This window comes from Dermacentor albipictus, chromosome 9 (genome assembly GCF_038994185.2).
Source record: "Dermacentor albipictus isolate Rhodes 1998 colony chromosome 9, USDA_Dalb.pri_finalv2, whole genome shotgun sequence".
NCBI lineage: Eukaryota > Metazoa > Arthropoda > Arachnida > Ixodida > Ixodidae > Dermacentor > Dermacentor albipictus.
In genome coordinates, this window is record NC_091829.1 from 28,453,958 (window position 1) to 28,597,817 (window position 143,860).

Here is a 143,860-nt window from a genome sequence, read left to right on the forward strand (position 1 = left end):
GCGCCGGAATCGAACCAGCGACCTAACCTTCATCTTATCTGAGAGTATGATCAGCGTTCGCCGAAACCATTCGTCCACGACCTCGATCAGTACCTAGCCTCAGCAACAGGCTTATATCGATAATTTCGCGTTTGATTTCGCGACCAGGTTACCAAAACAACAATATTTAAGCAAGGTTTTTTACATTGCAATCGGTGCAGTAGTTCGCTTGAAAGTAGTTTTTTTTTCTTTGCTCAGAATACCTCTAAACACAGATGCTCTTTTCCTAGACCTGCATATTTCAAACTTCGCAGGCTAATTTGGAACAAATTTTTTTCGTAAAGAACAGTGCGACTCTTTAGGGATGCGGGCATAGACAGGAGTATCAAGTACCTCTGAACCTTTACAAAAACAAAGCAAAAGAGATGGAGAGATAGAGGGAATTTGACGTCAGGCAGCTAATCTCAAATCCACCTTCGATGACGATACACCAGCGACACCAGCTCTAGATTCCCCGATATTGAGTTTTGTAGGAAACTTAATGGTTCGTGGTAGCTTATAGCGTCGCCCGTGCCCCGCTCTCCGCGCCCTTTAGAATGCTCGAAGGGACTAAAAGCTACCGCTTGCCTATCACGTGGCACACTCTTTCCAAAGCCATTCATTTACGTCATTCACGACCAGCCTTCGAAATTGTTTGGTGGCGCTCTATCGCAAGATGACCTACTAAGACTGTTGTGGTAAAGAGACTGCTGCTCAGCTTTTATATATGCGCCAACCAATTATGTTAACTCTAAGTGATGTCATGGTGGAGGCGCCATTTGGTTGTCCGTTATCCAACAGTTAAAATCATCTGTAACACTTGGCCTGGCCTCCTTGAGCACCACGATATCCCTCCCGGGTATGAGGGCAGAGCCATAAAATGCCATGTTTGCCGTATAGAGAAGCCGTAGCATTTCTTTTTTTCTTACCTTTCATGGAGATCATGGAGGTTCTTATAATTTGTCTTACCGTTCTACGGAGATTGCAGTCTGTGTCGCATTTGCTCGGGTGTCCGTCGCTATTTTTGGGTCATCTTGTACTTACCTTGTTTTTGGTCCTTCCTTGATATGATGGATTTCGTTTCCGCGATACTCCTTTGTTATTAAGGTCGTGTGTTCATAAGTCTTAGTGAGGATTTTGATATACACCCTGAACCGCACTTGACTAGAGTGGTCAATCGGTCTATTTGGCCGTCGTTTAAAAAAAAAAAAAAGCACAGGCCAACGCCGCAATGAGGCCACGCATGGTCAACTGACATGCCAGGTCCATGCGCTATAGGACGAACGTAAGTGCAACCTTGCAGCTGCCTCAAGGTAGTAACTGCGGACGCTGGCGGCTACTCAACCACACTATACAAGTGCGATTCAGACTGCAGTGATATAGTGACTCGCCTTCGTGTCCTTCCGTTCTCCCCCTGTTCTCTTGTAATTATGTGTGAGTGTTGGCAAGTGGCAAAGTGAGCATTTTCTAGAAAACATTGTTGTTTTTCGAAATGCTTTAAAGTTTAGTGTTAAAGTAAGTGGAGTTTCCTAAGCAAAGAAACATTTAAACAGTAAACATTGGTGGAAATGCTTCCTTGGAGATCCGTCAGAAGGTCAAGGTTGCATCATAGGTTTGAGAGTTCCTGCTTCGGGATATTTGTTTATTGATAAACAAGTGTATCACATTTCTTCCTAACGCAGCCAGAGACTTGTACTGACAACTTCCGTAAATGTCTGGACAAGAAAAACAAAACAAATAAAAGGCCGAAAGACGGGAATATAGTGATATTAGTGCAGTTTCCAAGAGTGAATAAAGAAAGGAAGCTGGGCCTTCAGCTGCTCCGGTGTAATAATCCTCCTTAATCGCCTAAAATTAAATAAAATCAGCGGGCTGGAAGAACGCTCTACCGGTATATTTTGACTCCGTGCTTCTCTTTGTATTTTAAATGAAAACACAGTGCTTGCAGGATACTCTTTACCAGTACGATTTGAGCAAGTGCTTTCTCTTTATTTGCTTTATTAATTCAAGATTGTGTCACTACGTGTCAGTGGGGCGACTGGTGCCTTGTACACCGTCTGCCTTCTCTTGCCTTCCTCAGCGCTGTCCACAGATTTCCCGTCGTTCCTTGGCCGTAGTGTCTTGATACTGGACCGCGGCTGTAGCCCTCGGGCGCGGATCTGGGCCTCGGTGGGCACTGCTGCTTCGTTCGTCTTCGTGATGTGGTCGCCGACCAGGGTCTAGCTGAGCTGCAAGCATACGTATACGAACTAACGAAATCCAGCAAGTCGGGGCTTCTCTAGAGAGTCTCGACAATAAAGTGAGGTATTTCGCTGCATTCATTCATTCATTCATTCATTCATTCATTCATTCATTCATTCATTCATTCATTCATTCATTCGGCATACTGCTAAAGGCCGTTCTCCCATTAGCACAATAGTCGGGGAAATGATAGGAGGGAAGCACGATCAACTATTATGCAATCCTGTGTGTAGGTTAGGTGTTACCACTTACGCTGTACGATAATGAATTATGATATTAAAAAAGGAGTAGCGGTAGATGTAGTACAAGCATGCAAGCAGAAAAGACACTTAGACGCGGCCCCACGCCACGATGATCTCGAGCGCGTAGGCGCCGTGTGGCGACGCGGTTAAACTATTTTTAATATATACTCGGCGATTTCTCCTCCGGCCCACTTGCCAACCCCTATCATTTTTTTTTTACAGGAAGTTGCTGTTAAGATGATGCCGGTTAAGGCGCATTTTCGGGGTATGTGGAACACTGCGCATTTTTTTTCGGTTTCATATAAACGCGACGCGACAGGAATCAGCTTAAAACGAAACGCTAATTCGGTTAAATCGGACTTCCGGAGTCGTCCATGACGCCCGCTACTCGGCCTAGCAAAAGGCCCTTATCGCCAGACTTGGGGTAAGTAATGCTAGCTACATAAGAGGCAAACGGTGATTCTGTAGACGCAAACAGCTACGCAAATGTCGACGAGGATGTGGAAACCCGCAGGGCTGACACAGAACAAGGTGACTAAAAAGGCCCTCGATGTGCCGCTGCAGTCAAACAATTATGGTGAGGACACCGCACAGCGCCGTTCGTACATTATGTAGCTGATATGGCCTGCATCCTTTGGCGCAGTTTTTCAGCAACATGAGGAGAATGAAGAAACTTTTTGCAAGGAAAGTAACATTTATTAAAGGGAAAATGAGACATCCACCGATACGTAGCTAAGTGCTACAAAGGAAACCCATACGGGTTCCTCGAAAGGAAAGCTTAGTCGTTGAAGAAAAATTCGTCCTCATCCTCGGCTCAAACCCGGGATCACCGCCTTTCCGGGGCAGCCGCTCTACCATCTAAGCAGATGGCAGGCGAAGTCGAAGGAACCAGCTGCTAGCCGCCTGGTTAGCTCAGATGGTAGAGTGGCTGCCCCGGAAAGGCGGTGGTCCCGGGTTCGAGTGCCGGACCAGGACGAATCTTTCTTCATTCGAGGAACCCGTATGGGTTTCCATTGTAGCATTTAGCTACGTTTGGGCGGATGTCTCCTTTTCCCTTTAATAATTGCTTCTCTCCACCTTGCGGGTTTCCGCATAACTATCACGTCAAAGTAAAATTTCAGCTTTTGTGACAGCGCAAAGCTTTGCCAAATGCCGGCAAGCAACCGTTACTGAATAGCCTAAGTGTTCTTAAAGCAATGTCTTGCATCATGAAAATTTAGCAAATGACATATCATTTTGTTTGTGTGGTTTACCAGGAATAATGCGTTTCGTTATTCAGATCCTTTCTGTTAAAGATGAACCTTTCATGCGGCGAGCAGATATTCACGGTTCCTTCGAGTTAGTTTTAACAGGAACCTACTGTATTTAGTATTCATTATACCCAGGCGCGGCTCTTACTTGATGAATCTGAGGGAGAAAATGTCTTAATTAAACAGACCCGCAGTCTACTGTTTTCCCATGTAGGGTCTCGGAATTAAACCGTCTACTGCGGGCAAGAGCAACTACGTGCCTCTGGAAGGAGAAACCAATAATGTCTTAAGCGGCATTTCGAGCCAGGAAGCAGCCGATTCCGCGACAGACATTTTTTTTTCTCGCTGTGTATGCGACACAGCTTAGTACAGAAGTACGAGACATGCGGTTTCACTTACGTGACTCGTGAAAGTCATGGACGTGTTGACATCGCCACTTGTCGTGTTGCTTGAAAGACGCGTGTACTGAGCTCGACCGGTGGAACGCTGGGCCTCCTTGGACCTACGTTGAGAGAGCGAGGCAGTGTCAAGCGAAACCGTAAACACACGCACACACAACGCCAGTATTAAGCAGCACTGGGCTCGATTCACATCGGTGAGCACTTGGGCAAATCTTACGAACACGTCTCCACTTCATGCGCTGTCTCGTAAGAAGCATAACTTGCCGCGTGAAGTCGTAAAGGCTGCACACGTTTCTAGGCTAGGTTCCGATTGTGCGAGCTAGACTACAACGTTTCTGAATGTGACAGGAGTCTGCACGTCAAGGGTCGTTGATAAGGTGCATAAACAGCTGCACTCTGGGAATAAATGCGCTCACGGAAGTGCCGCCTTGGCCGGTAGAGGCGCTCGCTAACACTCCCGGGGCCTAACCTTGTACACGCAGAAGTAAGTAGTAAGTAGAGTAAGTAGTAAGTAAGCAGTAAGTAAGTAAGGAAGTAGTAAGTAGGCCGTCCTGTCGTCTACGTCAATAAGTAGACAAGAGGACGGCCGCCGCGGTATCTCAATCGATGAAGCACCGCATGCGTAATAGGAAAAACGTGGGTTCGACTCGCACCTGCGGCGAGTTACCTTTTCGTGCAGTTTCATTTCTCCTTGACTTATCACTCCTGCATTTCAATTATACGTAATGAACACCTTCCATCTGCGCTTTGTCTGGCTTCATTCTTTGTTACATGGTAGGGTTGTGACTAACAAAACGCCGAGCCCCCCTCGGATCCTCTAATCATTTTCTCTCTAGCGAACCCGTATATTCCCTGTTCTTTTCCGGCGTACCTGCGCTAGAATAGACCCGTTTCTTAATTCACATGTGTGCTTCTCTGCCCTACACATTCGCACAACTAGGTGCGGCTCCAGTCATTGTTCAAATGAAGACTGAATTGCTAGCTGGACATGTTGGGGCTTGTCTGTTGCACATGGTTTCATTTTGAGAGCAACTCTACATTTTCCATGTCATAATTCACGCAAAGTGCGCTTCTACACGCCGTTTGCGGAAATGACTACGCCACGATTAGTTGGACAAAACTACCTTGCAGGAAAGCTACCTTTACAATTATGAAAAAGGGTCCACTGTCGTCTTCAAAATAGGTTCCCTCTGCGCGCTTGGGAAGGACACCTCCTAGAGCACTGCATTAGCCCGGGCCGTCCGAAGTGTATTTCTGTGGGTTCGGGCCGGACTCGGGGCTGAAACCGCGGGACCAGGTTGGGTTCGGGCTCAAGGTTGCAGGTCCCAGCCGGGCTTGAAACCACGGGCCCAGGACGGACTGAAGCCCCGCTCATTAAAGGGCCTAAGTCGTGTCTTCGAGCACATACGAAGATTATGCATTGCATGGTCCAAGGCGATCTGCACCAACTGAAGTGACACGTGCAAAGAGCTGGCTCATAGTATGCCTTAGAACACAGAAAAAGAAATGAAGTTATAATTTTCTTTTCCACAAGAATGATTATTGTTTCTACATAAGTAAAAATTAATCATATAAGAAACCGCTCTTGAAACCATTTCCTTGTTAGATTTTGGGATTGCACAATTATTCTCGATAGTATTATATACTTGTACTTGTGCGTTTATTTTATGTTGTATGCTCGTGGGCATTCGCCTGTTTGTAATATATTATATACATATATATTCGCATGCTAAATGACCTCAAATTACCAAATCGTACAATGTCCACGCACCAGCGGAAAAATAACAGCACAGGCAATGGGCCAGATCAGTAATGTTCCCACGGGAGAAACGAAGGTTTCGGTCTTTTACTGCTTATATACTGCAGCTGATAGACACCGAGAAGGTGAGTCTGACACATGCGGCACAATTTGTAAGGAACGAATTTTTTTTTTTGCTATTGCTTACAGACCGGGCCTGGTCGTGCACACGCTCGCCTGGCTAAGCTCAGTAATGAACGCCCGGGCCGAGCCCGGGCTTAGTAAGACGGGTTAGGGGCGGGCTTGCAACCACGAGCCCGGGCCGGGCCCTGGCTGGGCTCAATCATGTACGCCAGGGTCCGGGCCGTGAAATCAGGCCCGTGCAGTGCTCTAAGACCTCCTGGAAATCAGCGAACCCCCTTTTACGGTTTGTGTATGCGTTCACGAATAGTTTAGGTTTGTAAAAAAAAACTCTAATAAATTCCGGAGTTTTACGTTCCAAAACCCCGATCTGATTATTGGGTACGCCGTAGCGGGGGAAGTCCGCAATAATTTCGGCCAGCTGGCCAACCGGACGTTATTCTGGTTAACCTCCCTGCCTCCTACTTATCTCTTTCCTTTCCTTTCCTGTGATTATTTAACGGGCACCGAAATCTTAGTACACGAGCGATCTTGCATTTGTCCCCCATTGAAGAGCGGCAGCGGCTTCCGGATTCCAACCCGCGACCTCTATAGCAACGCTATAGCCACCAAGCTACAGCGGCGGGTAGTAAATTTTTTTAATGGAGACGATCCCAGCCACCGTCACCACTTTTTCTTGCAAACGTTTAGCTTACCAAAGCTAAATACCCGCTAGAATCCGCTAAATGTATGTGAGCATCCGCTAAACAATCGTTTAGAGAAATATGAGCGAGAAATGGTGTAGAATACAGTGAACAGGATTTGTTAAGTAGGTGTATATAGTATAAACTAAGTGACAACCTAACTGCGAATACTAGAAAGACCCCTGCAAGATATCAGAATTTTGATGGTCTGGCGTTAACACCTTCCGCAAAGTGTATTATAAATGCTTTCACAAAGAAAAAATTCACGTTCTACGATGTGAAATGGGTTGGATTAGATGTATCAACTAAGAATTCGTTGTAAATCTTATAATTATACGCTTTTAAAGACAGGCACTCCGAACAAGAAGTTTTTGTTAGCGGGACGAAGAAACGCCTCAGGATGCAGCTAGGCGAGCATGGTCATATACCTCTAACTGTGCTTTGAGGCTGCTTGTTGAACAGGTTGAATAATCCAGTGAGAAACAATCTAAATCAGTTTTAAAAGTTCGCTATCCTCTCTTTCCCGGTTCGTAGGGAGATAAATCTGAGAATTACTGCTAGCGGTAGACTTGAGGAAAGAGAGGCCGATTTAAGAAATGACCAACCCTTCCCCCCTTCTGGAAAATGGGGACAAGTGAAGCTTGTCCTGCGTGCAACTGACCTTCGTCACGGTTAAGTAACCCACAAGTAGCGGTGCCGGATTGCTTCGGTCCCCGGTCGCTCAGCTTGGGACCTCGTTGCTGTCCAATTGCCTGTGCTCGGGCGGCTCTAACGGCTGGATCGGCGCGCCGACGGCGAGCCCTTTCACGGGCGAGTTCTCACTGCCGCTCGTCGAAGGCTGCCCGTTCCTCGGGGGAACGCACAACGCGTGGCCGTCCCATCCGTTTTCCGAGACTGAAGTGAACGGAAACGAAGCCGGCGCAGCGCACGCGCGATAACTTTTCCTCCCCTTTCCCTCCCCGGCTGAAGCGAAACGGCTTTGATTGGTTGCACGCGTGGCATGAGCGCGCGCCTATGCAACTGGAATCCTTGCTAATGACTCATGCAACGGTGCCGGCGCAGCTGTCAACTCATCAAACCACCCTTTCCCGCAGCTGCTCTGCTCTGCTCTGGGAGCAACTGGGTTTTGGCGCGACCATACCGACACCGAAACTTGTGAGCCAATACAAGCTTTGCTTGCAAACAAAATACGTGCCAACTCTTCCAGTCGAGCTGTATCCTCTTAGAAAGAGGAAACTTTCTTCAAGGTTGCCCAGCTTGCAACTTCCTGATGATATAACGCCTATCTTGTGGAAGATTCCGCTTCCAGTTCGGCAGGTGCCGTCAAGATATGCCGCCTACCCGTCAAAACGCTGAAGGTTGCCGGTACTGTAGAGCTCGAGCACGTCTGCAACGTCGGCCATGCACAGATTGGGCGCCCAGACATCAAGCAGATCATGTGGAAGCTGGTCGGATGCATCGCCGGTGACATATACGAGACCACTGACGTATAGCATGCAGGAAAAAAAAAAGGGCGTCATGTTGCAAATGGAGGCAAGATAAATAATGAGGGAAATGCAGGGAAGTTAACCAAGCTGAGCCCTGTTGGTCACCTGGCATTGGGAAATGGAGAAAAGGGACTAGAAGATGAGTACACATCCTGTCTATGAAGATGAGCTTACGCTCGTGCATTCACTAATTATCATGATCATTCTCGCAGTTATCGACAGTAAATCATCAATGTACATTGCTTTGTAACAAAAATTGCAACCCTAGACGTCTCCCGCGACTCTTATCGGAATGTATGGATCTGTCGGCCTTCTTGACGTCACAGCTCAAAATTGAGCAGTCCTGTTATCTCAAGGTCTCTTTCTGGCACCGCAGCTCTATCCAGGGCGATTGTGAGGACGAGGCTAAATCCCCAAGGCCGCGCTTGGAAATGCCGCCCGCGACAGCAAAAGAAAAGAAAAATAAAAAATTCTGTGCCAGCTGAAATCTGGTCTGCTTCTGGGACTAAACTTAAACAGGAAAAGCTCTGCTGCCGCAAGGACCACAATGCGTGTGAATACCGCAGCAAAGGTCGCATTCGTGACACAAACGCCAGCTGCTCTCGTTGACAGAGCGCAATCCTTGTGAAACAGGCGTTGTGAATTCTCCCTGCCACATTCGTTCCGTGTTTATTTCACGCTCTCGGTCACTGTTAACCAGCTCGCTCAACTTTACAACCTTGTTGGACTTACCATAACTAGGTATGGACCTTGCCAGAGTCGTTTGACCAGTGGCCTTGTTGGACGTCCTTTTAGTTTGCCATTCGTAGCGTGAACGAGAGAAAAAAAGTAACTAAACTGTCCTTGCTAAATAGATACTGAAAACTTTAGCTTCCCCAATTAATCACACTTCAGGGACACCGGAAAGTTCACTCTTTATCGTGCCCGTCGACTTGCTCAGCCGTGTCAATGGCGCTTACCCACAATGGGGAGATGGCCTTGGATATGACAATTAAGAGCGATTCGAAATTTATGGCTTACAGATAATAAGGTTCTGTGGAAGAAAGATAGAACTCGAAAGAAATCAACCTAGAACGCTTTAAAAAAAACTTCCCCTGCCCTCCAACCCTCCCCCCATTTCTAAAGTAGTCTCTCTATATTTGTTATGATAGCTTTTAAGGAGGAGTATGACGTCTAGATATGGTGGCATTTGTGGCAGGTACCATCATCACGTTTTATTGCCAGGAGAAATAACAAGAGAGAGAGAGAAAAAACAAAACGAGCTGTTTCCACTTACGATTGCGCCTCGTTTCTGCCATAGACGTGAGCCGACATGTCGCCGTTTTTGTCGGGCCAGCTATACCGCCCATTCCGGCAGCAGCTAATGGGGAAGCAAAGAGAAACGTTAAGTTCGGCTGTGCAACTAACTTACGCTTCTGTAACAGCAAAAACGTCCACTTTCACTCTCACAGGAGGCTCACGTAAGCCAAACGAAACGTAAGACGTTCGGATGACGCCGGTTTGAAGTCCCCCCGCCAGCTCACCGCGATATAATCGTTTTCGGCATCGCCTGCTCCTGTCTATAGCTGGTTCATTATCTGACTACGTTCTAAATTAACCCAACACTCCACCCCAGCTCAATTATAAAATTTTTTTTCTTGCGCCAAAAGACGGCCCAATTACAAGCCTAATCGTTGAAGTCCATGACGTCATAATTACGTTACATGTATACTGAAGTTTTCCGCGCAACAGCGAAAAAAAAAAACGGCAAGCTTAAAACAAGGTTGATTCTTGGGCTAGTTGATACGGTTTACTCATAATGGCGAAGCCTGTAGCGCAATTCAAAAAGACGTTGACACAGGACAGCACCAAAATTTAAAAGCTTAAAAAAATTAAAGCTTAATATCTTCATTTTCCTCATGTAAACATCCAAAATATTCATGCAAATTAATGATAACGGATGTTGGCATATAATGATCAAGGTTGAAAGAATACCATGCACTGTACTATATATATATATATATATATATATATATATATATATATATATATATATATATATATATATATATATATATATATATATATATATATATATATATATATATATAAGCAACGCGTGAACGGTCGAGAACGACTTAGCTAAAACACGGAGACGCCATAACACAGGGAGCGCGCGGTTAGTTCCGCGTTCTCTCTCTCAGTTGCCCTCATCCGAGCGTATACACGCTGCTTAGAATGGATGAGTTACAACTTAATCGCTTCGCAGCACCATCTTGCACGCAGCTCCGTGGGTTTGAGTTTAGCTGGCAGCATACTCAGGACTTGGCGTCGGCCATTTTTGTAGCCCGAGACTGCAGGTCGACAATACAAGTGAAGCGTATAGGCTACACCGTTCACATGGACTGGACCATCCGAGAAGCACTGTTTCGAGAGCGTGCTTCTGTACGTACGCACGAGTGACTTATCTAGCGGTCTCTCAAAAAAAGCTTAATCTAAAAAAGCCTCCGTTGCCTTCTCATCCGAGTGCAAAGGATGATCGTCATCCGAAGAGATGGATAAACATGTCAAGCAAACAAGCAAGCAACACCTTACCGGTCTCAGGGCAAGAAGAATTAGTCCATCCGAAGGGCTCGGTGATTTGTTAGTCACAACCATGCGAAGAAACAATGAAGCACTAGGGAACGCAGGGGAAAGTACATTCAGCCACAAGGGTTTACGGACCACGTGGTGTCAGAAAACGTTCAGTTTCCGAGCAGCCTGTAACAGTATGCAGTAAAACCGAACATCACGATGTTGTTCACGTGTACTAGTATAGAGGCTGTAAGTGCGAATACTAAGCTGCGCGCTGTGAGGCTGCGCAGATATGCGGCTTTTTCTAAGATTTCGTGTTCCGCAAGATTTTGTTGTAGACTGTACTTGCCGTGTTCGGTTGAAATGCGGAAGTAATAAAATAAAGGGAAACACAAATGGACGAAAAGATAACATACTGCAGGCGAGATTCGAACCCGCATTGCTCATGAGTTGCTTTTACAGACCGAGACACCGCAGCGGCCATCCTCCCAGCCGCTTTCTTGGGCACTTGAGTATGTGTACAAGGAGTAGCCTTGAAGATGATGACAACTGATATGATGATTTCTATCGGCATCTCGTTCAAAAATTGCGGCGACAAATGGACACCCAGCCTGCTTGAGCTAAACCGGTTTCACCACATCTATTCCCGTCTAGCATTCGGCTATCGCTCCTTGATATTTTCCTTCTTCGTTAAAATCGATCCCCATGTTGTACAGTTACATACGTATGCCTGTAACGACCTACAGCCTCTATCAATAGCTTCATTGCTTTTACGGACAATGCATTTCCTTGCGGGTTGCCACCTGCTTCCCCGCTTTTCCGTACCGGGTGTTTCTAGCCTCTTTTTGTGGGCCGATCCCGAAGACAGTGTAGCCAACAAAATTTAAGCCGTAGTACGCTCCTCCTACTCCCCTTACGCGAGAAGTAAGAAGCTATAGCACCGTGCGCAGTGTCTCCACCTCGTTCTCACCGCGAACTCGCTCACGAAGACATTATATGTTTGATCGACTTCAAACAGAGGTTGAATCGTCTTCCAACGCTTTTCTTTTACTAACCCTCTAAACGCCTCCCCCTTATCTCGGCGACCTCAATAGTTAATGCTTTCACACGCTCTGAATCCCAGCACTTCTGATAACCGGACGTACCCTGTGGTTCTTGCTTGGCATTACGACGTGCTGAGTGAGTCGTCTGCCGACTTTTGCTGCAGCAGGAACGTGCCTCTAACGGGTCATGGTGGCAGAGGTGGAACATCCTTTTCAGTCGTAAGCGTCACGTATCAAGACGTGACGCCTTGAGAGCAGGCAACTGGCAAATAAACCCGTCAGATACCCTGCTGCATGGCAGCAAGACAGCCGAATTCGAGGCATTCGCTGTGCACTGAGCCAGATAATTAGGGGAATTTGAGGGGCTCGACGTTTTGTTAGCCCCCACCGGCATGCCGAAAGAGGCAATGAAGCCAGAGACAGCACTCGCCTGTATAAACGTTGCTATTTAGCTTTAAGGCTCTCGTTCGGGCTGATTTCCACGTTTATTTCACTCATCAAAACGTTGAGTCACATTCGCTCTACAGGACAGCAGTTTGTCCAAGGACGGCGGTTAACGCACGCCCGCACCTTCGTACGTGCGCGATAAAATTCCTGCCACAGGGACTGAACGATAAGGAATCATCGCGCACAACAAAACAACTTTTACGAGCCGCGTGGGAGCTGTTATGTGACGCTGTTAGCCCTTATCACGGTCGCAAGTATGCCTATCTATGCTGAGCGCAGCGTATGGCTGTAACTTCGCTTCGATAAGGCGCGTGCCCGAGTCATACACGCGCGTGCATAACGCCAGCCTAGCACACGCTGCGGGCGCGCTCGAAAGATAAGGAGGCGTGCAGGAACCTCACCCCGTTATCCTATCTCCACGCCTTTCGTATTACTCTGTCCTTTTGCAAGCAGGGACTGGACGGCGAGTGTCGAGTTGCGAGGCCAATGACCGCAAACTCCGGACACAAGCGACATAGTGGCAGTCTCAGTAGTCTCTTTCGGCAATATATGTGTCCGCTACGACACCTTCGCGTAAAAGAGTAGTCTGAGATACTTTCATCTTCAGCGCTAAGAAACGAACACACTGTGCAAAATCAGGGCGGATTCTGTAAACGTGCTTCTTGATTAAGACACAGCGCGTGCCCCGTGTGCCGAACTTTATTTAAATTATCGCCCCCAGCTCTGTTTGTGACCACCCGCCATGGTTGCTCAGTGGCTATGGTGTTGGGCTGCTGAGCACGAGGTCGCGGGATCGAATCCCGGCCACGGCGGCCGCATATCGATGGGGGCGAAATGCGAAAACACCCGTGTGCTTAGATTTAGGTGCACGTTAAAGAACCCCAGGTGGTCAAAATTTCCGGAGTCCTCCACTACGGCGTGCCTCATAAACAGAAAGTGGTTTTGGCACGTAAAACCCCAAATATTATTATTATTATTTGTGACCGGCGCTTCTCACATGTCTCGCCAACCTGGTCTTAGCAACCAGTTGACGTTCATCGCCCGCCCTGCCTTCATTAGTAAACTTTAGTAATGAGAGTGGCTTGTCGGGATGGTGCATGGTTATACTAAGAGAATGGCAGCAAACTTGAAAGAACAAAATAAAAAATCGAGAAGCAGACATACACAAAGCGACAGGAAGTTGGCTGGACTATCAGCTGAACTTCATGCATGAAAACGACGTTCTCCGAGTCCGTACTGAACATGCGCAAGGCACAACATAACAAAAACACGCTCAACACCTTATCTATACACGTCTACACTAATCAAGAAATAAAATCTTTCTTGGTAAGAAAAATGAACACGTGTTTTTCTTTTTTTCTTTTTTTTTGCGCTGTAAGTATGTCAGAATACTCAAACCATTTCGCCCAGCCTTAGCTGTGGATACAAATCGCATAACGAGAGGCGATGGTCGATCGCTGGAAATGGTTGAGCGAACTATTTTGTTCACCTAGCGCACCAATTTTGAGGCATAACCTCGGAACGATGTTAGAAACAAAAAAAATATATATACAGAAATCACGGACGACGATTGTCAATGTAAGCAAATAGCCGAACGCTGCTCGTAAGCTATTCGCTTCATTAGAGCGACTTCTCGATATACCTCGCGTCTCTTGCAACCATGCGATTTCGTGCAAGCTGTGACATCGTTCGCGACACACCTCTCCAATTTTCTGTTCGATACCTCCGGTAGTTGAACTTCTCCTCTAATGCTGTAAAGGAAGGCACGAGCGATAGTGCGACAGCACAGCACAGAAGCCCAATGCACAGCGGCTAAATGCTCTCACCCTTATAGGCCACGATCACACGCATTCTCCTACGATACCCCAATGTAGCGCCTTCAACATCTGGCACGTTCGTCAGGCGCCAGCTTCTGGAATTGTTCCCTCGTCACAGCTGGCGGTTTCAGACGCGGCAATAGACTGCACTGCCTTCGAGATCGTGCCACGAAAAGCATTAGATACAAGAAAAGAAAACTGGTCTGATGAGTCGAAGACAGCGATTGGCTTTAAAAATACATTTTGCACGCGTAGCACACCGACAGGAGGCAAAAATATGGAACAATGTTAAGAGAAAAATAAACCCACTAGTATTATTGGAGGATGATCTTCAAAGCGATAGCTTCCTGGCATACTATTGCTGAAATATGTCGCTGTGGCACGGATTAGTTAGCTCGATCAATGAATGCAGCGAAGTTGCGCCACCTCGAGAATCTCCACATGTTGCAAACCACATTAAATACATTTCCGGCAGCTTAGTGGCTGCGCGTGCTTGTGTGTGTGCATGTGCGTGCGTCTACGCGCGTACGTGTGCGTGCGTACGTGTGTGTGTGTGTGTGTGTGTGTGTGTGCGTGCGTGTGTGTGTGCGTGTGTGTGTGTGCGTGCGTGTGTGTGTGTTTGTGTGTGTGTTTGTGTGTGTGTTTGTGTGATATATTAGGTAATGGTTACTCCATCGAAACGACAGTGCCTTTCATCGCAATTTCCAGTCTCTAAAGCCTTCCGCCTACTATCGCTCAACCCTCTCGAAAAGTAAACCGAGCTGTGCGTTTTTATGCAAGACTTTTGCGATATCCTTTAACCGCCGAAGCCGAGGATTGCCCGTGAAAATAGTGCGCGTTCTCATTCAGGAGATAGCGACTCGCGTATCGGCCACTCGTGTTGACAAACTCTTCAGCATCAGTGTTTGCTCTGTACTTGTCGATATCATCGCTCGAGCGACCTGCTGTGTTTTTGCCTCGTTCGTATGGCTGCATCAATCCTTTCGCTGGAGACGCGCTGCTCCTATTACCTCGCTACTCGTTTGCGGCTCGTACACGCTAACTGAAAGAAACGAAGTACGGTACACGCAGGCGCAACAAGCGCACATCTTGGACATAAAATGTCGCCTCATTCTTACATTTTAAATATGCAGTTCGCTCGTTTATGAACAGTTGATTACTATGAGGTTTCTAGGCTTCCTTCTTTTCTTTCTCCTACATGACCACTACATCTCATCGCAACTCCTACACCCAATATTGAATGAAATATGCTATGTATTGTAATGTCATTATAACAATGACACAGCTGATTCCATGTCACTTGTACTAGCCTTTAAAACCATTTTCTTTTCGCTTTTGTTCAGTATAATCAGTTCGTTTAACTCTGTTGTTTGTTAGGAATACATGATGTCATGCTACCTTCAGTCCCTTTTGCTTACGATCATTTGTTGTGTATTTGTTAGTTGCATCTCAAGTGCCTGCAAAACGCGTCAAAAGTTTTAATGAAGTTGGTTTCTTCTTCTTTTTTTTTCGTTTTTAGCGAGCAATAGAAGTACACTTTTGTTCGTTCTTTTTTGTTCTTATCATCGTACGTTCTGTTGTACTACTAAGAAGCAACAGATGTACTTTTTTCATATTCCGCAATTTCTTGTTTTTTTATTATTATAACTAGAGGTCACATTGCAGTGTTTACACTAAGCGACCCCTTACGGTTAATTTTACTCCGTCTGTAATCCTACAAGTTTATCATCAATAAACTGAAAGAATTCAGGCGCTTGTCTTGCGTGTGCTTCCTTTGTACCGTCTGCGGTGTGCGCTTGTTAAACCAAGCCCTGCCTACCATATTCTACTTAGCTGCTGGTTTGGTATCGACATATATTTGACAACGTGCAGTCTTATTATTTCAATTTGTCGAGGTCATCCAAGTGACGCAAAAATTTTTCAAACACAGTTTAGTTGGACTAAGTGTCACTGGGTGTCGCTACCAGCTTCGCTACTGCCTTCCACGGTTCCGTTAACCCTGTGAACTGTCAAAGGTACGAAATTTGCGGACAAGCTAAAACTCAACCAATACTAAATTACACGTACGCCGTTGAAACATCTGTCAACTCAAGAAAAATGTCCCTAAACTTTCTCCCACTAACGCCAGTGCGGTAAAGACTAGTGTCAGCGCCTCCTTTATTGCCAAGGATCGTGTCACGTAACGAGCAAAGTTAAGTGTCGGCGAAGTTAAGACATTTAATTGTTATAGTATTGTAAATGTAGGTGACTGACAGCTTTAGAATTGATAAGCAAGGAATGGAGAGAGAAAAAGAAACGTTCTTGCCATGCCCCCTTGAAAGCTTACTTTCCCCCATCACTGATGTGCCTGCAAAGAAGCCCACTTTAACATTTCAGAGTATAAAAAGAAATGATAGAATTATAGCTCATAAGGAGATGTGATAATAGTGTGATAGTAGATTAACGGTAGCCGTTAAAAAAACTGCTGAGGTGATCGCGCTCACGTCGTCACATAAAGAAATGCAATAAAATATAAAAATCCGCCTTCATTCCACCCTGTCGAAGTGGATATGCAGCGAAGCTGGTGCGGACGTTAGACAAGTACCGGCACCCCAACTGAAGTTAGACGACGTTGCACAAGCACCAGCACCACAAGCGTCGTACGTCACGCACTCACGCATGCGCACGGAAGTGCAGCATGCACCCTAATTTTTTCTAGGCCACTCGCCAAGCGCAAGTGCCTTACTGAAATAAATTAATGTTCAAAAGTAAATTTCGAATATACGACTTGCACACGAGCTGCAGAATTGATATCCTCTGATTGTTAGTATTCGAATATAGGAGAAAACACAAATGTGTTACGCGGAAACTGAAAGACAAAGCCCCTTTCCAGCTGACGTGTTGTCACTAAACATACTGTCACAAGAGCTACGGATATTACTGTCCGTGTAATATTCTAACATGTTGCTATCGCATTCATTGCTTCACCCTAGGCGGAACTGCGATTTTTTTAGTGAAAAGCGAATCACTTTCTACTTATATAGCGTCAGCAGGAAAGAAAAGCTATTTAATCTTTCCTACTGAATTGTTAACGAACTCAGTGATCAAGCTATGCAAGAAGCTGTGGTGTGGGCGCGAAAATCAAGAAATTGAGCTTTGATCGTAACTTTATCTTCTAATAACCAACCTATCACCACCGAATTAACGAAAAATTGAGTTTTTATTTCATACTTCTGCAGTCTAAACTGATTCGGGGTTTCTATTTAATTTCAACCTAAAGAGCGGTCCGAAGAAGCGGCCAGACTTCAAGGACTCGTGGCCGAAGCATAGGCTGGGATATTGGCCCAGTTCACGAATAACTCGCCGGACCTTTCAATACAGTTATTCTTCTTCCTCTAACTAATCAACTAGTTTAATCAAACTAATCAAGAGCCACTCGTTACAGCGCCATTATCAGGTAACGTTGTCTTCAGAAAAATATCCATGCCAGTAGAGTTGATCGCAAATCTGTCGGCAGCGCCATCGCACCTTCATGACGTCACGCTCTGCAGCTTGTAAAAGGTGGTGGTGCATGTAATAAGGAGTGCTGCGGCATGTAATTAACTACAGTTACGTTCAGCGTCACAGCACATTTCAGCTTTCCTTTTCGCTGCATCTGTTTGTTGTGTGCAGCGTGAGTTATACCGGAAGTCTGGATCCGGGGCAGAACGTATATCGGCCTGAATGCGGCTGCCTTTACGAGCGCGAATGCTGTGCGCATTATGACGCAGCTGTGCGCAGAGTCAGCTGCCGATGAACACGACGGCTGCACATTTTCGTCGTTACAGAATTGGCAGTGCAGGTGGTTCGGAAGGCCTTGTTGTAAATCCACGCACGGTTCAAATGAGCCCGGACTGCGGAGCTAAGAAAAGGGATATGTAAAAAATATACGCGCTGCAGAGGTCGTTGCTATCACTGCATTTAAAAAAAAAAAAATAGGCTCGTATACACACGATGGAGGGTATGCCAAGGTTCGTCGTGGAAGCCGTTGCAGATCGACATCACCAGCCATTGCCACTGTTGTGTCACCTGATGTTCTTTCCTTGCTATGTGTGGTCATTACTAGACACCGAAACTTTAGGCAAAATACTTATTTGTTTTCCTTAGGTCCTTATCGTGCCTGTTTAACATATGAGCACGAAATGTGGGTCTAGAAGCATTTTAGTGGTACTTTCATATGTTAGATTTTTAGGACCTAAAGATACCTTTACCCGGGTTTCGTCCTAGCCTTAGTTTGTTTATAAAATCACAAACCGGTGAGGAACGTTGCAGTAGAGGAGAGCATCGCTGTCAGAAGGGCTCAAACTGCGCGTTACGCGACGATACGCTCGAAGGTGATTCAGCGCACTTGTGCACAGCACATTCTTCACGGTTTTATTAAACATGGTCGAGAAACTTTCATGCTAGGGCGCAACTCTGACACGGAATGCGGGATCACTTTTGGAAGTTCCAGGAAGTGTTCGCTACCTTCCACAATAAACCTGTTGCTTTCGGGTTTTCGGTATTGAAAGAACTGTCGAATGTTCTGACTGGTGAGCATTATAGAAGTCCAGAAGGCGTCATTTGCATCATCGAACGTTTCAAAGTATTAACAGACACACCCCTAACTTCGGTGGATGTCGAGCGTTCCTCTTCTGACATTGACTATGCAAACCGATAGTCAATGAAAATGGACGCAACATGAAAACCCGAAACTTTTGAGGGGGTGCTTGTTTGTAGCTGCTTTCACAAATTTTCTTGCGGTGTCTGGTTTCACTAAACCTAGGCAGCTAGCCTCATTCCGTTGTATCAAGAGTGAGTGAGTAAAGACTTTATTTGAAAACAAGGTATTGACGGATGACCTTGTTGTTAGGCAGCCACGAGCCCCTGGGCCCGGGCGGCTTCTTCAGCTCTCTCGATGACCTTGGCCTGCAGGTCAGGGTCGGAGCTGAGCAACACGGCCTCCCACTGCTCAGTATTACTTATTTCGTGATTTGTATGATTTTCGGCTGGGCACGACCACATAATATGGAATAGATCCGCTTTTTGCTGACAATGCTTACATGTATTAGGGTATTGGTCCGGGTAGTAGTAGTGATAGGCTACGGGGTTGGGGTAGGTGTTCGTCTGAAGTCGTCTCCAAGCTACTTCTTGTCGCTTGTTAAGCGATTTGTGTGCTGGCGGGTACACTGCCCTGGCTAACCTGTAGTGCTGAGTTATTTCCTGGTAACTGACCATGCGATAAAAATAAAGTGAATTTCACAAAACATGGGTTTAGTGGGCTGTGATCCTTACAAAGCCATAATTTATCCCCAGATGCACATGGGCACTGAGTCTATACATGTTGAAAGAACGACAGCATTACTCCATGTCTAAAACGTCATTTTTAGTACCCAAATATCCAGTCCCTAGTCAGTACCATATTCTCACTTGAGGTCACAACAGTTGGACGGGGGTTAACGTCAATTTCCCGCGCGTGGAACGCATACTCTGGACTGTTTATTTGGAAGCAATTTTTCGCAACACTCGCCATGCGTACACCGCCGGAAACGAAGCCCCGGCCTCTGCGGCTTTCGAAGCCAGCCGGCGGCGATTTATCATTTATATTTGCGTACGCTCGGATCGTCGCGGCTTGACATAACGCGCAGTGTACTGGCGCTCCGACTCGAGGTCGTTTCTCGATTCCAGCATCGCATATAACGACGTGGATTGAAACGGCCGTGGATGTGAGCGCGAAAGCGCACGCTATGAAAAACGGCTCGACTGCCGCCACTCTCTCTCTCACGGGGAAGGCGACCTTTGCCGACCGCAGCGCCAAGCAGCCGCTTAGCGGACGTCCTTGGCGGCCCACTACGCCGCGCGCGCATAGGAAGCAGTGCGCGGCCTGTTTTCGTCTGCGCAACGTTCCCCGGCCCAGGCCCCGTACACTCTCAAGTTCAACTAATGGCCACAGAGGGCGAAAAAATCGACCGCGCGCCGCTGCTAACAAAGCCGACCTAGTAGGATCACCTCGGGATTCGTTCGTTAGTTCCAACATTTCCCGGTAGAGGCGTCGTAATAAGCGCAATTTTATCTTACAAACTTTCTCTTACAATTACCGAAGCATTTTCTTTTACATAAAAACAGGGCAAAATTATCATTGCTAATTAGATATTGTACTCTTTGTTAGTAAGTTTATTGTTTCTTCGCCATTATGAACGCAAATAGCGTTCAGCATCATCGATCTTTCACGTGACCTCTGGCCTGGATTTAAAATTTTTACCGGTATTTCCGAGTGCACGGCGGCACGGATTCATTCGTTCGTACACTCAAGACTGGTTGCTTCTTTGTTTCTAAAACTAGTTTCTTGCGCTTCTATGTAACTTGGGGTGAAGTTACGTGTTTGCAAGCGGACATGTAAGCCCGGCAGTTGGGTTTCGGTCGTGAGCCATTCGGAACAGGTCTGCATCGAAACGGGAGCTGGATTTTGCTGCGGCTGACAACGGCAATAACGGTGAGTCGTTTAACACCGCTGCTTCAATCGTTATATAATATCTGTCTCATTACCTTCCAGGCGGGCACAAGTTAACGAACTAGATCTTGCATTACATATGGGCAGTGAGGATCTCAGTTGCTGTTTCCTAAATAAACCTTTACTTGCGAGGCTGTCGTTTGGTTTACACACACAACCAGGAAAGAAAGAGCGATATCGGAACGCGCGTCTCATTTTTCATGTTATTGTAGCCGTGGTTGTAGGTGACTGAGTAGCCTTATCAATATACAGATTAAACTTTTTTTCGAGTCGGCCGGCAACGTCTGTCGTCCACAAAACCGAATAATCCTTTGGTAAAATGAAGTGAAAGTACAGAATTTAATGTATTAAACAGTTGCAAGCATGATACCCATATTTCGTACTTGTTGGTTCCAAATGTTCTTGCTGTTCAGATTGGTTTACCGTAGGGCATTTATTTTTGCAGTAGTGAAGCGGTGCGTCACGTTCGTGGAGAAAAATAATGCATCAGTTCTAATAGCTTCATGACTTTCATGCATTTGCTTGAGTAACTAGCAGTGTGATCACTTCTAGAGCATAAATGAACCCACAAATGTTCTCATTTGTGATCTTAATAGTACTTGCGCTGTTGACATGCATTGTAGTTAGGCAGACATCAATTTTATGGGCAATAGCAATATTTATTTAACATGCTGCTTAAGCACCCTAGAATAGACAGTGTACATTTGCATGTGTTCTGTAGTCGCAAATCATTACAACATATATGTCACACCTTTTTGCATTTCATATTGCAAAACTTTGCTTTTTCAATTTCTGATTCAGTCAAAATTTCTGTTCCAGACATGCAGTAATGAGGACGGCACCAGTATAAAGCAACACACTCCACGCACTAAACAGAAGCTGCTGCCTGCTACGACAAGGTCATTGTGTGGACATTGGCTACTACTACAAGGTAAACAACATATGGTTCAGAAATAAATATGTTTGATCTATGCTGTATTGGCTTGCCGTTTGCAGCAGATATGAATGTTTGTTCATATATATGGTTCAGTATAATTGGTTCGAACATATAAAACCCACATAAATTTGGCTAATCTGTGCTATATCTCACGTGTCACCGTTTTGCCCCAACAGAGTCTATGCCAAGCACATCTTGGTCATCACAGGAGCTCCTATCTGCACCAACAGGAAGGGGCTGGAGCCGAATTTGCAAGGCTTTTACACCAAGAACAAAGAAGCACATGCACAAGAATATGGATGAGATATCAAGTCTGCAAAGGACTGTGTTAAGACTGCAAAGAGCTTCAGCCACCATTCCACCAGCACGGACATTTGGCTGAGTCATCCAAGTAACTCAAAAAGGACTTTCTAGAAATTCTTCGTCTTCAGATGCACCTGCAACATCTGACCAAGCACGGACGACGCTGGCCAAAAGATTGAGTTTCATCAGTTCGTCCTTAATCAGCTTCCAAGCCATGTTAATTCCGTTTGTGCGAAGTGTAATTTTTCTTCTATAAATGCAAGCTTTCTCATTGCCCATTTTTGTTAGAGGTTATTCATCCTCATCCAAATATAAAGGTCAACCTTTATATTTGGATATTTCGCTGATACTTAATACCAGTCACTGTCTAGCAGCCTAACATATCTGTAGCAGTATCTTCTAGTGTATGTTGTCATGCGCAATTACTCTCCTGAAATAGCTGATGCAGCATCGGCATGCGTCTTGCATTAACCTATGCACATGTGCTATGCACCATTTTACTTTTCTTGGTGTTTTTAGCCTTCAATGCTTGCAGAGCAGAGTGGCTTCTCTCTTGAATGCAAGCTTTCTCATTTTCCATATTCCTAGTCTCGTTGATGATTGCTCCTCTTCCTTGATAGCCTGGGTCTTTGTGCAAGCTACAGTGAAGTGATTGATTGCAGAATCTGGTTTTGCTGCCACACTTGGTTGTGGTAACTGTGTTACAGATGTGGGGGCCTGGTCAGTTGCATTGGTAAGCAGTCCCTCGAGGTAAGCATTTGCTCCTGCAGTCCGCAAAGCGACATAGACTCCCAGTATACACACACCGTAACTGGTGCGCCCCGTTCGTTCTGGCCTGCTGCAGCCATGGGCAAATTGTGCTTGTGGCCTACCTCGGCCATGATTTGCTCAAAACGGAGACCAGCATATGTGCTTACATGGTTCGAAGTGTATGAAGTTGATAGCCGTATGGGTGGAAAGGCCCGCAAGAATGGCTGCCGAAGGTGATGCCCACAAAAGCGACTTGTCCACATTGCGACAAAGTGGGACACAAAGTGTGAGCCACACATAGCGGCCCCCGAAAGAAAATAAATGTGCAGGTTGGAAAGGAGTTAACGCTAAAATGCCGGGTAGTCCATGTTGCTGTGTTGGTTGCGGCAGCAGATGCCTGCGTCACCTGATTGCTTCGCAATGGAAGTTGCTCATCTTCAACGGCAACTGTTGGTTCAAACAGGTGCAAGGCTCTGTCCAATCTGTTTGTACCGCAGGTTGTCGCTCGTTACCAGACCACCACATGTGACAAAGGCAAGCATTATGCCTGTAAGATGGTACGTAGCCAATGTATAATGTATTGTCAACCTCAAGCGGTGACTGATTGCCGTTTAATTTTGCTGTTATGTCACTTGGTTACGGTCGCAGTTTTATGTTTTTCGAATATTGCTGCCTGGTCGGTTGCACTGGGAAGCAGCCTCTCGAAGTAAGAATTTGATCCTGCAGTCTGCACAGCGACATAGACTCCCAATTTACGCACACCGTGATTCGTGCTCCCCGTTCACCCTTTCCTGCTGCAGCCATGGGCAAATTGTGCCTCTGGCCTTTCTCGGCCGCGATTAGGCATGAACGGAGACCAGCATAAGTGCTTACATGGTCGGACGTGTATGAAGTTGGGTGGAAAGGCCCGCAAAAGTGGCCGATGAAGGTGATGCCCACGAAAGCGACTTGTCCATATTGAGACAATGTGGGACACCAAGTGTGAGCCACACATTAGCGGCCTCCAAAAGAAAAGAAACATGCAGGCTGGAAAGGAGTCAATGCTAAAATGATGGGTAGTCCATGTCGCTGTGTAGGCTGCGGCAGCAGATGCCTGCGTCACCCGACTGCTTTGCACTGCAAGTTGCTCATCTTTAACAGCGACTGTCGCCGCAAACAGGTGGGACACTCTGTCCAATCTGTTTCTGCTGCTGGTTGTTGCTCGTTAGTAGACCACCACGTGCGACGAAGTCGGGCACTACGCCTGTAGGTAGGCAGCTCAATGTACCCTAAGAGACCCGTGTATGTGAATGCTCACTGTTGCCATATGGTTCGTCGCCAATGTATGATGTATTGTCTGAACCTCATGCGGTGACTGATTGCTGTTTAATTTTGCTGTTATGTCACTTGATTATGGTCGCAGTGTTATGTTTTTCGAATATTGCGGCCTGGTCGGTTGAACTGGGAAGCAGCCTCTCGAAGTAAGAATTTGATCCTGCAGTCTGCACAGCGACATAGACTCCCAATTTACGCACACCGTGATTCGTGCTCCCCATTCACCCTTTCCTGCTGCAGCCATGGGCAAATTGTGCCTCTGGCCTTTCTCGGCCGCGATTAGGCATGAACGGAGACCAGCATAAGTGCTTACATGGTCGGACCTGTATGAAGTTGGGTGGAAAGGCCCGCAAAAGTGGCTGATGAAGGTGATGCCCACGAAAGCGACTTGTCCATATTGAGACAATGTGGGACACCAAGTGTGAGCCACACATTAGCGGCCTCCAAAAGAAAAGAAACATGCAGGCTGGAAAGGAGTCAATGCTAAAATGATGGGTAGTCCATGTCGCTGTGTAGGCTGCGGCAGCAGATGCCTGCGTCACCCAACTGCTTTGCACTGCAAGTTGCTCATCTTTAACAGCGACTGTCGCCGCAAACAGGTGGGACACTCTGTCCAATCTGTTTCTGCTGCTGGTTGTTGCTCGTTAGTAGACCACCACGTGCGACGAAGTCGGGCACTACGCCTGTAGGTAGGCAGCTCAATGTACCCTAAGAGACCCGTGTATGTGAATGCTCACTGTTGCCATATGGTTCGTCGCCAATGTATGATGTATTGTCTGAACCTCATGCGGTGACTGATTGCTGTTTAATTTTGCTGTTATGTCACTTGATTATGGTCGCAGTGTTATGTTTTTCGAATATTGCGGCCTGGTCGGTTGAACTGGGAAGCAGCCTCTCGAAGTAAGAATTTGATCCTGCAGTCTGCACAGCGACATAGACTCCCAATTTACGCATACCGTGATTCGTGCTCCCCATTCACCCTTTCCTGCTGCAGCCATGGGCAAATTGTGCCTCTGGCCTTTCTCGGCCGCGATGAGGCATGAACAGAGACCAGCATAAGTGCTTACATGGTCGGACCTGTATGAAGTTGGGTGGAAAGGCCCGCAAAAGTGGCTGATGAAGGTGATGCCCACGAAAGCGACTTGTCCATATTGAGACAATGTGGGACACCAAGTGTGAGCCACACATTAGCGGCCTCCAAAAGAAAGAAACATGCAGGCTGGAAAGGTGTCAATGCTAAAATGATGGGTAGTCCATGTCACTGTGTAGGCTGCGGCAGCAGATGCCTGCGTCACCCGACTGCTTTGCACTGCAAATTGCTCATCTTTAACAGCGACTGTCGCCGCAAACAGGTGGGACACTCTGTCCAATCTGTTTCTGCTGCTGGTTGTTGCTCGTTAGTAGACCACCACGTGCGACGAAGTCGGGCACTACGCCTGTAGGTAGGCAGCTCAATGTACCCTAAGAGACCCGTGTATGTGAATGCTCACTGTTGCCATATAGTTCGTCGCCAATGTATAACGTATTGTCTGAACCTCATGCGGTGACTGATTGCTGTTTAATTTTGCTGTTATGTCACTTGGTTATGGTCGCAGTGTTATGTTTTTAGAATATTGCGGCCTGGTCGGTTGCACTGGGAAGCAGTCTCTCGAAGTAAGCATTCGCTCCTGCAGCCTGCACAGCGACATAGACTCCCAATTTTCATGCACCGTGATTCGTGCTCCCCGTTCGCGCTTTCTTGCTGCAGCAATGGGCATATTGTGCCTCTGGCCTTTCTCGGCCGCGATTAGGCATGAACGGAGACCAGCATACGTGCTTACATAGTCCGATGCGTATGAAGTTGATAGCTACATGGGTGGAAAGGCCCGCAAAAGTAGCTGATGGAGGCGATGCCCACGAAAGCGACTTGTCCATAGCGAGACAATGTGAGACACCAAGTGTGAGCCACACATTAGCGGCCCCCGAAAGAAAAGAAACGTGCAGGTTGGAAAGGAGTGAACGGCTAAAATCTGGGGTAGCCCATGTCGCTGTGTAGGCTGCGGCAGCAGATGCCTGCGTCTCCCGATTGCTTCGCAATGCAATTTGGGCATTTTTAACGGCGACTGTCGCTGCAAATAAGTGGCACACTCTGTCCAATATGTTTCCGCTGCTGGTTCTTGCTCGTTAACCTGACCACCACGTGCGACGACGACGGTGAGCCGTTTACGAGCTCGCGTCAATGATTCCAGCGTATCTCGACATGCAAATTTTATTTCTGCTATTGCACGAGGATGTACACTGCTTGTCTTCTGCCAATAAAGTCGCGCGTTCTGTTCACTCACTTGTGGCTTGTTTGTATGGGCGTCAGTAGAGGCTCTTGGCAATTAGAACGCACCAGCTAAGCGGCAGCGAAGGCATTGAGGCATGCCGCATAGCCTGCAGGGCAAGCACGGCACGTACCAGCGTACGCGACCGGCAAAAAACGGCCATATTGAATTTTGCGCTAAAAAAAAAAAGTTTGCACTTCCGCTTCCGGATTGAGCAACGTCATCTGGCGTCCCCGAAAGTTAGTTCCATGCGCTGCCGCTGCTTATTTTCGAACCACTGCCAAAGGTACAGTTCCCCTTCTCTAAAGTTGTTCTTTATTCTATGCCCGGCCGCGGAGACCGGTGGAGAGACGCGAGGAGAATCGGGGGAATCTGCCGCGCGCTGGTGCACAGCTCGCGTTGCTGCGATCGCCGGAGAGAAGCCGCCTTCCCCGAAGCACTGAAACTCTAGAAGCGAGCCCGGGGGGCAGACTGCGCCCGACCGTCGCCGCGATAACGCCACTCGCTCCTCGCACCCACAAGAAGCGCGGCAACTCCGAACAACAGAGATGCTGCGAGGCGCCCGCGCTGCTGCCTTCTGCTCGCCGCTCCGCGCTCGCACCGCGCGCGTCGTCGGCACGCGGAACCTACCCGCCACCGCGGCGGCCGTGGAACCTACGGAGCCCCGCGTCGTTTCGTCAACGTTTCCGGGCCCCAAATCGGACGCGCTCAAACGCGAGCTCAACGCCATCCAGAATGCCGGGGCCGTCCAGCTCTTCGTCGACTACGCGAAGTCGGCCGGCAACTACATGGTGGACGTGGACGGCAACGCTTTCCTCGACGTCTACACGCAGATCGCGTCGCTGCCGCTCGGCTACAACCACCCGGCCATGGTGGCCGCGGTCAGCGACCCCCGGAACGTTGCCACATTCGTGAACCGGCCCGCGATGGGCATACTGCCGCCCGCCGATCTGGTGTCTCGGCTGCAAAACGCGCTCCTCTCTGTCGCTCCCAGGGGCCTCTCGGAGGTGCAGACCATGGCGTGCGGCTCGTGCTCCAACGAGAACGCGTACAAAGCCGTGTTCATCAGCCACGTCGCCAGGCAACGCGACGGAAAGCCGCCGACGGCCGAAGAGCTGCGCTCTTGCAAGTACAACGTGCCGCCCGGCAGTCCCCGCCTGTCGCTCCTTTCCTTCGACGGCGCGTTCCACGGGCGCACTTTTGGCGCGCTCAGCACCACTCATTCCAAGGCCATCCACAAGCTAGACGTGCCGTCCTTCGACTGGCCTATCGCGCACTTCCCGGAGTACAAGTACCCGGTCGAAGAGTTCGAGTCCGAAAACAAGAAGGAGGACGAGAAGAGCCTGGCGCACGTCGAAGAGCTCTTCCACGAGTACGGCAAGAAGGGCGCCCCCGTGGCGGGTCTGGTGGTGGAACCGATCCAGGCCGAGGGAGGCGACCGACACGCGTCCGACGATTTCTTTCGAAGGCTCCGAGCACTCGCCGCCAAGAACAACGTCTTGTTCATCTGCGACGAAGTGCAGACGGGCTGCGGGCCCACCGGAAAGTTCTGGGCCCACCAGCACTGGGGCCTTGAGGACTCTCCGGACGTAGTGACCTTCAGCAAGAAAATGTTGACGGGCGGATACTTCTACAAGCCGCACGTCCGTCCCAAGGAGTCGTACCGCATCTTCAATACTTGGGTGGGAGACCCAACCAAACTTCTGCTCATCGAAGAGGTCCTCAAGGTCGTCAACACTGAAAAACTCCTCGAGAATGTTAGGGACACAGGCGAGTACATGCAGAAGGGCCTCAAGGACATCAGCAAACGACATCCTAACACATTCTTTAACGTCAGGGGACGAGGAACCTTCTGCGCCGCCGACTTGCCCTCGGAAAAGGATCGAAACAAGTTCATTACGGAGATGCACCACAAGGGAATTCACTGCGGAGGCTGTGGAGAACATAGCTTCCGCATCAGGCCTGCACTGACTTTCCAGAGGAAGCATGCAGACATACTGCTAGATCGTATTGAGAAAGTGCTTTCTGAGAAGTTCTGAACTTCTGCTGCCAGTTACTACTTGGATTCCAAGAAATGTGTGATAACACACAAGCTGTCCTATTTAACTGACCCCATAGCGCAAGTATATATTAACGAGAAGATAGTACTGCTTGTTTCTGCTGCATGATTATCGCTCTACTGGTGGAATTGGTTAACTCACGGGGTTCCCCATCATTGAGATAAAGACCAATTAATATTGTGTGCAAATGAATTTTCACAAATGAGTCTAAAATACCTCACAAAATGATCTCCTTAATGAAACACACACTGTGCTTCCATTTTTAGTGGCTTGTTGAGATTTTGTGTGCATAGCACCGCTGTTGCAAGCTGCTAACCAAAAGTGTACATGGATGGTCAATTTTTCAATGCACAAGTGTCTTTCTTTTGTTGCTAATTATATTGATGACGTTTTTACATCTACTCTGTTTAAATGACGTGCTATATTTGTAAATATGCACTAATAATTTCAGACAATTTTACTCACATTGAAATGCTACTGTATGAAAAGAGAAATATTTAGAGTAGGCAGAACATGCCATAAATGTGTTGTGGTGGCTCACTGTAAAAGTGAGCCACAATTACATGGGCAGAAGAAAATTGTCTTGTTGCAACAATGCCAGAGCTAGAGTTTATTTACACCTCTCCATAAGCTTCAAAGAATATTTTAACCATGTTACTTTTATACACCTCACAAGTATCGACGTATCTTAAGATATTCACTTTTGTTTTGGGAATATTGTAATTTTTTAGGGTGTAGGCAATCTAGTTTGCAAGTGCCTGCTGTTTCAAATGCTAATAGATATGAGATTGTGAGAAATGTGTTATTTTCTGTTAAATCTGTGTTTTCTCATGCTATAGGTCATCAAAGAAGTGTTGAGTAAGCAGACCTTAGATCTGTGTGAAAATTTAGGCATGTGCAAATCTACAGTAATATTTCATGGCGCCCCTAGCAAGGGCTCATTCTCCTTGATCATGAAATTTCATGTCCAGATGGGGCTTCTTTAAACTACAATGTATGGTGTGATCCAAAAGTAACAGTGAGAGCAAAAGTTAACAATTGCTAAAATACACACCATAGCAAGCTGCTGCTTTCACAGAAATGCACACAAAAACACTGCACTTTCTTTTCATACAAGAATATGTGTTACATTTGTAACTAAAATGTGGCGTTGTTGCAGCCTCAAAGTACTATCCGTAGCTCCTACCTGTCTGTACAAAGTACTGCCACAACTAAAGCACCACCTACCCATTGATGACAGATGTAACACTTTTATTTTTAAAATCCCATGTTTCTATCCACACGTCTGTGAAAACTGCATCTTGTTATGGTCTATACTTTTGTTACTTTTTCTTGCTGCAACATAACATCCACAAGCAATATAGCTGGGGAATGGATATGGAAAATTTATTTCTTCATGCGCTTGCTTCATGTGGTTCTAACAAGAAATTTATCCCCTCGGTTCCCTTTATTTTTTCTGCTTTTGGATCACCCTGTATGTTTGTCAAACACAGTGCGATCATGGATGGGACAAGCACTGTATATATTCATCAAACTGTTTGGCAGGTGAATGTAACCTAAATGAACCCTGCATGCATGCTCCTTATTTGAGGGCCATATGCATAAATGTAGAAAGCATTTAATGACGCGTGTAATGACTGAAAGGCATTTGTCAGTTTTAACAGATGTGTTCTTTTCAACCATGTTTCTGCAGATGAAGTGGTCAAACTTCACGAAGCTTCAAAAAAGAGGCAGTGTATGCATTACCGGTCAGAGGGCCAATTGTAACATGTTTCAAATGTGTGTTTCCGACTGTTTCGAAACCTGCACTGTCCTACAGAGTAGTGCCGCAGTTTGTTGCAAATTGTGTATTTGATGGTACCTACGTTACTAGCACGCATTCTTATGACACATGTGAAGAGTGACACCACATTTGTCTGTTATTGCTGTTGTTAAACTGAGCTTCCCACTTGAATGGTATAATGGGCGTTGTTGCCAGGGTGAAGATTCTGTGAGCAGCTCATCCTGTTCTTCCATTTTTTCAAGCCCGTTGGCAGAGATACTATACAATGACCTGCCTACACAGGCTTTAGAGCTGAATGTATTCTACGCTCACGGAAAAATACTGGGCACTCTTGCGCCTTTTGTGTGATGCTGTTTGAGAAGATGTTGAATAAGTGGTCCAGGAAGCTGCCATAGCTGGCCACACTTGCTGCGTTGTCTGCGTATATCTTCGACTCACTCGACTCCCCCTGTGTAATGTACAGTGACATGCAATAAAGTTATTTATATGCAGTGCTTGTACTGCATGTGTTACTTCAATGATACACAAAGCCTCATTTGAATTTAGTTTTGAAGTATACACACTTTCACTGCAAGGCACACGAAACAGTGTCAGCCTTGCAGTGTGCTCAAGTTCAAAGGCATGGTAAATTGGTGGCACTATACTTGCACAAGCTAAATTGATTGAGTAGGCTCTCTATTTATTTTGTCCATCACGGGTTCATTAACGTGTGCCTGTATCAAAGTACATGAGTGCATTTGCATTTTGTCCCCGTCAAAGCATGGCTGCAGCAGCCGGGATTCGAACTCGTGATCTCGTGCACAGCTGCACAAGAATGCCATAGCCATGGAGAAACTGTGGCACATTCTTTGTGCAGCTGATTTAGATTCAGATAAAGTGATAAACCACCCAGTGATTTGTATGACTTTGCTAGGAATCGTATTTTACCACAAGAGTGTTCCATCAGCAAAGTTCAGTAGAGAAAGGAGTTTGTCTTCCAGATAAATATGTAGATGACGGCTAATTGACCAATGCCTTAAGTGTACTCGGTGAATAAAGGGAAAAACAGACATCCACCCGTTCGTAGCAATTGCTACGAACGGGTGGATGTCTGTTTTTCCCTTTATTCATTACTTCTCTCCACCTTGCAGGTTTCCGCAGAACTACTACGTGTACTCGGTCTTGAAATGTGGTGACTGCAAGTAGAAACAACATTACGAAGACAAGTATCGCCAATGGTTGAAAGTGTTGGGGTGCGATAGAAGATGGTTGTTCGAAACACGCATTCAGTTTGTGTTCAGTTTCGCATCACGCGAATGGCCTAGGCCATGCTGACTGGCATGGCAGACAATGTCGGCGTGGCCTAGGCCACTCACGCGAGGCGAAACTGAACACGCGTTTCAAACAACAATCTCCGATCGCGCCCCATTTTATATATTAAAATAAGCATCTTTCATGTTCTTTGTTTCTTCTTTCTAGTACCCAAGTCCCAATATCTGAAAATGGTGCTTTTGCATGAAACATTTAAAATGTTCACTGTAGATTCCGACATTTTTTAATTTTTTTACAAATTTGTTTGCCGAAAAGAACTGAGCTTTAGGAGATGTGATGCAGCTTTGCTGCAGATCAAATCATGCATCGCAGAGTAAAATGTAGATTTCTTTAGCGCGCAGCTCTGCGGCGCCCCTTCTTGCAGCGAACGTGGGCATCACTTGTAACCGAGTGAACGAGCACAGCGAAAGATGAGAGCGAGCGCGGCACGCAACGGGGGGTGAAAAAAGCAGCGAGAGGGAAGGAGGAAAGCAGAGAGGAGGGTGTATCAAGAGGGTGAGGAGGAAGGCTGGCGACGACCATGCATGCGGCGAGCGCGGTAACAAAGGGCTGGCGTGGGCTTTGGGCTCACTACGCATGAGCTACTTTGCCTGCGGCATGGCCGCTAGAGGATGCTCTCCGCGCGAGCCACGTGTTCCCGTGTTCAAGTTTCCTTTCTGAACAATGAGCGATGCAACCGGTGGAAATGCTTCGTCTGCGGCTGCTGCTAAACGAGCTTCCCAAGCAGAGGCTCAGCGCCGCAGCCGAGGGCACCCGGTCGTTTAGAATGAAGTTATGTGCCACACTGTATCGCGAATTCAAAACACCTAAACAGGTGCGTTCAAAATTCGCATTAGGGAGTAACGCAATCATCGGTGACATTTTTAATAGCAAATTCGGAAGCCGAAAAGCTGAAACACTGCTCCAAGCAAGATTCATCATAGAAAGTTGGAATATTTTATCTGAAGGCTCACGAAAGCTCACCGTTGTGGCACAATAAAAGAACAAAGGAGGGGAACGTGGTAGCATTCAAAGATCCCTGACTTCTTTTCACGCTTCCCGGCAACTCCAGCTTATGTAACCGTAACGTTTACCAGGAAACACTGGCGGTGAGCAGCCGAGCACTATACACGAAGGCAAGCTTTCTGGTAGAAACGCAGCCTCCTGCATGGGCCAATCCCGGAGGTAGTGCACAACCGCGCCAAGAAATGACATCATTTTCAGGCTTCTTTTGAGATTTGAGTCTGAGAAGATTCAACATAAAAGGCGTGCGCTGTCGGTGTTTTGTTTCATGTACAATTGTTTGTGGACTGTCATCCTCAAAATTTCGAAGACTAACTTTGCCAAAAATGGAAGACAAGGTACGAGCAACTTTAGGGACAGAACGGTGTGGAAATATAATCCGCATATACCGCATGTCATACAGCAAGACGTGGCATATATGTATATGTACTTAAATTTGACGTAATACGTCCGCAGAAACCCGCAAGGTGAAGAGGAGTAAATAATAAAGGGAAAATGAGACATCCACCTAATCATAGCAGTTGAATAAAAATTCGTCCTGGTCCGAGACTCGAACCCGGGAACACCACCTTTCTTTCGAGGAACCCGTATAAGGTTTCCTTGGTATAGCAATTGCTGCGATTGGGTGGATGTCTCACATGATGTCTCACTTTACCTTTATTACCTACTTCTCTCCACCTTGCGGGTTTCTGCAGAACTATTACGTGAAACTCTTGCTCTTCCTTAATGTTGTTGATAAGTTTCACTTCGCCCTGCCATCTGCTAGCAACCTGATTATATATATAGCTCAGATGGTACAGTGGTGGAAGGGCAACGGGAGAGAGGCGCGCAGAGAAGGCTGGAAAATTAGCACACGGCGGCTGTTGGAGCAGCGGGCCATCGTGCAGCGGATCGAATTTCTCGTTTTCTTTTATTCTTTTCAAGAATTTTGAATTTCACTACCATTCGTTTTGCACAGCCGGTAGCCAGATTTCATTGTTATAACCGATATAATGTTAAAACCGGTATTGTTATAAGTGGGTTCGACTGTAAACCTAAATATACACGGAAATTTTTGCTCATAGGGATGCTGGACGCCGACATCAGCTTTTCTGCAACACGGGGCCCTTAATGTTACTGCGTTAAAAAGAATGTCAAAGCTGCTTCCCACCAGGAGAAGGCTCCTCTCAATTAAGCCAAGTGGAACAGCTTGGTAGGACTATATTTACTCATACATGAAAATTCAAATATTGCTAATCGTTTCCTCACATGACCCTCTTCTAAAAAAAAAGTGGGACTGTAAAACCAACTAGTAACCTAAAGTTCTTTTAATTGTCACCCCAGTGCCACAAAATTAAGTATGTGAAATATTTAGTACTCGCAATTCGACCTGGAGTTGGAGCAACTTCATGCGATTCATCACCCTACCGAACGAAGACATTGATGCGCAAAGTCTATTCACGATCTAAGGACAGCCCGGCGCATTCTAAAGAAGATACAGTGTCACATAGCTAAACTGGAATCCGAGCGATGGACAAAATATTTTGAGTATCTTGACCCCTGTAAACCACTATTTCAAATATGGAGAACTGAGAGAGGCCTACGTTCTGTTCCTGAACAATGCTTCCAATTCAAGACTCTGAGACTCTTCCAACGCCAACAAGACTTCGATGTAGCAGAAGATTTCTGTGTTATGACTGCAGGCCAGTCAATGGCCACAAGTTAACTTACTTTTAACTACATTCTGGACACACGGGCTGGATGGTGATGCAAGGATGGTGATGGAGGGTGAGGGTGATGGAGGGTGATGCAAGGATCGGCCGTTCACCACTTAAGAGCTCGATGCAGCACTTGACTTATGTAATCAGTTGTAGTTACCTGGCCAAAATGGTATAACTTACCGTATGTTGTGCCACCTTGGTGAACAGGCATGAACTATGCTGCTGCACATCTTCAATGAGTTCTGGCAGGATGTAAATGCTCCTCAAGAATGGAAGCCCAGTCACCTGGTACCGCTCCTCAAGCCTGGAAAGTTTCTTCGGAGATTACTTCATATCTTCGAATCATGCTGGCTAGTTGCATTGGGAAGGTGGTGGAACGAGTGACCCTCACCAGACTTCAATGGTACCTGGAATGCTACAAAGTTTAGCCAGACACCATGGCTGGCTTTCATGTCACCAATGCTCCATTGACGTCATCAATTCGGTTACATACGTTCAACATACAAAGTCGTGTAAGCAATTATCTCTCGCCATGTTCCTGGATATCAAAGGAGCATTTGACAATGCTCTTCATGAGGCTATATTTGAGTCTCTGGAAATGGTTGGCCTCGACGGAAGACTCTATTGTTAAACACGCAGTTATTTGTATATGCGGTCTCTCTTTGTGAATACCGAAGATGGTACAACTTCTCAGCACTAAACACACCATGGAGGTCTGCAGGGTGGTGCCCTGAGCCCCACACACTTCAGCCTTGTGCTCATTGCTTTCGTAGAATGCCAACCAAATACGGTCAAGTTGTCAATCTATACCATTGACATCTGCGTCTGGGCATCTGGCGTGATGCGTCCTCAAGTGCGTGCGAGCCTCCAAAAATCTGTGATGTTGATAACGATATACCTTAGCAAACAAGGCCTCAATATTTGCCCAGAAAAATGCGCATTAGTCGTGTTTGGCTCGAAACCAATGACTTCTTAAGCCATATCCATCAATGGTCAAAATATGTCTCATGTCGGGACACACAGGTTCTTAAGGGTGATTATTGACCATGACCTCTGTTGGAGTCCTCAAGTGGCCTAGGTAAAAAAAGTGCCTGACAGCCATCTCTCATCTTTTCAAGTTTCAAGGAGGAAAAACCTGGGGTACTTCAGTACATGCGATGATGCAACTGAACAGGACGCTGTTTCTCGGGTACATGAGGTACCGCTTGGCAGTGACGACCAATACCTGCAGAACTTACGTTCATACATTCGAAAGCGCTCAAGCCCAGGTGCTTAGGATTTGTCTAGGGTTGCTGCCATGATGTAGATCAACATCAGGAACAATTGCAATTGCAGATGACTACCCAGCCAAGTTCACAATGTTATGGAAGCACTCAGAGCACATGTCAGGCACCTTGCTCGCGGCCCTTTCAACTATCTCGCCTCACTGCCAGAAGACGGACCTCATGCCTCTTTTTGTCAGACACGATAGTGCCTTATCGTGTATAACTTCCATCAGATTATACAGCTAAAGTGAGAGTTTTGTTCCCCCTTGGTGCTTGGCTAAGCCACAATTTCGACTGACTGCACCACAAATTTGAACGAAGGCACAACTTTCATCACCATCTCTCAAGCAACTTTCGTTGCTCTTGCTGTATGAAAAATACAGCAATCATACCCATCCATACAGTGATGGTTAAACCACCATTGTCAGCTCCGCATGATCAGTGATTTTTTTACTGCGAAAGTCACCACCTTAAAGTTCAGGACATCACACATGGTGACACTGACAGCCACGGAGCTTGCTGCTCTTCGTAGTGCACTTTGCAAGATTCGTGAGGAACAAACTCAAAAAGAGAGTGTTTTCAGTGACTCAAAGGCAGCTCTACCTTGCTTGCTGTCTGCCTTACACCATGGACCCTACGAAGAACTAGTTCTAAAAATCCGAGTGCTCCTCCATACCGTCGTCGAGCAAGGACACGACGCCACATTTCAGTGGCTCCCTACCCACTGTGGCACAATGGGCAACGAACGTGCTGATGAAGCTGATGGATCTGCTCATGAAGACAGCACGCAGGAAACAATCCCACTATCAAAAACAGATGCAGCAGCGAAACTTCGAGTGCTTGAAAATGATGCCACACAATCACTGTGGAACACATCTAGTTTCCAGCACACATATCTACACTGACTGAACCCTTGTCTTCAACTTCGTCCTCCACCTGAACCATTCCAACCTGAGACAATGGTACTTTACCGATTGTAGCTTGGTGTCGCTTTTACAAATTTTTTTGCTTTCCGCATCAAAAGGAAAAATAGTGCTGCATGCGGCCGCTGTGGCCACATGCAAGGCAGGGTAGCAAACAAGAATCTTGTTGGGTAAACCTCCCTGCCTTTCCTATCCCGTTTCTCTCTCACCCTCTCTCTTGTTGGGCTAGTTTATTCATAGTTCCAGAAAAAAGTAGTTTAAAGGGACAATAAACTGAGAGATAATTCGAGCTAAGTTAAGAAATTACCCTAGTGTACTAGTGAAAAGGCTCGGTCACCAAGAGAAGATGCAAAAATGAGACTGAGTTGAGGCCACCTTGATATTTCTGCACCAGCCAGACATGACACAATGAATTTTAATGGCACTAATTGCTTTAACTTTTTATCTGCAGAGACTGACTACATCGTATTAGTATATGCGAGCGAAGACTGAATTTAGCAAGTTCTAAGAGCTTTCACCAAGCCACAATGGCCCAAATACTGAAAAAAATACCTTGAAATCTGTGATGCCACACTGATGCAATGGCAGCGAGGTTTCAGCACAAAAGAAAAAGGAACTTTGGCATTCGTTGTTTCTTCAGTCAAACTACTACTTCGAAATTTATAAAATTAGTTTTGACAGTATACTTTAGCAGTACAATTTAACTGATATAGAGTTTCTCTTAAGTGCCCCTGTAACCCTTTGCATGCCTTGACGAGCTCGGCCCATCCAAGCTTATCTGGTAACAAGGGCTAATAACAAGCTCTGTACATCAGCGGTACTTTGCATTTTCTAGCAATGCTTTAGACGAACATAGTCTTGTCTCAATGCCTGGTTGTGTTTTCGGTGGATAGCAGCCCACAATCCATGGGACCGCACAAGCAGAAGCAAATATATTCTTTCTGAGGAGGTAAAATATGTTGGCAACTGGGCTCTCTAAAAAATAATTTGGCCATTTTCGGTCAGAATTCGGGATAACAATGTTGCATGACAAGGGTTAAAACACAAACGCACACAAGACCAGGCCATAAGGTACATTTCTCCATACCTTTGCTTGTCGGAATTCATCGGACTCTCCAGGAGCATGACAACGCCTTCCAGAATGCATCTGTCCTTATCGTCTTGTGGGACCTTCCTAAACACCCTTGGTTAAGGGCAGAGCTCGTGAGGTGAGAGACGTGTATGTCTTCTGTAGAGGCCAACTGCCAAATGAATTTCGGACTGCATGGAAAACAAGAGCTTCAGATAGCCTCCACACAAAATTTCATGTTTGAAGTACAAGTGGATGCATGATGAAAAGCTAGCAAAAATAGATGTTCTTGATACCAAAACGCAGAAGAGCTCTGCCAATACCACTTGCCTTAGGTGATGAAACTCCGAGAACTAGCGTGGCTACTTGGCATGACTGTTAAGATGAGATGGTGCCCACGGTGTGCCAAAAATCTCAGTGGTCATGGTCTGGGATTTGCATCATATACATTGAAAGCCAGGTGCACTCGTTGTCTGCTTACATGCTATACAGAGGCTGTTAAGAAAATTAGACATCAGCCCTGAAGCCTTGGCAAGAGTGCCTAACAGAACCACTTAAATCAATTTCGTCAAAGTGAAACGTCGTTGCAGTTGACCTCCAAGTTATGCTTTCCTGGAGTTAAACTCTTCCGTTATGCTCTGTTCTGCAACACCCTCCCAGTCCGGAACACATGTCAGTAAATAAACGAATTATGGATCGGTCTCGCAGAGAATTATAAGTAGGAGCACATCTCCTTTCAACTGGCTCAACCTGTACAATGCAACACATGGGATGACAGAAAGTAATCAAGGACACCGTTTCAGTCGTCCCCATGTTACGTCACGCTCTCTTAACCATTCAATATGCAACAACTAGCTCTGCAAAATTAATACTTTCGAAAGGAGTACTAAGATATTTTACAGCGACAGCTGTTACGAGCTTACTCCCCTAGTCATTTTGATGTCTGCCAGTGCCTGTTGCAGGAATACCAAAGTGCTTTGCGAGAAGTTTGTAAATACAAAAAAGAAATGTACATTGGCCCGAGTGAATTCAAACTCGTTCATTTCTACAAAGATGGAGGTATGGCTTCTTCCAGCTACTCCACTAGTGGTAAAACAGAGAAAAATATTGCGCTTGGAATGGATGGTCCCACCACTAGCTGCTCCGATTGGCCATGCTCCGCAACTTCTCTATAGGCCAGCACTGAGGTGAATGAATTTAAATGAAGCCACTGGTGATATTCAGAAGCAGGGCTAAGAAAGAGGAGGAAGAGATGGCCCCGTTTCTCCATCAACTTCACGACCAGAGAGCACCACTTCCGCAGCGAACTAAGTTTTGTTCTCTTGACAGGATATTGCTCTGCCTAAATCTGTGAATGTTTATTCCAACCGAAACACATGAAACCATGCGGGACTTGCCACACATAATACTATGCTTCTGCCATTGCTACAGCAGAAGAGAACCATCCACATGGAGAGCTACGATTGACCATTGTCACGCCCTTACAACTCATTTATAAAGTAGCACCAAGCTCAAAAGAATTTAAACGAAGCGAAGGGCAGCATAGGAAAGAGAAGGAGAAGCACTGTTTCTCCCCTTCACCCCCAGGGAGCACCACTTCCACAAACAAAGATGACATGGAGTGAGTCCCCACATCTACAAACGTTTACTCCAACTGGTACTGTACAAAACAGTGTGAAGTTTACTGCATAAATATTGCACCAGCTCTCATGTCACTGCATAATGGGTAAAACTTCAATACAGGTTTCCACAAACTTGCAGAAAATTTATGGCAGACTTCTTGCACATAAATGATCACATGTAGTTAGAATGAAGGTTTGGAAACACTAAGCTATTTTTATTTCACACACTTGCTGATTTGCTGGTAACGTATAGCAATAAGCCTAGGTATGACAACACTGCTCATAAAGAATCGATCAAAAGTTTTGCGGGAATTTCTTCTGGCTACATTCACGTGTGGCAGCCACAATGATCACAGGATAGGAATGACAAAATAATGTGATGTCACAACACATCCATTTTGTGGGAACCAATGCTGGCTCACAGAAATAAGTGTTATAGAAAATTACACTTGTTAGTACTTCTTCAAAGGTTTAGGGGGCTTGCAGCTTCACTGCTTGGTTGTCTGCTGTGCTGCTGTTGCGAGGACAAATGTAGCAGCATAGCAGACAGAGCGAGCAGAGCAGTTGTCAGAATGTCACAATGTCCTGCTCCCGCAGTGATCACCTCCTGCATCATGTCGTCACAACACTGTCACTTACTGGGAAATGAAATTAAAACTTGCTTTAGAAAAGTTGTACAATTATTTCAGGTGATCTGCAGTGTGCTGGTATTTTTCGAAGTTTCCAAGATCTTTTACCTTTATTTAACGCAAAAAATGAAGAGTAAGAAAAATCGTCTTCATTCACCTTGTCTTCATATGGTCATTGAAGACAAAGGTAAGTTGAGCTGCATTGTAAACTGGCATACTCCAATAACAGAAAAGCAGTTCTCACCATGAAGAAAGGCTTGAGAAGCCTGAAAAGATGCAAGACCGAAAGACTGGCGATGCCAACTTGATGTACTCACATCAGCTTAACAAGAGGTCATGGATTTCGACTTCTGCTTATGCCTGGTTACTTTCTCTATCACTTAAGATAGACTACATTGCATTCTAAAAAAGCCAGAAACTGAATTTAGCAGGGCTAAAGAGCCTTCATGGAACCACAGAGGCCCAAATATGAAAAAAGAAAAAAAAAATGTGACGCTATCATTTAAGTTGGAAAGTTGACAGCGCTGGGTGTATGCCGTGAAATTCAAGAAACTGAACTTTGACCTTCATTATCACTTTTAATAACCAGCCTATTGCAGCAAAATTAAAGGAACTATAGTTTTGAAATAGTACTTTCTTAATATAAACTAATTTAGTATTTCTCTTTAGTGTCCCTCTAACGCTTTCTTCAAGAGCGCCTTCCAAAACAATGAAGTTTACTCGAAAACATGGTATTCACATTGGCTTTATTCTACAACAGGGCACAGGGCCCTGCACACAAGAAGACAAAGGCAGTGGCATGGCTGTTCGACTATGGCGCTTTCATGACGGAGAAGTCGAACTTCTGTGCAGGATAGAAGAACTCTGGATACTTTGAAGCAGTTCCAGTCAGGCTCACGCCGTTGTCGACTGACCACTTCTTAGCGGCAAACCATGCGGCAAAGACTAGACTGAGAGGAAATCCAATCTTGTAGCTATTGACTGCAAACAAAGAAAAGAAAGAAAAGGCAAATCACCGAAGCTCCAGCTACTCCAGCTGGCAATGCCACAAAGATTTCGTTCACTACTCGAGTTCACAACCAAAACAGTATTGCATAACATGTGAAAGATATGACTGTACATCCTGTAATTTGATGTAACATTGAGTCTCATACATTTAGGTTGTGAAATATGATGCACTCTGTACATGGAAGGGGTTGCAGATGCAAGCCTATATACCGCTGCACAAGCCGAGTGATGTTTCTGCTTCGAGTAGCCATAGTGCCCTGCTTGCACTCGCAACGAAAACATAGTGTATGTCATCTACTGGAAGCACCATGACGCCATGAAAAGGAATGCTTGCTTTGATGCTGCCTTACATTGTAATTACGTGCCCGCACGCTGCTATTATGAACTAGATACAAGAAAGGCGATGACGACAAAGACTGTGAATATACTTGTACCAAGTACATAGCAAAAAACTTGGCAGCGTCATCTGAAGGGCGAAACATTGAAAGCGCCTAGCCAAGTTTACATCTGCACTTGCACTTCTTAGAATGGTGTTGTAACAACACACAGGTGCGATATGTCAGCACAAGGCAGCTCCTGCGTGCCAGAAGAAACAGCATCCTTCTGGTGCACGAGATGAGACCGACAGGAAAATGTCAGTGTTAGTCAGCGTCTAGTGAACTATTAGATGATGTTAGCTTGACGTTTACTGCCCGTTCCACTCAAGCTAGTGCACACGCAACAGCTCAGCAGAAACACTAGTGTGCTTATAGCCTTTACTTTTTTTTTTCTGTAAGGCGAAAGCCCTAAGTGACTGAAAATGCAGCGTCTCGTCAAGTGGTACAAGGAAATATATCAGCAACGGCTCATAACCCCTTAAGGCAGAGGCTACAAGCGCTCAGCAGAGTGAGGCGAACAGTGCATGCATTGAAATCACCCACACAACACACAGAACAGCGCGTGTTTCAAGAAAGAACAGGCTCAAAACAAGCACCTGTATCATCAATAAAGCACTGCATACCCCCCTCGAAAGTAGGCTATGGGTGAGCGTGCTCACCAAGTGAGAAACGAGGTGCGACATGCAAAGCGGCAGGAGCAAGGTGTCCGACTGCGAGTGCTGCTTTCCCATGCTGAGAGGATGCAATGTAAGGTCGAATACAAACGTCGTTGGTGTGAGTCTGACCCCACCATATGAGCATGCGAAGCTATAGCTAAGCGTAGGAAACGAGCCGAAGGAGCCCAACTGCGAAAGCGGCAACACAACAATGTGACACGGCAATAGAGAGAGGAGGCCGAAGATCATAGACGACGACTTGCAATGCATTTACTTCCCACTGCGGCTCGTTATGTTTTGCAATAAGTCTGAGTCCCTTCGATCATATAACTATACAAGTGTGCATCAGGCTTTCATCTTCAGATGTTACAGGAGTGAAACATGCTGCCGAACTTTATTTTTTTGTTTAGATGCAGAAACAAAACATCCCACTGTTCGCATGCAAAATGATGCCCTAGCTCAACCACCAAGGCGACTGAATGTAGCGTTCCTGATGCGTCCACATCACTGCACTGTTTTTGCAGCAAAATGCACTCCGTGTCTCTGAAAACCCTCTTACGTCAATGGTGACAACGTGAATATGCCTCGAGTGTCTATAACTGTTATTACAATAGAAAAAAAAAACACACACACGGACGGTTCCAGAAATTTAATTATGGCGTGTCATGTGCCAAGACCACAATCTGATTATCAGGTATGCTGGAGTGGGGGCTCTGGAACAATTTTGACCGCCTGGTTTTCTTTAGCATGCCCCCCTTGTGTGACACACGAGCATTTTTGCATTCCACCCCCTCTGGAATACAGCCACTGTGGCTAGGATGAAACCCATGACCTTGAGCTCATCAGCAGAATACCATAGCCACTAGGCTACCATGGCGCATCTGTGTGGTCTCATGATGTGCGCTTGGGAGGAGGAGGTGCCACCAGTGTGGAGAAGAAGCATGTGCGAGGCAGGGAGCAGCTGCTGAGAAAGCAGCCTGTCGGATGAACTTCTTAACGCCGGTTGTCACAATTTCACGACATACTGAATAAGTGCAGCCTATGCCCAGGCAGTGTGTTTTCTGGCTTAAGTGCCGGTTGTCATGCTTCCGTGACAAACAATGTTTTTGAGCACTCACATTTGATTCACAAATTCACCCCAAAGTTGATAAAAAATTCAGCTCCCACAGAAAATATCGGTGGCGATCGATTACGAGGGCTAAATGTAGTTTGTTTCTTGCAACAATTTTTTTCTGCCGTGCATTTAATAATTCCAGTGTTAAAGAGTTAAAGGTGTGGGTTCTTGCCTGTGCCCGGTGCTCCAGAGGCCTGCTGTTCTATGTCCTGAGCTAACGCATGTCTCGATGGCGTCCAGTCAGGCATCAAATATGGCCCCCTTCGCATGTTCAACTCGAGCCACAAGCAGCCCACCAGACTGTGCCACGCTAGTACACCACTCCAGTTGCTCTCATTCACAGTGGACACTGAATGCCCGTGCCACTCCATTCTTGAAACCTACAAAAAGGTTTCCCACAAAAATCACTAGAGCGAACTCTGGCAGTAGTATTTGCAAGCATGGCAGTTCGCCAGCATGAGTTGTGGTAATGAAGGCATGCGCCAGCACAGGCATTCACTTGTTCTGTCAGCGCTACGCTTCTTCCCCATTCCACTCCCGATGGTTTGGGGTGGAGGCACTCATGTTGTGGCATAGCTGCTGTCGGCTGCTCACGATGGGAGCACGGGTCTTCTCTCCTGGGACTGCATTGGGTATGTACATGCTTTCCTCTCGTCTGCCAGCCCATTTGTATCTCGGACTTGAGCTCCTGTAAAGTGCCTTTGCCCATACGACAAGCACATACTTTGTGTTGATCTTGTCCGGACGCTAAGGTGAAGAGCAATGCCTAGTGCTCTCGCGCGGCCAAACTACGCGAAGCTGCACATATCGGAGGCCCAAGCTGAAGCAGGTAGTCCGAGTTCTTGCGAGTTGGCCCATTGGTTATCACGAGAGCAAGCATACAGCTGCGGGGATTTTTTCTAGCAGCGTGTTGCAGGAGCCTCTGCTCTTGCAGTAACATGCTATAGGTTCCCCTGTCTGTATTTTCACCCTTGGCGCGGGAGCACTTTGATTCCCGTGAATTCCAGGAGCGCGTGTTTGTGCAGTGTTGGGTGCTGCCGGAGACAATAAATGGTTTCTGCCAACTCAGCACAATAATATGTTTTCCTGCATGTATAGTCAGGAACGCAGTCACCCAAAGGCACTGATGTGTATGGTGCTATTCGAGCGAAATCACCAGAGTCATTTTATCTTCAAAAGTGAATGATGCCCTAAGCCACCCTTTCCTCATTCTACAATGTGTACCGGAACAACAAACAGCATGTAGAAGGCATGGAAAAATGGCTATTTACAGTAACCTTCTACATATTATTGAGGCCAAATTGTACAGGTGGGTGCCCAGTACTGTTGCCTGGCGGTCCTTCAGAGCACGGGATGCCCCACCAGCGACATGCAGTTGTCACAGTAGATGTTCACACCTCATCGTTCACTTCGCTTCAAGACAGTAATGACACACTCCTGAGAAGAGGCCACTAATCGATGACAGGGTCATTGACAGCGACTCCTGGATAAAGTAACGGCGGGTTCACAGTTTGCGGCGTGGTTTCCTCGCAGTGTACCATGTTGGAGACCAGTGAGAGGCGATAGAGGTGGTGAACGATTCGGCATTGTGATTGGCCAGTGAATTCCCTCGAAGAGGGAAAGAGGGAAGGGCATAATAAGCGGAACCAGAAGGCTGTGAAAGAGACGCCTGGACATGCAAAGACGCTAGCATGTAGTGTGCTTCGATAGTTGGAGCCGTGTTGGAAAACTGAACCATGTACGTTTTTTTAATGTAATCCTTTCTTCATTCTCTTCAACGTCACTCGGAACTCTTCTTTCTCCCGGCACCTGGCATACATATGGCACCACTTACGGAACCTTAGTCGGCCGCACGGGCCTCTGATTTCACAACAGTACTCACCTTCGCCACTGTCTAGTTTCAGTAAAGTGCACTTTCATATAAACAATAGGCCCAGATTTGTTAAATAAAAAAAGTATTGTTCGAGCAAAAGTCAGCAATTACAGCTGTCCATAATGAAGAGCGCCATAATAACAAGGCACAAAAGTGCATGCCTAAAGGATTAAACCCCTTCAGCCACAAATTATGATAGACTGCGATTATTGTGTCAATGTAATAATCTTATCCCAGGATGCTGCAGGCTCTGCTACAGTAAAGTCAAGGCAGCAGGATGATGCTTTGTACAGTTTCTAGTCAGCACACAGTACTACAGATGAATCAAATATTGATTTAGCGCCCCATGAATCAAGTCGTGTTTTTTGATAAAAAGGACTGACCGGCTCAAAGAATATGAACAAGTTAGTCATTGACCCCAAGCATTATGACAAAGAAAAACACTATTCTTGCGACATCACTAAGGGAACACAGCAGATCAAACATCCCATGAAATATGGATGTGTTTTCACCAAAAAGGCTGTGTTTAGCAATATTCAGGGCGCTCAACTGAAACGGAGTTATACTGAGTATGCAGGAAGTTAAGTTTACCAACAGCACAGTGTAAAACATTTCTTGCTACCACAAGACCCCCTCAAAAAGAACAAATGTTTATGCTGTGAACGAAAGGGTTAATGTAACCCATTTAGGCAGGAATTCAGTCTATTCAGTGAGGTTTGTCAAGTTTACAGAAAATGGACTCTATGTAAGAATTCTGTCCAAGAACTTGACAAACGAGAACATCAACTATTGCATGTCTAGCATACTTGGAGTGCACCTATGCAGCCACTTGAAGGATATGCTCGATGAAAGACATTGCAAAACACCAGGAAAGAAGCGAACCTGTTATACGATGACATACTACTAACATTGAGAGCAAACGCCTAGCTGTCCTATTTTCCAGCTCATTTTACAAGAATGCTTAGCCCATATTAATGAAACTTGCAGCACACGTCCACTCATAATTGTTTCAAGATGTATGGAACCCATTTTAAAAGTCAGTAATCTTGCTTTTGACGCTCTATCCTGGAGTGCCCTATTGTGCACACAGCACCTGAAGGGGTCATTCTGTGTTTCTAAATTCTAAATTTGTAATTAGTAAATTAGCTTCTAAATTAGTAACTCGGGAATGCAAGGCGAGAGAGGACACTTACACACCCCTCCCCACACGGCGGCAGCAGCAGCACCACCAACCGCATGGTTGTACCACGTGTCCTTGCCAGTGACCTTCGCCAGGGCGTGATTTGTGGCCACGAATGCACCGCAAGACAACACTGAGAAAGAAAGGATTGGTTTACAAGTTTTTTTTTAAACGCATACAACAGGGACAAAGGGCACTTCAGAAACACAAACTTTAAACAAAATGGCTCTTCTCGAAATAGAAGACAAATATATGTACAGACATACTACATCCAAGAGAAAGTTCAAGCACACATGCTGGAATGTGAAGCTACAGAGTAAACCCATAAAGTTCCCCTGCGAAGGATGATTCATGGCTTTCAGCCAGCCAAAAGAAACGTGCACAGCACTTTTTTTATTTCTTTATGAGCAATATCATTATATTTTTGTTACTGCACTATGTCAGCACACATTTTTATTGTGTGTCATGACATTATGGCAATGTCAATGATGCCAGGTCAGGCAATTCGAGGGCAACATTAGACCATGGTAGCCCCACAAAACCCAAACATAATTTCACACCAACAAGTTAGAACATTTTATTACCATTTAAACTTAATATTATTTCTTTTAACGTTTAATTACTACAGTAATTGATTATTTCAAGATTGGTTTTCTTATTTATTCACAATTGAAACTGTGCTTCAGTGTATCAAAATTGCTACCATGGATTTTAAACGAGAAGAAAAGGGGTTAATCGAGAGGCCTATCATAAGAAGTTAAAAAAAATTATGGGGTTTTATGTGCCAAAACCACTTTCTGATTATGAGGCACACCGTAGTGGAGGACTCCGGAAATTTTGACCAGCTGGGGATCTTTATCGTGCACCTAAACCTAAGTACACGGGTGTTTTCGCATTTCGCCTCCATTGAAATGCGGCCGCCATGGCCGGGATTCAGTCCATAAGAAGTTAACACTGACACCAAGGACAACTTAGGGGAAATTACTTGTGCTTAATAAATTAAATAAAGAAACGATAAATTAATGGAAATGAAAGTGGATGAAAAAACAACTTGCCACAAGTGGGGACCCACCTGCGCAGCTTAACCTCTTTAGCATTGCCTGTCAGGTATGAAATGGAGCATAAAAGAATCAAACATTTGACCTAGCACATTTTGAGACCCTCTCTTGTGCCAAGACATCCCAAAAATACACAAAAGCATATTTCTTAGCTCTATCAAATGAAAATAAGACTTTCAAAATCTTTGAAAGGCTTATTTCATGAGCCAACATGTCATGAAAAAAACTTACTAGGTTGCAAGCATGGGATAACATATTTTATATGTTAACTGAGAAGCAAATAATCTGATACACAGAAAACGACATTTGTGTGATTGATGTTCATTGAAAGACTTAATGTAAAATTTGGAACGAAAATTATTTATTTGTAAAACAGCACAACAATACTTGCATGTCTAGATGTCAACGAAATACTTGATGCTTCGGGGAATTCAAGGAAAGTTTAAGTAATTAGGAATGGGTTTGTTTGTATCCAATTCAGTTATTAGCCACGTATAAACGCTCGACAGAGTGCTTGCGATGTAGCTTACAATGTGCAGATATAGAGAGAGCCAGAAGACCGGTAAATGACATGCCGGTGCAGGGGTCAAAGTGGCAGCCGGCACCGTGAAGGAAAAACCGGTTGTGCCAGTGGAAAACGGACAGGTGGCAACTTTAGACTGAGACGGTGAGACAGCACGTAGATCATTTATTCATTGTCTTTAGCAACATTGCTGGCTCTTTGCCGCCCATGCATCATAAATGGCAGTTGAAGAGCCAAGATGTTTTCATCTAAGAGACAAGCATTAGCTGTCCTGGCTCAAGATAGTCCAAACCCTGGTTTCACCAAACTTACTGTTCTAGAATGTGTGGGCAACAATGGAAAAACTCACCCGATGGAACTGTCCAGAAACCTACACGTCCCGCAAACTGCCTGAAGCCTGATGCTTCGGTTCTCAGAATTCCATCAGCCAAACCCGCTGCTGCACCTGGAAGCAAACAGAAAAGTTTGTTACCGTGGCACGCATTTCTCGTCACTTGACAGAGAATAAATAGGCTATAATTCACATGCTAGGTCATGCTTGAATTTCAACTGCAGTTTACGATGTAATGAGTCGCTGCCGATTTACAATGTTTGTCCTACACCTCAGCACATTCACAGGACTCAATGTTTGTAGCTGAGATAGCTAATTAAATTATACAACACACACTATGTGCGTTTTCTGATAAGGTCAAAGGCAAGTACGAACGCCCACACTTCTGTGTGGAGCACTGCCCGGAATACAAAGAATAATAACATGTTGTTAGAATAGTTCAATGTGCCGGGCTGAATAGTGTTTGGGTTGTGCGTTCTTGTAGATTCCCCTGTTCCCAACCATTATCTCTCAAAATGGTCAGCAATGCAGAGAGATTTTTGCGTCACAGCGGGCCAATTCCGAGCTCTGGACAGACGTGTGGACGACTTCACCACATACAGATGCTTCTTCTCGATACACATACGAAAGTGATGACGATTATGCGAAATACAACGACAGTTGGCACTATACTTATGACTTACTTTACCAAAACTGTATTGCGCGAACCTCAATTAAATTGTAGGGAACAATGTGCCCATGAAAGTCAGTCACAGTAACAACAAAACGAGTGAGCACAACTCTTCATCAGTGGCGTCTCATATCTATAATGCGTGTTATAACACTTTTGTTTCACATTTGTAAGGAAAGCGCAAGCAAGTTCAGAGCGTAAAAGCTAAGCCTCAAAACAGTGAAGACGAAGGCGGCTAAGAAAGGGCTTCAGATGTTCGCACCTAAAAATGCAAAGCTGAAGTTTCGTTGTGCAGTTTGCCGTGCAGTGCTGTCCACATTCACCTGAAGTCGTGTGATGGGGCACCAAGGCCTCGCGACATGACAAGAGACTGCCTGACTACACTGCGTGTTCACTGTATTAAGTGACAATTGAAATGATGTTACTCACCGAACTTCATTCCATAGAACGAAAGGAATCCCAATTTTTCGATGCCCTCATCACTGGCGGGTGACCGGTAGTAGTTCCACGGACCCCAGCCCCTTTTCTCTCGCTCCCGCTGCAATACTTCATATATAAACAAAAGCGGAGACTCGTCAGGTGGTATGAACACCATTTTTCAGCCCCTCCGCTGGAAATTAAAATACGCCAATCTGAATCCGATCGCGAAAATCGTCCCAGAAGCAGACCGAGCAAGGGCAAAGCAAGCGCCGGAACAGGAAGCCCACGACGTGCTAATCCGGCTAGCAATCCAACTACAGCCAGTGCCTCGACTAACTTACGAGCCACCATGGGCCCAATCCAAAGTCATCCGAGCTCCAGCGTGTGCGGATGCGTACGAAAACAAGCCCTACGAACAAGCACCGTCGGGGTGTTCACTATGCGGTTCTGCACACGAAATAAAGGAAGCAGCGAAAGTGTGATAACGACAACAGAGAGCCCTTCATACATGTAAGAAGTTTATTGACTTCAAATGAATCACGTCCCAAGCTCGTTCTCTGAATCGTCCGAGCCCGCTGCCACACCACTCACAAAAATGTTTTTCAGCAGGCCGAGGTCGACGGCGGGTTTTGAAGTTCCCTCTGCAGCCTTTCTTGCCCTGTTCGCGACGATATCATCGTCGGTAGCGCGCTGCCTCACATCTATCGACCGTTGTAGGCTTGCGTCGTCCTCGCCACCTTCCTTGGCTTCGCGCCGTAGGCGCTTGCTCTTCTGAACGGCCGAAATGTAGAAGTTGGACTCGCGCTTGGCCTGCGCGATCTCGGTGCGCAGTCGCTGGTCCCTTACGGCTTTCTCGTACGCTAGTCGCTCGTTCAGATGCGTCCACCGGAACCGGTGCAGGTACTTGATGCTCCAGAGGCTGTAGTAATACTCCGCACGTCGCTTGCCACCCACCTGGACGCCGTTCAAGGTGGCAGCAACGCGCTTGGCCACTTTTTTGTCCATGAACTCGACCCAACCTTCGACGAAGTTCCGCGCCTTGCCACGCTCTTTCTCCGGCTGCAGGAATATGCGTCCTAGTTCGCCGTACTTTGACAACATGCTCCGCACGGTCTTGACGTTCATCTTGGGCGGTATGTAACTCAAGTAGACGACGCCGGGAATTTTCTTCTTCTTCCCTGCTTTGACCTTGTGCTTCGGGGGCTCATCTTGGAGATCGGCAGAGGTATCACCACCAGCGTCGTTGGACGATGCAGGATCGCGGCGTTGTTCGTCACAAGCACACTCACCTTCGGCCATTTTTGGAAACTATGGCAACCCAAGCCTCGCTAGAGCGATAGAGTAACCAGACTACATTACATGCATAGAGCAGCACTATAATAGGTGGCGCTGTAAGCTACACCTACGCGAGGATAGCTACCTCGCAAAATTTACATTCCTGAAACCACGCTGTTAAATTATTAATACTAGTATCACCGAGAAATGAAGAATAAAAAAGAGCTTTATTCGTGGTTATTATCAAAAGAGCGAAGCACTGACTGCTATATGAAGGTTTAGCGTTGCGCTCTCCATGTTGATAAGTGTACAAATGTATGGGCGTCTTGCGCTGGAGTTTGAGGTATAGTAGCGGCGCCTGGTGGCGGCGCGGGAAACGACATCTGGGTCGTACCAGCTTGGGTCGTATTGAGCCCTGGCTGTGGCGAAGCACGTTTCTAGGCCGAGTTTTGCGTCGATTCGCACTTTTTTCTGCCCTGTTGCGAGTGCGAAAAGGCTCGTCACTTCTCGCAGACCATGCCGACCACGCTGCGAGCTCGCCGCAGCCTATAGTTTAACGAAAACGGGCTCTCCGTGTGCCGTGGGACGCAATGCTGGGAGCAGACGGAATCGGTGGCGCCGATCCGGAGAGACCTATAGCCCAGCCTCGAGAAGGCGTCACCGTCATTACTTCTGTGTCGTGGGCTGCCATGAACAAGAAGGCCTGAATCCCAACATCATATTCTGCCGTTTTCCTTCAAGGCCTCAGGAAGTGGAGCGTCGGGCGCGCTGCACAGCTGCAGTTCGTCGCGCTGAGTAAGCGAAACTTCGCGCCATGCTGACTGCTTCGCCTGTCTTGAAGCTTGCTTGATTATCTGCGTTCTAATGTTCGGTCTTTTGCACCTACAGTCCCGACAGCAGACCGACATAGCAGCAGGCATGGCTGGTAATTCACGATTCGAGACCCGGCCACAGCGGCAATTAACAATTCGACCGATGCGAAGTGGTGAAGTGACCAGGTGTGTGCAAATGAGCACAAATGGTCGGGCTCATTCGATGACAATTCACTACTCCACTACGAGCAGCACAGGTTAAGAGAGTTAAATGCGCTCATCGTTGATCTCAAGCCAGCACGTTGAGGCAACGCAGCAAGGCAGTATTGATTGCAGCACATCGATGTTCGAGCGCTGTCATTAAAACCTACATCAAGCGAGCGGCGTACGAGCTCGCGCTGCAGCGCGATTCGCACGTACGTGCGAGCTCATATGCATTGCATCAGTTATTACCAGTTATTACTAAAAAGGACAGATGGCTGCTACTACAACGCAGGCAATAACTACTTGTTTAGCGGCATGCAGTCAACAAAGATTGCAGGAGGCCCGCCGTTTCGCGGCATGTCGAAAGAACGCTGCCTTCGCGGCGCGTACGATCGTGCGCTCGAGCAGTTCGTACATCGCGGCGCGTACCGTCGTGTGCTCGAGCAGTTCCGTACACATGATGTCTGCTTATCGTCGCTGTGGATTCATTTATAGCAAGCATTTCCTCGCGTTTGTGCGCCTGAATCTAGCAGCGAGCTTGCAAACCTTACCTGAAGTTCCACTTCGTACGCGACTCGCTTCACTTGCGATTGACACGGTGCTAAAACTTCGCCGCCCAATTATTGAACGGCGTACACGTATTCGGCACTGCATAATTTCTTGCCTTTACGCAGCGTGCCACCCCTGAAAAAATCTTCGGCGCCCGATATTCGCTGCAGGCCGTGAAACAACACAACCGAAAGTGGCGGGTCCATAGTGCAAACGTGCGTTCCGAAGCAGACGACCGAGCTTGGTACGACCCATTTTAGCGCAGAGGGCGCTTTTTAGCACCTTTTTCGCAGCGCCCCCTGGGCAATGCAAGAGCCCCATAGGGCCTGTGATGACATCGCAGAGATGCCACTACGCTGCCCACAAAGAGCCGCCCCATTAAAACCATGAATTTCGGGTGTGAGCGCAATTGTTGTGCATTTTTAATAGTTAAGATAAAAGGCGTGCGCTGTGGATGTTATTTTTCATGACATGTGTTTGTGGGCTGCCATTCTCAAAATTCTTAGGAATAATTTATCAGGAACGTGACAGAGTGTACAAGAATAACGAGACCTAGTATGCGCAACTTAATTTAGTGATTGAATAGCGTAGAAAACTGATACAACTCGATTTAAAAAGAAAAGTTATGCAGATCCCACTCGTTGTGGGAATCGATGTAATCGAAGTTTTCAGTGCTGATTGCTTTGATTGACGATAATTGGCGGCGATGTTGACGGCGAAAGCTTAATTTCTTCAACGTTTAGTCTAACACGAGAGTGCCGAGTTGATGCTAAACGTTACCATGCGTGCACCACTGCTGTTTGTCTGCGTAGTACACTACACAGCGGGAGGTGTTTGCTGAAGTTGTACGCCGTATTTCATAACCTCCGAGAGGGTCGAGCATCGTCATTGCCTCACATGGCACATCGCATCGTGGCAGAAGTATTAAACTTAAAAATTGGATTATGGGCTGTACGTGCCACAACCACAATCGGATTATGAGACACGCCGTATTGGCAGACTACAGATGAATTTTAACACTGTAATGCTCTTTATAACGTGTCTCAATCTGCGTTTTCTATTTCGCCCCCGTCGAAATGCGGCTGCCGCGGTTGGGATCAAATCCGCGATCTCTAGCAATGCCATAGCCGCAAAGCTATCGCGGCGGGCACATAAGTATTCATTTGACGGTCGACCGCTTCCGTAGTGTCGCCTGTACCCTGCGGTGCGCTTTAATTAATGCGGCTCTAGCTTCAGCGCGTCCTGCGTAATTTGTCCGCTTGACATATTTGCATGGCGTTTATTTTTCAGAAGTAGCAGGAACGTACTGTACCGTACCTTGAACTTAAGCTTATCGAGTTTCCCCTCAACCGCTGTCGTAGAGTTTCCTTGCCTTGTCATGTCTCCTCGACCCTCCTCCCCCCCCCCCCCCCCCCTCTGCCTCTTCCCCTCCGATCCTCTCTGCAGTACTATCGCACGTTAGTAGAAAGGGAAGCGCTGCAGTTTCTGCAATGCTTTTGATGATGGTCACGGACAATCGTCACAATGCTTTTTAGTGATGACGTCGCTGATCGGCTGTTTGGCAATTTGGCGGCGATGGCTTCGAGGCGACGACCAGGGGTTATAGACATCTCTCTCTTTCGATGCAGCAACGAAATTCTCACCGTCCAGCTCGTAGCCTGCTATCAGTGGATGGCCGTCTCGCGCCTGTGTGAGCTAGGTTACCCAAATCTTCTAGTTACTGTCATCGGCTGCGCCAAATATAAAGAACTGGCGAAAACACTACGCCTTCAGCCATTTAGATGTACAGACCTCCCCCCCCCCCCTAGACGTTAGTGGCACATACCCACTCTGGGGGATCGGCCAAGGACTTGGTAGTTCTATATAACAATAAGGAGAAAGAATTATAAGACAACTGTAAACAAAATCTGTGAATAGGTATATGGGAAGTAATAGATATATTCTAGCTTGTGAATTTAATAGAATATACGAAATGAAACCAAGAAATATAGCTAATGTAATGGCTTTTCAAGAAATGTAACAAAACATTAAGTGCTCATGTTATAGTCGAATCTTTCTCACCGTGCAATAAAATCCACTTATGATGATGATGAAGCCTCAATGGCAGGAACGCACTGTGGCGGATAGGCCACGAATAGGATCGTAATATGGTTGAGGAACGAAATAAATTGGTCAATAAATAAATAACAAAGAAACGTAAACTAAGGAATAACGAAGATGAGAAATAAACCCATAATAAATGAAACAAAGTAGTGTATAATAAGACTTGCTCATATTCCTAGCTCTTTTTCTTCTTTGGAGCTCTTGCTTCGTCTTCTCCCACTGATCTGGGATCGCTACATCATATATATTTAATCGCACGGTTTGCCACACGGTACATCATTTAAATAAATGCGTGTAGTCATATTTTAGCGAAGAAGCTGCACAAGTGGTCTGAGGAACCTATTGTTCATAATCTAACTGTTTGTAGTCTGTAGGCTGGTCTGCCATTTCGTGTTCTTTTTAGCATGCCATAAGTGGTGATGCGTCTTGTTTTGTCGACAACTAGTGGAGCACATGCCCAGAGTGCTTGTGGACCAGGGCGTATCCGGAGTACAATTCTGAGCACACCCGAGGTGATAGCAAGGATACTGTTAAATACTTCCGTGCTTCCTGATCCAACCAGAGAGGCCATATCAACCCTGTGGGTCAATCAGAGCTGACAAGATGTCGGTTTGCGTCCAAAATAGCACCGTCGGAGTTTGAAGCGCATTTTTTTTTTTTTTTGCACATGGGGTGCTATTTTGACGCCGTCGAATGCCACCATATCGTCACATTTTGTAATGGCGGCATTTTGAGCCTATCCCAGAGGCCGCTGCAGCCCTCTGAACCAATCAGAGCTGACCAGATGGAAAATTCAATATATGGCGGAATTCGACAATATCCAGAACAGCACCCTTGGTGAGCTCTGATTGGCTCAAACTGACGCCCTTACAGAAGTTGATAATTTGGTGGAATTCGTCAATGTTCAGAATAGAATGCCAGCGTTGCTATTCTGTACTAACATGCGTAATACTAATACCGCCATGTTGGCTGTTTGAGTCAGAGAGCCCGTAGCAGCCAACATAAACGTTGGTAGCAGCTGTCCTGTTAGCGAATCCGAGGTGGCAATTAGGATGAATTTGACAGCGTCGCAGGGTGACGAAACTCTTTGTACGTTCAAAGAAATAAGTTTTATTATCTGCCCCCCGTGGTTCTTGTACTTTAAGATGAGCTAATTCGGAGTGAAAGACGTGCTGGCATAGTCTTCTTTTTGTGGCTAGACTTTGGGCGTGCCGCTCAGTCGGCGTCAGCGCTCTCAGCGTGAGCATATTCTGACCTGTCAGCGTTGGCTTCCTCGGCGTTGGCTTCTTCTGACCTGTCAGCGTTGGCGTTCTCAGCGTTGGCTTCCTCAGCGTTGGCTTCTTCTGACCTGTCAGCGTTGGCGTTCTCAGCGTTGGCTTGTTCTGACCTGTCAGCGTTGGCGTTCTCAGCGTTGGCTTCTTCTGACCTGTCAGCGTTGGCTTCCTCGGCGTTGGCTTCTTCTGACCTGTCAGCGTTGGCTTCCTCAGCGTTGGCTTCTTCTGACCTGTCAGCGTTGGCGTTCTCAGCGTTGGCTTCTTCTGACCTGTCAGCGTTGGCGTTCTCAGCGTTGGCTTCTTCTGACCTGTCAGCGTTGGCTTCCTCTGCGTTGGCTTCTTCTGACCTGTCAGCGTTGGCGTTCTCAGCGTTGGCTTCTTCTGACCTGTCAGCGTTGGCATTCTCTGCGTTGGCATTCTCTGCGTTGGCTTCTTCTGACCTGTCAGCATTGGCGTTCTCTGCGTAGGCTCCTTCTGACCTGTCAGCATTGGCGTTCTCAGCATTGGCTTCCTCGTTCCGGGCGAAGAGCGACCAGGCTTCAGCCTGAGTCACTGTAGAATAAGAGAGAAAACAAAAAAAGGATCAACAGCTCGACCATTATTCTGAAAGAAGTGTCTACAACGCAAACTTGAAGCGTGCTTTCTGTGAAGCAGCAACTCCGAGGGAGTGCATAGTCGGGCTAGTTGTTATACAGTTCGACACGTCGAAAAACGCCAACGATGGGAGAAAGGATACAGACACACGAAACATATTCGAATACCAAATAATGGCTTTGCTTGACGTAGTGCGACGCACACGACATTGAAGAAGTGTGTAGCGGTCATTAAGCGTTGTCACATTTAAGAAAACATCGAAAAACGGCCATTTGAATCGGGTAAAGGTACTTGGTATGTGTTCGGAGAGATAGCGCGGGTGTACATTGTGTCACGTTTCAGGGAAAATAAATAACGTTATGACAGCGGTCGCAAATGATTCAGTTCAGCTGGCCGCTTTCATAGGTATCTTCCAGCATTGCATATTCATGTCGTCTCCGTCATAATTACTCGATAACTCCATTATTATGCAATATGTTTGGAGGGTAAAACAGCGTCCTGCAATTTTAATTCTCCGTAATAGTTAGCCAGGCGCGCAGACAATACGCCTTGGTGACGTCACGCGGCGGCGCTAGTTAGCAGTAACTGGGCGAATGACTACTGTTATCGCCGACATTTCGGTGCACATCTTTTGCGTCTTTCTCTGCCTCCTTTGCTTTTTCCATAATTAGACATATGACGCACAAAAGGCCTCATACAAGATGACATGACCCAGTGCAAACACTATAGCGTAACTTGCTGTCGCAAATGAAATTTTGCATGATTATACATCTCGGAGGCACATATGACTCACGAGAGGGTTCGAACAATTGGGTTCTCGAAGCAGCGCAAACAATGAGCAAGTAAAATCACTGAGGACATTCCAGCGACAAAACAGATCACGCAAGATGACATGTAGGAAGCCGCATAGTGTACGATAACTCCGCAGCCAAGGTCCGGCATGTTCGGTCGATAACTGCCTACGCCATTTTGTGCCTTTGTGTGACAATATTTATATTAGAAAATGCACTGCATCTCCGCTGCATGCAGTATCTAGTTTGCTCGTTTCCTACAGCCGACCAAAGCACTATATTCACTGTGTTCCTTTTTTCCGCCCCTTGCTTGGTCTTTGGACTGCAGTATGTACTCAATAAAAAAAACAATAAGAACGTGTACTTCCTACTGACAAAGCACGTATGACTTATTGCGACTGACAAGACGACCAGACTCACCGATAAGTCCCATCGTGACTGCAAAAGAGAAATGAATGTCAAGTCAGACACATTTAAGCGTTATTGTTGAAAGTTGCGCGAGCAGCAAAAGAAGTAGCACTTGAAACAGAATCTCGGCTAAGCGATACGTTGCGACCCGTCCATTCCCCAATCGTTCCACAGCTCTAACCCGTCATCACTCTGAAACGAAGTCACGAGCAGATAACAAACACACGAAAAGACAATAAGCGTGCAATGCTAGCAACTTTAGCTGGTAGCATAACGCGAACGGTACAAGAAAAATCAAATTCCGTAACTTTCTCATCCAAGAATCACGTATGAATTATGGCTTCGTGGGGGATTATTGCGCATGGGAGTTATGGGACCGATTTTTTTTTTCGATAGGAAAGGTCCCTAGATGTTTATCACAACTCAACATCATTTGGCTCGACTGCTTGCAACACCAAATAAACTACAGCCATTATTTATTATCACCAAGCCTCGCTTACAGCGCTCGGATCCACTTGCGTGTTCCGGATCACAGTGACTGCAATTTCAGGAAGAAAGCCTATTTTCGTTCCCACTGTTGCGGAATATTATTCCATTTCTTTCTCTGGGCAGTGAGGTTCTGACAAAGAGTAGCATCCTCCTGAAGATATCTACAAAATGCGAACTGTTGATACACGTGGTTCGATCGCGTACAAAACAACGCGCATCTTGCTGTTCAACAATGGCAGATACATTGAGACATTTACAAAATGGACCACTGTCGGAGGACCTCTTGCAAGGCGCATGGCCACAGAGTTGGCAGACGACAGAGACAATGCGTGCACTTTCACGTTTCCTATAGGTGACACGGGCCTGGACTCACGCCTGTGATACCAGTTGTGTAATGTGTCCTTCACTTCGTTCCTCCCATTATCATCCCCCATTGTGACCCTTTTCCTTCCCCTATTCCCCTTCCCCTACGTAGAGTAGCAGGCCAGATGCTCCATTATCCGGCCGACATCTCTACATTTTCCAGTCATTAAAATACTTCTTCTTGCTGTTCAACAACCTGAATGCAAGAATCCGTGCTACGCCCAGTGGATACCGCTGCCCGTTGTTCTTCTGCGGGTGTTTTTCAGAGTTCACGACACGACGCATGCGGGGGAAAAAAAAAGGAGTAACACCTACCGACCAGACCGAAGGCGAAGAAGAGGGTTAGCTTGGCCATGACGGTTGCTCTGCGGTTCGTTAGCTCGAAGCAAACCGATGGGACGGCACGGAAGTATAACGGTAGGGTCACGAACAGAGTCGGTCAGCCTTTCCGGATCTCTTATAAGCGGCCCCTGACTCCGTGTACATCATGGTGCTCGGAATCGGCGCTTGGGCTGCAGGAGCGTCCCGAGGCCGTTTCGACGCGCGCAGCAATCACGATGCCGTCATTAGAGAGATTTACGGCCGTACACACATACACGCGTTGGGGAATGCACTGGGACCCTGGTCATGGAAAGGCGTTCCTCACCCCCCCCCCTCCCCCTCCTTGCTTCTCTTATTTTTGTGTGTGTGTTATTGCTTGTCCGTGGTTTCACTCTCACATCTTGCCCCCTTCTTTCCGAACAGACACCTGTCTCAGACGCTGCTCCTTCCGTGACGAGCTGATCCTGGCTTCGAACGGTAGCGGTTGATGACCATGTCGTTTCCCGGAGGCAAACGGGCCTGCTCCTGAATATACGACCGCGCCATAACGGCAGCGGAGAGTACACGGCGTATCATGCGGGAGAAGGGGGCACGGGGAAGCAACCGCGGAGTAAGGTGTGGGTGCAGAACTTGGCGAGAAGGGGACGCGCCATACTACCGCGGGCGTAGAAAGACTGCCGGGGTGGAGAGGAGGACGCGGCGCCGGGGTTCGGGCGAGGGAGTGGTCGCAGCCCTCGACGCACCGCGGACATCACGGATTTTTCGCAGCTGTGCGATCGTAAATAACGGCGCGAGCCGCCGGAGAGCTGCAGCCCGGACAGTTATGCCGGCGGTCCGCTGACGAATGACGTGTCCGCGGTGCCTTCCGACCCATGGCCTGCGCGAGGTGTGTCGAACCGGAGACTAGCAGGGAAGACACGTCTGCGGGGAGTGCAATGTAGGTACGTGCCAGTTGTTAGAGCGTACGCAGAGGTGTAGAGAAGTTGGCACAGAGAACGTAGAGAGCCGCAGAAGATGAGTTCAGATTGACAGTGCATTCATTAACCCTCTAATGCACACCGTGCCACGCTGAGTTTGATGTCTCAAAATGCCGATTTAGGCGCGGAAAAGTTAACTCGATATCTATAGTTGCAATACTGATGTACTGGATCGAAGTTTCAACTGTGAATAGTTCAGTGTTTAATAATCAGTTCTGACATTTTACGTGCCGAAACCACCATCTGATTATGAGACACGCCGTAGGTAGTGGGGGACTAAGGTTTAATTTTGACCGCCCGAGTTTCGTTAACGTGCAGTCAACGCACGGTATGAGGGGTGGGTAGGTCGACAGGCCATTTTACTAGGTACCGTATTATATAAGTTTCAACTCAAATAACAGTTCATTGTTGTTTATGCAAATGTGCTCTCCATAAACGGAAAATATGTGACTTTATGATAATAAATACAATGGTACTGGACGAGGACAGAGAAAGAATAAGGCACGCACAGCGCTACTTTCAACTGCTCAATTTATTTCCGCGTGTAAACAATACAGATACGTATCGGTGAAACGGAAACAAAAACAATATAATCTGCCGATGAACCGTGCACCTGTCTACAGCGTATTCAACAGGTATAACAACACGTCTATCCCATATATATATATATATATATATATATATATATATATATATATATATATATATGCCACGGCGGCCGCATTTTGAAAGGGGCGAAATGCTAAAACACTCGTGGTACTTAGATTTAGGGGCACGTTAAAGAACCCCAGGTGGTCGAAATTTCCGGAGTGTGTGTATATATACATATATATATATATATATATATACACTCCGGAAATTATATATACATATAATATACACATATTATATATATATATATATATATATATATATATATATATATATATATATATACACACTCCGGAAATGTCCTCGCCCAATCGCGCTGCATATGTAATCTAACCAAGCAGCCCACCAACGCGGTTTCGTGAACTTGTTCACGAAAATGAAGGCAAAATTTTGCTTTGAATTCACTGCCGAATCGCCAGCACAGGTACTTCAGCGTTAGGTAAGGGAAGTAGGAACTCCTAGGTAGCATCACGACCATTCTTTTGCTTTCACAGCGAAGCTGTTAGCCTCTGGCTGGTCGGGAGTTTTCGAGGCATCGTCCTCATGGGGAAAAAGAAAAGGAACCTTCAGCGATTGAAGCGAAATGTGCATACATTCTTGGTATAATGCATACAACATACAGCGCGGCATTGCTTTCTAAATGAATGACGTTTGAGGACGTTGTTTTCCCCGGAGGGCCCGCGGCAGTCAGGAAGAGAGCGCAACGACTGCTGGTAGCCTTGCTGCAAGACACGGGGCTCATCGGCAGCTGGTGACACACCCCTGATCTCAACTCGAAGGAGGATCAGGCGGAACAATTGCCGGCTATGTATGCCAGGCTAACCCCGCCTGCTTCAACATCACCACCACCACCACCACCACCAAGCATACAGCAAGCATCCAAACCACATCATTGATGATAAGGCGCTCCTGCTAACAATGCGATGCACGTAGCGCTCCCCGCATACGTTTCCCGGTAAGGATTACTGTTGTACAAGCTGCCGCGGCGACGGCAGCTTGCGGCGTGGGAGTGACGTCACTGGCCTTTCTCTCTCTCTCTCTCTCACACACACACACACACACACACACACACACACATATATATATATATATATATATATATATATATATATATATATATATATATATATATAAAAGAACTAGTCCCGCAACCGATTTCAATGTTGTTGCAGCACCGCTATGGGCAGGCAAACTATAGTAGTTAGGACTCTCAAAAAACAGCGTGAATACGTGGAGCGGCAAAGGGAAAAAAATGGATGCTCCAAGCAAAAAAGAAAAATAAAATCTCGCAAGAGGAGTGGCAGCTACGATATACAAGGAATGTATTCTTTCAAAAATATATTTCCGGGTCTTCGCTGCTCTCGCTTAATTAACGTCACAGATGACAAAGTATTTTTCCGCATTTGAAATGTGGTTCAATAAAGGTTCTTAAAGTTCCTAGATGGTATTCTAGGAACTTTAAGAAGGTATTCAGAGACCTGGATTGGGAAGAATTCGGGATAAGAGTTAATGGAGAATACCTTAGTAACTTGCGATTCGCTGATGATATTGCCTTGCTTAGCAACTCAGGGGACCAACTGCAATGCATGCTCACTGACCTGGAGAGGCAAAGCCGAAGGGTGGGTCTAAAAATTAATCTGCAGAAAACTAAAGAAATGTTTAACAGTCTCGGAAGAGAACAGCAGTCTACGATAGGTAGTGAGGCACTGGAAGTGGTAAGGGAATACATCTACTTAGGACAGGTAGTGACTGCGGATCCGGATCATGAGACTGAAATAATCAGAAGAAGAATTAGCTGGGTTGCGTTTGGCAGGCATTCTCAGATCATGAACAGCAGGTTGCCATTATCCCTCACCAGAAAAGTATATAACAGCTGTGTCTTACCAGTACTCACGTACGGGGCAGAAACGTGGAGGCTTACGAAAAGGGTTCTACTTAAATTGAGGACGACGCAACGAGCTATGGAAAGACGAATGATTGCTGTAACGTTAAGGGATAAGAAAAGACCAGATTGGGTGAGGGAACAAACGCGAGTTTCTGATATCTTAGTTGAAATCAAGAAAAAATGGCTGTGGCTTAGGTAAGGTTAAGCCCAGGATGCGAAGCATACTAGCCTTTATTTTAGTTGTTGAACCACTGTTTAGCCTGGTGAACTGCTGTTGCTTGGCTATATTTGGTTCGGCTAGACGAAGAAACAACTCATGCATTACTGCTTCGCCTTCAAGAGTGGAACGCGACAGCGTTCCCGTCGACCCGCCAAGGGGTGTAAGACAATGGGCTACAGGGCAGCGACTACGCGCCCCGCATTGGACGCGGTGAGCGTCGAGCAAAGCAGCGTTCGGCGCGGCAACGAAATGTGCGCCTGAGCAAGAGACGCACGCCTTAGAAACAGCTCGTTTCTAAGGCAACACCGCATTCACTAGAGGCGCTTTTGTACCGCTTTGAAGCATCGTACTCGTGGCTCAGTGGTAGCGTCTCCGTCCCACACTCCGGAGACCCTGGTTCGATTCCCACCCAGCCCGTCTTGCAAGAGTTGAGCCAAAGCCACTTCTCCTCTGTCGTGACGTCACGGTGTCACGTGGTTTCATGGCGACACCGCCGCGCCTGAGGAGCTGGGTTGAGCTCTCGTAATATGCTTCGCATAAAAGAAATGGGCATGGGCTGGACATGTAATGAGGAGGGAAGATAACCGATGGTCATTAAGGGTTACGGACTGGACTACTAGGGAAGGGAAGCGCAGCAGAGGGCGGCAGAAAGTTAGGTCGGCGGATGAGATTAAGAAGTTTGCAGGGACAACATGGCCACAATTAGTACATGACCGGGGTAGTTGGAGAAGTATGGGAGAGGCCTTTGCTCTGCAGTGGGCGTAATCAGGCTGCTGATGATGATGAAAGTTCCTAGGTTCCGTCTTTGGCTCTTTTAAAACACAATGTAATTAATTTTACTGCTAAAATTTAACTGGGCGCGAGAAGATGGTGTCAAAGCCCATGTCGCCACAAGAATTATATCACGTAAATGTATTTTTTTTATAATAGAAAAGTAACTCACTAGTACAGCCCAAACCGTTCTCTATAGTGCCCCTACAAAAGATCGCCAGTGGAACGCAAATAGACGTTTTTGAAACATTTCACCATTCCGAACTGCTGAATGAGAGTTTCTTTTCTGGCGCTGACCTTGACACGGTAGCACATGATGTATATCGGGAAGTTAGGTGGACATGGATGCATTCTGGGCCTCCCTTGTACATAGCTTTAACATCCTATACTCGTATTACTGTGTTCTAAATATTGTTTCGCGCATTTCAGTGTTTCACAAGTGCTTTTGTAAAACAGCATTAGTGAAAGATAAAACTGCCGCCCAGCCGATTGCAACACGAAGCTACAAAGGAAAAAGTATTTAGTACTGTAGTTTACTACTTTCGTGGTTGGCATTTCGTAGTCTTTCTAAGGTACCTTTCCAGTTACTCCAAAAGAATTTGAAGTTTCAGCCGTACGTACACCTATCTATCTATCAATCATCTCTGCATCATCGAAGCTGATGCAGAGGCCACGAGAAAAGCATGGGCCAACGAAACTACCGAACAGCGACAACACTAAAGGGTTAAAACGGGGCTAGTGCATCAGAATTCGTGCTTAACCAAAGCTAAGCCTATGGCTAAACTGTCAGTCGTGCCTTTTTTCTTTTTTCTTGAATTCATGCTCTGGCAACTCGCACGCTGCTGACGAAGCGTGAGAGATTATAGCTGAAACTGTGGAAGGGCCGCCTATATCGATGAAATTTCGGCGCGCATATGTATACACACAGCCGAAATTAATCCGGGCCTGCTATATATGACGTCTCGTTATAGTCCCCCCGTCTCATCGCTCTTCATCGATGATCACCGATTTTCAATACCGCGGTTTTCTGCTACCTCTAACGAATGGAAATACTTCCGGCACATCTGCAGTCTGGAACCGAACAGCTCCGGCGCTCACTGTATAGCCAAAAAGTATATATATATATATAAGTATATAGTATATAAATAGTAACGGGCCCATAACTATACAAACCGGAGCACGTACTTGATGCAGAGATAAAGCACGTCTGCGTTGATGGACACTTAATTTTTTTTTTCTCACTCAACGGCTGCCTTACAAGCCTGGCCTTCTCTCACCTTCAGGCGCTGCCAATCATGCAAGCTTCGAAATTTATTCAGAAACGCACAGGACCTCGAACTGCAGGTGCGCGTATGATCAAGCCGGTGCCCCGGTCTTTTCAACGCATTTAAACGGGCAGATCAATGAGAAGCGAATGTCTGTGCGGGTAGAGGCGTCCGGCAGCTGGCCGGGTAGCGATCTAGTTTGGCTAAAAGGCGTCCATCCTGCGGCCGATATATACGGAGTGTGCGCGAAGTGAAATCTGTGAAGGGGATCGGACGCAGGCACGCCGTGCATCGTCTTCCGGGCAGAACCATGTTGGCCTTGGCGCTTACCTTTGCGGCCGTGTCACGTAAGATTCGATGTCTGTTCCGACATATTTCTTAGCGTAATTATGGAAAGCTTCTCTTCTTCGTGACGTCACAGACGTAGCTTCTCACTTTGCTAGTAGCCAAAAACGTGCCGGTCACGATGACGGACTCGAAACCGCACCATCACATTGGGAAGTCCAAACGAGAAAGAGGTTCACGGGAAGATATGTGGGGACTTGAAGTGATTGACAGCGGTCGAACAAAACGGTATACGTTGCTGGTGCCAGCGTTTTGACAAAGCCCTGTTCGAAGGCAAGTGCACCTTGCCGATGTACCGTACTTGCATGATTCTGTACACCGCGCCCTCGATTGTAACGCGCAGTTTATGTATATATATATATATATATATATATATATATATATATATATATATATATATATATATATCTTCGTACCTATTCTGGGTGAATCTTAGCGGATAGTCACTATCGGAGTCCGAGGGCACCTCCTTCTCGCTGTCTGCCGACCACAGAAAGTAATCTTCAGTTCCATCTATTGCCTTACAAATACCACACGCAAAGCAAACTGGCAAATGGCGACCGCAACCGAAGGACATAAAGAAACAGTGTCCGTTCGACGGCAGTCTGGCTATAGCTACCTTCATTGAGTTTTTTTTTTTTAATAGTAAGAACCAGTTTCGTTCTTTTTATTTTTGGGGGTAGAATTAGTTAAGATTGTAACGCGCATGCAAATTTGAACGCACTTTTTATTCAAGAAAGGTGGGCATTAGAATCGTGCTAATACGGTACGTTGGCTCAAGAGACATCCGGTTGTTTGAGCGCTGTCGATATAAGCGGAGAGAAGGAGACGTATAACTTCTACATGTGGCGCCGGAAGTGAGTGGTATGTCGAAACCAGGGGCACTGCAGATACTTGACTCGTGCGCAAATGACCGCGGTTCAATCCTTCGCCCCATCAGACACAGAGCGCTTATATGAAGCTTCCCTATACATGTACGTAATCAGTGTCAGTATATATACCTCAAACTTCAGCGCCGAAATCAGGAGAACTGAGCGTCTGCTTGATCGCGATCGATTCCTACCGCGGCGGCTGAACGTGCAACTGAGGACGGGGCGTCGAACGATTCAAACGGAAATAGGCGTGACGAACGTGAGATTACGTGGGAGTATTTTGAGAATGGGAGTATCTAGAAGCATTTTAAATATTTGGAGAAAATTGCGCTTTTCCGCTTCACATCGCACCAATTAGCGCGTTCGTCGCAACCTTGAAACGCTTATACATCGACATGTGGCCTACATGCCTTACTTACCATACACAGGAGGTCGTCCGCCGCTTCCACCCGTTTTAACAATACGGATGCGTCTGTTCAACGAGCTAACGGAGCAAGCTAATTTACAGTGACGCCATGACGGATTACCCATCCGGGCGCTTAAACCAAAACGGGTTCGTAGTTAGAAACAAGAGTTATAGTGAATTATTTAGAACGCTTTGAGTCTTGGCAGCACACTAAAGGAACGCCTTCATTCACCGCACAAAAAAAGTCTAGTCAAAAAGGCCATGACAGTACTTTTTAAAAGGACACTAAACACAGACACTAAATAAATTTAGACAACTAAAGTATTCTTAAAAGAACTTCATGTTTTGTTAAGTCTGCGATGCTGGGTTCATTATTAATAAAAAACGAAATCATTTTTTAAATTATTATTTCGCGCCAATACGTCAATGTGGCATTTCGGATCCCACACTATTTGCCGCATTTGGAAGGTTATGGGGCAGAAAACTTTCTTGAAGCTTGCTAAATTACGTCTGGCTATTAGAATACAATGCACATCCATCTATCTTTACTGATAGAGAAGAAGAAAAAAATGAATCTGGGGTTTTACGATCCAGAACCGCGATCTGATTATGAGTCACGCCCTAGTGGCAGACACCGGATTACAAGAGTACACGAGCGGTTTTTGAATTTCGCCTCCATTGAAACGTGGGATGGAATTGGCGACTACTGTACGGCGACCTCGGCCTCAGCGACACAACGCCGTAACCCCTACTCCATCTCACAAGTCGTTTCCAGACATGAAGCAAGGAAAAAAAAAAACAGAAAGAAAAACAGAAAAACTGACTGCATGTCCACTCACTGGAAGGAAAGTGTGGAGGAAGTCGCGTGGCATTTTTCGCTGTATACCGACCACGTCGTCGGGGCGCTTGCTTATGCGTGCGCAGTTTCGTATAGGGTCTCGTACCGCGGCAAAGACGCCGTATGTGTGCAGGTTTGCGTTTAGTGTGACACCCGCCGTGGTTGCTCAGTGGCTATGGTGTTGGGCTGCTGAGCACGAGGTCGCGGGATCGAATCCCGGCCACGGCGGCCGCATTTCGATGGGGGCGAAATGCGAAAACACCCGTGTACTTAGATTTAGGTGCACGTTAAAGAACCCCGGGTGGTCGAAATTTCCGGAGTCCTCCACTACGGCGTGCCTCATAATCAGAAAGTGGTTTTGGCACGTAAAACCCCAAATATTATTATTATATTATTATATTATTGCGTTTATAGTGTGGCCAAGTTAGCTAAATCGTGCTCTCCCGGCTGTTGTTGAGGTCACGTGCTCCTCGAACATCCGGTGTCGGTGCCATCACAGAGTGAAACCGCTGTGCTTCAGAATCCGTACGACAAACGTACGTCTTGCAGGTCAGTGGCAGTTGCGCAGTGTTCCTGCTTCTGACAGCGCACGATGTACTTGTGGCACGCAAAACAGCCGCGCCGAAGGGTGGGAACGAAGCGGCTGCTGTGAGTATAATAAAGGGGCCAAACCCTGCTCTCTACAGACGTTTTATCAGTGCGCTTGAGGGGCGCAGGGAACTGAAGGTTTGGAGTGCGCGAGTGAACAAGGCTCGACAGTGAACGTATATACGCCTGCGCGCACGTCAAACGGCTGATGGTCGCACGGATAGCAGGTCCGGTTCGGCACGGTAAGTGAAGCTTCACATACCTTGGGAAAAACATAACGCCTCACTTTACGCTTGCTCCAGAAACACACCTACCCTAGCCCCGCTATCTTACACCACTGCTATCCGCGTTTATATCCAACAGACGCGTGTAAAACATGCGGACAGAGAGCAACGCTGCGACACATGCTCTGGGAATGTGCCGGCGACAACGGCAATCAAACCAGCTCCGTTCGCGACCATTTCATAATCGAGGCTGTTGCCAGAGTAGGAGAAGGCTCGAGCTCGCTTCTTCCCGACGCCGCCCCGGATGCGGGAGTCACCGGCGACCTTCTCCGTATAGGCGTCGCCGCCGCTGGGAAGCGGCCATCAAAAGTTCAGAGCTGGCAGACCAGCTCTGGGCCGTCCGGCAAGCCAAAGATGCCGCTCGAGTCCAAGGACTTCGTGCCGTCACCTGAGGCCACCACAGCAAGAACTGCCGGACTATTCTTTAATAAAGTTTCTTCTTCTTCTTCAAGAAACAGTCGGGCATCTAAACGTGTTCCCTTCTGCTGGCCTCCACGACGGAGCGCTGTGGCTCGTCACAGCTTCGCGATGCGCGGTCGCCGGAAACTCGTTCAACAAAGCAGAACGATGCTTCAAGCCACGCCTGCATGGTACACGTGTTTGTTCTGGCAAACCGCGCAGAGGCTAGTCATATGTCGTGGTGACGTATACGTAAAGCGTGATACCGGTCATATTGCCTGTGTATTCTCGCACTACAGTGCACGAATTCGGGTTTATTTTCACGAACGCCGGCGAAAGCACCGGGAACCCTGAAGTGCGGAGTTCTCGATGAACTTCCAACGCTAGAGCACAGTAGACGGACGACATGACTTTGACAACGGTATTAGCGATGGTATCCTTTGGTCGGATCGTTACGGGGCACGCAGCACGGCGGAGTTGAACGTGGTTGTATGTATGCCTGAAGCGAGAAATGTAAACAAGACGGGAGAATCCGCACGGCCCAACAAGATGGCGGAGCATACAGCCAACTTCCGGCGTGGCGGAGCTTCACAAAGAGTTACGTCAGGGTTCAGCGTTTTCCTTCCTCATCGTTTGCCGCATTGCCGGAGATACGAGGCGTACACAGGTAAACACCCTTGCGCAGCATACATAGCTCCGGGCCTAACTTTCTGAACATTGGCGGAATTAGGGTTTTATTGTTTGCTCAGTTACGTTATAGTGGTACGTGACATGTTAGGACGTTTGCGCATGCACTTCCGCTGAGCCAGGCACTGGCTGAGCAGACGACTTGGCGCGGATGGACACATCTCGAAGGGAATTCGGCTTTCCGATTGGCTAAAGAGTCCTGCAGTTTCCGCAGTCCTGCAAACGACTTGTGAGATGGAGCTTATCACCACGGCGGGTGATAAGAAAATGTACTAGTCACGAGCAGATCTCGCCGCTAAGATATGTGACGTCACGGCGAACTGGAAATTCCCCAAGCCGGCGTCGCCACCAGCCTGTCATATTCTCCCGACTACAAGGCGCGTTCCCTTGTTGAGAGTGGTTGTTTTGATATTGTAGAAGGCTAATTTTATTATCGCTGCTGAAATATTTTTTTCTTCTCTTTAGTGTCCCTTTGAACGAATGAATTCTTTTACTTAGAAAAGGGAGGACGGACCGAAGGTCGCTGGTAGGCCATGGCTCACGCACGATCCCAAACCTGACTCCAAAGAATTTTATGCGTTGCATATTGCAATCACTCAGTTCAGCCCTTGGGCGCGGCTGGGCAGCCACCATTGAGGGTATGAGCCATTGTTCATTGCTGCGCGTCTCATATGTGGGTCTATTCTCTTTTAAGTTTGCTATGTTTGTTATTAGGTAGCTTCTATTTGTATGCGTTGCATATTGCAATCACTCAGTTCAGCCCTTGGGCGCGGCTGGGCAGCCACCATTGACCTTTAGCGCAACCACGTGACGTGACGTCACGACAGCCGGAGGAAAAGCTGGGCCCCAACTCGCGCAATATGCAACGCATTCTTGGCTTAACCAAGCTAAGCCTGGCCATTTTTCCTTCCCCTCTCCTTCCCTGTTATCTTTGTTTTCCCCCTTTCCCGTTCCCCCGGTGTAGGGTAGCCAACCGGACGTGATTCTGGTTAACCTCCCTACCTTCTTCTTATCTCTTTCCCTCCTCCTCCCTCTCCGTTTCAGTGTGGGTGCATACGGGAACGGATGCGGACTCCATTCGCGTTCGACACCTTTCGGCTCGGAAGGACTCGGTGGGCGTTCGGCTACCATCGGCCCGCTTCGGCATCGAAAACCCCGGCCGGCACCCGTGCCGGAGCATGGGGCAGAAGCGCTGCACTTGGATCGTGCCCTGGATCCGTGCTTCGAGAAGACGCGACTACGTTGAGCGCCAACGACCGAACGGCAGGCCGAGCTCCTCAAACGACACCTCTACGGACGGCAGTTGGATATCGCTGCCTACGGGACCCCCTTACGTGCACGTGCGATAGACATAGCCACACGAGTGGCTATACAAGCGGCTATCGCAGACACATGTGGATTGCGCTGGGGACCCCTTAGTGAGGAAACGCAATAATTTTTTTTTTCCAGGAAGGCGAGGTGGTAAGATGAGGAAGCCAATGTCGAAGATTTTAACGAGATATATATAGGCTTAAACTCCCGAGACCCTATGTGCATCCCCGTGGCAGTTTTTTTGCCCTTTTCAAAACTCATCTAGAAGTAATATCCAGAAAAAAAATCTGGTCTATATAATTTGCAGTGCCGCAGCCGGTAAAACGACGTGCCTTTCCGTCTGCTGTTGCGCTGTGCACGTCATGGATTACCAACTATAGCCAGGTCTCACACCTTACTGCAATATAACTTGAAGGCATCATTTATAAATGATTTAGTTATCTCATCGTTGCCACCCGTTTTTTTTTAAAGAAAATGGATAACACTTTGTGCAAGAGAAGCGAGTCATCGCCGACGACGAATGCCCGTGATGTACATATATAATGAGAGGAGAGGGGGAGGGGACGCTGGTAATCAGGATTGGAGAGCCGGCACAACGAATACCAATGCGGTTAGCATTATCCCACGTGTTTAGGTAAACAAAAGTTTCTCAATCGAATAAAATTGATAGATGGTCAAAATTTTGTCCACGTTTACATGGAGATGTTGCAGTGCTCATGTATGCGGGCGACTTCGCTAAAACAGAAAAAAAATAAAAAAATACATTTTTCATCTTCGTAAGGAGCCTTTTGGCAATCCGACTGTGAATGGTATGTTGTGTCACTACACTTGTCTTCGATATAAAGAGATTAAAGGACACAACATAACAATGTAAAAGGCAAAACCTCGATGAAATACACAAAGCTAGAAGACACATCACCGACTTACATTACGGCTATCACTCTGCACCACATTTACGTGCGCATTCATTACTAACACAATAAAAAATTGCGCAGAAACAATTGACCATTTCTACCAATGTAGGCGAATAGCAGACTGCTGCTAAAAGGATATTTGCTTCGTTAGAGGAATGATGCGCTTGGTGAAGTATATATTCGTTACAGTGGGAATATTTAGGTGGCTCTCGCTTCATTGCATAATCCCGCAGATGACGTAGTCGTTAACCAGCCCATCTGTAACCGCAACATGTGGGTGGCTTTACATTCGAGTCGATTCGTGATAAGCGTGTCGTTTCCAGCAGCGCGAGCGCCACCTAGGAAGGTGACGTCTATCCTCCTTTCCCGCCGGCAGAGCCCTCTCGCACCGCCACAACAGGGGGAGAGGGCGGCAGGAGAGGAGGAGGGCTGCGCTTCCCGAGGCGCTGAAAAACTCCTTGGCTACACTACACAAAAGGATAGAAAGTTGGGCGAGTTGGTACGGTAACATGATCTTGGATTGTAGCGCAAAATGACACGGACACAGACTACAAGCAGACAGGACGAGCGCCAACTCTCCACTAAATGTTCCCCACTACACAACCCCTCCCCCCCCCCCCCCACCGTATTCTTAGAACGCTCCTCTCCTCAGCACTACACGTGACTACACCTAAAGCCCCTTAAACTTTGTAGTGACACTCTCCTCCTCCACCTTCACTCCTCCTCGTTTCTCCTCTCTTTCACGCTCCCTCCTCGACCGTGGCTGCGCCTACACTGCTCGAGCGCAGCAACGGTGCCAACATGCGCTCCTCGCCACTCCGTAGACGCTTCTCGAGCAAAAATGGCGCTGATGCACGGCGCGAGGGCCCACGTGATGCTGTTAGGCCAATAGCGACGCGGCGTCGGCCTCGGCCAGAGCTCGCGAGGAGGAAGCGGCATTCTTCAAAGCGTGGCACTACTTTACGAAGTTTAAGGGGCTTTAACTACACCTCGACGACAGCGCCGCCCCTAGAGAGAATTCACTGCGCTTGAATGGCGCACGTAAATGTGGTGCAAATGAGTGATAGCCCTGATCTAAGTCGGTAACGTGTCTTCTAGCTTTGTGCATTTCATCGAGGTTTTGCCTTTTATACGGCAATTCTTAACAATCGTTGCGACTCACTTCTTCAGTCGAGGGTAGGCGCTGTGCTCAACTCGGTGGAGTGGAGAAACAACTTCCGAGTCGAGGATAATTTAATAATAATTTTTTTTTAATATTTGGGGTTTTACGTGCCAAAACCACTTTCTGATTATGAGGCACGCCGTAGTGGAGGACTCCGGAAATTTTGACCACCTGGGGTTCTTTAACGTGCACCTAAATCTAAGCACACAGGTGTTTTCGCATTTCGCCCCCATCGAAATGCGGCCGCCGTGGCCGGGATTCGTTCCCGCGACCTCGTGCTCAGCAGCCCAACACCATAGCCACTGAGCAACCACGGCGGGTGAAGTCGAGGATGGTTGCAGAATACGGGTAGTCGAACAGCACAAAGCTGACGTGAGACAGCCCGCGTGTCTCAATTTAGACCTACAGTCGGTGGATTGGACGACGAACGCCGCCATTTGCAGCGGTGCCTTGTTGCAACGGCCGACGGTCCGAGTCCGACCGCCCACCACGGAAACGGGTAAAAGAGGCAAAGCTATTCGCTTAAACTTGCCGTCCCCCCAAAAAAAGAAGTATGCGCTGTCATCACTAATTCGGATAGTTTTACTACGCATTCGCAGATGCAGAAGTTTCGTCATTTCACAAGTCAGCTTATCCGCAAGGCACGCGGGTGACGGGAAGAAAATTCTTAAAGAGGAACGCTAAAAAAGAAACACTTAAATCACTGTAGACCGACACCGTATGCTTTCAAAAGTTCGTTATTTATGCGGTAATACAGGGTGATTATTAGGAGAGAAAACGTAAGTCAGCTTTAGCGCCGGTACGTTATAGTGTGACACCAACACCACGGATATTTCGACACATTTTTTCGTATTCGGATTGTTTTAACGCTAATGGTTCTTGGAATTGGCTAATTAGTGTTAAACGAGAAAGGGGGTTAACCGAGGGGCTTGATTTTATTAGTCATCATAGCATAAGACGCCAACAAACACTGACACCCAGGACAACTTGCCACAGGTGGGGAACGATCCCACATGCGAAGGTTGTGGGATCGTTCCCCACCTGCGGCAAGTTGTTTTTTTATCCACGTTCATTTCCATGAAGTTATCGTTTCTTTCATTTATTAAGCACAAGTAATTTCCCCTATGCTGTCCTTGGTGTCAGTGTTTGTAGGCTTCTTATTCTAATTAGTCTCAGACATTTAGTACACAATGCAATCGATCTCTACCTATGAAAAAAAGTAATTAGGACCCGCCGTCCAAATCCATGACGTCATGGCCGGCTGGTGCGAGAACTTCACGGTGGCGTCGCCACTAGCCTTTCGTTTTACGTCTCTTATGCCTCACTGAGCCTCCTCTCACGCTGAGTGGCTTAAAAAACACACACAAACACACACACACATTCTTTGCGAACCTCTCCGGGTTCTCGTGACCGTGGGTGTTGCGGTGCGGCTGTTCCCTAGCCGAACAGGCCAACCAATCACACTGGAGGACATGCGCGACGTCACCGCTCCTGGGTTTTCGTGCACCGCCACCAGATGGTGCTCGCCTCCGCGGCGGCGGGAGAAAAAGAAAGACGCCCCGTGATCTTTCGTGCGTGTCTCGTTTACAGGACATTGCATTAGCCTCTCTACAACGCCCGAATAAAGCCCTCTACGTCACTTTTGTGTGGACTTTCAATAAACAAGCTCCTGTTTTGATTCTCTATGCACTCACACAAAGCAATTCGCTGCACGTAGAGTCCAATTCGATCGCTAGATCTGCAGATTTTTTTTTCTTATTTTAGAAAGGCAAATTTAGCAATACAGCTGAACGTTTTTTTTCTGAAGTTTCCTTTTTACATATGCTCATCTTGCCGATATTCCATTAGCGAGGCTGGCTTTAAGGGGACACAGGAAAACATTACATCAAGCAAAAAGATTTGAGTATGTTGCTCAACAATGTCAAAAGCGCCACCTTTGCGATGAATACAATTTGCACAAGCGAGGATGTTGGCGAAAACCTACATTTAGCACAGTATCCGGTTTCATACCGTAAAATTCATTTTTTAGTTTAACTCGGTTTACTGCGCTGGCTTGAGCATGAAAGACAGGTTGACAGTTGCGCAGTATAATGTTGTAAAGCGAATGCTCTCGTAATGCCGCCTAGGCCCCAGTTGAAGAATTATTGAATGCAATAGTCACTACAGTCGATTACATGGCAAAAAAAGAAAAAAAAGACGTGTTGTGTCGAGAGTTTGGTTCGATTTTTTTTTTTTGCGACGTTCGGTCTCGATGTACAGGCTTTCAAGATTGTCGTAGAGGTAGACTCTTCGTCGCGATTTTCTCAGCACCTTTTATCTCTTAACATAGTACAAATGCTGCGAGGTTTCCGAAAAGGACAATCCACCTTTTTAGTTTGATTCAATGCTTGCCTTTGATTTCCCCTTTAGGGCGTCCCGCCATATCACTGGCCTTGCTCTGGCCGCTAGGGTCGCCGCCAAGCACCGGCTTTGAAGGTGCGTGTGCAATCACGGGGCCCCTGCAGTGGTTATTAAAGGCAAGCTGAAACACATAAAAAAAAACATGAGTTCCCTGCGGCATTCTACAGTTTTGAGTCCACTAAACACGAATATTTCGTTTAAAAAGGGCGGAAACAAACGCAAGCGGCTTTTATTTTTTTGCAAGAGAACGCGCACCAGCGCCTCAGGGCATCGCGCGAACGCCGCTGTTGCCCGTGATTGGTCGGAACCGCTGTGACGTCATTCACGGGGATCGCCGGTCGGCGCCGCCGTTTCAGAGCGCAGCACGCTGTTCTGGTCTGGCTTCACAGTTGAGTTGCAAGCATTATGGAACGTTCTCGCTGTCTCGGACAGCTTGTGTTTTCGCCGTACATGTTCGAACCGACAGCCGACACAGAAAACGATGACGGCAACGGCGATGTTGAGTGCGCCAACAACGAGAGCGATGTGTGCACCTTCTCGCGCGTAGGAAATCTTAGTTGGTACGTATGGTTTTTTTTTAAATGTAGCTGCACGTTCCAATGACGGCAGAAAAAAACGCGCTATAGTGTCACTGGGAACTTGCTGCTGAAAGAACGCCGAAGCACTAACTTCTCATTAGATTGTAAACACGGCTGCGATTCCGCGATGTCAAGCACCTTGCCGCTGCTTGTCTATAGTCCCGTCCCGTGGTTTTGTGCGTGTTGATACACGATCGCGAACATAAGTGCCGCGTTTCAAAGCGCGCACATACAGTGCTGCGACGTACAGTCATGGAAGTTGCTTATCGTACACATCCAGGGATGGCCAGGGGGATTATGTGTGCAATATTCATACTATGGTTCGATAACTTTAGCGATTGTGGCTCGATCAAGAATCAGCATGCGTGCTGCATGCTAGTGTTGACATAAAGATGAATGGATGGATGACTGAGGCTCAACCCTTCGAATCGGGCGGCGGCGGCGCGCGCCACCTAGCCTTGAGCGGTACTGTATGCATGCATACCTACGTATTAGGGAGTTAAGTTAGGCATATAGTTAGGCACTTGAGCATATCTAAGATATTAGGCAGTTTTAGCACCGCCATGTGGTAAACACGGTAACTTTACGATAACTGCAATCGTACGTCGAATGTCGCTAGGCAAGCCTATACACTCTTAGGCAAAGTTACACCCTTTGGCTTGCCCCTTCTGCCACACAACAATAATCGTTATCTGCCTTGATGCGTTTCCTTTCTTTAACGCTGCGAGCCCGGCACTTCCCAGTCACGAACGGCATATGCGCGTTATCAGTGTGACGCAGCTTCTCGAAAGGAAACTCGGGCAAGACAGATGACGATTATCGTTGTGGGACAAGATAAGCCCCAAAGGGTGTAAATATTTCTAAGAGTGATAACGCGCGTGCCGTTCGTTACTGGAAAGTTCCGGGCTCGCAGCGTTAAGGGAAACGCATCAAGGCAGATAACGATTATTATTGTGTGGCAGAAGGGGCAAGCCAATTGTGTAACTTTGCCTAAGAGTGTAGTCCATTTCATACCTCAGGTGCAACGCTATGGAAGCTACGCGAGAAGTCCGGGCACCAAAATTTATTACTCCGCGCCGTTTCCCTCTATGCTTCGCAGCGTGCCAGTGACGTTTGCTCGCGCGAGCATGCACGTGAAGCTGCCGCGACGGGCTGCAATTAAAGAAATACCGAAAAGCAAATTGATTTAAAACAACGTGTTAGCAGCCGTACAAATACACGGATTGTTTCTATGGGTAAATTCTTTTTTTCATTCAGAACTGAGCTTATATAACGAAAATTTTCACAAAAATCGGATCAAGAAACACCGAACTCTTTCTAGGTGCGAATGCAGCCACTGCAAGAAGTATCTCTAGCCTCCATAGCGTTGCACGTGCAACGCTGTGGAGGCTAGAGATACTTCATCCATCCATCAGGTACCTGATGGATGAAACGGAGTACAGCAACGCTAGCAACAAAGCGTTTCCGCATTTGTCTTAAGGCTATCCGGCTACGCTAAAACTGTGTTACCAGACGTTCATGGCTGAAAATGTTCGCATTTCTCTAGCGCATCAATGTGGGCCTAATCGGGCTTTCATTAAACTAGGTGCACCTACATGTGCTGCGTATTGGTGGAAGATGAAGAGAACTGCTTGGGTGCTGCCAGGAGGTGCAAGAGATTAGGAATACACAGAAGCGCACGCAGTGCGTAACAAGTTCAAGACTATTCAGGACTGTGTGCCTCAGCAGGGCAGTACTGGAAGTAGCACTTGCCCAGAAAGGAGTCGAACCGGCTGGACAAGGCAAAAAGTTTACAAACAGGCGTGAAAATGATATAGCCAATGGAAAAAGAGTGATGCAAAAGCAATTTTTTGTACAGGAAGTTGAGGTATGCAGCATACCGCAAGTTTGTCTGGCTAGTATGAAAAAGGAATTAGGAAAGAACAACCATCGAATTCTGCCAAGCTGTGTACTTGAAGTTGTTCGGAAGAAATATGCATCCAGAACTGGCTCATATACAGGCTTCAAACATTTCTGCGATTCCATTTAGGTGAGTGCACATAGATGCGCTGATGTATTAATGAAATGCTCTACAAAATGAAGCAAGTTAGTTTTTCTCTATTTGAATTGTTTTGCGTGTTTCCAAAGAGCATTTAATGAAATTTTTTCCATTGCCATTATGTATTCATCAGAGTACAACTCTTTTTTCACTGTACTTAAATCTCCCAGATATGAAATCATTTCTTGAAGCTTAAAATTATTCAGGCTTTGTAGGAGTATGTGTAATAACAGCAGCTGGAAGGTTTCTCCCTTCACCACCCACACTGTGAATGCCATGTAAAAAGATCAACTTTGCTTGCACTAATGCACTATGTATAGTTATGCTTTTTTAAATACAAGTGAGGAATAACATTGTTACTATGCAAACATCAATATGGAGCATTTGCTAAACTCAGTGTAAATTTTCAAGTAAAATTGCAGCTTGAAACATTATAACAGTAAGCATCGTTCAGCTTTGGTAGGTGCCCACAAAGCTACTAATGTTGCTTGATATTTCGTCTTTACTGTCTGATTACAGATAGTACCTGGAAGAGATGCCTCAAATTAGAGGAATTTTGCAGAGGTAAATAAATGAGTACTGTCAGGATTGTCGGGACTGTAATCGTCGTCGAAATCAGAAGCAGGTTCATTGTCACTTAGGCTGCCACTCCCATAACGTGGCCCTGCCACATTCATCACCTGAGTGCAACATCTACCATGAAGTTGCCAACCTGGACACCTGAAAAAAAAAAAAATTCTTGAAACGTTCGTTCATGCAATTATTTCATAGCCCACTATTATCCCACCATCATTCTGATAAGGTCTACAGAATGTCCAGGAACCCATTCGTTTCAAATTAATTTGCAACTCATGCTATTACTGAAAAACTATGCTGCACATTCTTATTCATAAAATTGTCTTTATGAAAACATGAATTGCTTCAATGTGCACAGAGAAGCAGATTAATGTCAGGTGATCTTACCAACTGAAACATCTCGAGGCTTTGTCTGCGTCCCATGTGAAATGAAGTTGCACTTTTTTTTTTTATGTCTGCTTGCGACGCCATGCAAGATGTGACTGGTTGTATCAGAACTTGAAGGCTCCGGTCTGCAGTTTCGGGGCAATTCTGTTCAACACCAGCTGCCTGTGTCACACTGGCTGCTTCAAAATCTTCGACAGGTTCATCAGGGGCTCGGTTAAGGAGCTCTGCCAGTATCTGAAAGAGTGCAAGGCATGGATGTCATGAATTTCAGCATATCAGCATACATGCCAGCAGTTGGATTACTCACAATTGAAATACTTTTTCAGTAATTTATGTTATGGATTAGTTGTCTAGTGATTTAGCAATGTGAATTATTTTGTAATTTCATGGCTAAAGTAATTTATTTATTGCGTTAAATATGCACCAGTAAGTAGAGTTACTGTATATGCTACCACAGCATATACAGTAACTCTACCAGTAAGCTGTGTACGGCGCCAGAACATAGGTAGTGTGGTGAGGTGTCGTGGAGAAACATGGGGGGGAGGGCATGAAATGTTGGCAAGTCTGTTACCTTGAAGAAAGGTTGGCGTCCATTTATACTTTGCTTTTTGCTTCTTTTATGCATGAAAACTTTTTGGAAGCAATCGTAAAGTAATACCATTACCGTTTTTAAAGCGGTAATTGGTAATGTAATTCAAATCAATCAGCGTAATAAGACAGCAATGAGTAATGTAATTACTTTCAAATAATAATTTTGGCATGCGTTATGCATAACTAGTTCTCTAGGTGCAAGGGCAAGGAAACATGTTTTTTGTCCAGCAGCGGTGCCTGTATTGGGCTGGACCACGTCGAACGCCGACAAAGTTCAATACCTCACAACGTTACTCCGTTATTTGAGCCCGTTCGCCTTGCCACGGGCGCGGCTGTGCCGACGCTCGTTTTTGCGGCATTTCGCTGCTGGTAGCAAGCTGCGCGAGTGCGAAATCTATGGAACGATGTTTTTACAAGCAGAGTTCAACTACTCTAACGCGAGCATATGAAAACATTAGCGTAACGCCTCATGTCGTGCGATTTGAACACGAATGCTGAACAGCTAAATCTGCGGGCACCGCGTGGTAGGACGAATAACAAACGTCGCTGAATGCGCAAGCGTACCCCCGGCCAGTTATTTCACCGTATTAAAACAGCGCCGAACAAACAGCTGTAGTACAACGTTCCGTGACAAAGCGGAGTGGCAAAACAGGATGAACACGGCAAGCACTTGGCACGCATGTGCATATTCGCGGCTGTCTCCACCTCGCTTCGCCATAGGCCGCTGTAAGGCCGTTTGTTCGACACTCAGGTGATCACCTGTTCAAAAAATTGCCCGTGTGCACATTAAACTCTTACCTCACGCTTTCTCCTCTTGGCGAAGGCCGCTCTTGGAGGTGGCGAGGCGTTTCTATTGTGGGAGAATATAGACGGAACAACGCCGGGCTTCAGTCGCGCCGATTTAACTGGAAAACCGAGTGCCCGCATCGTTGTCAAGCTCCGATGATAATCACTGTCGCGGAAATGGTCCGAGCACAGCACAGTTGATTTCGTCGGCACGAAACTATCTCTCCTCACCGCACGGACCCACTGCGCTGCAAGCTTCTTGTCCTTCGGGAACATGTGAAACACCACATCGTCTCGGCCGCCTGTGTTCGCGCAGCCGAATGCTGCACAGAACGAGGGCATGTTGGGCGCCTTTGGCTCTAGGCACTCACGCAGCACAGAAAGGAAGAACAGTTTACGAAAATCGCAAAAGAAAACAAACGTGAGCGGCGGCAGTTCTCTCGTAGCGTCGTTTAGTAAAGCGCAGGACAGAAAGAAACATGCCAGCATGCCGGTGCGGCAGCACGGTACCCGGGAATGACGTCACTGTCGCCGGTTCTCTCCGCCGGTTGCCTCCTCACCCGGCGCTCCGGGAAGCGACGGGGGCGTCTCCGCGGGGGGGGGGGGGGGGGGGGGTTGGGGTTGGAAAGCGATTTCCGAATCCCGGCCACGGCGGCCGCATTTCGATGGGGGCGAAATGCGAAAACACCCGTGTGCTTAGATTTAAGTGCACGTTAAAGAACCCCAGGTGGTCGAAATTTCCGGAGTCCTCCACTACGGCGTGCCTCATAATCAGAAAGTGGTTTTGGCACATAAAACCTCAAATATTATTATTATTATCCGCCCCTTATGTAACCAAACGAAGAAATAAAAATTCATAATCGTAAATTTTGAGGCCTGTTCTTCCCAACCCCAGCAATTTATGGAAATTGAAAACCGTTTCAGCTTCCCTTTAACACCCGAGTTCTGCAACACCACTCATCGAAGCCACGTTCAAGCACGTGCAAGCGGTTGCCCCTACCTTGTTCCATCTATTCCTGCGACTGTGATATATCCAGTTTGATCCCCCGATCAAGCCACGGCCTGAATATGCCGATTCAATGATTTTCTTTCGTAGCTTTGTGCAAGTTTTATGAGGATTCCAACTACCTGTTTTGCGACATCACTGGGAAGCTGGTATTTACACAAATAATGAGGCAACACCTTACAGACAAGGCATGTCTGGAAGCTTGGGAAATTTTATATGACTTTACGACGTGGCTGAGCTAGGAACTATGACGTCCACGGTAGATAAGGTCAATCTTTAGCCTGTCAAATAATGTATTATGGAATACTTTTTGCAGTGTAAACAGATGCCACCACCTCGTGACGTCGGCCACAAGGTAGCCAGAACTGTAATAGCAACGACCATGTGCCAGCAATCTGGTGGTGCAAAAGCGTTAGCAGCAACACTGTTTTTAACACAATGTAGTGTGGGGTCCGATGGGGGATTCTCACACCGTACTCTTGAGACAAAGGAACGACAACACAGTAGTGCAAACAATCACAAGGGCATTTATTGCACCTTTCATAGATCAATGCCCGCTAGCCGAGTTGCTATCCACAAAACATGCCGATGGGCGCGCGACAAATCTAGAAGTCCGACTCACCGCGACCTCGCGAGCGAATATGTTCGCCCCATGCTGGATCCCAACGCCTGGTCGTTCGCGTGTACGGTCACGCGAATCGTGGCGCGTTCGAAGGCGGCCACGCGAGGCGGTCTCGCAGATGCATCGGTCGCCGCGCGCGCGGAATGTCTGCGCTGTTCGGCGACCCGCCGGGGAAAAGGGTCGCTGCACGCGCGGCACGGCACGTCCGTCCCGCTTGCTGTCTTGAACCCAAGAGAGCAAGCGCCTTTTCGGCGCCCAAGTAGCCTCGCGGCGTTAGCAGCTAAAGCTTTATTAGCAGCGCAACACTTGCGCCATCTCTCGCACTGCGCTTCAACCACTTCGACCGCGCGGGCGTCACGCAAGCTACGCGGATGTACAGGAGACGCGCTATGCGGGAAAAACATCAGGGGAGGCGCGAGGGTCGCGCATCCCCACAGTAAGAGAAATCGTAAGACGGTGCTACCACTGCTGTTGCCATTTCTGGTGCTCCAGAATTCTGCAACATGCAATGTGTTTACGAAGAGCATAAAGCTGTTTAATGTGTACTAATGCATGCATTCCCTGACAAGGTGTGTTGCCCGAGTTTTCAAATCACTCTGAGAAACAAGCAAACAAGCGAACCTGTACACAGTATCACCTAGTATTTACATAGTGAACTGAAGCTATTCACTAAGGCATGCAGTTAATGAAAGTTGTACAGATTTCTCCAATCTTTCCAATTCTTCAATTCATCAAAAGTCGTTCTTGCCTGTATCAATGCATGTTGCAGAAGAGACAGAAGGCCGGTGTAGAAAATGGAATTGAATTGGGTTTTACGTGACAAAACCACGAGTCATGAAGTCATCCGTACTGGGGGTTCCCAGATTAATTTTGACCAGCAGGAAATCGTTAACGTGCCCTCAACGCACAGGACACGGGCGCATTGTAGAAAAAGGATGTGACACAAGAGTCCCTGGACATGTTTATTGGATACACTACAACAGACACGAGCCAATCTTGTGGCACAAGGAGGAACACGCAGTTATTCGGAGCAGCTCGTATCATCATGCGTCTGTGGGCTTTTTCAACACAGCGAGTTCTTCCCAAAACTGGGATTTTTTTTTTTACTTTTTTCAAAGTTCCTGAATGGGCATAGTGCCATCTGTGCGATATTCTCCCCTCTTTGGTGACTGTTATGATGGCTAATCAGAACATATTCTTCTAGCTGCCATTCAATTCATGAAAGTTTTGCACCGATATGTCAAAGAAAAGGAAAAAAAGTGGCACAGTATACACCGATGACAATGATCCCCCGCATGCCACCTTCAGGGCATGCAGGATGTTGGTAAAGATCTTAACAATCAACATTCCGGTATGAAAACATAGTAGGCAATATAAATAAATCACTTCTAGCTGATAAAAAGGATTCATTTGATCAAACGGCAAAAGTCTAAAACTTAGAAAGTCACTAACTCTAAGGGCAAATAAATGGCTTTGTAGAGAAAGCATGTAGAAACAATCCACGATTTGTTCTATGAGCAGCAGAAAAAGCACCACTACTACTACTGTGAGTTACAATAATGGCAATAATAATGATAACATTGAAAAAAAAAAAGGATGCACAATGGAAGATGCTTCTGAAGAGCATTAAAAAATGCAAGAACATAAAGATAAGGACACAGAAGGAACTCTCTCAGATTGCTGGCCACCAAATGGCAGTGCGACGACATAACCACATGCACACGAACCTGGCAATCGCCACATGTCTCGCACTGTGTTAAGCTGCACAAATACGCAGTGGCACTGAATTCCCGTACGACACGCATCCGCAAGGCATGTGAGTTTATATAGGGCACCACAGTTTTCTCCCAACGACTTTTCACCACACACTTTTCACGAGCACACAGTAAAACGAAGATCCTATTCTTTTCTCGGCGTAACACACTTATGTCACAACCTCGTTTTCTTTAAGTATGTCAGTGCGTAAGGGTCGAGGATGCTATGGGTCGGCCGCTGTACGGAGCCGACGAAAGAGAAAACCACTACGTGATGATATGTCCCTAAGAAGAAGCTCTCGGAGGCCGTGACATGCAACCCATGATTACGTGTTGGCTAACCGGCGAGTGTCTCCAACAGACCACGGAGAAGCCTGATTCCTCCACGGTCAAAGTCGATGGGGGGGAGAGTTGTGTCGCACAAAGTGCAACAACGGGATGCAACCTTGAGAGAAGACTTCATCGTGGTCAGCTGCCACACGCAGCAGCGCCCAAACACTACAGCTCTAAGTCACGTGCACAGTTTATGTACAAAAGAGCGCAGGCCAGCTCGTTAGAAACCATCTCCTCTTTTCTACTTTTTCTTCCTTGATAATTGAAACAAGCGGGCGCAGAAACGCAAAGTTAGCGGGGAGCACACGCAAGTCGGTAAAGCTGTCAAGGTGTCTCCGCCCGCTCTTGGCGTGACGCAAACTAACGCCGCTGCTTCTGGTAAAAATAGCTACCTGGTCGCAACTTACAAAGGGCTTCTCTGTTAATGTAACAGAATTGCGCACACATACAAACCAGCTTCAGACGCAAAAGTACAAACACAGCTTCTCTCTTTCTCCCCTGCACACCACAGGCATGCTTCGCAAAGATACAAGCGGGGCTTATACCACAGTTTCGTGCATATAACCCACCCTTTGCATGCAATGCCACAAACATATAAATTCCTTCAACTTTTTAACAAAAAAGAAAAAAAAAGGATGGATACGACAGTGGGGGTCGGAAATGCTTACATACTTTTGCAAATAACTGCATACAATGATTCAATCTTTGTCAAAAACAACTCGCAACAACTAACAACACAAAGCAATGCTCCAAAAACAATATATTTTTATAATGCTCAGTTATCACGACATTAATGGTGCTCAGCATTGAAGAAAGAACCAGCTTTGCATTGCTTTAATGCCACACCATGAGGATAAATTCCCACACTAGTCGCACTGCCGCTTTGTACTCAAGCTTTTTGAATTTCTGGTGTGGGTAATACGCACGAAAATGTGGTATGCTGTGCTAAATGAAAAGGTGGGGCTGAAAAACCCACACACCTGCGTGTTCACAAGGCAGGTGCTAAAGAAAAGCTGCAACAGACATAGCAAACAAGTAAAACGAAGTGATCTGCCACATCTACAGTACGCAGAAAAAAAGTGCATTCACACGCATCTGCACTCTGTGCAGGCCATAAAAGTTCATTCTCATAGAAGACTGCTGTAAAAGGCAACACAAGAGAGAAAAAGTACTAAAATGTATAAATAAGAAGAGAAATAAAACATTTGTAAGGAGGCTTTAGCCTCACAGTAAGAAAAAATTTGCTCATCATAACTATTTTGTCCACGCACACACAGTTACAGCAAGCAGGCTGCCTAAATTGAAATAGTGACCTAAGAAAAAAAAAAAAATACGAGTGCACAATTCATTACAAACAAGACTTGCAAAAGTGCAGGCCGCTGCCGTATCTACATGTGACGTGGCACCATCTATTGGACATTCAGCAAAACAATGGTTTCATGCTAGCAGCACCATGTTATGTAACTTGGCCAGAGTGACACTTCGAGCCAGTCTTTAGGGATCAAGTTTTACAGCACCTGATTGTTACGGTGAAATACAATGGCTCGTGAGGCATGTCATCACGAAATGCGGCAGCTCAGAGCCTTTTTTTAAAGTTATACTTTCACCAGACGGCGCCGCATCTACTAACAGACACTGCAGCGGCGTGCCCTGATCAATATTGTTTAGAACTGCGCGACAATCCAGGCCTTTGTTTACCGATTTTCTGTCCACCCTCAATGTTTCGTGGAAGTCAGCCTGCACCGCAAAGTGATCCAGGGTCTGCAGAGTGCTCGTCAACTCGTGACCATTCTCGTTTCCACCATCGAAAAAAACCGCAACGTCCTTCCCACGGCAACAGTTCTTCTTGACCACGCGTGACACGGGTGCACATGACTATGTACAGAAAATCATACTGAGAGACACTCCCACGCTCTCAACACAATATAAACATATACCAGTGTGAGTGTGTGATGCGGTATGATACAATGAAAGATGACGACGTTAAAGAAAAAGCCTATTGAACATTATATTAGCTTGGCGCCTTGCCGCATGGCTGCGGTTTGTGCTGCGCAGGCTCCACATGGAGGAACCGTGTGCTGATAAAAATAAAGGCGTCAATGTGGATGCCGAAGGAACGCCACGGAAAGAAGTAGACACAGGGAGGCGAAGAAGAACGGTCAAACTTGAACAGAAGTCTAAAGCGCTCATTTTCTGCGCCTTAGCTGACGGGGTTGCTGACGAAATCTCACTGCTATTGCCTTGATGAATATCTGAGCAACAAGGAAGGGAGGGAGGAAAGAAATAGAAACGAAGAAAGAAAAGCATTGGCTTGCAGAGGATGCAAATTAAGGTGACGTTGCCTTGAGGTAGGGACGTCAGGAGGGGGGCTCTCGCATTTTTTCCATAACACGCTAGCAGCTTTGGACTGCGCCCCCCTCACACCATTTTGCTCCGACCAGCTTGAGCGCTGTGTAAAACATATGTAGAGGGGCATTGAAGAGAGAAAGACGAGTCCTACTGGAGGGCTGTTTTCTCTCAGTTTCTTCTAGCCTCTTCCCTTGAAATGCAGAAAGTGGTTAACCTGAGTGACTAGGAAGCCAGACGACACCGCTCGTCTTCTATTACTCACAGATTGCCGCCTTCTCCGACCGTTTCGGATACATTTCTTTCCCTCTTTTACTTTAGCCTGTGACACAGCAGTACACCTGACGGTGCTGGGGCACTCTTTCCCACGATGATTCTTTTGCTAGTGAACACAATGGTGTCGCAAATGTCCAATGTCGCTTGCTAAGCGATTCCGTTAGTGCCTTTTGAGTGTGGGCACGGGTGCGACAACAGCAAGACAGGCTTTAAAGAAATGAGATCGTACTAGTGGGTGCTCTAAGAACGGCAGCAGTTGAAATACTATCGAATTTAGGAATGACACGTACGCTTCCCAGGCATGAAACCGAAATGTATGCTCGAAAAAACACACCAGGCAACACGTTCCACCTCGCTTCAGGGCAGATCCAAATACGAGCTTGTCAACATAACCCCATCGAAACATTTTGTATGCCTCCCAGCAATGTGTACGTTTTCCATACTCTTCTTGCGGAAATGACGTGGAAGCGATGCGGAATCCACAATTTCTGTGTGAATGAAGCAGAGATTTGTGCGGAACAAGTGGAACATGAACGGAGACGTTTCAACAAGGAAACTAAACGTAAAACTAGAATCTCGCAAAGGAGCAAGTGTTGATTCAGTGTGTGCGCGCTGTGAAGAGGCGTGCCCCCTGAACTGCGTCAGCACTTTTCCACGGCACATACAGCACGCACTTATTCTGTCCACACAGCAGTACGCGCCGAGAGTGCACGGGAAAGCATGGGGAGGATCATTTAGGTATGCGGGCCTTGGAAATCCGCAAGGAGCTCAGCTTGTTTGCAAGGCTCTCCGGTTCAATTTGCATAGTGGTCAAAGCTGCTCATGTACTCCAGTGCAGCTCTGTAGCAGAACTGGTACTGATCCTGCAAAAAGAAAAGAAACATCCTGTTCAGTCAGGTGATGCCATTTACGATGAGTTGAGAGCTACAGAGCATGTACAGTGAAAGCTCGTTAATTCGAACTTCAATAATTCGAATTTATGGATAATTCGAACTGTACGATTTGGTCCGGCCAAGCTCCACAGAAGTCTATGTATAAAGAAGTCCGTTAATTCGAACACAAGAAGGTTCCCTCACGGATAATTCGAACTACGCTCGCCTGGCACACGGCCAGAGAAACGCGCCTACTGCCTACACACAAGGCTGTATTGCCTCCGAAACGGAAAGAATGGCGAGAGAAGGCAAAATCGGAAAAAAATCTAACCGACGCGGGGTCAGCCAGAAGTGCAGCGGCGGCTGCCGCCTCTCCGTTCAACGTAACCTCCGAGACTTCTTGCCCGCTGCGAATCTCGGAGGCTTCGCAAATCTTGTACAGCTGCTAATGCTGTGCGGAGAAGGCACGGCAAGCGCCAAAACACAGCGAATCAAGTACGTCGCAGCTGCGCTTGCAATCAAGAACCTACGAATCAGGGCCTTCGCCACCTTCACATGTTCAGCGTCTTTGTCTCGGCAGTCTTCATCGGTTGTGCACCTCTGTTTTCAGCTTAGGAGGCATTGGCCGTCGCGATTCATTGTGATGGTGTTAAGCCTCGGCTAACGTTCGTTTCATTGGACATCGGTGGTGTGGCACAGTCGGACCCAGAGCTTCGACTCGAAGATGGCGTGTGCCCGCGGCACACGCCATCACTTTTTGACTCGCCAAATTTCTGACATGCCCTACTGCTTCCAAATCGCAGTGTACTGTTGCTCTCCTTCAATTTCGTTAGTTCGAACTTTCGTTAATTCGAACTGAAGCGGCTTCCCCTTGCGGTTCGCATTAACGAGCTTTTACTGTATAATACCCGTGTCATACGGGCAACTGGGATCTCCTTCAAACTTCCTTCCCTTAAAGGTACGCAAGTGAGTTTCACCTCAAAGGAGTTAGCTTCGTGTCACACGGCCTATGAGCGAGCTTTTGAAAGCTGCTGCTGGGGGCCCATTAGGCGCTCTCACCTCCTACGCAGTCTTGATAGAAACACGTTATATATTGCTAAAAAGTTTCCGCTTCGGTTCACGTCATTCGTGGAATAGGCGGCTGGCTGCGCTCCTCTTGGGAAAGACATCAATCACTCATTCCGCATGCGCGAGACGTGTGATCGCGTTGACCAAATCAACAAAAAATGGCGCAGTCAGGGCAAACGCAGCAGCCATTTTGAGAATGCCCGGTTCGAGAGTCGAATGTAGCTGCTCAACTCAAATATCTTTGTCAGTGCTCAAATACTATATTATATGCAATAAAAACAGTTATAATTGCCGGTAAAAGTGAAATTAATAAAAATGAAGGTGATTTCTTGACTTGAAATTGAAGCACGCTTGGAACAAGAGTACTCCCTTCAGTCTGCAAGGGAGATCTTCCATCTCATTTCGCTAGGAACTTCCTTAAACTTCCTTTGCTAAAGGACTGCCGTGTGACACAGCGCGCATCTCCCTTGAGATAAAGACGCCCTTGGTTGAAGGGAGTTAAACGGACTTTAGCTGCGTCCGTGTGACAGGGGTATAAGACTTCCGTTCAGACAAGCATAATAAGGCTCAAAATTTTAACTGATGATCTTAGCATTCTTGCAAGTCCAATCTGACTCCCTCATAAATGTCTTATCAGTCAGTGCAGCTGACTATAAGTACAGTAATCTATTGAGAAACAAGGACAGGTGCCCAACCAAATAACTCGTTTCATACACGGATAAATTTTTTTTTCCCCATTTCGCGTCCCAGAAATCTAACCTCGTACTATATGCGGGTTCGTATTATACACAGGTTTTTACGGTAGTACATGTTAGAAATCTATCAAAGACAACAAAAGGCTTTTTCTGCCTTTTTTTCGTGTGTGGTGACTGTACGACACACATGTGGTTTCAGACAAGATTACATGAACCAGCGCAAAAACATGAGTATAAGACGGTATCACAAGTAAGAAAAAAAAAAAAGACAGCATTGCATATAGACAAGCAGAATTGAAATGAAATACAAGGTAAACCAAAGTTAAAAGGCACGTTGCTGTCATGCTTGGAAAACGGTTAAGCCATAAAAAGCAAACGTGACATTAAAAGTCTGCACAGTGAACACATGTGGTGACACAAGTGCAAGTATGGAACAGCGATTACAAGTGTGGGACACTGACCTCACTCTGGACCATGCCCGGGCGCTGAGTGCGAAGCGTACGCACTGTTTGGAATATGTCTAGGACGCCCTCGCTTTGTAGGCGCTCCAGTACAATGCTCAGCGTGATGAACACGCCTGTCCGGCCGACACCCGCACTGGAATGAGAAAGTGGGAAAAATACATGTAGGAAGACAGGTACGAATACTTTCAGAGCTCTTCCAATTAACCAAAAATGAAATTAACGAAAAAAAAGCAATAAAAAAAGAAAAGAAACCGGTGAAGAAATAAATAAATAAATAAATAAATAAATAAATAAATAAATAAATAAATCAACCCACCAGATAATTCAATCAATTTCACGAGTCCTGTCAGAGTCAATTTAATGGAAGTAAACTGTAGAACCGACATGAATATATTGAATTATCAGATGCATAAAAGGAAATCTAAAACATTTCTCGCCAGTATCAGCATGTAACGAATGCATGCTTCTATGACTACTTGACGTAATGAAGGTACTTTCATGTTGGATCTGACTTTCGTTCAACTGTAATGTCGAGCCAGGTAAACGAATGGGGAGGCAATCGCAATGCCCAATCGCTCACCTGCAATGCACCGTGATCGGTCCCTCCTGTCCAAACTGCTCCTTGGTTTTGTGCACCTGGCCGAGGAACTCGAGGTACCCCTCGGACGTCTTCGGAACACCCTGCTCGGGCCAGTCGGTGAAGTGGAATTGCCGGATGGTCCGCGATTGGCCGTCCTGCATTGTAAAGGCCACAATGAGACCAACCAGCATGAAGCAGCCACCACCGCACAGACCTGCCAACTTTAACATTTGAAAAATCCGTACCGTCAAAACCAAAAGGCACTAAAATTTGGTGACAAATACTAAGGATTGTTTCATTGGTTGGGATGATGACTGTTTATTAGATATCTTGCAGACTGTTCTGTTCTCTACTCTATATTTCCAACAAGAAGCATCAGTGCCACTAACAGAGATGTTCATGAAATTTATTAATGAAATATTCATGTAACGGTGACCGAAATTGTCGTTCGATTATACATTGGTTCACACATTTGTGTTGCTGCTGCAAGTGCGTCTGTATAAGCAACAGATACGAAAAAATTAGGCTATGAAAAATTGGTAGGTGACTGTGTTTGTATCTTTTGGAATAAGTTATGCCCTAAATCAGATGCAAATGAAATATTGTTAAATTACTGGTGAAAAACATGACAATTACAAATAAGATCTAAAAATTGGGCACTTTACGAAAGAATGGTAAAAATTGGCAGCTATCACTGCAGTACTGGCATCCTACGCAATCCCTCTGCTGCCAAAGATGCTGAAGCGTCCAGAAGTCACAGTATTTTTACATAATAGCACTGTCACCTTCTCAACTTTCACTTCTACTTTCAATACCAACATACAAAAGACTTCAGTGAACAGTATGATTCACACTTAGAAGGAAATGATAATTAGTATTCAAGTCACTTCTTCGAATCGAACTTCATAAAACTCAAGCATACCAATAGTAACTTCACTGCACACTATGATTCAGTCTTAAGAGGAAGCTTTAGCTCGGGCCCAACTCCGATGCGGCCTATTCAAATACTTGTAAAACGTAAAAAGATTTTTCTGAGATAACCCCTGGATTGATTTGAATGAAGTTTGTTGCATTTGAGAGAGAAAGTTAAATTCTAGTGACCGTTGGAAGCGGAATTTCGATTTAGGTCCTGGATCTTGCTAAAAGAATTTTCAAAAATTCAGAAGTTCGAAAAATATAGAAGAACGAAGTTTACTAATTCATAACTCTGCATCAAAAACAGATATCGCGGTTCTGTAAACGACATCCATTAGACCATTGAAAGCGGACAAATTTGATATGTCATTTTATGTCTTACGTGAATTTGTTACATTGTTTACAAAGGTTCTGCAAAAGCTGTATTTCCATTTGACTAAACTTTTTTTAGATTCATGTATAGCACATGAATTTTCTCCGCTTTAGATGTACAATTAGATGCAATTCAAAGAATTGTATTATCGTTTTTCGTTTTAGAGTTACAGAGTTGTAAACTTGATAGTTTCTTTTTTTAAAAGTTTGCTATATTTATCAAATCTTAATAAAAAATTAGGGACCTAAATCGAAAATTCGAAACCAACAGTCACTAGAATTTAAGTTTTTCTTTTAAAAGCAACAGACCTCGTCAAATTTGGTGCAGTGGTTGCCGAGAAAAACGAATTCTCCTTTTACATGTATTGAGATAGGAGCACCCGAGCTAAAGCTTCCTTTTAAGGAAAACCAAGAATTATCCAAGACAGCATAGACATTTTTTTTTTCAACTTCACTGAGCCAAATGGATTTGATTTGTTTGGTAGAGACACAATGGTAAAATATATTTCACCAGGCCTTCATGTAAGACCTTACCTGCTACAGGGCTGTGAATGTGTTCAACACACAATATCTCCTGTTGAAAACGGCTGCTTGCAGCCTGCCTCAGGAAGATCATCAAGCAATAATGGTAGCTCACAATCACCGATTACTGTATTTACCCAATGCTAATGCGAGTCTGTTTCTTCCCCCTCCCCACAGAATTTGAACCAAAGACTGCGTCTGTGACGTTTGCACACTTTATCGCATAACACACTGTATTGCGGCAAAGCCGACTTCAACTGCCGTGCGGCAAAGCTGACTTTTGAAGATGATCTGCCACTGTGCAACACATATGCCTATTTTTCTTGCTATAAGATCGGGCACGCTAGATTTCTAATTTGCTTAGGAGCTTTAACATTATCTCTACATTCGTTTCCTATTTTTACACATAGAAAGCAGGCAGACGTTTGATTCAGGGGCGTGTTCAAATTGGGCAAATATGTTTTCTGCACCTTGTTTAATTTGAACCAACAAATTATTAGACCAATTTCATCGGTCCCGCCAGGGTCAAACTAACGGAACTCGACTGCATGTGACTTGAGGTAATCTCACTTCCAAATGCCGTTGTTGTAGTACGCAGAGTTGTTACTCGATAGGAAATGTTGCCCATAAAAAACAATGCACAGCAAAAGGTGCCGAGTGAGACTAGTGTGACGGAACTACATGTGTAGCTTGCACACTGTTGCTTGGTAAGTGCAAAACAGAGTATAGCATGTTTCTAGGCTTCTAGACTTATTGGTAGCTTATTTCCGGGGGAGCAGAATGCAGGGGAAATCACCTTGGCGTCCGTGACTTTGAACTCCCTCAGGATGTACTGAGGCATGTTGTACTCTGTTATCGGGTCAACCACGTAGTAGAGATACCGTTGAGAGTGCTCCGACGGCCAGTACTGGTGGCACTTTTCCTGGGGGCAAAAAAAAGATAAGAAAATAAAGTCAAGTACAGCCACTTAAGAAAAGAAACAACCACATCAATCCCACAAAGCTTAAACACCATTCCACATCAAGGGAAAAAAGAAATTGTGCGGAACCCACATGTGTGGGATTCGGCGTAAGCAAAGCTTTTGTGAGCCAGAGAGGCAAAATGGTGCATCAGGACAAGGGATGCGCTGCAGGTTTCAGCGAAGAATTCACGTAACTTCTATCTTCACAGTCAGCTACAAGACGGACATGCTCCCTTTTAATGAGTAAATTGTTGCTATGCGACGCACCTAATGTACCTAGCGTCTTGAAGTGGTGGCTTGTACAAGGGAAATTCGTAAAGGTGTTTTATTCTGCCTTCTTAGACATGCATCTGTGACCTAATGGTTAGAGCATTGGGCATCGGTGCCGAGGGAAATGGGCTCGAAACCAACCACTGGAAATGTAGTTTTACACACACACACACACACACACACACACACACACACACACACACACACACACACACACACACACACACACACAACAACACACACACACACACGCGCATGTGTCAAGGTCACCCGCAAGGTTACATAAGGCCAGGCAGCCACATACAAATCACAAAGTTGAGGGGAAGGGCTAAAGAAAGCTATAGCTTTCATTAGAACAAGTTGTTCACTTTGATTTTTAATCGTGGAAAGTACATTCCCAATAAAAAACATGATATAATGTAAATTGAGTAAACATAATCAGTACAGTAACTAATTAATTAGCAAAATGCTATATGATGCTATATGGCCTTTGCGTTAGGTTTCCCAGGCTTAAATCAGCATTTTCAGGTATCAAACTCAGCATACCAGAAATTATGTGTTGGGCTTTGCAGGGTAAAGGAATGTTTCCTTTAATGCTGCTCAGCTGATTTCACTACCAGGCTATAAATTTCTGAATGCATAGCTGGTGCGTGAACAAGTGGTTCGCGATATGTGCAGGGTGCCGGCTTAGTGTGACAGCTGGAGGACGCATGCAATGAGCTCTTGACATTCGTGCAAAATGTGTAGAGAACCAGGCCACTATCAGTTTGTGCAAGCGATTTTCAGGGGCTACAAGTCCTGTTGAGCACCTGACTGCGAGAAACAGAAACCAGGAATTGGAAATAAGTTTGAAGCTAGGTATTCACCAGTATGAATTTAGAAATCCTGGTTTCACCCCATGATTAGCTACAGAGGAATACTACAATTGTATTTTGGAGGTGAAGCGACAATTTTACTTTCAAAACACATACATACACTCATACATGCACACACACAGGCTTGTATGAAAGCTGAAACTTTGATACCAACACTTCTTTGAAATTTATTATTGCGAAATTGAAAGAGACACTAAAGAGAAAGGCTACATCTGTTCAGACTGACCTAGCATTTAGGTCAGTTAGTTTCCGATGTTCGGTTTGTTTAGAATGACCAAGCATTTCCTATGCTATGTCTGTTTAGGGTGAGCTAGAATTTCTAATGCTAGTTGAAACATTTCGCATTTGGGCAGCTGTCGTGCAGTAAAACCTTTTGAATCTTAGTCTCTGGCTTCTTTGGAATACTATCTTGTCCATCATTACAGACAAATATATTAACCAGGCCCCTCCCTGCAATAAGATGCCATTATTATTGTAACATAATAGCGCGGTGGTACAGGAACATCAAGGAAGTGTCTACCTGTCTTTCATTTTTACATCTCTTGTGGCCTATGAAGCTCCATCATGTGGTAAGGGTGGCTTTCTTGGTATTGCAGTAGAGTAATTTACTCATATAGCTCAACCTTTAGTGTCCAGGGTTAAATCGGTCCTGTAGCTATCACCGAGGGCGTGCTACAATGACTTACCCGGCCCATCTCCTTGAGCTTGGTAAGCATAACAATGATGTTGGAGTTGTGTTCCCAGACCATCCGCCAGAAGTCGTCTGCGGTCTCTGCCATCGGTCCCTGCGTTGCTATGTATGCATTGCGGTACCGGTAGCCCTGAAATCAAAATAAAGACCGTGAGGATACCGAGCCCACGCCAGGTGGCAGAGCCTTGTGCACGTGCAGAAGGCAGGCAACCATGGTGCGAGCGGCTGGCACGCACTGAAAGTCGGTGGTGCACGCGCCGGGACAGAAGACGGCGCAGCTCGTGAATGGGGTCGGTTTGCGAGGAAGTGGCCTTGGCGAAGTGAGCTGGGTGGTGCAGCAGAACGGGACCCGGACTATGTGTGTGGGTAAATACTGGGATCACGCCAGACTAAATAAAATGTGTGTGACAAGACAGTCGAAGGGCAAAGTGTTGCTGCAAGCAAGGGAGCCAAGCTAAGCCACACAAAGTGAGATTTACACTTCATTACAAACGCAGCATTTGTACATGGTTGAGCTGTGAAAAAGGGGGACAGGGCTTGCCCAGCTTTGCAATTAGAAAATTCAGTGCTGTTCCACTTTGTGAAGAAGGATGACCAGCGAAGCTTTGCATGTAGGCCCCTCAATGCCGAACTGCACCTTTGCTGCAAGTCGGCCCGGTAATGCACTATTTCAGTATTGGCCCATGTATGGGCAGTGCTTAAAGCCTGCTTCGCCTCCGCCGTGGGTCGGTCCGGTAGTGCACTTTTGTCACGAGGTAGTGACGGTCGAGGAAACAGTAGAAATAGCCAATGAATGTTGGTGTACACAGCTACTCGGACAGCCCCGAGCGAGTCCGAGACAACAAATGGAAGAGCCCCCACTGCGAACTACATATGGAGGACATACAGGGTGACGGACGCGCTTAAGGTGGTGGCAGCAGTAGTTTGCGATGTCTGCAAGCAGCTGCGTGGCTGAGACAGCAGCCGCCGCCGCCATGTTGCGTAAGAAGCAGTGACGCGGAAGGCGGCTGTCGGCGGTGCCACCAATTCCTTGACCTTGTGCAAGCTCCTGCTGGCGCTTTGGACGAGTGCATTCCGTCTATCGAAACGGCGCGCCACAAAGAAACACCTGCCCACGGCCTCTCCTCCTCGAGCTCTGCGCAGCCTGCCATTGGTCGCCTCCTCCCCAACCTCCTTCTCCTTCACCGCCACTTCTCTTCTTCAGGAGAGAGCACCTTCCTAGGTCTGCCCATCTTATCGGGTGGATTGGACACTGATCCCACTGGTGCACACAGTGTTTCTCATCTAGGAATGCATGTGCACGTTAGAGCATAAGTCATCGCTAGGCGCAGTCAATCCTTCACTGCGTGCCTCCTCATCCAAACACCTGCGCCCCGATGCACGCTCCTAGCTGTTGCCTCTCTATGTCTCGCCTGGCCTTTCCTCCTCTCCACTTCACTTCGCATAGCCGTGCCGAGTTTTTAGCGGACACCGGGCACAGCTGGAACTCAAGCTTAAACAGCTCTGCTGTTAATAGCTGCAGCAAGACACCTTTGTTGGAACAAGATCACCATAACAGAACTGAGATACGTTTACCGTGGAGGTGTGTGATGCAACATTATCCTCTGATGCCAGAACTCTCACTCCCAAGAATGAAGACCCTTAACAAAACAGCGTGACATGGACACATTACGAAACTGTGACTGATGCACTCTGTTTTCAGGTTAAGGATACAAGAAAGATACAAGAAACAAACTTGACCTGAAGAAACCTATACACTAAGGAAAGGAAGCAAGAAAACTAATACAGTCAACTTATGTTATTTTAACACTGACGAGATCGAAAAAATTGATCGAATTATTTGGCAGGTTGAACTAAACAAAATTCTGCAAAAAACATCAAAACGCATAGCTGATACACTTAGCAGTATTCGCCCAATTCTAATGTGCCCCCAAATCATACGTGTGCCTGCTTTCGGTGTGTCAAAAGTGAAAAACTAACATAGAGATAACATTAAAGCTCCTAAAAAAATTAGAAATCAAGTGAACCTGATTTTTTTAGGAAGAAAAATGGGCAATTGTGCTGCGCAGTGGCAGCCAATTTTCTAAAGTTGGCTTCGTCGCGATACAGGCGTGTTATACGCTGCAAATGTGGGTTTTGGCCCAATTTTTTAGGAGGGGGGAGAAGAGAAAGAAAGGTGAGCGTTAGAATCGGGTAAATACCACAATCAGACAATGTGTGCTACCGTTATTGGTTGAAAAGTTTCCTAGGGCACGCTGAAAAAAAGGCATTTTTGATGGGAGATGATGTGTGTTCCATGAATTCACTGTTCCCAAAGCTCTGCCAAGACAGATGCTGGACAGGTGTATGCATGCTGACTGGTCAAGTTTGAATTATCTACCGAAGGCCAATTTTAGGACCGAAATAATGAAAGCTCGGGACCATAGCAATAAATGGGCACAGGATGGGACATTCGGTTGGGATTAAATTAACTGGAGTTCAATCAACAGAAGTTTATCATACTTGAAGGAAGGGTAATCACAGAAGGGATTCAAGGGTCAAGGCCGTCAAAAAGTTGGGACATCCTTCAACTTACATCAATGAAGCTTGCATTGATGTAATCTGACCCGTCCACACCTCTTATAGGCTGTAGACAGACCCGGGTTGATTCATCTGCAGTGTACATGAAAAACAAATAAATTGTGAGAACTGCCACAAAGAAAAGGTTTTTGATTTACTTGTAAAGAAAGAAAGCTTCCTGTAGTAAACTAAACCCCTTCCAAAGCAATAATTTCTAATTTACAGTCATCAACAAAAGGACTGGAGCATACAAAGATAGCAAAAAGGCTAATACAGTGCATATTAGGCTTATATCTATGCATTAAATATAATAATCTAATTTCCTTCTGTCATAAAAAGCTATAATTGGGTCCAAAGTAATATTTGAGTGTTCCCTTATCAAGTGAGCCAATAGCACAATGCTTAAAAGATGGTGCAATCAAGAAGCTTAAACAGTCCTTCAGTTGTCATGGTCTTTGAAGATGGACAAATATGAAGTTGAATCAAAACATGAGAGCCCAGTCACGTCTATTTATTTTAGGCTGTTGAGGTGATAAGTGCAAATGACATTTAATTTTTTATGAAATTTTTATGTCTCATTGCCAAATCAGTGTATTAAGTAGTGATGCCTATGCACAGTAACCCAAACGTCGGCAATCACGTTACATTTCCGATTAGAGTACCTGATTTTTTCAACTGGTGCATGGAAACTAAAAACCAGCATATAAAAGAAATTTTTTTTTTTTAGATCAACCATCCACTACGCAAGAGCACCTTAGCCATTTTAGGATTGTAAGACAACAGCAGAATCATGGGAACTTACAAGGCAGTATGTTCATCAGCCGGTTCTTGAATTTGTTCACGGGGAGGTTTGCACTGACAAACTTGTTGGCTTGCGTCTTCATGTTGGCCAACTTCTGTAATGATAAAACATGAAACACAGTGAGAGATACATGGAAGAAATGTGGCGGTGCAAAATGACTGAAGAAGAAGGCAGCAGAACAGAGCCCTACACACAAGTAATAGATGTCAGTCTCCTATAGGTCACCTCACCATGTTCTGGCATTGCAAATAGCCAATCACGGCGCATGAATCATGCAGTGACGATCAGTGTCTCACCATGAGGGTCACAACCAGTGTACGGCTCAAAAACACCTGATAATTTTAATGAAAGCCCGCAGATTCTTTTCATCGAAGGGGCCAATTTGGTGGCGAGTGAGATTATGTCATGTGCAGGAATGTCGCTCAAGGTGACTTGGAGAGAGGCTCCTCATGGGGAGGGTAGCTTGCCACCTCATACAACTGCTTTAGGACATTTCCTTACTTTTAGCTCGGCTACTACTAGACCCCTTTTAGAATGATTGTAATAGAACACATTCGCATTTATTCGAACCTAGGCCCATAGTCTTTTCTTCAAATAATCATATGCCAAACTCTAGGGTCGGCTTAGATTCAAGAATTTTAAAAAATGCGCCAGTTTGTAATTGAAAATGATAAATATGGTGCATAGCTACTGTCATCGAGAAAAGTCAGTATCGCAGCTGCTACTAGCCATGTCAGTAGCCAACTGAAGTACACAAGCGACTCTGCCATTTTGACCTGTGCCGTATTGGTACGGTGGCTAAGTGCTAGCGTGCAGCGTGGCGTTATCATAATGGCACCAAACAGGCGATACCTCAAACGAAAAGTTGTACTAGCCGTAGAGGCACTGTCAAATGTTCAAGCTGGGCGGGACATCAGCATAGATGAGAAAAATGTCCGTTGTATGAGGGGGCAATGGGAGCAGCTGTTTACGCGATCTGGGGTCAACTTCTCCCTCCAGGCCATAACAATGTTGCCAGCCGTCGAAAACAGCTTTTCACTTGGTACACTCATTGCTGGAATGCCCATGTACTTCATGGCCATCTTGCACAGTCCTGGGAAGTGTGGCTTGCCTGTTTCTTTCCAGAATGCTAGAGGGTCTTGGTCCTTACTGCAAGTGGTCTCTCGAAGGTACCGCTGAAACTCCTCAATGTTGGCTGTTTAGGGGGAGTGTCTTCTTTCTGATGAGGCTTCCAGCTTCTCGATGCTGTCCCAGGCACTGCTGATGCGCTCCTTGTGAGCTGTAGATGTTGGTGCTTCAGTACAGTCACTTGATGCTTCTCCTGGAAAGCTCTGAAACTCAGTTCTTGCAAGCTCCAAGAGCCTTCTTTCTTGGAACGTTGGAGCACAAAAGAGGTTTTTAAACCTTGGGTCACAGGCTGTTGCTAACACACTCCTTTTGCTCATCCTGCCCTTGAAAACAAGTCCTCATCCTTTTCAGCAAGTTTCCTGCAAACTCTCAAGTGTCATCATTGGCAATGCAGTCTTTCAGGACCATTTGTGTTCCACAGAGAAATGGTACTACTGACGACGAAGTTGCATACTTCTGGCCACTGAGACCTTTGGTTGTCAATGCGATTGGTTCAAGAGCTTTGACGAGCCCAGCCACTGCGTTCCACTCCTGTGTGTCAGGTTGGGCACAGTTGTCTCAGAGATGGCAAGCTCTAAACAGATGGCTTCTTTTCAGCTGCACAAGTCAGGAGAGCATGTCATGCTCACTGTGAGAGCACTGAGAACTGAGAACTCCATCCCTCATTGGCAATCCTGCAATCTTGCCGCAGCTTGAGCACTGTGAATGTAATTTCCAAAAATTGCGCAAAACTTCTTGAAAATAGCACGAACTACTGCTGTTTCTTCCTTGGCATCTTTTATAGCTAGTTGCAGTGTATGGTCCATACATTGTAGTGTAGTGCATGTAGTGTATACACTGCAAATTGCAGTCTCTGATTGCTCTCAAGTGTATCTACAACTTTTGCTTATTAAAGAAATGAGACAAGGTGCAGCCTGTGCGAGCGGTACAAACAAAAGGCTGTTTTAGTTGAGTTTCACCGTTCGGCTATGCCACGACCACAATTAGACCTACATGCTATCAGGTTTGTGGCATTCAAACTTTGCGTATTTAAACTCTGTGCGCGAGACCATGATGGAACAGTGGAAATGAAATGTGTTTCCCATATTACCTGTCAACCAGGCTCTCCAAATATATAGAATATTCGAGTAACCGACGACTTAAGATTCAATTTGTGAATCGAACTATTCTAGGAGTTACGATTAGATTCGTATTCGCACAGCCCTAAGAAAAAGTGTTGCACAAGGGCGGGCAGTTTTCTAAAATCAGCTTTGCCGGGCGATTTTTTTTTAAAAGCCAGCTTTGCCGCAATTCATACGTGTTAAGCAGCAAAGCATGCAAACATGGCGAAGGTGCTTTTGGTTATTTAGGGCAGGCAATCTTCGGCCCAATTAAATAAACTTAAAGAGAGAGAGAGAGAGAGAGAGAAGAAAAATGAAAGTAAAAGAGAAGAAAAGAAAAAGAAAGAGAGGTGCGCATTACAATCGGTTAAATGCTGTAATGAAACACTGGGAGCTATGGTTATTGCTTGAAAATTTTCCTAGGCTGCTAAAAATAGGTGTTTCTGACGAGGAATGGCATGAGTTCAACGCATTCACTGTCCTCTAAGCTCTGCCCAGACAGATGCTGCCACTAAAGCGATTGCTATTGGGGTGACCATAGGGGTCAGGCGTGTGCTGCTAACTGCTACAGTTAAAATTATCTGGCGAAGGCTAATTTTCAGATCGAAATAATGCAAGTGTGGGCCCATACAAATGCATGGGCACCAGTCGGGTATCTTCTGCTGGGATCGAATTAACCGAAAAATCAAATTAGCCGGAGCTGAATTAATGAAAGTCCACTGTATTCCATTCTCCCCATTAACTCAAACTAGACCCGGCGTCCGGAAGACCGCGTCACGCACCTTAAACTCGAGCTCCATGCCCGTGCAGGCCTCTCCGGGCACCAGCTGCAGCAGGGACTGGAGGTGGGCCGCCAGGGCACGGGCGGGAACCTCTGTGTTGCCCGCCAGCACGGCCTCCAGCAGCGCGTCGTGGATGAACAGGTACTGGTCCTCCGTCTGGACCATGTAGTTTCGCTGCGCCCGCAGGCACGTCACATGCCCATAGATGTCCACTGTGCCCTCGTGCCGCATACGCTCCAGCATCGAGTCGATCACCACGAAGCAACCCGTCCGGCCTACACCGGCACTGTTGGAAGCACGGAGATGGCGAGAATTGAGCCGTTGTCCATCTGGCACACCACCCCTTGTCGTCAACGTTATCAATGGTTGATTGACTGACAGATGCAGTTTGACCACTCAAAGCATCACCAGGGCTAATGAGCGACATTGTTGAGGATTGATTTTGACCACACAGATTTACTAAGTATGCAAGCAATGTATTGATTACGCCCTCAATATAACGCAGTTGATGCAACCAGGACTTGAACCTGCGACCTCATGCCCAGCTGCATCATCAATGATGCAGCTAAATACATTGAACAACAAAGGCGTTTCTTTCTTGTCGATTTGGTCCCACATATCACCACACTATGCCTGCAAATGGCTTTAGGTACCTGACATGTTCGCAGTTTCCCACCATGTGAGTAGGCTGAAAAGCTTGCTGATCGTGACTCTCACGATTGAGCTGCTTCTGGACTATCGTGCAGAAAGATCTGTGTGAGATCATCACTACACGAAGCTGCTGCGGGCACAAACAGGAGAACTGCATGTAACGTCATCACATTACCTGCAATGAACGATGAGGGGACCAGCCTCTGGCGGGTTCATCGTCCTCACACGCTTCAGGAACATGAGGAACGGTGTTGGGTGGTCAGGAACGCCGTGGTCGGGCCAGGCTGTAAACTGGAACTGCCGCACTTCGCGGCGCTCAAGGTAACCGGACTGGTGGGATCGAGATGAGAACGACCAGTGAGGAAAGCAGCCAGCGAGTAATGTGGGGTGAAAGCAAGGAAAGGCTTTGAAATGATCAGCAGTACACAATTAAGAGCTCTCAATTCTCAAACTCAATTGTCAGACTCAATTGCCAGACTGAAGGCTGAGAAAGGTATCGATCATCCTCTACGGCTCTTGAGCTACACAATTAAGAGCTCTCAATTGTCAAACTCAATTGTCAAACTTAATTGTCAGACTTAATTGTCAGACTGAAGGCTGAGGAAGGTATCGATCATTCTCTGCGGCTCTTGAGCATTTGAATGTTTTCAGGGACTGAGATGACGCACTGAATGTACGGGTGTTAATGACAACGATGACTTCCCAAAACATAACATCCGGCCCTCTTACAAGCTCCATTACACGCCATACTAAGGGAAACTATCTACAGCATTACCCATGCTACTCATTTGATGTCCACCACTGTCCACAGCCAACAATAGCACTGAACAATTGTTTTACCCTTGATATTGGACTCGCAATACATCCTAAGTAGCCTAAACACCAATCTAAGAGACTAGAGAAATAACAAAGGTTATTAAAAACAATTAGCAGGTGCCAGTCAGATGCCTGGAGGCAAACAAATTAACTAATAGGATAATAATAATTACCTGATAATAATTACAATAAATATCGATTCACAATAGCCGCGTGACACTTGGAAACCTGACAAACCACCTCGCAAACGAAGGCGAAGGCACAGGATGGCAAGAAAGTTGTTCACTGCTGTCATCTTCGCGACACATAGAACGGCGGTCTCTCGCTAGCGATGCCAATTTTGTGTTGCCTTTGTGTCGTATTTGAAACAGGGGCCGTATTTTGAAATGGTCACATTCGGTGATGATATTGCCTTGGCCATGCCTTCGTCATAGGTGCGCACATTGGCTGTTTGAGAACTACGTCATACGATTTTGCTCAACCAGCTGATCAGTGTGTGCCTGACAGCTATCGATAGTATCGCCATAGCGGATCACATCAGAATACGTCCCCCACGACGCTGGTCATCCAACTTTGCAGAGTATAATGGCTCATGTTTTTTATTAGGCGGGCGCCAAAGTGTCACGACGTGGCTTCATGCATTGGCGCCGACGGCGGATAAACGAGAGAGGAGGGGGGAGCATTGTGCAAGCTTGCCGTGACCCTCTAGATTTTGGAACCTTTGACAGGTGGCAAATCACACCAAACTTGACAATGAAACGGCATGCATGGCGCCTAATCTCTACTGTCAGTATCGGCTACCAGAGTCACGTGACGCGTGGCCCTTTGTCTGTTGCACAGATTGGCCTAACCCAACAACTGCCGTCAAGTTGGGATAGCCCTGCATTTTGGAGGAAAACTGTAAAACAAAACTTTCTATGCAATAAACAAAAGATTGCTGGAAAACACAGGTCCATAATTAAACTGAGAACCTCATAAGTATTCTGCACAATAGAATGTCACTCATTTAATAGTTTCAGAGGAGACAAAGCACTTGCTTCTTTTCAACAGAAATTCCATCAATAAAAAAATATATTTCAGACCTTCACAAACTATAACTGAGCTGTAAACGGTGCTGACATAATAATTCGGTGTTCCTTTGAACAAGAGTAGACTGTACTGAATATCTTCATTTCTGTGTACTTATGTTACTCATAACTTGCTACATTCTTGCTATGCAATTGCTAGGAGACTCGCGAGCAAGCGTAACACTGCATTTTCTCACCCGCAATGAGTTCTCATTAAATTTTGTGAAAAATTTTCTGCTCTTTGATATTCAATTAGATATTGGGCTTTCTTTCTTGACTCAATTGAATATTTCATTCAAAATGTACTATTCGGTATTCAAACACCCCCTAGGTATCACAACTAGTAATCCTGCAGAAGAATAAGAGGGGGGGGGGGGGGCAGAAAAAGAAGAAAGAAAGAAAATAGCCAATGAAGAAACTCACTCTTTTTAGGCTGAATGTCCGAATACAGTATGTTGCCAGCTCCTGAACATCCTCTAGGGTCACTTCCATGAGGCCATAGGCTTCAGAACCTCTAGATGGCCAGTACTGGTCACACTGCAACGAAATGGTTTGTGCATGCAAACACATGTACGGAAAAACACTTTGCAAGCAATGCAAATGAATTTGGGAATTCCTCAGTCATCTCGGTTGCTCCTGAATGGTGCAGATACAAATGTTAAGTACCGTTATGTAGCATGAAGTAACCTTCATGGCACTAACAAAAAAAGAAGAGGGGAGGGGGGCGACAAGAAACACTTCTCAAGCTAGACAATTGTGTAGAATGCATTAGCACAAACGTACTATCACCCTATAGATTTTTTTTTTGTAAGCCTGTCATAGTCCTTGACAGGACTAAAGAAAACTGACGGCCAAGGAATTTTCGTCAAGGTCTAGCAGTGAGTCCAGACATCGGCATGTCTTATGGCTTTAGGAAAGCACAATGGCTTCTGAAATCGTACCTGCCAACCTGTGAACATTAAAATTCGTAGACATGCCAAGCACATACAAGAAACAGGTAGAGGGGGACAAACCAAAGATTTTTTCCCCCCCTGATCACACACCTTTTGTGGGATATAAAGGCACTTTATTAACAATTATTTACCTCTAGAAAGAGCACAAAAGAATCCACAAACTTGGAACAGCAGTGACTCGCAAGCAAGATGTTCACCTTTTCAACGAGTGCACTGTAGCCAATTTGCCTGCTTCAAAAGGAGGAGGAACTTTATTATTGCAGAAGTTGTTGCGTGGTTTATTCCCGGGTGGTTCCCTCTGACAGAGCTCTACTGGCGATCGCGGCTCGCAGGGCCTGGTCGAGGGTCACCAGTTGGCTTCCCAGATCCAGTTCGGAGAGTCTTGCCTCCCAAGGCCATGTAGTGAGTGCATGTGCTTTGACTCATGGCGAAATTGCGTCGCCCAGACAGTAGGTGCATTCGTGTGTTATGTGTGCGAGTGTCGCTGTGTGGTTGCTACACCAGGGACATGTCCGGGACGTATATCTGTCTGGGGAGATCGCATGTAGACGAGACAAGTGTGGGTATGTGTTCGTTTGCATGCGGCGCCAGTCCCTTGCCTGGAGTTTATTGAGAGCTTTGTGCGGAGGAGCACATTGTCTTCTTTAAAGAACTTGTCAGAATCAACTGGCTCCAAGGAAGTGCACCTCTGTATCTTTTGCAGCGACAAGAGGGCAGCCCCGTTACCACCACAATGTGTTTCTTGCATGCATATACGCCTCTCCGTTTTTTAAAACCCCCTTAAAATTTTTTTAAAACAGCAATTACTTTTTGTAACACTTGACCCAACATTCCTAAAATCGTAGAATGAGCCGAACTTCGTAAATATTACGAAAAAAATTTGGGAGAGTTGGCAAGCACATGAAAAACTTGCGCTCCAACTCGAACTGGAATGTCTTGTGCCTTTGGCGTTCATGAATGGTTGAGACTCTGCTCACCTTGACCCTCGTTCGTTCCTCCAGCTTGGTCATCATGACTATGGTGACGCTGTGCTGCTCCCAGACCATGCGCCAGAAGTCGCTGCAGGTCTCGGGCAGCGGGCCCTGGGTGGCGATGTAGGCGTTGCGGCGGCGGTAGCCGTCGCAGTAGTTTGCGTTGATGTAGTCCGAGCCGGGGATGCCCTCGATGGGCTGCAGCACCACGCGGCTGTGGTCGTAGGCGACCACGTTGGCGTACCGGTTCTTCGGCTTGTTCGACTCCAGGTTTGAGTGCTCCCAGGTGAACTGCTGGCCCGGGTCGATAGACTGTGCGTGTGTAAAAAGTGAAACGTAAGCAAGAACAAGGGATTCTAAGTGTGTTAGTGAGTAATGTTCCTAGGGTCTGATGCCAGCACATTCTCACTTTAACTTTGACCTTCAATGTGTGGCTTGCAAACACGCAACAGCTGAGCTACACTAGGGCGAGGCACACAATACTCCTCCGGTGTTAGCAATTGCACAACTTGACACTGCTCCTAGATTACACTGTATTGACGACAGCGTTGTCTCCAGAATGAAGTGATCACTGTTGTTCGATAACACGCTACATGGTTACTCGAGAACTGAGCAAACAAAAGGGGACAAGGACCAAACACTACTTGCACAGCATTACGGTCCTCACATATTTGTGCAATGAGGGGCTGCTTAAAATTGTCCAAGCTGGCAATTTTTAACAGGTGCCTGACGTGCCTTGTTATCTTTAGTTCGGAAATCAGTATGCAATGTTAGTGAAGTAGTGATTAGCTTGAATTGATAGCCTTCGCCGCCCTCCATTTAGCGGAGCTCAGCAGTTTGCATTGTGCTGATGTAGTACATATACAAATACAGCCAACAGACTCAACAAATATGTATGACATCACTTCTTCCTTTCTTTTGCTAAACCCATAGCGAGAGTGCCACAAAAAGGGTAATTAACAATTTTGGCTAAATTTTAACATTTCCCGCGTCCCTTAGAAACAAAGAGCTTTCCCGCACCTCATACTCCTGGGAGAAGCGCAGGTTGTCGTTTGCCTTCAGCGTCTCGATGTGCCCTGCCAGCTGGCTCACGGGAATGGGCGGGTGGCCGACCATCGCGGGCGTCTGGTAGTTGAGGCGCCGCAGCTCCACGGGGTCCGCACCCGCTCCCCCGACTCCGCCGGGGTGGGAGGATGCCAGGTCCCCCGAGTTCATCAGCAGCTTCATGGTCGTCTCCCCCGCAGGCGCCTTGGCCTGCTGTCGTCTCCTGCATGGCGGTCAGTTGACTGACTAATTCGTGGGGTTTAATGTATTTAACGTAATGCGGTGCAGTGCCCTGGATTTTGATCCGCTGTTTTTTTTGTTGCACACCACAATAGTTTTTTACTTTCTCCCTAATTGAAATGCAGGTGCCACGGCTGGGGATCAAACCCGAAAACTCACACTCGGCAGATGAATGCCACAACCAATGGGCTACTGCAGTGGGCGAGAGCCTGGAATCCTGTGCCGAGGCTAGTAGCCATACGCCAAGTTTAGCCATTAGACTTTTATAATGGCACCAATGGCAATAATGGTACAAGAAACCCACGTGATTTGTCTCTGAAATGGCCCCGCACTAGGCCCCACCGAAAGTTTTGCTTCTGCACTGGAACTTGTAAACGGTCCTCTAGGGAGAGTTTTACCGCAAGCACTTTTCAAACTGGCATCAGGTCTGATCCTGATTACCCAATTGCAATTTTGCCTCTCATTGCTTCCAGGAGGTGGGCTCCATTGTAAACATAGACACTCCCTGTCTTTATCTAGACCACCGTCCGGAAATGACCGGAGCCGAGGGAGGTTGTCAAGTCTATGTCACAAGTACTCTTCCCCCTTTCTATTCTTCTCTTCGTTTTTTTTTTGGGTTGCACAGCACACTTCCAGTGGCAGGGTTGCACATTCTGCATTGTATGGTTTACCAAAGTGACACGCCACAATCGGTGACGTTGCAGGCAGCGCAGTGCTTCTGAATTCTTAAGAGGCGTCTACGTGCGTGAACTCGGTTCTGACCTTTTCATGAGGATGAAAAAGAGCGTGAGGAAGAGGGCCATGAAGACAATGAGCAGCACGGGGCCGACGATCCAGCCCACGTCGGTGCGGGCACGCTCGATGTGTGACACGTTGGGCACGTCATCGGCCGAGGGAAGCCGAACCTGGGGCAGCATCTCCAGGCTCAGCTCGTCCGAGAATGGGCTTGTTGTGAACAGGTTCTGGGAAAGCCAGAGAGAGAGATTGTTCATGCAATCATGCTTGACATGATGTTGCTCCCTTGATGCAGACAATCAGTTCTGAATGGCTCAATTTACAATGTGCTCTTGTTAATTCAAACTTGTAAGGACGGCAGAATTTTGTTTGCATTATAGGAAGAATGCATTATTTGACATTGGATAAGATACACTTTTAAATATAATAATGACTTGTTAAATACATAGGTATCACACTCAGTCATATTTTACTGCATGCAGGGGAAAGAACTGCCTAAGGTGCATGACCCAGTCACTGCTTGAAAAAAATAAAATAAAAAAAATAACAATAAACAGTTTGGAGATATAAGTGTCATGATAACACCGCAAAAACCTTACCACTACATATACCAATTTCCCTCAAAGTCCATGATGAAATAAGGCAGCTGATTTTCAAAGCCACGTCCCCCCTTAAATGTTGTCCTAAATTATGAATTAACCTAGGGAATTGTTCAAATTAGTCAGTTTAATTAAATCTTAAAGAGATAGCGAGTCAACTAAGGCTCTGATGCTTGCTTGAATTAACTAGAGATACACTTGCAAGGTTTAAAGTCCCAAAATGGCACAGTGGGCTACGAGAGACACCGTAGTAGGGAGCTCCGGATGAGTTTTGACCACTTGCCCTTACACCTATATCAGAGCACATGAGCGTTCTTGCATTTTGCCCTTATCAAAATGTGACTGTCTTGGCCGAGAAATGAACCTGTTATTTTGTGCTCAGCAGCAGAGTGACACAACCACTAAGCTACCACTGCGGGCAATTAACTGGAATTTTGAATTACCCAAGCTTCAATTACAATCAGATGACAGCACTTTATTTTCAAGCATACAAGATGATCATGAATGCAATCTGGAGGGCAACTTTCTGGGCCTCGAACAGGAGAATTCTGTGTTACGACAGTCAATGGGCGACTGTCAGATATAGCCATGACGGCCAAGGTGTTAATAAAACAAAACAAAGAGCAGATCCTAGCAAAGAGAAAGTCAACAGACATACTAAACTAAAATTTTTACAGAAAGGCATGCTTCCGTTAGCTTCTAGTCACAATCTCACCTTTTGCAGAGTGTCCACAACGGCTCGTACGAAAATTCGGTACCGCCGGTACGGTTGTAGCTTGCGGTTTCGGAAACCACCGTTCACTTTCATGTCTCCCAGAACAAACCGTTCGGGCATGTTCTGGCGAACGAATGCTGCCGCTATGTAGGGACCATCTTCGTCCAAAGGTGTAGACATCAACTGCAGGACAAGGCCTCAAAGTTACACGAAAATCAAATTATGGGATTTAACGTGCCTAAGCAAAGCACACAACGGCAAGCCTCACAAGAATAAGTACGTAGTTGGTGCATTGTACCAGTGCTACATCTAATAAATGACATTAATAGTAAGGGGTGTGCATATACCAAACACTAGTAGATCGAATCAAGAAAAAAGAAGCTGAATATCGAATACTGAATATCAGAAAATTTAACACAAACATTTATGCTTCCAAATTTTGTGCAAGAAGCACAGGGCTTCACATGCTGAAGAAGCTGATCAGGTTACCCACAACAAGAATCTTGCTAGCTATCAGTAACTCAGGTACCTATTAATCAAGATGTATAGTATCAGTATAGTATTTCGTGTATAGTACATACACCAAATCAGTATGCCCGCACTGATAACTCAATTCATGTATCAAGGTCTCGAAAATGTTTTTTATTGATAGAATGTCTGTCAATTAGAATTAAGTGCTTTTTTTCCCTCTGAAGCCAAGGAAATAGCACAGTGCCTAATGGCAAACCTTCAATTGCTTAGAAAGTATTGCTTTCCAGTTTCCTTTCCGGAAACAGGAGGGTTTTTCCATCTTTATAGCAGGCAGTTTCTGTGGGTTATCGTAAGCTCGTTAAAGGCCAATCTGCACGACACACAAAAGGGGGAATGCGTGTCATGTCACCAGGCATCACTCTGCGCGGTCATTGGCTCCGCAAAAGCGTCGACTGTGGTCGGCATCAGCAGTAAGGACTTTTCAAATCGGGAGGCCTAAGGCAAGTTCGTGCGACAGCCCCCCCCCCCCCCATTTCCCCTTTATTTTTTCGTCGGCGTCCATCTGTCGTATCATTAAATGTGTCGGCAGCCAGGTGTCTGCAGCCTGTCACGTACGGAGGTGAGAGCAGAAGTAAAAGAACAAATTCTAGTTAGACCTAGCTTGTGAATGTTACAGATTGGTGCACATTATAGATTTTCATCAAAATAATTGTGACATGCCAATTTTTTTTTTTTTTTACTGTATTCACCCTATTGTACAGGCTGTAATAGACCATAACCTATAGTTACAGAGTTACTTCTTCACTTTGGCACAGATGATGGCTTTCGATATGTTACAATACTCTGTGGCATTCACCCTGTGTTACATTCTTCAACGGACTTACTTAGCACATCACCTACTGCCTGATTGGTCTGCAGGCACACTGCACATAGACCAACCAACTGGATGTTGTTTGTAATAGTCATTTTTGCTATAAAATTAACAAAATAATTAATTGCACTTCACTTTTTCAAGATAGCAAAGGGCTTTCAAGAAGCGTCACATTTATGGGGTAGCCATATGCTGTATCACTTTGTTAAAGTGAGGCCTTCTTCTATACCAGAGGGCCTTCTTCACAGGAAGCTTCCCTCACAGTTCTGAACCACAGGACCTGCCTCCTCTAGTTCTATACTGCTTGATAGTAGACTTCAAACTGCCACGCAAAAGACACAGGCAAGCCTGGACACACCTCTTCTATCTTGTAATCGTCCGGCTCCTTGGTGGCAAACTCTGAAGGGACGACGACAAGGTAGTACTGCTTGATGGGACCATACTCTTCCGAGGCTTTGGGCAGGATGACGGTGATCTCGTCCCCATTGCTGATTGGCCACAGAGCATCCGGCTTCACCATTGGTTTTGGAGCTACAGGAAAGACAGCCCAAATGTCAGTTCATCGTCACTTGTAGATTTTCCGAAAATTTTATAACATTTCTTTTTCTTTTTATCCTGGGAGGCATAAAGAATAAAGCGAAGAAACTTGTTAGCCTTGATGCAGTTATATGTGCATTTTTTGTAGCATCCGAACGTTTATGGTCTGCACCAATTAAACGAAACACTTCAGGTAGTGTATGAAAAATCGCACGAACAGATTCTCAGTTTTTATGTGCCACAACCATAATGTGATCATGAGGCAGGCTGTAATGAAGACTACCGATTAATTCTGGCCACCTGAGGTTTTTTAACATGCATCCAATGCACAGTACACGCATGTTTGCATTCTGCCGCCACGGTCGGAATCCAAGGCGCGACCTCGAACTAAGCAGTGAAATGAGCCATAGCCACTGAGCTACCGTTGCAGATGGTGTATGCTATACACTTCGTGCCACCATAGATAATGTTAAGGTATTACTTTCCATTTTTTGTTAACCTCTTATAGCCTTAATTTTTAGCCCGAAGAAAAAAACAATTGATCTGCAAATAAAAAAATACTATGTGACGTTGGAACATCCCAAAATTATTTTCACATCATTTGGTGAATACAGTTAGTAGGCACGTTAAGACAAACTGAAATGGGTGTTTAGCAAGCACGAAAGAATGCCGTAATATTCGCAGGTCATCGCACTGTACATAACTCAGTGGGTGCATCATCTCGCATGTTATGGCAGCCTCGAAAACAGTCAGTATTGCAGAGACGACGACCACAATACGTGCGCCTGAATGAATAAATCTGCATGACCTTTTTGGAGTGTTCATCATCGTTGGAAGTACCAAGTGCAGAACATTGTTTTCCGAGTACAGTGCTTTTGGGAAAGGGGACTGGAGGGGAAGGAGCAGCGTTTATGAACAGCAAGTGTTGCAATGCGCGCTTGTAGGTTCATGAACAGTAGCTTGTCTATGTATTCATGTGCCTTCTACTGTCAATGTCTGTATGTGTTACACTAGTAGTAGAAGCATTGTCCCCATCCAGCAGCTTCGACTTCACCACCCTAAACCTCTCTACTTTGTGAAAGTGCGGCAGTGAATGGGAACAATATATTAACCCTTTGTGGCTAGGTTGTGGGGTGTTTAAGAACCATGAAGACAAAAATTTTGGAAGAATTTTGTTGCCTGTAGTAACACTTGTCCATTTCTGAAGCTTCAGTAGGAACAAATTTTCACCAAGAGTGGTATCTGCTGGAATTAGGGCTCATTCAAGCTGATGACCGACAGAGGTCGTGTGACCATGTTGGTCGCAGATGGTCGCCTTTCTTCAAAAGCAACCAATCAAGGCTAGTCGCTCACTGCTCAATCATTTCAGTCAGAAAACTGCTGAACCTATCAGAAGCGCACCAACAGGACGTGTGTATACGCCGACGCTTATATTACGTGGTGATGGCATGGCGAGCAGACACGAACCGCATATCGCGAGACATTTGAGTGCGGCGACAGGCTGCTCGCACTTGCTGGTGTGAACATAGGTCGCCTTGAGCCGCTTTTAGGTCGCCAGTCGCGATTGGTTGCGCGACCTCCTCAAGTCGTCAGCGTGAATGAACCCTTATTCATTTCAACTTCAGAAGCTCCACTACCCAGTTTCACACACCTGATGCACCGAAGAACCGTTTGTGTCGGTCCCGACCTTACCAAATTCTTGCCGCTCTGTTCCTAAATATGTGCTCAGTTTGCCTTTTGCATGCTAAAGTTAAAGCCCTCTGTCACTCCAGCTCTCTATTAGTCAATACTGCATCAAAGGAGAAAGCAAGCAACGAAGAGTATCGAGAAAGGACCAGTCACCGGCCATGGCTGTGGTGACCATGATCTTGGCAGGTGGCCGGTACGACCCGTCCCGTGGCACGGCTGTCAGGTTGACCTTGTAACTTGTGAACGGGATCAGGTTCTCTATGGTGTAGTTTGTCGTGCCAACGTCCAACAGGACGCTCTGCGGTGGGATTGGAAGCTCCTGCGGGCTGCCTCGGCTATCATAGAACTCCTTGTGTGCGCTGTAAGAGATCTGTGGGGCCAAGACGTGAATAAGCACTTGTCATATTGACTCAACTCTAATGAGTACATTTTTTCTTTGTGGGAAATGATGTGAGCACTAGAATCTAGAGCAAAACCGAGAACTTCAATTGTGACAACCTACCATCATTGGCATAAAAAAATAGCTGTTATTCAATCCACATGCTGCTGCAGGAGCTTCAGCTGGTATGCACTACGAGTTTGTTAGGCTGCCATGGTCTACGATGTGTTTCAAGAAATTCGGTACCTCGAATACTGTGAACAGCATTGGAGACGAGATCCCCTGGGCTGTTGACGGTGATAACAAGTTCTCCGACAGCGACGATAAGTGGTGCCCACACTACTCTGCGACTTAGATGCAATCAATTTACTGCTCCAAGTGAGACTAAATTGTCATTTGATTCTTTCTCTTACAATGGAATTCTGGTGAATTAACTACCAAAAGTATTACGTTCTTCATTTCTGGCTGTGAAAACCTAGTGCGTGTTGCAATCGAGGGCATGTTAGAATTGAGCAAATGCAGTATGTGGTAGGCCTGAAAACCACCTTTGATGCATACATCCATGTGAACTTGGGTTACAGGTAAATAACAAGTGAACATGAAATACAAAAAGGTCATTTCTGTGCTGCATTACTAAATGTATGGCAGGTTAATCTGCACCTTCTAGTATGGCTGATTGCTGTTTACTTCGTGCATATTCTAGAGTTGATTGCTGGACTAATGTTTGTATTATGTTTTGCTTTGATATTTGCACAGAAAGCTAATTTACTTAACATAATTAGCAATGTCACACCCCTATCACCATAATGTCAAAGATAATTAGCATAATTAATGACATCAAAACCTAAATACCAGAAAGAACTCCACCTAGCCTGCTGAATTACACTACACATTTATGTTCACCAAACAGAGTGGGCACTGGGAAATATACGCCATTACTGATACAAATGTCCAAAAGTGTCCCCGAATGCACATTGAAGAACCAGTAAATGCTGTTAAAAAAATGTACCGATCTCAGAGAAACAAATTGTGAAGGTATGTGATGGACTTGCACATTCTGCACCCCACAAGAAAACTAGAATTGACAGCAAGGGCTTACGTTAAACTTGATGTAGTCCAGACGTGTAGGAGGTCGCCAAGACAAAATCATGCCGTGGGTGGTCACGCCGTACGCTCGCAGCTGTGTTGGAACATCTAGAAATTGTACAACACACAGTGTTCTGCGACGCATTGCAAAACAAACAACGCAGTTTGCAAAGCCAACGTAATGGTTTCATCACAGTAACCACCACACAATGCCTGAATATGTAAGGGCAAAACTGAGGAGCATTGTGTTACGAATGCCACCTGCAGATAAAACAGTTATTATAAGGGTTTGACTAGATTTTCTTTTGCAAAGCCTGCCTTGAGTAATAAGAATGCTGTACACCCAGCGCTTCAGTTTAATCTGGACCAATGCAGGGTTCCTTAGTATACACCAGAGCCTCAAGTTGGGCTGGCAATCAAATGCGAAAAGTGGAAGAAGAGTAGCACTGGAGTGGTACATCATCGATTCCTCCATTTCCTTGTGTTAAATTGCAAATTTAAGCCGTATGTTTGTGCTCTGTCGAGTTACTTTGCATTTTTATTACCTCCCTTACTCAATGCCCTGTCAAGGGGCCTGTAAGATATTCTCAATTATTAAATAAATAGTGCAGTGGAATAGGTGACAAAGAAGGAAAATGAAGTCAACAGTGGCAGAAGATTGGATAGAGCAATGCGATTCGGAAATTTGCAGGCTTAGGAATGGGTGAAGTGATGCAACAGAAAGGTAGTAGGAAACTTTTTGGGAGAGATATTCGTTCTGCACTGGGCTTTAAGCGAACTGGCTGGTGATTCAAGCCTTAATACAAAGGCACATTTTGCTCCGGTTAAAATGAAAGAACTTGAGCAGACAATCAAACCCGTCAGCCCATGCTATGTAGCAGAATACCACAACTACTATGCCACTTCAGTGGAACTTAGCTCTAAAAAACCCAGTATTAGCAGCTTGTGTTCCCAGCTATTACATTGCCTTTCCCAACAGGTCTCTAGAATGCGCACTTATAAAAAGCTCAGGATCTCTCATTACTGTAGCTTCTAATGACTTGTAGCAAATGCACATCGCAACCACTTTCTCGAAATACCCATGTAACAGTGATCCTCTGCATAACTTGCCGGTCACAAATAAGAGATTACTCAGATGGCAGGAGTGCCTTCGAATTACTTTTTGTCGCATGCAACTCGTCTACTACAGCAACCTCATGGTCTTGCCGACGATTGCAGAAATACACCAGAATATGCAATCCTGCTACTGATGCAACGATAAGCAAGCCTGATGGACGTGCAATGCATGACTGACCTGTAGGTGTGACTTTGACGGTCACCAGGTCAGAAAGCTTGCCCAGGGATTCCCGCGTGTAGGCGGCCACTCTTATGGCGTAAACTGTGTGGCTTTCGAGGCTTGTCAGCTCGGCTGACCAAGTGAGTGGCACTTTCTTCACCGCCCACTGATCCAGGTCTTCCACGGCCGTCTGAGCATACAGCACCTGCAAAGAAAGAAACAAGAAAAAAAAAAAAGGGGGGGGGGGGTTACACATGAGTCAGACCACTGAATAAAAAGTACAAGCAGCTGAAAGACACCGGTGTTCAGTTCGGAACACCTTGAAATGACATAAATCAGACACACCACAAGCACCTGTCCGTCTTCTTTATTGTGCACTTGTCTCAAGGTGTTTGCGCTAGCATCAATTTACAGGTCGTAGGCCACAACTCGATACAGTAAAACTTCCTTATAATTTAGTTGACGGGAGAGCCAGAATTACTTAATTACATCCATTATTGCATGTACTGCAATATTAGTCTCTCTGAGGATTTCAAGGCAAATTTCACTTACTTTGTTATATTCATTCTTTCGTTATATCCTGTTGCTTTATAATGATATTTAACAATACTTGCTCAGCTGCAACAGGGTTTGAAAATGGGTTTTTGTCTCACATGATGAACCGTGATGAAATAAGACCAAGTTGAGACCCACCCGCAGTACAGATGGGAAAGCCTTTCTGCACTTTGGAGGAAAACTGGAAAACAAAGCTCTCTATGCAATAAAAGATTACCGTAAAACATAGGTCCACCATTAAACCGAGAACCTCATTGGTAATCAGCACAACATATTGTCACAAGTTTTCTAGCTTCAGAGGCAGAAAAAGCACTTGAATTTATTGAAGAGACATTCTATTAAAAAAAAAAAAATTACAGACCTTCATATAGTAGAACCAAGGTGTGTGCTGGAATACTGATTTAGAATTCCTTTTAGTCAGAGTAGAATTTACTGTATATCTTGACTTCTATGCACTTAAGTTACTGCTAGCTTCCAACATTTTTATTATGCAATGCTATGACATTGCCAAGCAGGTGTAGCACTAAGTTTTCTTGTCAAAAATTTGCAAGCACTAAACTTTCCGATATTTGATATTCAATTCGACATTTGGGCTTTTCTTTTTTCCCTGATTTGATTCCATGTTCGATTCAAAACCTGGTATTTGCTATTTGCACACCCCTGCTTTTGGGACATATGAACATGGTTTAGATACATATAACCAGGACTCAATGACAAAATGTCGAGTAATTACAGAAGTCTACTGTACACAGTAAATTTATTTATCTTGTGTCATAAAAAGACACTAAATAGAATGGAGTGCCATGATGAGGCAAAGTTAGGCAAAGACAGCTGCCAAATCATGCAAACACAAGAGACTTCACCTGATAGCCAAGGATATCTCTGAAGTAGGGCATCTCGTCCCACCAGACCTCGACTGACTGGTCAGAAGTGGCCACGGCCTGGACGTTGGTTGGAGCCGACGGAATGTCGCCCGGAGTGCTAGCCGTCAGGTTTTCGCCCCAGGGCCCACAGCCTTTGGCCGTGCAGGCGCGTACACGCATGAAGTAGTCTGTCTTCTCGTCGAGGGAGCTGCGGCGGTCATTGAAGGTTGCGAACTATTACTGCAAACTAGTAGTATAACTAAGTCTCCCTCAGCCCTGGCCTCAAGTCTACCATTTCTACGTCGATTGTCAATGCATTATGCACAATAACTGGACACCTAGTGTTACTGCAAGGCTAGATTAGCGCTGGATTATGCCCGAGGCCACACGGCATTGCAGATACTCACTTTCAAGGTCTTCTGTTGCTGCTGAAAAAAGGTCCCTCCATTCACAGAGCTGTCATTAACGTTGTTTCACTTCATAGCCATGTAACGTGTGCCATTGCTATTAGTACTTCCTTCCAGCTAACCTCCTCTTTAAAATGTTCATGCCAAGTTAAGTACACAATAACATTGAATTAGGATCGCGATTTGGCCGAGTTGATCGAAGTTCATTATACGAAAGTAGTACAAGGAACTGAAATGCAAGGAGATAGGTGTGTCATTAGTGGAACGAGATACAAACACAGGCCCTGACCACCAGATGAATTTTATTGCTTAAAGAATGTGTATATAGGAACATGGTAGAAGGGAAATGTGTTATCACACACAGTACTGCAGACATGTGGCAACATCGGCAGATCCAAGAACTAGTTGAAACGTTTTTAAAACACATGTATGGCGAAATATGAATAAATAAATAAGTTAGTTTAAACCATTGCAAATTATGGGGCACACAGGTAAAAAATGTTAATTAAAATTTCTGTGTAAACGATTTTGTGTAAAATGTTGTGTAAATGATAACTTACACAACTGTCAACCCATTTTTTGCTATGTAAAGCACTGGAGATTTCACCTGTGTCTTGATTATGATGTCAACCTGACTGTATATATAGGAACTGTCTATGTTTCTATGTATAGGTCCTTCTACCAATAAATTTCATTTGGTAGTCAGCGCCTGCGTTTGTACCTCTTTCCACGAGCCACACAGCAATCGTCCTGCATTCGGTGCTTAGCACCGCATTCATCTAATGAACACAATGACAGCAAAAAAAGTTGCATGAGAAGGAGATGTGCCTGTGGCCTCACCTGAACACAACCCGAGTGTGGGAAGTGTTCCGATCATCGGCGCTGAAATCCGATGACCGTCGTCGGAACTGGACGCTGTAGTGGGTAATGTGACCGTTGCGATGTAGGGGGCTGGGGGGCTCCCATGTGAACACCACGGTGGTGGGGCTTTGCAGTCGGAAGGTCACATTTTGCGGGGGTGATGTGGGCTCTGAAAGAAAGGTAGGCAGCGCACATTCACTACAGCTATTCAGTTCCATCCCAGTGCAATTGTGCCAGGAGTCAAGACGGAAATGTGCGAATAAAATCAGCTGCACCTTTCAGTGAAAAGTAAAAGTTCGGCGGTCTCCAAAGAAGTTGGTTCCAAAACAAAAACAAATATTAAAACAAAAAAAGCAGGCAAAATATATGAGGAACACTTTTGAAAAAGAAAAACGGTGCAGATCCTATGCACACGAGAATCTATGTTATGCGACAGCATTCGCAATTGGGACACACTTGTGAAATTTCCATTGTCCTTAACGTCATTGGCATCCCATCATCATTCGCAACCTTGGCACGCCTTGAGTGACGTCAACATCACGCTTTTGTTGTTGTAATTATAATGTAGCCATTATTTTGCCATCGTTGTTGCTCGTGCTTCATTGTTATTATGGCTCCTCGATGGGGTTTAACATGTCGGAAAAGCATGAGAACGCATGAAGAAAACACTGAAAAAGCCTGGACAGGAGCACGCTATTGTTTTTTTAATTATCAGAGGTGGCTTTGAAGAAAGAAAGAAACAAGGAAATGAAAATGACAAGTATGTGCGAAGACGTCTGCATACCTCCTTCTGGTGTGCTGACAAACGTGATGGCCTCTTGTCCCCATCCGAGCAAGTTCCTGCCTGAAAGGCGAAACTCGTACCTTGCCCCTCGCGCTGGAATGACAAAAAGACACGTTGCATTCCTTTAAAGGAGCATTGACAATAGCCTTGAAGCTGTAGAAACTCCACCACAAGCTTCTTATGCGTAGAGAATGACATTTAGCAAGTATCAAAGTTGAGAGACGCCCACATTTTAATTTGATAATAAAGCTGGTTTTAAAATGCTAGGCCTGACACCACCGACATTGTCATGGCAGAGCAAAATTTTACACGGACATTTCTTGTACAAAAAAAAAAAAAAGTTAAGAGAAGTGCTGCAAACATTTCTTCCGCCTGCATTCTCTCAAAGAATGTCACTACCTTTGTTAAGGGGGGACGCGGGTCTTGAAATCGCGAAAAATGGTCAAAAATGGCAATTTTCAAAAATTGCGTTTTTGAAGTCTTTAATGTCCCAACTATGCCTCTACAAAATATTATGGCGCAATTCCTACTCAAAGTATAAAATAAACGGTAATTTATAAACGTCGGTGAGCCGAAATTGAACGCCAAGCGCGAAGATTTGCCTCATTTTCAAGCTGCCGTAGCTCCGCGCGACGCGTACCGATCGGCGCCATCTTGGTCTCGTTTGAAAGCTGGTTTCCCGCTCTCCATTCTGGCGCCCCTCGGCACGCTGTTGACCCTCGTGCAGCGGAGGGATTGGCACCCGTTCTCAAGCGGGAAATCGTCGCGAGACAGCCGCTGATTGGGTGAACCGGGTGCCTCCTCGAGGCGCAGCCCTCTGATTGGCCGTGACGTATGCTTCGCCTTCCGCGGCCGCGTTGTCCGACTCCTTCACGTCGTCTGCTTTCGCCTGCACGCACGTCATTTTTCGAGCTCCTCTTTGTTTCCTAGTATTTTTCGTTCTGCCTTTTTCTTTATCGTTCTTCTAGATATTTTGGCTATTGGGTCGCTTCTTTTAACCACGAATTTCTTGCTTTTGCGTGCCTGGTGGCTTTGTTCCGCGTGTCACGATGGTGCGAGACGCGCGCTTGAAAGCAAGCACGCGAAAAGCAGTCGGCAAAAAGAGACGCGCATGGAATAAGAACAGCGCTACATCGTCGAGAACTACAGCTTCGGTGATGCCGCAAGCTGCTGTGCCCTTGGTGGATGCGGCAGGACTGAGCTCGCCAACAACAGCTTCGCCGGTGGATGCGGCTGAACAAACCCCGTCGACGCTAGCTTCGCCTGTGGACGCGGCTGGACAGTGCCGATCAGTGTCAACTTCGTTAACGCAAGTCTGTGCAGTGCCGGTGGATGCACCTGGACTAAGCCCGTCGAAAATGCCAACTTTTGAGACGCTGCAAGTCGCTTCGGATTCCGTGTCGTCGGAAGCGGCTGAGCCGGCTGACCTAAGCCTAACGTTGACTTCGGCGTTTCCGCACGCCGCTTCGGTGCCGACGGACGCGGCTGAACCGAGCTCGCGTGCTCAACGCTTCGACACGGTGTTTTTCACGGAGGCGGAGTGCGCGGGGCGCGAAAATTACGCAGACAACATTAAAACTTCATTGGCGAAGCAGTCCGCGACTTCCCGCAAGTTCGAGCTAATGAACGTCGGCACAGCAAGTGAAGATGACGATCGCGGCACAGAGTACATCATCGTTGATCTCTCAGTGCTAAAGAAGATGTTTGTGTCCACAAGCTGCAGCAAGTGTGGGATGACCACTCTCCAACTCGCAAAGTGCAGTGAGAGAGAATACGGCCTAGCAGTGAAGTTGGAGCTCACATGCTCAAATTGCGATTTCGCCGAGCGGCACTTCTCGTCGCCACGAGTGCCCGGGAAATCCAACATCACGCCCTTTGAAGTCAATTTGCGGGCAATGAAGGGAATTCAAAGTATAGGCAAGGGAGCGACTGCCCTAGCAGATTTTTGTGCCACCATGAACCTCTCTCACCGAGGACTTCACCACAAGACTTTCAGGGGGCATATGGACACCATGGTGAAAGCTTGCCAGGCAGTAGCTACTGCTACAGAAGCAGCAAGCGTCAAAGTGGTGAAGGACATGTACAAGAACTTCCTGAATCCACCAGGAAATGTAGATGTCATATTTGATGGCACATGTAAGACACGTGGTCACAATTCAAATATTGCAGTAGGCTGCATCATAGAGCTATACACTGGCCTAGTACTGGACCATGTTGTGCTCTCGAGGTACTGTCGTGGGTGCCAAGGGGCACCTGATCCCAGTGATGATGGGTACAGTGACTGGGCTGTGAACCACAAGTGCATGAAAAACATCGACTGCAATGCCGGCCGGATGGAGACTGAAGCAGCTATCATTTTGTTCAACAGGTCTCTGGAAAAAAATGGGTTGCGGTACACAACTATACTTTCTGATGGTGATAGCCGCACCTTTCATGCATTGACCTCAGGAGAAGTGTATGGATATATATCCATTGAAAAGAAAGACTGCTTGAACCATGTCCACAAGCGGATGGGGACGGCTCTTCGCAACTTGGTGGAGAAGAAGAAGGCACAAGGAGAATCTCTTGGCGGAAAGGGCAACCTCACCCAAGATAAGATAAAGAAAATTACAAACTACTATGGGTATGCCTTGCGGAGCCACAGCCACGACGTTGCAGGCATGAAAAAGGCAGTGCATGCCACGCTGTTGCACATGACCTCGACAGATGAAGCCCCAGACCACAGTTGCTGTCCTCAAGGGGTTGATTCGTGGTGTGCCTTCAATCGTGCTTTGGCGAACCAAGTGGAGCCGTCACCACACAAAAACCCTCTGCCAGGCCACGTTCGCACTGCTCTTGAGCCAATATTTGCAAGGCTGGGCGACGAGGCCCTCTTGGAGCGCTGCAAAGATGGCATGACACAGAACGCCATTGAGTGCCTACACTCTGTCATTTGGAGCCAAAGCTCCAAGAACACGCATGACTCTTTGCTGGCTGTTGAAAGAGCTGTTGCAGAAGCAGTTTCTCGCTTCAACCAAGGAATGGCAGCAACCAGCAGAGCTGTTGCAGCACAGCTTGGTTACAGTCCTGGGAGCTGCCTCATTCGTAGGAGCCTTGAGAAAGATAAACAGAGGCTGTGCAGGTCTGATAAAAGTCACACCAACGCTGAAAAGGTGAAGAAGAGGATGGCCAAGAAACACAAGCCTGACAGAACCCAGGACTACTGCCCAGGACTTTTGTGAATGTGTGGCAGATTCATAGAAAATAGCAGGTGACTTTTTGAGCTTTTTTTTTTGTCAAAGGCCAACGCAATACAGAAGTTTTCACAATCTTTACGTGAACAGATTTCTGTGAGTTTGGTGTTATTGTGTTCAGTAATGACTGGGCTGCATGCTAAAGCATTAAATTTTTCCATGTGATAGGTAAACAAAAGTGGCAGAGTAAGCAAAACTTTGAATGCAATTTTCTCAGCTTTGCTTTTTTGATCAAATGCCTTTGCCTTACGGAACTTTTCATAATGTTTGCATCAACTGATTTTATTGAATTAGGTATCATTTTTTTCAGTGAAACCTCAGCGCATCCTAAAGCTTTCCATTTTTCATTAAACCAAATAGACTAGCAATTAGGTCAGGTGTAAGCTAATTACTCCTGCATTGTTTTTTTCTTCCTACTTTGATATTCATTCATGACCTATATGATGACTTTTTAAAAATTTCTTTAGCTTTAGGATGTGCAGTAGGTCCTTGGAAATGACAGCTATTCTTTAAAACTAGTTTTTTCAATTAAGAAATTACCATAATGGCCCGTAACAAAAGACCTATGTGGGATCAGTTATTTTGCGATATCTTCATTTCTAAATGAGATATATCAAATCTGAATATATATTTGGAATCAGCATTGAAAGATATATCTGCATGCGAATTTTCAGGAAGATACGTTAAGAAATAAAAAAAAAGTTTTCAAGACCCTCATCCCCCCTTAACACTACAATTACAGTATGTTCTTTGCAAGCTCCTCGTACCAAGGTTCTCTACGGTGATGTGCTGGTCCATGGGCTCAATCTCACGTTCTTCCAGAGCACCCCCATCCATGCGACCATAACGCAGCCTGTACTGAAGCAGCTCTCCATAGGTGTGGTTCGGCCGAGACCAGTGGAGCTCAACGCGAAGGCGTTGGTCCTCCGTGTGGATTCGGGCTGTAAGCTCCGGGCGAGTAGGGACTGCAATTGGAACCAATAAATTGAAACTCGTTAGGAGCTCACGCCACCTGCATACCTGACAACCTGTGAACTTAAAAATCTGGAGAAAAAAAAAGAAGGAGAGAGCTGATACTGAACATTTTTTAATTTTTTATTTTAAAGGTTGTCCTGGGCACATGTGTTTTCAGAGATACACACTTCATTAAGGATGACTGACCTCCTGACACGGCATACAAGGACGACCGAATTTGCCACAGAAAATACTGACAAGGAACACATTGTTTTTCAATAGCCCTAACTTTTTCAGCGACTTTGGCATTGGTAATTTCGCTTGAGGAAGTTGCTCGCACAAATTTACACGAAGCCAGTACCCTGTCTGGCATCCTTTATGCATCAGAAGATTTCAAACGGAAGTTTCAAAGACCACCGAGTGAAATGTTTTTGCGAACAAGATTTTGCAAGCACAACAGTATGCACTTGATTATGCTCCTGAAAAATTAAGAAGGCCCTTTGGAAAGATTTTGCCATTTTCTTATTTACAAATGGGAGCCACTAGAGTCTTTGTTACAATCAGTTGCTGCGTTAGCGCATTGACAGCAGATCACTGAAAAAAAAAAAAAACTATAACAGTGTATCAGTGATCTTGCTGACGCAAGTTATCAACGTGCCCTGACAGGCAAATGCTCAAGCGAACGCCAAATACCAGTCTTCAAGGTAACGGCAACGCATGAAATCACAATACTGTCACACATATTTCAATAGTAAAAGTGGCAGTTCCTGCATGCAGTGCTTAAAGAAGACCCTCTGGAAAAATAATAAGTGTCATGCCAACGCATTTCACCGCATATGTACAGATAGTTCTTTAGAAACTTGGATACCAACTATGCGGACATGATTTGAGCGCTGACGTGCTTCAACTATGCAGCTATATGTCTGCTAAAGGAATTATTTACAAATTAGTGAATGTTTTTATTTGAATAGTTCATCACTGACTGCTGCATAATTTCTAATGACTGCAGGTGTGTGGAAAAAAATGGACTTGAGGGTTTTGCCTATCATCCAATCTGGCACAGAGCTGAGTGGTAGCAATGGCTCACTCTCACCTCCGCCATGAGTACGGGCCATCTTGGGACGGCTGCGCGAGCCGTCACCCTTCCGTGTGACAGCAGCCACTTGGACAGAGTACTCAGTGTCAGGCTGCAGGCCCGTCACGTTGTACTCCTCGGCAGTCTCGTCGGCGACATCGTATCGCAGGGGCTCATTGATGAGGTCCCCGTGACGGTTCATCTCCTGTGTGGGAATGGCGATGGCTTGCACGGGAAACAAGTAATCAAAAGAAGACTGAGCCCTGCTCAACGTGTCACAGAACTTCAGAAGGGTAACATGCCGGTTGTGTAAAATTTTGCGCATGGCACTACAGGAAGCATAATTCTACGCACCGTCAACACTCTTGTGTTTACAAGCATTGCATGTGTCTAGACTGGTGTCGCTTTTTTATGCTGAGGTCATCGGCTCACTGGGCTTCATACAGCACACTAGTTGTATTTGCCAAATTGTAAAAGCGGAAGCCATTTATATTCTTAAAATTGCAAAAGAAACTTGAAACTAAGGTTGATGTAATACAAGTGAATGATTTGAGAATAGGGTTCTAGCACAACTCAAGTGTTACAACTTTTTGTCTGGACTACTTCCAGCTTCCTCCTAGAAGCTTTGACAAACTGCCCCGCCCACACATCTGGCGTGGCTTAGTTATGTCACATGCAAAGCTGCCAGGTGGCTGGCATGGCAACCGTAGAGTTGTGGCGGAATGCTAAAACAGTCTAGTATGGCATTCAGTTTCTTTTTACCCTTAATTATCTACAGCCAGCCAGAAAATGAGCCAAACTATTACTTCTTCCTAATTGCTGACAAGTTGAGCACACTTCTAGGGGCACTCAGGAAAGAAGACTAAAAACTGCCAAGCTATGAAGAGATCCTCAGCCAGACAAGCGCTGGCTCATAAGTGATAAGTTCGCTAAGCAACTAGAGCAATGTTTACACAAGGAGGTCCACACTGAAACATAGGAGTTCAGTTTGACTGCAAAACTTCGCTATTTGAATGCCTCTCATTAGAAAGGCATAGTGGCAAGAACATGCACTGAAACAAGCCATAGAAACAATATATATATATATACATACATATATATAGTCCATCATTTATCACATTTAGTTGCTCTTCAAATGCACACTTATGTGCACGTTATACCAAGTGTCTTCACAAGCCTGCTAGATTGGTTATCGAATGAAGTGCACCACCGGCTAAATTCTCACATGAAAATACTCACAGGAATATACTCTGAATGAAATGTTCGTGGAATTCTCCCGAAAAAATGTCTCGCACGTGCTTCGTGAAACATTTGAGATTCATTCAATGCGAGTGTTTGAGGGATATCATCAAGTGAGAGAATCCTCCAAACGCTATCGCATTACAGCTCTTTCAAGCGACAACATGAAAGGTTTGAGGAAATTTTTTCCTTTATATATTTCATCATGCCATTTTTGTCTGTTCGTTTGATAAAACAAATGCTGCGGCAAAACTTGCAATGAAAGTTGCCAAAATTTCCAACACCACCAAATAAACTGATCAGAAATCAATCAGATGGTGCATTGCGAAAGAGCGCATGCCCACAAAGTGTCAAAATGTGCCAAAAGATTGCCGACGAGTCAAGTGTTTCATAAGTGAATTGCCTCCATGGCTCCCACCTGCACGTGAATCTGGTAGCCGCGGATGAGCCCATTTCGATCCCGGTTGGACGGTGGCTTCCATGAGACGGCCAGTGCCGTGCTATTCAGCGCCGTCACTTTCACCGTCCGCGGCTCTCCAGGAACTGCACAGACATCCAAGTGCGCGGGACGACAAAGCGAAGATATTAAAGGAATGCGTACAGGCAGGTGAGCTTTTTTTTTTTTTTTCCAAGCGTGCATGACCAACCGCATGTTGCAGCGAAATGTTACCTGCTCGTGTGCGTGAATTTTTGAAGCCCACGAAAACAATACCTTGGGTGGGTTAAGGACTAAACTGCGCAAGCTAGATGAAAACATAAGACAAGATGTAGAAAGGATGGTGTACCTCCCATCTTGAGTTTTCATCTGATTTGCATTGGTTGGCCTCCCTGAAGGTGCCGTGGTTATCGCTGGTTTGGTCAATGTTGTTAAAAGCTAGGTGCCACTTATGCAGAGAGATTAACGCTATTCATTCTGTCAGCTTGAGTATATCTTTGGCTGACATTCAGCACTCACAGCGACAGGGCCCTTTTTGAGCTGCAAGGTGTTGCTGCAATTGCTATGATCTGTTCTAACTGCTAATATTTTCCCTATTCAAGCTACTTTGTTGTACCCGTGTATTTATGTAATTAATCGTTCGTGCATTTTTTACATACTAAATAAAAATTTTATTACTGCATACTGCAGATACTGCACAGGGTCTCGTCCAGTCCCCAAGAAAATTGAAAGCATAATGCCTAAGGGCGTCAGCTTGAAGCACAATCTCGTGTTAGTAAATGCAGTTTGATGCGACAGGTATGTCGCGTTGTTGGTGGTGGTGAACACACTGTGTAGAATCAATAGCAAGTGTGCCTTGAGAAGTAAGCACAAGAATTTGAAACAAGCTTTTCCTGCATTTCGTGCATAGATACATAATGCTTTTTCATTAGTTCAGAAGGAAAATCATATGTGTAGTACATCCAGAGTAAATGAATTAAATGGCTTTCCTTTGCAATTTTTCAAACTCAATTTCACTGGTCTGCTGACACTCTCTATTTCCAAAGGATGTCAGTTATTATTAGTCCCTGTTTTGTGACCCAGCACCAACGAAGTCTTCTAACAATTTTCTTGCATGTCGTGTCATATCTGCTACGTTTCAACTTATTGGCATTAGACAAATGCTTTGCTGAAGGGACGTCCAAATTATGCACGTTTGCCAGCTCAACACTTCTTCCCTTAGTGTCACAGTATCAAGAAAATTACCTTACAACTTTGTTGCATGTTGTATTATAAAGCTGCTGCATTCCAGCATACTGGCATGTGAGAAGTGCTTTGTTGAAGGGATGTACAAATTGTGTATGTTGTCCAGCTCACATTTCCCTTAGCATTGGTCACAACTGCCTGACAGAGTGAATTGACAGAACATTCAGGCACCCTTGCAAGTATGTAAGGGAGCTTCATATAGGGGAGTGATAACATTTAAGCCCACAGATGCCATTTGTTAACTGTCAGCTCATTATTTTATGAGCTTTTGATTTTGCATTGCCGAAGAGATAACTCGATCACACAATGTTTAAAGGAAGAAAGTTATCTTGCAGATATTGGATGCGGTAAGGTAGGCTAGCCATGGCAAATTTTTTTGTATGCACGTCTAAAAGAAAATTGCCACTGAATGTCTTGTTCCCAGATAAATGTGCGCCTCGTAAGGGTTAGGGCTTCAAAATGGCAGCCCATATGAACTCGCACAACTGAAGAGTTATTTATATGCACGACATAGATACTACATGAGATAGAAGTGCCACAGCATTCAGTGACTGGTGCCGCACTATAAATTTCATAACTGTGATAACAAGATGGTCGATGATAACTGACATACTTTAGTGTGAAATTTGAAAAAAAAATGTAAAAGAAAGAAAGAAAGAAAGAGAAAACAAATATTTGTTTTCCAAAACCGTTTTGCAGACCTTAGGCTCAGCCACTGCTCATCTAAGGTTACGACTATTCAACATTAGACACAGCTACACCGCAACGCTGTGAACTTTTCTTTATTTGACAACACTCCCAGCTACTCTTGTGTGTGAAGGTTGTGTTCCTTCATGAATCATTGGCCTGTTCTCTCGATCGACAAGTCTGCTACAGCTGGTATCTTTGTGGAATTAAGCCTGTTAAATGAACAAATAAGTAGACGAAAGTTTATTCTTGTTTGCATGCAATTTTAGCAGACTGCAGCCGCACAATTTGAATGATACAGTTTGAATCGAGACGAGACTCTACCATCTCCAGAAGCAGTTTTTTTTTTCTTAAGCTGGAAATGCAAAACTCATTCCAACAACCTTACACTCACTAATTCAGCAAAGCAAAATCTACTCTGAAAGCATATCTTAAGTGATGTTGATCAAGTGTTTGGATGCCCAAGCACTCGTTGTAGCTCTCCTAGGTGTATTTCAAACATACTATTTTGGCTTTCCAATTTAGCTTTAACCATAATGAGTGCATATGAGGGATGAAGGTGTGAAAAGATAACAGAATGCCTAAGATTGTCGATTACAGTGGTGTAAACGCATTGCAGAAGGTAAAAATGTTTTTTCTCCAGATTCTATTGTAACAAAATGACTTCTGTCAAATAATAAGACACAAAAAGCAGTGTATTGCCACTGATACAAGTTGCACGTGACAAAGTAAGGAGAAAAAGGCTGACACCACACCTCTCATGATATGAACAAATTGACTTTTCCATAGATGCACGTTCATGAGCATACGTGCCCATAAAGTGTCCCTTTAATGCTAACACTACTCATGTGCAAGCTGTAATGTAGTAATATTACCTCTAGTTAGGCTACATTTAAATATGCCAGACTGTGCTTATAGCCCACAGAGACGTGTTTAGATGGTCTGACAACTTGAAAATTACTTCTCATATAACTCAAGCATGCATGCACTCTGATTTCACACTAAGATGTAACCTCACTAGTGCGTTTGACTTGTTTGCTTGGTAATGTATTTGATATTTTGTACTTTCTTGATATGTTTGAACAGTTTGGAGAACAATTACTGATAAAACCTGGCCACACAGGTGAAAGTGGTACTTATTGCTAAACAGATTGATTGAACATATTTTAATAACTGACTGATTAAAGTTGCTTGTTTGACTGATTAAACAGATGATTGATTGACCAATTGGTCGGCCCTGCTGCCAAAATAATTAGAACGCAGGCATCACAAACAAGTCACTGGTTCAATATTTCACCCACGAACGATAAAAGTTGTCTATTTGGCTGCTCTGCTTGACTTAGTGTGGCTGAATTGCAGGCAGGTATGTACTCCATAATGGTTTTCCGCCACTTCCAGATGGGCCAGGCAGGTATTTGCCCTCAGCAAATAAGTTAGTGGGCAAAGGTTAGTCGCCAAGTTACCAAATGCCCCCTTTATACAACATCTGAGTGAAAACAAACTACAAGTTTCCAGAAAGTTTTCTTTTTTTGAAGTTTTTAAGTCGCAACTACGTAACTCCCTGTACACAGAATATGCTGACAATGAATTTAACAATGAATGAGATGCTCACGTTCTAAGAAGCACCTAAAAATGTTCACAGGGGGCAAGTGATGGTTGAACATTGACAGTAAACACTGAGCAGAGCGATTAACAAAATGCAAGATGAAGTGTGAGAAAGAGAGCAAGAGTTTTTGTTCTTTCTCGCAAATGATATGAAGGTGGGAAAGGAATTTGGAGGCGAGAGTCTGGAAAAAAAAAAAGAAGTCAGCAAAGAAGATGGCACTATAAAAATATACAGGTAAGAGCATAGAGCAGCAAGATATAGGAGAGCAGAATGCAACACAGGGAGTGTTCACTGAAGAAAGGTCAAGACAGAGATACCTATACAAAGTTCAGCGTACAGTGGCCAGGAAATACACAGCATATCACCTCACCAATGCAACCAGAAAGAGAGGTCAGCTGCACAGCGTACAGTAAGGAGCAATTAGAGGCTATGTACAAATACAGCTATGGTTACATGCCCGCTGTGTACATATACACGAGAAAGACAAAGAGTGTAAAAGAAGAATAGGACAGATAAATATAAAGAGACAACCACTTTCCCGAAAGGAGACGTGCATCAACTCTGCCGGTGTGTGATGTGGCAGACCTATGCATGAGTCTGACGCTGCAAATACAGCGTGGCAATCGTTTCGGAGTTCAGTGTTGGGGTTGCAGAAGCGCTCGTGCAGTTGGGTTCTTAATGGTAACCAGCACTTTTACTCTGCTCGTAGAAGCTGGCAATTGTTGCACCAGTAATTACAAAAGCAGAGCATATTCACTGCAATCTACATAGGGTGAAAAGGGGAAAACCTTAAGACTGGAGACAACAATTCAACAAGCAGAGACATTGTTAGGGCAACAAATGCCAAAACTACAGCCTTGTCATGACAATCACAAGGTCCCTTGTCAAAATGTTGGCTTCTGTCCAAGGTGTCCCTTGTAAGGCCACTGTAGATATCTAAGCCTCCCTCTTCCTGTGAACGCTTTGTATTGTTTGAAACATATCTGCTATGTCTATTCAAAGCTATTTTCAAGATTTTATGCACTCATTAAGCAGTGCTGACATGGTCACTCCCCCCTAGACAGTGACACTGTTAGCTGAAGTGTGTTGCAAGAAGAACGGCACTACACTAAACAAAGACCACATTCCCAGACCTGTATACTGAAGCAACCTTCAGCCATATAAGGTCTCCAGTTGCTTGTTTAAGCCCCCTTTCAGCAACTATTCTGGCTTGCATTACCATGCTACTGCTATTATTTGCTTGTTACGATGATATAATATGAATGTTCTGCTCGCTATGACGACAGTACTTCTTTACAGGTCACGAACCCTCACCTTGCATTGGCCTTGAACAAGACACACCTTCACTATAATATCAAATTTTTTTGCAACCCTTTCTAGTGCCGAAAACAGAGTGCTATGGCTAATTTCTAAATAAGGTCTGCCACAGCACCCCGAAAGAGTCATAGTGAAGCAAATACGTACTAGTATCCACATATAGTACATCCACCAAACAGAAGTCAGCATACAAAAGCGGTGCTTGCGTCTTTCTTGTATGTAAGGTGTGAACTTATGCCTAGCATACATGTGTTGTCTGGTATGACGGCAGCTTTGAGCAGTCGACTAGAGACGTGCAATAAGAATGTCTCAATCGCCAGTCTGGCGGCGCACCATAAGAAATCAACAAATTAGAAAGAGAACAAAAAATGCTTAAAAAGCAAATTCTTTTTTGATGGGAGTTCTCTCCAGTCTTCATGTCTGTTGTGACATTAACAATGTACAAGAGAGCTTTAGCCTGAACGTATAGAAGGAGGATCAAACAAAACACAATGACAGTAAATAAGCACTGCACAAATCTTCAAGGCAGAAAAAATCTTTCAAAAAAGAAACGTATGGGTTTTTTTTGTAGCCTCAAGCTACTTTAATGTCTTACTCTTAATCATATCAAAAAGATGATGATGATTTGAAGCTAACGCAGGGCTGTTACCTTTTGGCTACATGCTACGTATGCATATGTAAGTATACTTGTGCATAGCCTCTCATCTGCATATTTTTTCACCTAACACCTTGGTGAAGGTGTGCGTTCCCTGTCCTTATCATGGAACTTCACAGCGGACGCTAGCTTGAGTTTCACTACGACTCTAGGCAAAGAAACCTAGAGTAGTAGGTTTCTTCACCTAGAGTCGCAGTGTTGGGGCCTCCACAATGGCTCCAACACTGCGTCTGCACCTTTCTACCAAACAATATGGTGTTTTAGGACTCTGAGGTATAAGCTATGCCTCTCTGGGCAGTCCGAAGTTTTCTTGTTTCCGTTTTTTACATCAATTTTTTTGCTTCCGATGGTATTTTTCGGACCCCTATGTGCTTAGTTTGTCGAAGAATCCAGCCAACTGCCCCAAGATACACTCGACGCGGCAGCCTCATCAAACCACCACAAAGGCAAGAATACATTAAGGCTAAAACTCTCTCATAAAGAAAGGAAACTATAAAGGAAATAAATGGTGTGACGCTGAAAATGTTCGAACACCTTGTTGTGGTATTGGAAAAAGCACCTAGCTATGTCTGGAATGTGTTTAGAGAGAATGAGATGGCAAAAAAAAAAAAAAGTGAAGTGAGTGCAGAAGTCACAGCAACTCACTCCGAATGACAAACATTTGTCACGTTCAAAATTGTTCACTCCCATTTGCAACCCGCACACATGATGAGACAGCTGGAGCAGCAAGTACAAGAAGCACCAAAAAGCAAGAACAAGCTGCTTGAAAGTGAAAAAAAAAATGAAAAACAGATAGCAAGAGAGTTGGGCACAGTAGACAAAGCCACAGACAGAGCCATGAAGTAGAAGACAAAGACAAAAAAAAAAAGGACTTGCAAGTGGCAGTAAGTCTGTGGTGCGTCTGCTTCAAAAGACCCTCTATGCCTGAACCCCCATGTCAGACAAGAGACAGACTGAAAGAGGCGGTAGAAAAAGAAAAAACTTCCAGAAAAAAGAAGTGTGTCAGTTGAAGAAGCACTGTCGTTGAAGAAGAGCAAGAAGCTGTGAGTGAGGAAGAAGAAGTAGCAGAAGGCGGGGCCAAAAAACACGGCCGTGTCATCGTCGTGAGCCCCTCCTGTGGGGAAGGAGTGGGTCGGTGAAAAAGGGGGGAAAAAAAGGACGGGTTTCCGGTGTGTTTGCTAGCTGTGCATGGTGTGAGTGGTGTGAGAGGATGGTGGTAACTGCTACTGCTACTGGACATTGCAGGCATGCTTCGGGGAGGAAGAAGTCAGACGACATTAACATGCAACCGCAGTGCAGACGACGGAGGCGTGCAGCAATGCGAAAGGGAAGGGGCACACAGCTAGCAAGTAGGTCAAAGTGTTTTGCACATGAGGTGCTGGACTGTTTTATCGTTCAACAATGTTGAGAAGGTTTCTGTCTTTCCATTATTTGCAGAGCTTGACATACGATATTATAGAATCAATGTGAGATCAATGCAAAGGGATCATTTTGAAGACTTGTTTGTTTCACAAGACGTTCAGAGAGTTCGGCACAGCAGCCAAGCTCGAGATAAGGCCGAGCTTGAGCCAATGCCAGAGCCAATGCCAAGCCAGAGCTGAGCTCAAGTGGCACTGAAGCTATGGAAAATCCCATAAAGGCCCTTAGGCTTATTAGAAAATTTGCCATCACAGGGCATGTCTTAAGTGTAGACTATTGTATTAAGCTCTCACACCATGGATAATTCAAGAACTCTGATGGTGCTACACCAGTGCCAAACGCTTTGACCAAGGTATATTGTGGCCGCAGAAGAGTCAAGATTTAGCCAAAGACAGGTGCAAGGAAGAAGGGATGGGACAAATAGAGAATGCACAGTGGTAAAACTAGGTGTGAAATCAGTGGGGGTCATTTTAGTTTCCTGCACTGTCAGAGTGACAATAGTGACAGAAATTTGCAGTCTTCTGTGTCATGAAGATTTGTTTACATTTTAAGTTCAAAGTGCTTAAGTTCAAAGTGAGATTTAGAAAAGATAGCAATATCTCACGGTGAATCGATAACTACCTATGATAGAAACGCTTCTCGAGGCACACTTCTACTATGGCAGCACCCTTGCTGCATCCTTGCTGATGAATCCCTTGCTGTCTAGCGCCGGTCAGGCTGGCAAAGAGAATGATTCAGCTTTCTCATAGAAACATAGTGTACTTTCACCTACCCTGGATAGATCCTGCATAGATGCATCATCTGTTCTATCATCTATCAAGGTCAAGGCCAGCAAAGTTACTTATAAAAACAACTAGTTGAATGAAAGTTGCTTAACCTCCATGTTTACGATGGATGCAAATAATTTACTGGGCAGGAATATGGACAGATGGTTCTAGGTGGATAACATATGTATTGAATGTCTTGATGTTTTCAGGCTTTAGTCCTTGTATAAAAAATTTGTGATAGCCTAAAGCAAGTCTTGCATTCGCAGAAGATTATGATACACACAATGCATTTTCACTTGAGCATTCATATCCATGCTAAGCTATCAGAAAAGATAATGATGTTCAATGATGATAGTTGAAAAATTTGCAATCAGCATTGTGCTAAATAGCAAATGAACTATGATGTAATTGTTAAGGCTTTAAAAATATTCTACCACTGTGTGTTTATATGAACCACAACTTCAATAAGGTAACTCCGTAACCCTCAGTGGTATCAATGTGTATTTGATACTAGTATAGCACCATGCCGACGGGTAACCCGGAGCCTAGTCGCGGCTGTAATGCCTGCCCATTTACTCGGTAGGGTGAAGAGAATCCTGGCTTGGCATGGTTGAGTAACAAACACAAAAATATAGCAGAGCATGAACAAGGACACAATTACAAATGACCATACAGATGCAAGCCAACATAGAAAAAAAAAAAGACAATCAAGAACTGGCTCAAGATTCGAAAAAAAAAAAAAAGAACACCTGGCAACAACTACAATTTTTTTAATGAGTTCCCTGTTGATAACTTGATACACTTGATAACTTTTCAAGGTAAGGATAACATTCCCCAAGTACATTCCCTGCGTCCTAATTCTGTCGTCTTTAACCCCGAATTCAGGACTCAATAGATTTCACACCCAGCTGACCATTGCATACTCCAAAAAAACAAGTAAAAACTAAAAGATAGCAGAAGGCAGTTGAGAAAGATATGGCCAGAAAAGAGAGGCTGTTCAACTCATAAAAAAGGGGCAGGAAAGAAATAAGGGATGTAAAAAAACAGAACTAACATCTTTTGGATCAGAAGTGAGTGGAAATAAATGCCCAGTGAATGAAAAAGTTTGGGACAGTAAATCAAGAGGTGAGAAAAGTAAGATAAAAAACAAAAACAAAAAAACCCACATGAGCATCTAAAAGCAAAAGAAAACTGTTTAGAAACAGCAAAGAAAGTAGACAACATAACAGGAAGACGTCTAAAAGGAGAACAAAAATAAAATGAAGATCTGCAAATGACAAGAAAGAGTGCAAAAAGGAAGCAAATGAAAAAATAAGAGAAAGGACAAGAATGTTTTGAGAAAAACAGGAAAGTAAGCAGTGAACAAAGAGGTTCCAGAACAAATGATACACTTTTGTATAACAAGGTGAATGAAATGATTTCATGAGAGAGAGAAGGCAAACTGAAAAGGAATGCAAGCGCAGCCACCGTCAGACTTTACCCATACACAGGATGGCATCTAGCAAAAAATGTCATGTTATACAGCTTTAAATCAAAGCGCCATCGTTCCTAATGAGCGAATGAAAAAGCAGTGCGAGGATCTTTTCGAGCAAAATTTAATTCCAACACCACAAAGCTGCTAAATCCAACTGACTTGCTTCAGTTTTTGCTTGCACCACCTTTGTGGTCCAAAGTCCAAAAAGAAGCTATGTGAAGGTGAAATTCGAGGAGCTTTTTTAATAGCTTTTCATGGAATTTATGGGCTTTCAAGACATAAAAAGGGACGTTTTGATATAAAATGGTTTTCAAGGGTCTCAAGGGCTGCTGTTAACCTTGCAAACGATTGCAGCAGCCCTGTAAGTGGCCATAATGCTCCTTGCCAATTCATACAATGAGAAGCAAAAAGCAAGAAGAATAGCTCGGAATTAATGAAGGACCATTGCTGAGCCTCGCCAACTACTACTCCTCCATACTGCCTAATTTGCAGTGCTGAGGTCTGGTTTGAAAGTAGATGAGTGTATAAGAATACAGAGCCAAACTGTGTTTGTGCAAAGTATGATGGAGGCTGCGCCAGTGTAGAAAGGCTGGTGAGCAGTGCACTTATGAGAAAGGGCACAGTGAGAAAGAGTGATGCAAAGGGCAGGAGGTGTAATAGTCGTGGGAGAGGGTTGAGGTTGGGAAGAAATAATGACAGAGGGATGGGGTGCCAACTGAAAAGAAGGAAGGAAATGAAATAAGGAATAGTATCAAGGCACTGTGAACGAAAGGGGAAAAGGTTGGCTAGAAAGCGAGAGAAGTTATTCAAGCAGGGTAACTCACAGTTGTCCCCCCAAAAAAGTTTAAACAGAGAAAAGTTTAGGTCAGAAAAGCAAGCAGGAGAGAGAGACAACGGGGTGGTTAAAGAGACCAGCCTTTCTAGCAATACTGTCACTTAGGTTCAGTGCAAGGTCTACATAGCTAGGCAATAATCAGAATCCTAATTGATCTTCTCGCAGATTCGGCAAGGTTCACTTGCCAACTCAAGTACACATGAGTGACAAATTCTGAATGGATTTGGGTATCATTTTTTCATGTACTGGAACATGGAAACAACTGAGTGCACTAAGCTCATACTTCGTTTGTACTTAGTGAATGTAAGTGACAGCTTAGCTAACAATGTTGCATTTGCACAGTCGACTACGGAAAAAGGCAGAGCTGACTTGTTACCTGTGAAAGATACACGAAAGAAGCAAACAATGAGAAAGGCTGGTCAGGGATGGCTGTCTCTGTGAACCAGTCACAAAGCTTCCACGTGAAACTTGGCTTTTTTGAGCACGCTGTTTGCAATACCCAGATCAAAAGATGGAGCGGTGTCTGTTGCTGAGGTTTTGAGAGAGCAACTCGCAATATTTAATATTGAAGAGCGTTTAACTAAAAATAAGTATGAATAACTTTGTGCCTACACACTAACAAGTGTGCCACACCAATTCCGACGAGCTATCAAGTGCTTTCCAATAATTGAGCATGCCACCTATTCGTGACTCACTAGTTGATGAAATGTATCAGACAATGATTGATATGTCTAGCAGCTCACTGTGGATAGCACCAAGATCACACATTTCATCTTTGCACTGGCACGCACCAAACACGCTGAAGGTATGCAGCTTGCTGAAGTGCTAAAGCAAAATGTGCCAGCGCTTCACTTAACACTGCCGCTCTGTGCTGTATAAGCTGTACAGATAAGGAAATTACTGGCGCCCGCAACATGGCTGGAAATCCTTATACGACTTCGGTAGCTGGCTTTGAGTGGGTTGAGAACCCCAGAGTACAAATAAAGTGATGAACCTAGTCGAGTCAGGCTTGTGTACGAGGCACTAGCTTTAGAGAGCTTTCTGACTGGTAGCGTTGAGAAGCCACGAGGAGAAGAATGAAGAGAACAAAAGCAGAAAAGTGGAGAGTGTTGGCTTGCAATCAAAGAGAGGAAAAAAAAAGGGGAATGTGCAAAAGGCGAGTGAGGAGGAAGGAATGAGGTAAGGGAGGAAGGGAAAGGGGCGTCCCCGCTGGACGACGTACCGTCCTCATCGGTGCGCACGAGAACCTGCGGGGAGGCGGGGCCATCGCCGACAGATGTGCCGGCGAGCACCCAGACGCGGTAGGGGGTCCACTTGTCCAGTCCAGTGATGCTGTGCGACAGCTCGGCGGGCCCCTTGAGCGCCTCGTAGGGCGCCGCCCCCGGGGCCGCGTCGGCGCGGATGTACTTCACCTTGTAGTACGTGATGGCGCCGTTGTGCAGTTCGCGTGGCGGCGGCTCCCAGCTGATGCGCAATGAGCGCGAGTCGAGAGCAATGCCGCGTACCTGCTGCGGCGGCGCACCCGGAACTGCAAGGGCCGTGCGCGTTGCGCCCCAAGAGGAGCGTTGGGGGAAAAGGGGGAGGTCATGTGATGCAACGGGAAGAAGAAGGAAGTGCAGAGGAAGAACAGGTGGTCGAGAGTGCGCTGTGTGATGAGCCAAGGAGATGGATGACACAGTGGAATGGGGCCTTGTACAAGACTGCATCCCCCCCCTCAGTGAGTTGTGCATAAAACCATCTTCTTACGCTTGGCTTTGCATCACTTTAGTGTACAGCCAAAGATCAGGGCTGGTAGTACATGCTTCGGCCCGTTTCTTCGCTTAAACGAACAAAAAGCAAGGCGCGAGCCAGTTTTATCACGAACAGAGTGATTTCGGCTGCAACGCGTACATTTCTAGCTTGAAAATCTTTTCGGACGTGAAGGTGCACTTCTTGTGAACTACAGTTTAAGACAAGGTTCAGAGACTAGAATAGCATAAAAACAGCAAAACCTGACACAGGATTGACATTTCAAGTGATATAAAACAAATGAACGAATCCTTTGAACATTGAGGAGTTTGCTCCCTCCGATAACTTCTGAACAGATGACGCACCCCCATCAAACATGTATTAACATGGCAGGATGGGCTAGTTAGTGTCTCACACTTTCAAAAGAATGGCGGAGTCGATCGGTTTCATACAGATCTTGTCGGCACTTCCTTGCACAGTTCACAGGCTACGAAAAAGAAGAGCATGGCCATGGATCTTTGAAAACCTTCAGCTCGCTGGGCTAGACCACTAATCAAGACTTTGCAACCTAATGAGCACTGCCATATAAACAAACACACTTAGCAAGTGCATGAAAAAAAATACGGCAGGAAGAAAGGGCAGAAAAAGTAATGTGTTTGCTCGTTATGTCCTCTAGCTAATCACTCGGCGCAAGTAAGCCCAGATAAGCTGCCCCAAAAAGATCACGAGTGAGGTCCATTCAGTTCGCCCTGCACTTCACGAACTAGTTAATGCTAGTTCAGTTGTTCATGCCAATGACACCTCATGACCTTGTAGTTTGTAAAACCAGTAAAACGACTGAATGATTAAACTGGCCGGAACCGCTTGTATGAACGAAACACAGCTAATACGAGTGCAAGCAATGCAGTGAACTTTTCCTGTGGCACTGTGTAGAATGAAAACACTCGAACATCAATATAAAAAATTATCAGATATAGCAAAGCAACTAAAATTTGGTGGGCTTTATTTCACGAAGTATTCTACTGCTACAACAAAACTGAGAATGAAATAATTGAGACAAGATAGGTTAGAATGGAGCGAATATTTGCTTGCTCAGCAGCTCAAGTTACGTATTCTGGCACCGAAAATGTCACTTAGCATGAAAAAATTGAAGTCATACATTCTATATGGACATGTTGGTAATTTAGCGTAGCTTACGTGCCACGTATCGGCACAGCAAGAAGCCGATTGGCCATCAAAATCGACAGGGGACCCTCTGGGCGTGTTCCAATTATGGCCAGCACTGTAGACAGCCTATGTTGACACCTAGGACGACAGCTTCGAGTTCAAGCACTGGAACACATCAGGAAGACGTCACTGTGGCTTGACTCCACTTCACGTTTCTAAGAAAAAGCTAAAAGCACACATTATATTTGCAACTGTTTAAAATCGTTTTGCGTGTGGAACTATGAAAAACACAATGTAGCTTACATTAAGCAAATTAGAAAAAGTGGCTATGTTTTCTTGCACGCAGATGAATTTCCCACTGTGTTTCCAAGCATTCAGCTCAGCCACCATCTTGTTTGGACCGCAAAGTAGCCAGCATAAATTTCTTTCTTCCAATTCTGCATTCGCAAAGCTGTCTCTTTTGCCCATTGCATTTTTTTTTGCATAGACCTAATTTCAAACTTCCTTTTTTTCCCGTTGAAATCAGCATGTATGCATACGACAAACACTGAACATATTGTTACGTTGCAGAAGTCACATACACCAATGTATTTATGAAATTTACAAGAAAGACAACAATGCATAAACAAGATGGCTGTCGAGACTGATTCCACCTACACACGTTAGATCGTCTTCTTCTGAGTGGCGCCACTCTTGGTTGCACCGTAACAATATAAAGAAGCAGGTTTTGTGTAATCGAATGTAGCAAAGCTTAATCCTTCCCAACCAAGTTCAAGAAGTGCAGGTGAATTGAATGGGCCTGTGATCTTCACCAAACTGTCACGACAAGGAAGCAACAGTCTAACACTTTCTTTAACAGGCAAAAAAAAAAAAAGGAAAGAGATAGAAAAGAATAAACCAGCAAGGGAAGAGCACTGTACTCACCGTACTGGTCCGTCCGCACAGGCAGGGGTGGCGTGGCAGCGCCCTCGCCCGTGCCCGAGCGGGCCGCCAGCCAGATGTAGTACACGGTGTCCGGGTAGAGCCCCTCGAGGAGGAAGTTCTGGCCATCGGGCAGGGAACGCTGTTCCTGCTGCTGAGTGAACGTGTCGTTCCAGTAGAGCTCGTAGCCCACCACCATCTCGGCCGGGTCCAGGGGACGCGTCCAGTTCAGCTGGATGGCCGTCGGAGACACTGCCACCGCCTTCAGGTTGCGGGGCTGGCTTGGCACTGGGAGGAGCAAAATCGGCTGGCCTGATGAGTCCTTGATGTGAGATCTCAAATGTGTGGAAGACTACAGAAACAGCACAAAGACAACAGGCAGAGAGGCAAAGGAAAAAACAGAAAGGTTAAGCACAGACCACAGGCAGAGTAAGACAGAACACGCAGCATCCGTGTTGTGTCTTTCACCATCCGTCGTCATTCTTGCGCTATTTCTAGTCTTCCAAAAATGTACCAACTCGCTCAGCTATCAATTCTGCAAAATGTCAGTCGAGTTAACCTCTTTGTTTTATTGGTGGCTATACATGAGTTTTAGATGTGAAGGCTCAAAGCCTGGTTGCACTCATGATTGTGACAGCGGCTGGTCTAAATTAATTCTTGACATAAATATCAAAGAAGAAACGCGAAATCATATGTCAGGGGATCATATCAATGAGGTTCTTCCAAATGAATCAGAGTCACGTTTTCGTGCTTTTTCTGCCCTGCTGCTTTATTTGACCCACCAGATAATTAGACCAATTGCCTCTGTCCCGTCAGAGTAGAATTAATGGAAGTCGACTGTACTAATATCCTTGTGTTTATTATTCATTACAGCAAAGACGTTTATAACCAAGTTGCCAGAGTCGCAAATATCTGCACTATCAGTGGTGCTACACTATAATCAATACATTTTCCAAAGACTCCACACATGCAAAACATGTAGACGAAACAGCTGCGTGTACTTGAGATTCAAACAAAGCACGTGACCTGAATGTTTACATTCACTTAAATAAATTTACAAATGTTGAAAGGTTCATGTTCGAGGACTCACAGTCTTTGCATGAAGCAGACAAAGTAGCACAGACAAAAAATACTGTACTTATTCGAATCTAGACCGATAGTTTTTTTCAAATAATCATATTCCAAACTCTAAGGTCGGCTTAGAAAAAAACGTGCGAGTTTTTCATTGAAACTGCTAAATATGGTGCATAGCTAGCGACATCTAGAAAAGTCAGTGTCGCAACCGCTACTAGTCATGCCAGTAGCCAACTGTACACAAGCGATGGCACCAAGCAGGAGATGCCACTAGAGTGCCACTTTCAAGTGAAAAGTTGTGATAGCCGCTGAGGCATCGTCGAACCTTCAAGCCGGGCGGGATTTCGGCGTCGACGAGAAAAACGTCTGTCGTTGGAGGGGACAACGACAGCAGCTTTTTGCGTGCGCCGCAACAAGGATGGCATTTAGCGGACCAAAGAAAGGCCGTCACCACGAAGGAAAGACAGTTTTGGCCGCCTTTGTTCAGACGTAGAGAGCAGCTGCCCTTCCAGTGACAACAGAAGTGCTCCAAGTGAAAGCTAGGGAACTTTCGAGGGAGCGAGGCCTAAAGCCAAAGGATTTCAAAGCCAGCCGTGGCTGGCTTCAGAAATTCATGAAGCGCTTTGGCTTCAGCCTCCGATGTTGCACTTCAATCACCCAGAAGCTGCCAAGTGATTTCGAAGGAAGCTGACAACTTTTCAGCGCTACGTGCTGTGAAAGAGAGAAGAGGCAGGCTACAACCTTGGGCAAATCGGCAACCGGCTGTGTATTTAAAATCGACCAGACGGCTGTGTATTTTGATATGCCAGTTGCGTACACCGTGAATGAAAAGGGTGCCAAGGAGGTGAAGGTGCACTCTGCGGGCTACGAGAAGCAGCGCACAACTGTGATGCTGTGCTGCACAGCTGATGGACGTAAACTCCCTCCTTATATGATATTTAAAAGGAAGACACTGCCTGCTGAAGAAACTTTCCCAAGAAATGTCATTGTGCGGGCAAATGAGAACGGGTGGATGACGGGTGCGATGGTGGAAGAGTGGGTTAAGATTGTGTGGCGACGGCGTCCACGATCCCTTTAGACAAAGAACTTGCTCCTTGTCGTGAACTCTTACCGTGGGCACTTGACCGACAATGTGAAGGCTGCCCTCGCCCAAGCGAACACTGACCTCGCTGTCATACCGGGCGTCATGACGGGCCAGTTGCAGCCACTTGATGTCTGCATCAACAACCTTTCAAGAATCGTCTGCCGAAATATTACACGGAGTGGTTGGCTGACGAAGACCACATGCTAACGGCAACGGGCCGCATCAAACGTCCATCGCTATCGCAGCTGACGGGCTGGGTAACTGCAGCGTGGGATGACATCCCAGGTTCTTTGATTGTGCGTGCCTTTAAAAAGTGCAGCATATCTAATGCGCTTGACGGTAATGAATATAGTGCACTATTTGAAGGCGACAGTGGCAAGGAACACAGCGACAACGTTGAATGAGCTCTGCCCGTTCAGATTCAATAAATACTGTTTGCATTTTGTGAATGCTGTCCTTCCTTTCTTTTGTTCGGCCGACATTCGAGGTAATATATTTTCTTTTTGTTGGCTTCGGACTTTAGGGGGTCGGCTTAGAATTGGGGTCGGCCTAGATTCGAGTATCTATGGTACACATACAGGGAAGTTGTCAACTAAACTTTCAGAGTTGCGCAATTACTTGCAATTCCTCACAATACCACCATGAACTTCAGAGCTAATGTAGAACGGCGAGTGAAATTTTGGATGCTGTACAGTGTCTCGTTAAATTTGTCGGACTGATCCACCTGCGTGCGATGTTGAAAACATGGCAGCTGTGAACCAAGTTGCCGCCATTCAAGTGTTGTCCGTGCCCTCGCGAGTAAAGGATTATCAGTCGTGTACCCGCAGTGCTGCTACCACTTTTTCTTTTCTTTTTTTTTTCCCCAGAGGGATAGCTCTACTACTCCAGGTACAAACCCAGAAAATGCCTCGTTTCGTAAATCTGACCTTCAAGCTCAGCCAAGGTCAAACTGGGACAATCTGCCACTACCAGCGACTGTTTCGTACGCCACACGGGTGCTGATATCTTGAAAGCGAACTGCGATGTGTACAATGTGCGCCGAGCGCTGGTAGCTTAACACGCGCTATGCTTTCAATGCTTAGTTCACGTTAAAGCGAGATGCAGCATGAAGGTCAGTTCACTCGCTGCTGCTGCTGCCGCGCCGAGCAGCGTCTGTGTGTTGTCTTGTGGTGCAATTGTAGATGCGGCAGTTGCCGACGGCGCCGAACAGCATCTGTGCCCGTTCTTAAAGCAAGCAAAACCGTGCTATCGCTTGACAAACTTGTTGAAACCACGTTCAACCATGGCAATTTCTTTCTCTGTTTTCTTGTTTGTTTGCTCCATGTCTCCTCCTCCGTCCTTGTGTTGCTTTCGTCGCTCTCCTGTCCCATTGGCCAGCGCACCACGTTGAGAAACGCACTTGCTACCATGCTTCTGCGCAGGATTTTCTCGCGGAAGCCCGATTATAACTGGCATTCCGTCTCGCAATACTGCACTATAAACAGTATGTGTATATATTGAGTTCAATGGGAAGGTGAACGGGAGTACAAAAGGTTGCATTATAGCCTGTTCTACAGTATAAGCGATCACGTTATAAGCGGTCTAAGCTGCATTATGTAAAAAATAGACCTCCTTTTCTGACCAACTGATTGATTGATTGAGTCACCAAGTTTTTAAACCTCAGAAATGTTGCAGAAGTGTAGACAGCTATGCTCACCGCCCTGCTGGGTCTTGACTTGCACGGGCGACGAGAAGGGACCTGGGCCGCGGCTGGTGAAGGCCTGCACCCGTATAGTGTAGATGGTCTGTGGGGTCAGATTGCTGATGGTCGTCAACTGGTTGTTGTCAACTGTTTGTGCATTCCACGACTGCGTGGGGATGCTGGGCTGGGTCGTGTAGTACACATTGTAGCCCTGCAATGAACGGCAAAGGCCACAGAACTTTAGCAGTGTGTTCAATGGGGCTGGTTGGTTAATCTTTAGAATAAAAACAGGAACGGCGCGACATAGAACGAGCGAGTAAAGAGCACAGGACAGAGCGCTGACTAGCAACCTAGTCAGCGCTCTGTCCTGTGCTCTTTACTCGCTCATCCTGTGTTGTGCTGTTCCTGTTCTTATTCTAAATGCCATAGTGCTCTGCACAGGCTTACTGGAAAAGAGCCTGTTACAATCGTTTAACACTCAGAGAAATGAAAGCAAAAATTCTTATCCACCCAACTGCCCGAACCTACGAAGTAGCTATGTGGTACAGCCAGATGGATGCTGCAGTTGTAGCAGGTTCGTGCTACAGCTGTGTGGATGACTAACAAATCACAACTTCGATTTTACCCTTCACGAAACTTCATGTGCTTTGTGGCTTCTGCAGCACAGATTCATTAGGGGAATGGTGTGACATTACCCTGAGATTCTTTCGACGTGCACAAGGGTATGTATGTGAAACGGTGGGGAATCGTGTGGATTCAGATTGTGACACTTCACCAAGTCATTTGCCTTACTACTGATTCACGAGAATCTGCTGTCGGATGAGTTGGGTAAGCATTCCTATGTAAAGAGAGTTAGGATCAAGAAGCAGACATACACACGAAGGAAGGTGAACGTAAGGCTTTTGTCGTTGCTCATACCTGTTTTTTCAAACTCGGCTTCTATGCAGAACGATAATATGAATTTGGTGCTTAAGCTCAGTAAACTTAAGTCTGCTGCTGCTCAGGATGATCGCTAACTTGTTCTAGTTCGCTGGCTTTGTCGCTGAAAACCGTGTGTACATTTGCATACATAAAGCCCTTCACTTGAGCATGTGCTCTCATATGCATGTCTGTGACCACAAGGGAGGAGTGCAGCGTGTTTAAAGACATGTTGCCGTATCATGACTCATGCAAGGTGTTGTGATAACTGCATTTAGGTGTTACGTTTGCTATCTAGCAGTAAATTGCCCCCAAAATCTGCAAGATGTATCCAAGGCACAATTATCAGTGAAAATTTAACTCCATGTTCAATGGTTTACACAAGTGAGCAAGTTCGTGAAGGACCTTACGGGTCCTTCACGAACTTGCTCACTTGACTGAAGGGTCTCAACTTGTGGAGCAACTGAAGGGTCTTCAAGTTGCTCAACTTGAATGAAGGGTCTATTATGGTTAAACATGTAAAAGCTGCTGCGACGATCAGTGCCTCAAGTGGAAGAGAATGTGCTACCAAAAATGATTGATTGACGTTACTGTGCACGCTAGCACTTCACTTCTGGATGTGATTTTCATCAGGGTAGCCACGCCTACACCATCCACCACAATAAACAGTTAGACCTCCATATAATGAAGTCGGTAAAATCGGCAATTCGCTTCGTTATAATGAAATTTTGTTGCACTGAAATTTGACCTGTTATGCAACTAAGTACAGTCACTGATCGATTTTTCACACATGGAAAAAGGCTGCAGAATTTTCCAGACCAGATTATCGAACAACCGAAAAAAGCAGATTTGAGTAAGAAAACAATTCCTTTTGAGAAATTTTAGAGTCGGCGACGAATGATATGGTTTCGCGCC

The 143,860-nt window shown here is 45.7% G+C and overlaps 5 protein-coding genes and 2 long non-coding RNA genes across 19 annotated transcripts in view; 3 read left to right on the forward strand and 4 right to left on the reverse strand.

The window, feature by feature from the left end:
* Positions 1-1,896: 1,896 nt before the first annotated feature.
* Positions 1,897-37,479, reverse strand: LOC135917999 (uncharacterized). 11 transcript variants are annotated; one of them, XM_070525708.1, is made up of 6 exons: positions 37,311-37,479; positions 34,216-34,339; positions 9,478-9,561; positions 8,056-8,196; positions 4,151-4,253; positions 1,897-2,246 (listed from the first exon to the last, which is right to left on the reverse strand). In XM_070525708.1, exons 2-6 carry the CDS (start codon positions 34,263-34,265, stop codon positions 2,238-2,240), a joined length of 387 nt encoding a protein of 128 aa, XP_070381809.1. In that variant the 5' UTR covers positions 34,266-34,339; positions 37,311-37,479; the 3' UTR covers positions 1,897-2,237. The 11 variants fall into 11 exon arrangements, 6 of the variants coding, with proteins under 6 accessions (XP_070381809.1, XP_070381808.1, XP_065307732.1 ...); XM_070525707.1 differs by having other exon boundaries at positions 34,216-34,450; XM_065451660.2 differs by lacking the exons at positions 34,216-34,339; positions 37,311-37,479 and adding exons at positions 10,776-10,940; positions 11,900-12,374.
* LOC135917988 (uncharacterized) lies at positions 20,334-21,786 on the forward strand. The gene is made up of 3 exons (XR_010569493.2): positions 20,334-20,551; positions 21,389-21,500; positions 21,683-21,786. It is a non-coding gene; the product is annotated as an uncharacterized lncRNA (long non-coding RNA).
* Gabat (4-aminobutyrate aminotransferase) lies at positions 26,502-30,516 on the forward strand. Its single transcript, XM_065451656.1, has one exon. It carries the CDS (start codon positions 26,728-26,730, stop codon positions 28,216-28,218), a length of 1,491 nt encoding a protein of 496 aa, XP_065307728.1. The 5' UTR covers positions 26,502-26,727; the 3' UTR covers positions 28,219-30,516.
* Positions 37,480-40,270: 2,791 nt separating the features above from the next.
* LOC135917955 (activator of basal transcription 1-like) lies at positions 40,271-50,094 on the reverse strand. Its single transcript, XM_065451597.2, has 4 exons — positions 48,763-50,094; positions 47,682-47,777; positions 45,765-45,884; positions 40,271-40,524 (listed from the first exon to the last, which is right to left on the reverse strand). Exon 1 carries the CDS (start codon positions 50,050-50,052, stop codon positions 49,291-49,293), a length of 762 nt encoding a protein of 253 aa, XP_065307669.2. The 5' UTR covers positions 50,053-50,094; the 3' UTR covers positions 40,271-40,524; positions 45,765-45,884; positions 47,682-47,777; positions 48,763-49,290.
* Positions 50,095-54,782: 4,688 nt separating this feature from the next.
* LOC135917945 (S-antigen protein-like) lies at positions 54,783-58,072 on the reverse strand. The gene is made up of 3 exons (XM_065451581.1): positions 57,931-58,072; positions 56,776-56,793; positions 54,783-55,522 (listed from the first exon to the last, which is right to left on the reverse strand). The coding sequence occupies exons 1-3, from the start codon at positions 57,968-57,970 to the stop codon at positions 54,912-54,914; spliced, it is 669 nt and encodes a 222-aa protein (XP_065307653.1). The 5' UTR covers positions 57,971-58,072; the 3' UTR covers positions 54,783-54,911.
* A 143-nt stretch (positions 58,073-58,215) lies between these two features.
* On the forward strand, positions 58,216-70,215 carry LOC135917946 (uncharacterized). The gene is made up of 2 exons (XR_010569467.1): positions 58,216-58,877; positions 69,169-70,215. It is a non-coding gene; the product is annotated as an uncharacterized lncRNA (long non-coding RNA).
* A 10,707-nt stretch (positions 70,216-80,922) lies between these two features.
* The window catches only part of LOC135917978 (tyrosine-protein phosphatase Lar-like), a 691,474-nt gene continuing 628,536 nt past the window's right edge, over positions 80,923-143,860 (reverse strand). For 2 of the 3 annotated variants that reach the window (XM_065451629.1, XM_065451630.1), the window contains 27 exons: positions 142,043-142,238; positions 138,192-138,476; positions 135,595-135,900; positions 124,350-124,474; positions 122,711-122,897; positions 121,431-121,628; positions 117,431-117,523; positions 116,626-116,815; positions 115,379-115,586; positions 113,979-114,165; positions 112,698-112,792; positions 111,373-111,589; positions 109,352-109,524; positions 107,652-107,834; positions 106,365-106,564; positions 105,339-105,585; positions 104,325-104,630; positions 102,818-102,931; positions 100,687-100,841; positions 99,861-100,146; positions 96,851-96,944; positions 96,065-96,141; positions 93,485-93,619; positions 91,489-91,614; positions 88,884-89,038; positions 88,301-88,436; positions 80,923-86,067 (listed from right to left, as the gene is read on the reverse strand). In XM_065451629.1, the coding sequence (XP_065307701.1) occupies positions 85,999-86,067; positions 88,301-88,436; positions 88,884-89,038; positions 91,489-91,614; positions 93,485-93,619; positions 96,065-96,141; positions 96,851-96,944; positions 99,861-100,146; positions 100,687-100,841; positions 102,818-102,931; positions 104,325-104,630; positions 105,339-105,585; positions 106,365-106,564; positions 107,652-107,834; positions 109,352-109,524; positions 111,373-111,589; positions 112,698-112,792; positions 113,979-114,165; positions 115,379-115,586; positions 116,626-116,815; positions 117,431-117,523; positions 121,431-121,628; positions 122,711-122,897; positions 124,350-124,474; positions 135,595-135,900; positions 138,192-138,476; positions 142,043-142,238 (4,743 nt within the window). In that variant the 3' untranslated portion in view covers positions 80,923-85,998. The remainder of the gene's footprint in view (positions 86,068-88,300; positions 88,437-88,883; positions 89,039-91,488; positions 91,615-93,484; positions 93,620-96,064; positions 96,142-96,850; positions 96,945-99,860; positions 100,147-100,686; positions 100,842-102,817; positions 102,932-104,324; positions 104,631-105,338; positions 105,586-106,364; positions 106,565-107,651; positions 107,835-109,351; positions 109,525-111,372; positions 111,590-112,697; positions 112,793-113,978; positions 114,166-115,378; positions 115,587-116,625; positions 116,816-117,430; positions 117,524-121,430; positions 121,629-122,710; positions 122,898-124,349; positions 124,475-135,594; positions 135,901-138,191; positions 138,477-142,042; positions 142,239-143,860) is intronic. The other variant, XM_065451631.1, reaches the window with a different exon arrangement.

What these genes read in the sequence shown, in the direction of transcription:
- LOC135917999 (XM_070525708.1), bottom strand. Translation starts at nt 34,265, where the DNA reads ATGTGCAGCAGCATAGTTCATGCCTGTTCACCAAGGTGGCACAACATA. An exon ending in CCAAGGTGGCACAACATACG is followed by an intron (nt 9,562 to 34,215) that starts GTAAGTTATACC and finishes CTTCCCCATTAG; the next exon opens with CTGCTGCCGGAATGGGCGGT. An exon ending in GGCAGAAACGAGGCGCAATC is followed by an intron (nt 8,197 to 9,477) that starts GTAAGTGGAAAC and finishes GCTATACGTCAG; the next exon opens with TGGTCTCGTATATGTCACCG.
- Gabat (XM_065451656.1), top strand. Translation starts at nt 26,728, where the DNA reads ATGCTGCGAGGCGCCCGCGCTGCTGCCTTCTGCTCGCCGCTCCGCGCT.
- LOC135917945 (XM_065451581.1), bottom strand. Translation starts at nt 57,970, where the DNA reads ATGGCCAAGCTAACCCTCTTCTTCGCCTTCGGTCTGGTCG.
- LOC135917955 (XM_065451597.2), bottom strand. Translation starts at nt 50,052, where the DNA reads ATGGCCGAAGGTGAGTGTGCTTGTGACGAACAACGCCGCGATCCTGCA.